The sequence below is a fragment of the Prionailurus bengalensis genome, chromosome C1, assembly GCF_016509475.1.
Source record: "Prionailurus bengalensis isolate Pbe53 chromosome C1, Fcat_Pben_1.1_paternal_pri, whole genome shotgun sequence".
NCBI classification, from domain to species: Eukaryota; Metazoa; Chordata; class Mammalia; order Carnivora; family Felidae; genus Prionailurus; species Prionailurus bengalensis.
The window spans coordinates 52,419,516-52,534,729 of NC_057345.1; the positions used below are offsets into that span (position 1 = coordinate 52,419,516).

Here is a 115,214-nt window from a genome sequence, read left to right on the forward strand (position 1 = left end):
AACACTTTTTTCTGTACCTCCTTTTGGATGCATGACAGAAGCCTCAAACTTTACATGTCGCAAACAACTCAGAATCATATTGTACCACCTCCAACCCCACACTTCTTATAATAGGAGTGGTATCTCCTAGCAATTTGAGACTGGAACTATTCTAAGAAGTGTGGGGTTGGAGGGTGGTACAGTATGATCCCGAGTTTGGGACATGTAAAGTTTGAGCTACAATGCTAAATGAGTTACTTACATCACCTGATTATTATTTAATGTTTGGACTGGAGCCTGGGTACTTTCAAAAGTGTCTCAGGTGATTGTATTGTGTATCCATGATTGAGAACTACAGACATACAAAACACCATTAATTCTTGCAGAAACTCTTTAAGGTAGGTTTTCTGTTCATTTTATAGTAAAGAAATGGATGCTCACAGATACTAATTAACTTTCCCCATGTCACACATCTCATAAGCGGGGGCAGGGAGAAGCTGTGGCTTTTCTACAAATGACACATTTTCTGAGCAGAGAAGACAATCACTCTCACCAAATCAAGGGGAATGCTAAACCAAAAGGAAAGAATCAATATTCCTACTTAACAGTCAAGGGTCTTTTGTTCACTCTGTATCCTCCATGAACTCTTTCTGGCCACCTCAGTTCTTCTTGGTCTCTTCACCCAATTTTTATTACACAAATAACTGACTTATTTTGATGATGAATTATGTTATACTCAGCCTTACCTTATATTTGTACCTATATTAAGGCCTCCCTGTACATTTCCTAGTTATGAAATCTGGTGACTTAGCAGGCGAACCAGGTTAAGAGCCCTGGTTTTGCAGCAACACCCACCTGAGTTGGCCTCCTGCATATAGTTATCTCCATGGCCGTGACAAGCCATTTAATTTTTTAAATCTCGTTTTGTAAGCATAAAATAGGGAAAAATAAAACTTGTACTTTAGCAAGGATTAGAAACATTCTATTCAATAAACTTTAGTTCTTAGTAAAGGCACCCTAACCAATGGGAAGTAAAGGGTTTGGTCCATCAGTAAATACATGGAAAGTAGTAGGTGGAATACGACTTTTGGAACTGACTCCTTTTTCTGACACAAACTAATATTTGGACAGAGAATATAAAAAAATAAGGAGTCATGAAATCTACCTAAGGTTGCCACTTCTATCTCTTAGAACAGGTTTCCAGAAAGCTATTTACATAAGATACTCTGGCCAAACCACAGGAAATTACTATACTCTGCAATTTTCCCACCCTGTCTCCAACACTTGCCCTCTGACCGAGTCCCTACCCCACGTTCTGCCCTTCCCAGTAGGGAAGGAGTTGTGGATTTCATTTTATAGTGGATTGGCTGACGGGGTGGGGTGGGAAGGGGAAATCAGAGAGGCTCCACCCATTTCACTGGAGGCCTGGAGGTGGGCGCTCTCCTTTTCCTCTACCCGCCCCCCTGTACCTGCAAAGTGGGGCTGGCCACGGAGGGAGGGCCCTGTCCCCTGTCCCTTTAAGGAGGAGGGCCGAGCGCAGGCGAGAGAGCTGGCGTTGCCCCTAGCCCGTCCGCGCCCTCACCCCAGAGCAGCTGCAGCCACAGCTCCAGCCTCCCCGCGGTTAGCAGAGTCCGCTCCGGCCCCAAGAAGCGAGTCGCCACCATGGTGAAGATTGTGACGGTGAAGACCCAGGCGTACCCGGACCAGAAGCCGGGCACGAGCGGGCTGCGGAAGCGGGTGAAGGTGTTTCAGAGCAGCGCCAACTACGCGGAGAATTTCATCCAGAGTATCATCTCCACGGTGGAGCCGGCGCAGCGGCAGGAGGCCACCCTCGTGGTGGGCGGGGACGGCAGGTTCTACATGAAGGAGGCCATCCAGCTCATCGTGCGCATCGCCGCCGCCAACGGGGTAAGGGACGCGCCGGCTCCTCCGCGGCGTGCGCCAGGAGCGGGGCCGTGCGCGACGTGCCGCTGGAGTCGCCCGCCCCCAGCCGCGCTCGGGCCCGGCCACTTCCGTGTGCCGCCCTAGTCTCCACCCAACTCCTTTGCTCTGGCTTTTCCTGGCCTGGAGGCCCCGCGGAGGTCGCAGGGTGCTGAAGGGTGTCCTCGGGGCTCCGCGGAGCTGCTTTGTCGACTCTCCGGGGACGGGTGAGCAGGGCTTGACCTTGGGAGGCCCGACCCTCCGCCTCTTGCCCCGCCCTTCTCTCGCCTCCTCCCTTCCCCACCCCTCCGGCTGAGGCCTCTGACATTTACATTAACCTTTCCTGTGGCTAAAGATACAGTTACAACTCTGAGTGCAGTCGCCTTCACCCGGAAAGGTTAGACGGCTTCTGCCTTGCTCAGAACCCCCTCCCATCCCTCCCAGTTGCTTGCTATTCTGGTCTGAGACTGGCGCTTCCCACTGGCTGGGAGCCCGACGCCGTGGGGCATGGTTGGCGGGAGCGCCCGCCCAGCTGGTGCGTGAGACCGGCAGGGCTGAGAAGAGGTTGCCAAGTCTTGCTCTCTCTCCACATCCTAGTTTGCGTTGGGACTGAGCTCCCGCCCTTCCACGGCCTGGTTGCTGGGACGCAGGCTTTTGAAAACGCTAGTCTTTGCCAGATGGTGCTTCTAGATCTGTTCTTCGAGGAGTTGGAGCTGAATTTTCATGAGAACAGAAACTGCATACCCAAGGGTGCTCTTATGCAAGCCTTCGTGGCTGGCCAGGAAATTAATGCAACCCCTTGGCTCGCCCCTCGCCCCCGCACCCTCCCCACCAGCTAAGGAACGTTAACTGACTTCAGGGGCAGGTCCACTTGGATAGGTGAAACTCTGAAAGATTTTTCAGTAAACTTTATGAATGAAAAGGTGGATTTATAAAACAGGCAACTTGGAGCTGATTATTCATTCACTTTTGTAAAACATCTTCTAACGAGTTTCTCTTTCTGTATTTAAAATAAGATTTGACTTATACCTAGCTTTTCTGGAACTCATTTCTTTTAGTGATATTTTTATTCATTTTAGTAATACTTTATCTTTAACATATAAGTGTCATTTTGCCACGCACCACGAAAAGCACTAAATGTGCAGTATCTCATTTATGCTGCAGCCTTATGAGGTCAATGCTATTATGGGCATCTTCACGTTGCCAGTGAGAAAACTGAAGCCTGGGCAGGTTAAAGAGGAACCATAAAAGCAGCACCCAGAATCTAATATAGACCTACCAATTACAACTTCTGGGAAGGAAGGGACCCTTAAATCTATAAGGAACTATTTTTCCCTAGTCTGTAAAATCTACACTGGGCCCCAATCTACATCTCCCTCCCTGAGTCAGGCATTTATAAGCATCAAGGAGAGAAGGTCCTCTGAATAGAATATGCTCTTGAGTTTTCAGACAACCACAAATTCCCTTAAGAGCAAAAACAGATGTTACCCAATAGATCCCTTCATTTCCTTATCACCTGTGTTGAATATGTATTTCATTCATTCATTCATTCAAAAAGACTGAACCTATGCCATATACAGAAAATGTGTGGAATAAAAAGACAATTCAGACACAAGACTCGTACTTAAGGAGCTTATGTCATAGTGGGAATTTTTGAGGAAAGTTGTCCATTTGGGAGTAGTGTAGGATGGGAAAGAAAAATTTAGGCTGAGACCAAAAAAAAAAAAAAAAAAAAAAAAAAAATATATATATATATATATATATATATATATATATATATATATATATGTTTTTAAAACCTCATCCCCTTTTAGCTACTGCTTTCTTGCTTTTCCCCTTTTTGGCCAATTGCCACCACTGATTTTTCACCCATTCACTTACCACCTCCCTGCAGTCTGGCTCCTTCTTCCTTCACCACTTGCCAAGGTTACTAATGACTTTCTGGTTGCTAAATCCATTGAATACTTTTTTTAAGGCCTTATTTGGCCTTCTTATTGCCTTTGGCATTGCTGGTTTTGCACTTTTTTAAAAAAAAATAATTTTTTATTAAGTTTATTTATTTTGAGAGAGAGAGAGAATATGCATGAGTTGGGGAGGTGCAGAGAGAAGGGGGGAGAGAGAGAATCACAAGCAGGCTCCGCACTGTCAGCACAGAGCCTGACGTGGGGCTTGAACTCACAAACCACGAGATCATGACCTGACCCGAAATCAGGAGCCGGATTCTCAACCGACTGCACCACCTAGGCATCCCTGGTTTTGCACTTTTAAAGTCCTCATTCCCTTGCCTTGATCACTCTCCTGATTCAACTCATACTTTTTGAGAGTTCCTTCATGACCTGCTTGTGCTGTGTACACCCTAGCTCTTTCCTAAGTTTTTGTCCTCAGCTGCTGCTCTCTGATTTTATTCTGTCTCTGTCTCTGTCTCTCTCCTCACCAGGGATGTAAATATATTCCTCCTGTCTTCTGGTGTGATTCAATTCAGATAACATCTTCAGAAAACTTTCCCCAACAACCTCTGTCTGCCACTTTCATCCCCCCCCCATTAAGTGCTCCTTTCTTATAGATACTTCTAGAATAGATTAATGAAATCCCAGTGAAATTGTCTTCACATGTGACACTCCCCTCTAGAGAGTAAACTTCTTTAAGATGGAGTCTGCTTTTATCTGTATCTGCAGATAGTGCAGATTTCAGTGAGTCCTGGTTTCAGTTGCCCTGAATTGTGAACAGTATGGAATATACTTCAAGTTAAGTGTATTCCAGCCTTTAAAGCCAGTGTATAGTTGGTGAGCAATAAATTTATTCTCTTCAAACATTTATTATGTGCTTACTTTGTATCAGACATTGTGCTGAGTACTTGGGATAGAAAATATTCCTGTCCTCAGCAAAAACAGCATAAAAGGGGAGGTAGACAAGAATAAACAGAGCACAGTGCATTAGGTGTTACGATGGAGGTGTGTGCCAGGTACTGAAGGGGGAACAGCATGGAGGGCTGTACGGGTGTGCCGTCCTTTCTGAAAGTTCCTGTTAGGCCACTTCACCTGGATGAAAGACCTACCTTAATTACCTGCTTTTGCAAACAGCAAACCCAAAGCAATCTGAAGAGGACTTTTGCTCTTATGAAGAAAGGTGAAAACTGAAAGTAGAGGTCAGCATATGGTGTGCAGGGGGTCATTAGAGAGGTAGCAGGGACCCATCCCCAGCAGCGAGAGTGGCTCCACTAAGCGCTTTCCCCTACATTCAACGTCTGCCGCTATAGCTTTGAACTGTGTGAGCTTCTCTGCTTTATCTTGATTTATTCTGTGTGTCCATTAGCAAGATGTACCCTAAGGTATCAGAAAACACTAAGAGGTTTATTTCTGGAGTCTGAGAACACTGAAAGTGGTAGCTGAATTGAGGCTTAAAGTTGGAATTCCTAAGGTGGGTTTGTCAGGGGAAGAATACTAGACAGAAAAGAATAAAAATATAGGAGTTGGACACTGCTGGGCAAGTTAATTAACTTCTGATCCCCTTCCCCCCACTTTTCTCTAAAGGTTGGAAGCAATGAGACATACCCATAGAGGTTCTTGTGAGGATTAAATGAAATGAGTTTAAAAGTACCTATAGTGTTGGGGCACCTGGGTGGCTCAGTCGGTTGAGCATCTGATTTTTGGTTCAGGTCATGATCTCGTGGTTCGTGAGTTCCAGCCCTGCACCAGCTCACTGCTATCAGCACACAGCCCGCTTCTGATTCCCTGTCCCCCTCTCTCTCTGCCACTCCCCTACTCACATTCGCTCTCTCAAAAATAAATAAAACATTTTTAAAAAATTAAAGAAAAAAAGTACCTGTAATCTCTTGTCACCTGGAAGCTGATTGACACTTTGGGGAAACCTTACAATGGGCCTGGGACAGGACTTTGTGTTATCAGTGTTCTGTTGATCTGGGGACACTAAGCTAATCAGGCCCAACCGGATGCAGATATTAACATCTCTTCCCCACCTTTCATAAATACTATCATTGTCCCCCACCTTCCTCTACCCTCAGTGGCCCCAACCAATATAGAGGGACTCCATGTTAGAAGCCAGTTGCATGCAGGTGGCAAAGACCAAACTCAGATTAGCACGGTGAGAAAGGAATTTACGGGCCTCTGTAACTGAGACGTCTTAAGAGATACCAGAGCAGACAACTCAGTTCAAACCACTCCTGGTCTCTAAAAATTGCTCTTGGGCCCAATGGTCTGCATGTGACCAGTATTAAGAATTGGGGAGAGTTCAAACTCCCAAGTAAATGAATGTTTGGATATTTTGTAAATTTTTTTTAATGTTTTATTTTTGAGAGAGAGAGAGAGACAGAATGCAAGCAGGGAAGGGGCAGAGAAAGAGGGAGACCCAGAATCCAAAGCAGGCTCCAGGCTCTGAGCTGTCAGCACAGAGCCTGACATGGGGCTTGAACTCACCTACCATGAGATCAGGATCTGAGCCAAAGTCAGATGCTTAACCGACTGAGCCACCCAGGCGCCCCAGAACGTTTGGATATTTTGAACGATAGTTCATCATTATCTTCAGCATAAATAAATAAATAAATAAATAAATAAATAAATAAATAAATGCCTGCGTGGGAACTTGTGAGTAAGCTGGTTTTATTTCATCAACCCACAGGGATTCTTGTGTGTTGAATTCCTTTATTTAGTCTCCAGACTCTTTACTAGAATATATCTTTTTAAAAAATAGATAAAACAGGGGCGCCTGGGTGGCTCAGTCGGTTAAGCGGCCGACTTCGGCTCAGGTCATGATCTCACGGTCTGTGAGTTCGAGCCCCGCGTCGGGCTCTCTGCTGACAGCTCAGAGCCTGGAGCCTGTTTCCGATTCTGTGTCTCCCTCTCTCTCTGACCCTCCCCCGTTCATGCTCTGTCTCTCTCTGTCTCAAAAATAAATACACATTTAAAAAAAAAATAGATAAAACAAAACATACAGGATTACAAAGGAATTATTATATTGAAATTCAATTATCAAAATATTAATCAAATTTGTGATGCAGCAAGATCTGTATGCTTCCTGACTGACACATTAAGTAACAATATTTAGTGGGAAGTCTAATACTGTCTTACTTTAGAGTGGTGATAAGTGATATTTTGATACATCTGCAATCTCAGTAATTTTAGATAAGTATAATATGATATGAAAATATCTGTGATTTCTATTGATGATAAAGTCCCTGGTAGTATTTGTAATGGTAATAATAATAATAATTGTTGCCTATATTCATAAGTCAAGGAAATGCTAAATTTCATTTAGAGGTTAATGAAAATAAAGCTTTTGTTTGTTTTGCCATTCAAATTCAAGGACACCATTGAATTCTACCCAGGGATTTCTTCTAAGGATCCTGAGTTAAGAACCCCTGCACTAAATAAATCATCCTTTTTTTTTTTTTAAATGTTTATTTTTGAGAGAGACAGCATGAGAGGGGGAGGGGAAGAGAGAGAGAGGGAGACACAGAATCCAAAGCAGGCTCTAGGTTCTGAGCTGTCAGCACAGAGCCCGATGCGGGGCTCAAACTCACGAACCGTGAGATCATGACCTGAGCCGAAGTCAGATGCTTAACTGACTGAGCCACCCAGGCGCCCCACAAATGATCTCTGTTTAGGGTCAGATACTGCTTGCACCAAAATGGGCATCAAATACATGACACAGAGATTAAGGGTCTCAGGTTCTCAGATCAAACCAGTGGGGCTTTGAGAACTTTGTCTTAACTGGAGGAACTCCACTATCTCCCATTTGGGATGAATCACCCTTTCCCGAACTTTCATGAGGCCAGCTGTAAGCACGGGTAAAGGGACATGTTTCTAGATATAGTTCTGAGAAGGAAATGAAAGAATACTGGGGAGGAAGGGGGATGTTTTGGGACTCTGAGGTAACTGGTGTTAGGTAGAGGCACCTTGCTACCTTTCCTTAAAATCTGATGTCCTAGGGCAAGGAAGACTTGGCAGAGAACCATCTTTGGGTCAATGTTTAATATGCTATGACTCCCATTAAAAAAAAAAAGTCCTTTAATTATGATGGCTTATGAACGATTGTTCTCCCCCTGTTCACACTTTGTTTATTTGAATTGGTATTAAATACCAGGATAAATGAGATACTGTCCTTTTCCATCCAGGAGTGGGGGAAATAAGACAGAAGAAATACATATATGTGCAAAGAACAGAATTAGAAAAAGTGCTGAGTGCAGGTAAGGGAGAGAACATTCTGGACTGGGGAAAGAAATGGTGGAATTTGAATTGTGTCTCGAAGAGTGGATAGTGTGCGAACAGAAGAGGAGGGTGCATAGCCGAAAGAGCTAGCTAAGTAGAGGAATGGACAAGACTGTTTTATAGAGCCAGGCACTTAGCCCTTACACAGCCTTTGTTATGAAAAATATTTTAAGCAATTTGTTCAGGAGCCTCTCTTTCTTGGCTTCACTGATCTAAGTCAGACTCTTTTCCCCTCTCTGTTACACTGCACACTCCCACTGCTACTCAGAGTTGCACATTTGAGAAGGAGAGCCATCATAATTCAGCACACGCACTACACAGCATTGTGCCCTGTGGCTTTCTGCTTGGCTCATATTTGAAGTCTCTGTTAGAGTTCCCTATCAAGGCCTGGTGTCCCATCATCGCTCAGTTTTGGAGGTCCTGGAAGATGACATTTAACGGTGCCTTCCAAAGTGAATTTGATGTACACCAGTGGCCTGTATTTTAACTCAAATAATGTGTACAATTACATAGGTTCAACTTGTAACAGAAACTCAAACAGCAGTGGATGAAACAAAATGGAAGTTTCTCTCTCGTGGAATAGTCTAGGTCTAAGCACACCAGGACTAGTATGGTAGAGCCATGGGACCCAACTTCCTTCAATCATATGGCTCTGCCATCTTGATGGTGTTGCCTTTGCCCACCTGGTTACAGGTCGCCCCCACACCCTTATCCACATTTCAGCCAGTGGGCACAGGAAAAAGGTGGAGCAAAGTGTTTTGTTTTGTTTTTTTCCTTCCCTTTAAACAATCTGGAAATTGCACACCTCACTCTTGCTCACAATCCATTGATTAGATTTTCCAGACAGGCCACACTTACCTGCAAGAAGGGCAAAAAGATGCAGACTTTATACTGGGAGGCATGTGGCCAGCTAAAAAGGGGTGGTTCTGTTATCTTAAGAAAGGAAGTTGCAAGTAGAAATCTCTGCCATGGGCCACTTCTTTGGGCATGCAGACAGCCATGCCCACTGTTCTTCCCGCCCATGAAGCACATCACTCTTCCTTGGGGGTGTCACCTCTAATTCCTTCCAATAAATATATAGAGTGATGTAGTTATAGAAGTAGAGCGATCGCCAGCCATAGTATTCACACTTTGCTGCTGGCTGGGAGTGCAGACTCCTTGGTCTGACAATAGAGTAGGTCCACAGGGAGCCCTGATTCTGCACTCCGGGAGGGATTTTCTTCCTTCCTTCCTTCCTTCCTTCCTTCCTTCCTTCCTTCCGTCCGTTCGTTCTTTCTTTCTTTCTTTCTTTCTTTCTTTCTTTCTTTCTTTCTTTCTTTCTTTCTTTCTTTCTTTCGGTTTATTTATTTATTTTGAGAGAGAGAGAGAATGAACGAGCAGGGAGGGATAGAGAGAGAGAGAGGGAGAATCCCAAGCAGGCTCTGAACTGTCAGCGTGAAGCCCAATGAGGGGCTTGAACTCATGAACTGTGAGATCATGGCCTGAGCCGAAGTCAAGGGTTGGACGCCTAACCACTGAGTCACCCAGGTGCCCACAGGAGGGACTCTCTTATTCTTTGTCTTCCATGCTGATTTAGCCCTAGACACTAGGCTGTAGGTTCTGAGAGTTTGGGATCTGCACAGCTTTTGCATCCTGCTTTCTGCTGATAAAAGTTGGGGGGTGTAGGAAGGCAGGAGTTGCTTTTGCAGACCAAGTTAGTGTGGTTTGTTTCACTATATAATTACTTCAAAAGTTTATTAGGCTTCTTCTGGCCTCTTCTGATCAGTTCCATGTACTGATAACCACAGTGAAAATTCTCACGTAGATAGAGTTTTAAGCCTGAAAACTTTGGCTTTTATTTTCTGGCCTCTGCTCTGTTCCTCCTCTGATGTCTCCATCATGATAGCCGCCTTGAGACAGGAAAAGCTAGGCTAAATAAGAAGGCGGTATCTTTAATTCGATCTTTGCTGGTGGGTCAGTTTTCATTGTCCAGCAGGGAATCCTGGGAAAGAGTTGAGTCCACAGCCCTTTCCTCTACACCTACTGCTTCATGTATAAGCTGCCTTAGCTGGGGAACATAGGTAGTGGTCATTTCAACTCTGTAAGGCTACAAATACTGGACTTGGACAACACAGTTTGCAGACCATAGTTAAAGAAAACATCCTTAGCAGAGCTATAACCTCCATTTTTGCCTGTGGACTAGCTAGTCTTTGCCTGAGCTCCTCTCTGTTGTGGCAAGAAGCAGCCAACAAATGCTTCTGTTCTGAATTCTCTCACCTGTTTGCCTGGGTTTGGTTGACCAGTGGTCTGCCTTCCAAGGTAGCAGTGATAATAGTTTTGCCATGGCATAAAAGGTATGCTGATGCTGCGTATTTTAGATTCTGTTTTGGTACAGAATATCAGATTTTATCACTAGTTAACATATAGATTTGTCTGTGAAAACAAGTTACTTAAACAAAATAAAAGATCATAGTAATAGAATCCTTTCTGTAATAGACTGGGTGTGGACAGTCCTGGGCTGTTGTGGGTGGCTCTGTTTTGTAAAGGGTCGTCTATTTCTTTTCTTTTGTTCCTCAGCCTCCCCTAGTGAATTGCCCTTATCTGCATGATCCAAGATGGCTTCCTACCACCATATGGGCATTCTGGGCAAGAGGAAGGGGAGGAAGTGGGAGGAAGGCACACTTTTTCTTTTTCTTCTTTTTCTTTTTAATTTTTAATGTTTATTTATTTTTGAGAGAGAGACAGAGCATGAGCAGGGGAGGGTCAGAGAGAGAGGAAGACACAGAATCCAAAGCAAGCTCCAGGCTCTGAACTATCAGCACAGAGCCCAGTGCAGGGCTTGAACCCACGAACTGTGAGGTCATGACCTGAGCTGAAGTCAGATGATTAACCGACTGAGCCACCCAGGTGCCCCAGGAAGGCACACTTTTCAAAGAGACTGCATATCTTCAATTTTATTCATGTCTTCTGCACCAAAACTTGGTCTAAGCCCTCTAACAGCAAGGGGGGCTGGGAAATACCCATGTTATTCTGGGTACTGTGTGTGAGGCTAACCATTGGGGGTGTCAAGCAAAATGAAAGGGATAATTGATATTGGGGGACACTCAATAGTCCTCACTGTCCTAAACATGCTTTCCAAATCTGGTGAAAACCATGCAGTCATTTTCAAGTGATAGAGATATAGAAGAAGACAGAAACTTAATTTTATATAGAGAACTAGATTTTTGGAAGAGAAGCTATCATTTATTCCAACCGCCATATTAGAAAGGAATCAAGGCACAAACATTCCTATTGTGAAGGACTTTTTAAATTTTTTTTTTTTTCAACGTTTATTTATTTTTGGGACAGAGAGAGACAGAGCATGAACGGGGGAGGGGCAGAGAGAGAGGGAGACACAGAATCAGAAACAGGCTCCAGGCTCTGAGCCATCAGCCCAGAGCCCGACGCGGGGCTCGAACTCACGGACCGCGAGATCGTGACCTGGCTGAAGTCGGACGCTTAACCGACTGCGCCACCCAGGCGCCCCACGTGAAGGACTTTTTAAATAAACTACCTTATTGAAATATGATTCACATATCACACAATTCACCCATTTAAAGTGTACAATTCAATATCTTTTTTTTTGAGAGAGAGAAAGCATGAGCAAGGGAGGGGCAGAGAGAGAGAGAGAACGTGAGCAAGGAAGGGGCAGAGAGAGAGAGGGAGAGAGAATCCCAAGCACACTGCCAGGGCAGAGCCCAATGCAAGGCTCCATATCACAACCGTGAGATCATGACCTGAGCCGAAATCAAGATTTGGATGCTCAACTGACTGAGCTACCTAGGCACCCAAAGTGTACAATTCAATGTCTTTTTTAAATTCTTATTTATTTATTTATTTTTAGCATTTATTCATTTTTGAGAGACCGAGTGCGAGTGGGGGGGGGGGGGGAAGTAGAGAGAGACGGAGACACAGAATCCGAAGTAGGCTCCAGGCTCTGAACCGTTAGCACAGAGCCCGATGTGGGGCTTGAACTCACTGACTGCCAGATCATGACCTCAGCTGAAGTTGGACGCTTAACTGACTGAGCCACCCAGGTGCCCCAATGTCTTTTAATGTGTTTACAGAGTTATGCAACTATCACCATAATCTAATTTTAGACTATTTCCATGGCCCTAAATGAAGCCCCTTGTGTTAGTAATCAGTCCCTCTTATTTCCCTATGTTTTTGGCCCTGACCAACCACTAGAAGTTTGGGTGGGTGGATTTTACACAGTCTAGTTTGGGTTGCCAGGCAGAAGAAGTTACATTTAGCAAGTGAAGCTCCAGGAACACAAGAAGCAAAGTCAAAGGATTTGTGTCAAGAATGGTGGAATTAGTGTCTCATGCTTCTGTGTGTGCTGTCCTGAGCACTGGAGACACAGAGTTGAAGAAGTCCCCTTTCTCAAAGAGCCTTTGATTGAATGGGGGAGGACTGATACAAAAAAAAAGATAATCCTCCATGGATTTTTCTCAGCAGACTCCCTGTCCAAAGCAGACCAGGCTGTCAGTAAAAAGGAGGAGAAATTTCTCCAGGAGAATAGCTTCTTCATTTTCATGAGTGTAAGCAATCAGATTTCTTTTTTTGCAAACATATTTGAACTTATATATCCAAATTAGTATTGTACCCTGCCAAATCACCACTCTGGGAACCGTACACTTATTCCAGTGATGCGTCTAGTGCTCAAAGCATTTTGAAACTCCTCTATGGGAATTATTTTTCAGCCAGTCGGTTTATGGGTCACCTAGGAAAACCAGTCACATTATTTTATAGTCATGCCTCATTTTTCACCTAAAGCGATGTAACAAGATTTGATCACCCACTTTATTCATTAGACATGGCTCCAACCAATTTTTGTCTCTTTTCAAAGTTCAAATCTACTCTCAGAGGATTAAATTTGTTATGACTGAAGACTTTCAAAGGAAGTGCCACAGACTGTTAAGACAGTTGCTGAGAGAGTTCCAGAAATGTTAGTGCGATGTGAGCACTGTTTGAATAAATATGTTGCTTCCCAAGATGATTGTTTTGAAGGAGATAACATTAATTTAAATGAAAATACTCTGGCATAACTGTTAAAAATGAGTTCCCATATTTTGTGCTGTTCAAGCACGCTGCCCTGTGGAGAGGGTCTTAGAAGCTAGTTCATGCTGAGGAAGATTCTGGCATTCTGCTTTCCTTCGGCAGATGCCTGCGGTGGCCTAGGGATATGGTTCTCTTCCATTCTGGTAGGCATCTAAACATACTTTGGTCAGGCATTTAGAAATTGTGCACAATGAGAAGGTTTGTTAAAACACAAGTAGACCAAATGGCCCTGACTTAGGATGAGAGTCCTGTCAGCTCTAAGCCACAGAAACTAGAGACCTAGATGTTAAGATTGTGCCCGCCTGACTCCAAGAGGTCATCTCATGGTTGCAAAGAGGCCAGAAAATGGAGCTGAGATGGCTTGACTGGGTGGGGATGGGGAAGGATCTTTTGCTTTAGTAATGAAACTATTATGTTACACTGCCTCATGGGGATGTTGAGAAATGCATTCTGTGAGCAGAATGAAATGAAGTATGTTTAAAAATGAAGTAAAAGGGAAATGAGTGTACTCCTACACTCATTTCCCAAATGGAAATGGGAGTGAGGTTGGCACCTGTTACAAAAGCCAAACCTCCTCTCTGAGCTGGGCCACGTGGTTGGCCATAGTCAAATCTGTGAGAAAAACATGGTCACACAGCTCGCCATAGCCAGTTCCCCCATGTGTAGATTTGGTATAAAAAGAGTAATAATAATATCTGCCTGGAAACATTTATGTGAGGATGAAGCATAATTTGTGAAGCGCTTACATAGTGCCTGACATTGTCTTTGCTAAACAGAAGACTTGGGTGATTCTAATGATTGTTATGATTATCCCAAACGCTGAGCCCATTTGGGCGCAGAGGGGAGGTCTTCTGTGTCTGCCACCATACCCACCACATAGATGTCTTATTCGCTCTCTATCCATACACTATCCCTTGAGTTTGATCTGTGAGGCAGAGGTTCACAGTGGCTGTGACTCTCCGTCACAGGCTCCACAGGCTCATTGATTTGGGGCCTTTACCTTTTTGGAGTCCTGAGCCAGCAGTGGGGAGTTGAAGATGGTGATCGTAGGGTGGACCTGTGGAATAGTTATCTGGCCCAGGCTAATGTCATGCTGCTGATGAGATGCTGCAAGAAATGTATGCTGGCATTGCTGTGTGCTGCCTATATATGCCGGACTGTATGGATTTGTTCATTCAACAAACATTGTTGAGCCCTCTCTAGGTGTAGGCACTGTGTGAGATGGGGGTACAAAGGTGAATAAGACAGAATCTTTATTCTCAGGATACTCATGCAAGTAGAGCAACCTCCGTAGGTAGTTAACAAAAATATGGTGCAAATGCTAGTATGTTGGTTTCCTATGGCTGCTGACAGTTGACTATAAACTGGGGGGCTGAAAGCAACAGAAATTTATTTTTTTCCTAATTCTGGAGACCAAAAGTGTGAACTCAAGGTGTTGGCTGGTCTTTGCTTCCTCTGAAGGCCCCAGGGGAGAATCCTTCCTTGCCTCTTGCAGCTCTTGGTGGTTCCACGTGTTCTATGCTCGTGGCTGCATGAGCCTTCATGTGGCCTTCTCTGTGTCTGTCTTCTCTTCTGTCTCTTTTAAGGGTACTTGTTACTGGATTTAGGGCCAACTCAGATGATCTCTGATGATTTCAAATCTTGATGATTTCATATCGAGATCATTAATTAATATGCAAAGACCCTTTTATCAAACAAGTTTGCATTCACAGGTTCTGGGTGGACATATCTTTGCAGGGAGAGGGTGGAAGTAGTTACCATTCAACCTGCGTCAGCTGGAGGAGAGAAGTTCGGGGAATCATGAGAGCACAGAGGAGAGCAACCAGCCCCACCTGGAGGGGGACGGGGAGAACCAGGCTGTCTTCTCCCCAATGAGGTGATTTTTGGGGCAAGTATGGAACCATGAGGGAGGCCTTATCTGAGAGTAAAGTAAGGGCAGAGGCAGAGAGCAGTCACTGGGTTAGTGGATGTGGCTAATTTGTTGTCCTAGTTTAAAAAGTATACTACTGGGGCGCCTGGGTGGCTCAGTCAAGCGTCCGACTTCAGCTCAGGTCACGATCTCGCGGTCCATGAGTTCGAGCCCCACGTCGGGCTCTGGGCTGATGGCTCAGAGCCTGGAGCCTGCTTCCGATTCTGTGTCTCCCTCTCTCTCTGCCCCTCCCCCGTTCATGCTCTGTCTCTCTCTGTCTCAAAAATAAATAAACATTAAAAAAAAAATTAAAAAAATAAAAATAAAATAAAAAGTATACTACTGGTAATAGTTGTTGAGAAGATTCCAGAGCTCCATAATCCAAAGTGCTTTGTAGGCTTCTGACCTAATACCAGATGGGAGACAGGCCATGTGGTGGCTCCCAGAATCTTACCAAACAACTTTAGTGCATAGTAGTGGGTTGGAATTGAAAATTTGGGTTCAGATCTCAGTTATACAACTTACTGTACAATATCATGTAGTCTGCCTAACTACTGTAAAGCTCAGTTTTCTCATTTGTGAAATGGCATTCATTCTAATATCTGTCCTATCGGAGAGTTTTATAAGAATTAAATTAAGTAACAGGCACACAAAGGTTTTGGGAATGGTTAAGATGTGAGCCAAATGTGTGTTATTATGGTTGTTTTGAAATTCCACTGTTATTTCAGGAAAGTCACCCCCCTGGACTAATGTAAGCCTCCTGCCAAAACAAATCTCAACATGCAATGTTATTTAGCATCTCTCAAAGTCCAAAACCTAGATGTGCTAAAGGATAACCAGAGAGTAAAGATCTCATGCCATTCTGAGGATCTTAGTGGGATATCAAAATGACCCCTTGTACATTAGAATTTTGTGGCAGTATGCTTTTCATGTCAGATAGATTGAATTTGATTCTTGGATGTTATTTATTAGCAGTTTAATCTTGGGCAAACTGCTTGAACTTTTTTTTTTTTTTTTTTTGCTCACGCATAAAATTAATGTCATAGAGGTGTGTTTAAGAAATAATAAGATAGGGGCGCCTGGGTGGCGCAGTCGGTTAAGCGTCCGACTTCAGCCAGGTCACGATCTGGCGGTCTGCGAGTTCAAGCCCCGTGTCAGGCTCTGGGCTGATGGCTCAGAGCCTGGAGCCTCTTTCCGATTCTGTGTCTCCCTCTCTCTCTGCCCCTCCCCTGTTCATGCTCTGTCTCTCTCTGTCCCCAAAATAAATAAATGTTGGAAAAAAAAAAAAAAGAAATAATAAGATATACGTAGGAAGTCACGGAGCATAAAGCCTCACACCATACTCATGATAAGCACATTGCTAGTGGGGATTCTGATCAGAAATACAGATACTTTAAACTTTTCTTTGTTAATGGTCCCCAGCCAGCTCCCACATTTCAGTTTTACTTCTTAGCTTTGTCGATGACCTATCAAGATGCTCCACACCTGCTGGCCAATAAATTTCAGAACTGAAATGTCTTTTCTTACAGAGAATGTTTCATGCCCAAGGCATGGGGTGGGGGATCTGTTCTACATAACTTTAGGCTTTTAGAAATATGTTATCAGCTTGATACTTAGTTATCTCATATCAAAAGAACACAGAAGCCAGCCCAAATAACACAAATAGCCCAAATAACCCAAGTAACCCCAAATAAGTAAAACTGTCCCTGAGTAGCTTAAGTGCTAGGCTCAGTGTTCGGTGTTTGCACCAGATCTGCTACCCATGAGGGTTTTAGCGTCGCAGTTCTAGTAAGTAACTGCTTGCTCAAGCAGCCTCTTTTGAATATTTGAGGGGTTGCGTTCTGTCCCTCAGACATTTGCTGAACATTTTGTCGTTGCTCAGTATCCTGCTGTGCATTTGGGACATGCACAGGTGCATTGAGACAGTCTCTGGCATCCCGCAGAGCTCATTGTCCAGTGGGCATTACCATACAGTGTGACAAGTGCCTCCTCAGGGTGTCATTGGGAGCCCTTGGGAGAGGGGCGCGGAGAGGTGGTCAGAGGAAGCCTCCAAGGGGAGATGTATTCGAGCCAAGTCTTGAAGGATGATGAAAAGGAAGCCAGGAAAAAGTGAAGGCATTCTGCATGGAGGGAGTATGGGCAAAACAAGGAGGCCATTGTGAGAAGTAAGCCCACAGGCTTAGACTTTAAAATAGAAGTCTTTGTGACTCCTGTACTGCAGAAAGGGAGGAGGGTGGCAAGGTGGCCAGTGGTGAATTAAGGACCACATGGATCCTTAACCCCTGATGCTTTCTTTTACACACTGGCCAACCTAAGATACAGTCTAAGAATTATCTTGTGAGTCTGGTAGGAAGGGAGAATCATGGAGACTTAGGTTAGCAAACCTAAAAAGCTATTTGTTTATTTATTTATTTTAATTTTTTTAAACGTTTATTCATTTTTAGATAGAGACAGAGTATGAGTGGGGGAGGGGCAGAGAGAGAGGGCGACCCACAATCCGTAGCAGGCTCCAGGCTATGAACTGAGAGCACAGAGCCCACCGTGGGGCTTGAACTCACGGACTGTGAGATCATGACCTGAACTGAAGTTGGACGCTTAACCGACTGAGCCACCCAGGTGCCCCTAAAAAGGTGTTTATGAGGAGGACTGGGCCACAGTATTTGTCCAGTAACACATCAGAGCTCTGTTTGCTGACTGTCTTTAACCACCAGAATATAAGGCATACAGCAGTCTGTATGTGACCCAATGTTTTCATCAGGGCAAGTCTTTTAACTTGGGTTGGTTGATCTAAATCCATATCATAGAATGTATGATGCAGAGTTCACTCAGTTAAATCACACATTTACAGACAACAAAAATTTACCAAAGAAATTAGACCTGCACTGTAGCTACACTGTTTCCTATAGATTTCACCCTGATATTAGTGAAGGGGTGGGGTGGGCCATGACCCTCTTTTTCTCTTGTTAGCTTTAGTCTCTGTCTCTTACCACTTTCCTAGCCTACACTGAAGTTTGCTTCCAGGAATGAGCACCTCTCTGTCTTTCTGCCTGTAATTATACGGGGCTCCTCTTGGAAGAAGCCCAAACATTGGGCCTCAACCACCCAGGCTAACCAGCTCTACTTCCTTCACTATTGCAGTTTCTAGCTCTGTTCCTAATTGTTATTGCACAAGTCTGTGTGCTGTAGAAATGACCTAAGATGCCAGTACGTAGGCAGAGTGTGCTCTGTTGTGGATGCCTTGTGGTTTGGGAAGTTGTCTGATGCTGGGTGTAATTTTATAGTTGAGGTTGGTCTTAGGACAGGAGACCATGTACTGGGTGACTGACTGCCCGGAAAAGCTCACCTCTGTCCTCAGAAACTCTAGTCAGAGAGGTCACAGGATGCTCTTCCTTTGACAGTTCAGCCAGCAAATATTTAAGCTACTGTCTGCTCCACTTTATTCCAGGTACCAAAGTTACAAAATGTGCTGTCCTTTTCCTCATCACTGAGCAGGGGAGCAGGCTTATTTGTATATTCCAAGCCATGGTACATACCGTGTTATTTAGTGGTAAGAACCAAACACTTTGGGGCAGTGTGGGGAGAGGTCTCTCCAAGGGCCTCTGGCTCAGACCAGCCACTCTGATGCAGAGGGATCAGCTGTCCCTGGACCTGGGCTTGCCTTTTTTTGTTTGTTTTTAATTATATTTATTTGTATTTTAAAAAATTTATATTAGTTTCCTTGGGCTGCTGTAACAAAATACCACAAATGGTGTGACTTCAAACAGCAGAAATTTGTTTTCTCACAGTTCTGAAGGCTCACAAGTCCGAAATCAAGGCGTCACAAGGCCATGCTCCTTCCAAGAATCCTCTCCTGCCTCTTCCACCTTCTGGTGGTGGCCGCAGTCATTGGTACAACCCAGCTCGTCTCTGCCTCTGTCTTCACATAGCTTTCTTCCCCCTGTGTCTCTGTCCCCAAATCTCCCTCTTACAGAGATACCAGTCACTGGATTTAGGGCCTACTGTAATCCAGTATGACCTCATTTTAATGTGATCACATCTTCAAAGACCATTTTTTTTTTTTTTCAAATAAGGTCACATTCACAGGCATCTGGGGTTAGGATTTCAACGTAGCTTTTTTTTTTGGTGGAGTTTTCAACCTACAACCTACAACCTGTGCTCTGCCTACCAAGTGCAAGTGGGTTGTGCAGTCCACTAAAGCTCATATACTTTGCAGTTGGGCAGTATCCCTTTGACAGTCACCTGGGATCTATTTCCTTTTCATTTTCTGCAAGTTCAAATGTGTTTGGTTACCCAAAGGAAACGAACAGCTAAAGCATCAGCTTTGGCATTAAAGCTGGCATTGAAATCTGCCTTCCCAATTTATTAGTTGCAAGATGTGGAGTAAGTCATTTCACTTCTCCAAGCCTCAGTTTCCTCATCTGTAAAAGGGAAACAGTGAGATTCCCTGCATCGCAAGGTTGTTATTGAGCCTGCATGAGAACCTACATGTAGTGCTCTGCACTGTGCTATAAGCTCTTTGTACGTTCTCATTTAATCTTTTCAACAATTTTTTTTCTAGTTTATTTATTTTGAGAAAGAGAGAGAGAGAGAGCGCTCACGAGCAGGGGAGGGGCAGAGAGAGAGAGAGAGAGAGAGAGAGAGAGAGAGAGAGAGAGTGTAAAGACAGAGAATTCCAAGCAAGCTCCGCACTGTTAGCACAGAGCCAAACTCGGGACTCGAACTCACAAACAGGGAGATCATGACCTGAGATGAAACCAAGAGTCAGATGCCTAACTGACTAAGCCATCCAGTCACCCCAATCTTTTCAATAACTCTTTAAAATTTTTTTTAATGTTTCATTATTATTTATTTTTGAGAGAGTGGTAGGCAGAGTGTGAGTCAGGGAGGGGCAGAGAAAGAGGGAGACACAAAATCTGAAACAGAGTCCAGGCTCTGAGCTGGCATCACAGAGCCATCACAGGGTTCAAACCCATGAACTGCTAGATCATGACCTGAGCCAAAGTCCTATGCTCAACTGACTGAGCCACCCAGGTGCCCCCTTTTCAACAACTCTTGAGAGCCTGGTTTATATCCCTGTTTCACAGGTGAAGAAATAGAGGATAAGTGATATGCCCAAGATCACTAACATACTAAAAATTATCAAGAGTTGGGATTCAAACCCAGATTTCCACTATGCCATATTCCTCAAGGTAGACATTTAAAAAAAAACTTTTATTTATTTTTGAGAGAGAGAGAGAGAGAGCAGGGGAGGGGCAGAGAGAGCAGGAGACAGAGGATTCAAAGCAGGCTCTGTGCTGACAGCAAAGAGCCCGATGCGGGGCTAGAACCCATGAACGATGAGATCATGATCTGAGCCAAGTTGGACACTTAACTGACTGAGCCACCCAGGCGCCCTGGTAGACATTTTTAATAGAGTTATCTACAGCTGTAGTCTGAGGGTTCCCAAACTTTTTTATGTTGCAGTCCAACTTTTTATTTCTCTGAAGCCTGTTTGCACTTAAGCCATAAGGGTAGGAGAGAGTACCTTGCTGCCCACTTGAGATGCTGTTCATCCCAGGAATTCCTATAAATGTTCAGAGGGGAGAAAATACCCATAGTTCTTTAGATCGCTGTTTACAAAGCTATTATTTATTGAGTACTTACCATTTACATGGCCACATATTACAGTGAGAGGCAGCACAGCATGATGGTTGAGTGTGGGCTCTAGAGCCAGATTGTCTGGGTTTAAGACCCATCTCCACAATTTCCCAGTTGTTTGGCCTTGGGCAGATGATAAATCTGTGTCATCTGTGTCCATGTCCGTAAGATACGGGCTGAGAATGACAGCCTTGATCTTACAGTGTTGTTGTGAACATCTCATGAGTTAATGCTTGTAAAGCACTTGGAACACTGCCCAGCACACCGACCTACTGTGATTGTTTCCTATATACAACAACCTTTAAAGCAGGTGTCATTGTCTCTATTTTACAAATAGGAAAACTGAGCCCAGAAAGACCATACATAGCCAGAATGTGGCAAAGGCAGGATTCACACCCAGGCCTGTCTGACTCCAAAGCCCTAGAGCAGGGGCTATAAATTCCCCTTCCATCACCTTTTCCCTGGCCCCTTATACATATTCACTACCCAGACCCCCCTATAGCATTAATTTTTTCCTGCCTGGTCTCCCTTGCTCTAGAGATCAGAGGCTGTATTAGAAGGATGTGATCAGCCCTTATCAATAGGTCTTTCTATTTTTGGTAGCTTAGATAGCATTTATTGAGTGGCTACTGTATTGCCAGGCAATTGTGGTAAACGCTTTACATGCCTTTTCTCACATACTTTGAGAACCTTTAAAGGAAGTTTTACTATCCCCATTTTACAGAAACTTAGGCTCACAAAGATTCCACAGAAAAATTCATCCACTTTTTGTGGTCATCTCCGTTTACTTCCTTTACAGCTGGACATCCTCGTTTCACCAGGCCATGTAATTGGAAAAAACCTTAATGAGACCGAGAATAACCTCACCATACCCTTCTTAAAAGTCCAGAAATTCCACCACGTTTTAGTTATTTCGTAGAGGGCCAACCACTGTCTGCCACAAAACTCCAGGGCGCATGATTCCCATTATATTTGAGGAGAATGGGGTCCCCTAGACTTGTGCATGCCGCTGGGCCAGCTAGTGCGCCCCCTTGTGAGGTCATGAGAAATCTTGCATGTTTTTCCATTTTCCACCACAAGAGGGAAACACACAACCATGAATGAATTTGAAAATAAAGCAGTTCTTTAGATTGACTTTTTAAATTGATTAATTTTTAATTTTTTTTTAAATCAAGGGGTTTTCATAAATAGTTTCTGGTAATATCCAGAATATGGAAAGATACTCTTTTAGCTCCAAATGAATACTCTTAAGGGAGTTAAATGAAAATTTTCTTGAGGGTGTTCCAAAAAGGAAATAAAAGATACATATAAAAATTTTATATGAGCCATATAAATGGCCTCTTTTATAGGTCAAAATGGTTGAATACTGGTAATTTCTAATAAAACAGGAGCCCTCTTTACAGTGCAGTATATAGTGAGTAATATGTAGGAAGCCCTGTGCAACTTCAAAGGTTGTTTTTAGGTTTAATCATATGAATTAAGGATGGGATTTGTGGAGGTAGGGAATGCCTTTCTTATATTCTCTTTCTCCTTCAGGAGCTCATAAATCCCTCTTGAGCTCCCAGATTAGCACTTATTACTCCATTTTTTAATTTTAATTTTTTAATTTTTAATTTCTAAAAATATTTATTTATTTTGAGAGAAAGAGAGAGAGACAGAGAGAGAGAGGGCATGAGCGGGGGAGGGGCAGAGAGAGAAGGGGACAGAGGATCTGAAATGGCCACACGGATAACAGTGAGGCCAATGTGGGGCTCAAGCTCATGAATGGTGAGATCATGACCTGAGCCGAAGTTGGATGCTCAACCGACCAAGCCACGCAGGTGCCCCATCTTACTCCCTTTTTTTTTTTTTTAATTTTTTTTCTTAATGTTTTATTTATTTTTGAGGCAGAGAGAGACAGAGCATGATCAGGGAAGGGGCAGAGAGAGAGGGAGACACAGAATCGGAAGCAGGCTCCAGGCTCTGAGCCATCAGCACAGAGCTCGATATGGGGCTCGAACTCACAGACTGTGAGATCATGACCTGAGCTGAAGTGGGACGCTCAACTGACTGAGCCACCCAGGTGCCCCTTAGTCCCCTTTTTTAAAAAAACAATCTGTTGATTTATCTATGTCTCTCTTTAGAGCAAAAGTTTCTTAATGACTGGAGTCTGTCCTCCCGTGGTGCACAATGTTTGATAAAATGAATGGAGCAAGTCAGTTTTATAGTAGATATTGGATACGTGGGTGAATAAACAGATGGATGACAGACAGATGCTAAAAGATGTGTACGCTCTGATGCATTGGTTTTGTTTGTTTTTGATGTCAAAATATGCTTCAGGAGTCTTTTTTGAACCTGAGATTCTGTACAGCTTTGAGCCACATGGCCCTTGGAATTCTTCAGACCTTGTACCTTCTTTATAGTTTAATGTGACTTCTCCATTTCTTTAAAGGACATTTCCTAACTCTGTTAAAACACTATACCCATTGATAGGTATGGAACACTGCTACATAGTTTCAGATGGGTTTGGGGCAGTTAAAAAAGCTAACCCTTATGTAGGGCTCACCACAGCCATGCTAAGTTCTTTACATTTATTAAGTCATTGTATCTTTATGCAAAAACCATGCAGTATATACTAGTTTTTCTTTATTTTTTAAACTCTCTTTAAAGGATGAATTGTTTAAATTTTTTTTAATGTTTATTTATTTTTGAGAGAGAAACAGAACATGAGAGAGAGAGGGGCAGAGAGAGTGGGAGACACAGAATCTGAAGCAGGCTTCAAGCTCTGAGCTGTCAGCACAGAGCCCGATGCAGGGCTTGAACTCATAGACTGCAAGATCGTGACCCAAACTGAAGTTGGATGCTTAATTGACTGAGCCACCCAAGTGCCCCAAGGATACATTGTTTAAATTGATGTATAATTCCCAGGTTTTGGCACACACACACACACACACACACACACACATTGATGTATAGTTGACCTGTAATATCATATTGCTTGTAGGTGTACAAGGTAATGATTTGATATTTGTATATATTGCAAAACGATCACAGTAAGTCTAAGTAAGTACTATTTACAGTCGCTATTTTAAATATGAGAAGGTGGGGCACCAAGAACTTAGGTATTTTGCCCAACGTTCACCCTAATAGTAAATGATATTCTGTCTCCTTACTGTTGACTGAGTTTGCTCAAAGGGAGAAAGAGAGGGGGGCACCTGGGTGGCTCAGTCGGTTGAGCGTCCGACTTCGGCTCAGGTCATGATTTCATGGTTTGTGGGTTTGAGCCCCGCCTCGGGCTCTGCGCTAACAGCTCAGAGCCTGGAGCCTGCTTCCGATTCTGTGGCTCCCTCTCTCTCTTCCCCTCCCCTGCTTGCACTGTGTCTCTCTCTTTCAAAAATACACTTGATCTTAGCCAAAAGGCCGAGAAGCGATTCTCTCTTTCAAAAATAAATAAATATGAAAAAAAATTTTTTTAAATGAAAGGGAGAAAGAGAAGGACTTTGCTCTCTTCCTCTTCTTGCCTGGATGGGCCAGCCGGTGGAGCCTGCCTCCGAGCTGCCAGATGGGAGCCAGGCACCACTGAGGCCCACTCAACAGAGTGAAGAGCGGCAAGTAATAGCACGTGTTAGGAAGCGAGGCCGACTGCAGTGAGTTGCCAAGAGGGTGGCTCCATAAGGTTAGAGAGGGGCCTCCTGAAAGCCGGGGGTGGAGTGGACAGTTGGGTCTCACAGGAGCCTGAGGCAGGAGGAAGCCCTGCAGCCACTCTCTGCCTACCCTCTCTGTTTATCTCGGCACATCTGCTTTGTTTCTTTCTCCTCCGCTGACATGGTTGTCAGTGTGAGCTGGTAGGTTTTTGTGTGTGTGTGTGCATGTGATCTTAGTTATAAACTCATTTGCTCAAACTCCTATGAACATTTCAAATTTGTAAATCAAATGCATTTATTTACTTTTAACATTCTTTGTCACGGGGCACCTGGGTGGCTCAGTCGGTTAGGTGCCTGACTCTTGATTTCACCTCAAGTCATGGTCTCGTGAACCGTGAGATTGAGCGCCGTGCCGTGTCTGTCTGACAGCTCAGAACCTGCTTGGGATTCTCTCGCTCCCTCTCTCTCTGCCCGTCCCCCGCCTGTGCTTTCTCTCTCTCAAAATAAATAAACTTTAAAAAATAAAATAAATTAAAATTCCTTATTTAACAGGCAAAGCTTGGAAGTATTCAAGTAGAAGTCTTGTACAGGAAGCCAGCTGAGGAACAGCAGGATCCTCAGAGCCACCACAGCTGAGGAAGGAATCCTTTTTTGTGACCTTGGCTAATCTTCCAGTCTCTCCTCTAAGCTATTTGATGTGCCACTGGCAGCCAGCCAACTTTCCAGAAACATATCAGTTTAGATTCCTTTCGCTTAAAAATTTCCATAGCTTCCGGCAGCTACAAAATAAACTTTAGTGTGGTTCATGAGACTTTGTAATCTTGCCCCAACTATTTCTGCAGTCTCACCCCAGTCCTGCAACCTCTCAAGAGCCATAGGGCTGTGCGTGCACCTCTGGGACAGGGCCATGGCTCCCACACTGTGATGGCTTCTCCCTGACATGAACTTGTTAAGAACAAAGGCCCATGCACTTTTTTTCTCTCCTCCTCCACCTCCCAAATATGAAAAAAAAAGTTCATATCTTTACATCGTTTTCTAGTTCACAAAGACTTTCATAGACATTTGGTGGGGTCGTTATCACAAAAACCTTGCGAGGCAGGTATTATTATCCCATTTTAGAGACGGGGAGGTGGAGGATGGGAAGGAAGGGTTAACAGTCACTGATAATCTACTAGATGCCAGACACAGCACAAAGTGCTTTCACATATGTAACCTGATTCAGTTCTCAGGACAACCTTGAAAGCTGTCCCCATTTTACAGGCTCAGTTCAGTTAAGGAACTTGCTCAAGATTGAATTTCTCATGCAGTTTAAAGTCAAAAATTTGAGCCCTGGTTGTATCTGGCTCCTAAACCTGTGGTCTTTGCATCGTCCTGCACTGCCTTGCCTGGGGCCGGCATTTACTACATGCTTTCTTACTGTTGGTGGGAGAAATGAATGAGTGTTTCCCATCACTTGGGTCACACACCCCAACCACTCAGGCAGGCACCTGCAGCTGTCACAAGTGCAGGGCTTCAGGCTGGGGGTGTGATGATCCCTGCTGCTTTTAGCCCAATTAGTAGCATTCTTTCTCGTGCTTACACCTAGAGACAGCCTCCACCACTGTGGACAGCCCATCCCCCACGTCCACTACTGTGGCATCAGCTAAAGAAGAGCTCTTGGTGTGAAGAGGTGAACCTGTTCAGGGGCTGGGTCCAGCCCTCGCAGGAAGCCTGGGACATAGTAGTTAGCTACCCAATAAGTACTTAACTGATGGAAAGAAAGAGAGAGCGAAGAAAGGATTGGCAAGTCAGTCTACAGTCTCTGTTGTGTTCTGCTAGGAAGGTGCCTGCAGATGAGAATGGGGGCTGGAGTCTTTGTGAGCCTGGGAGCGAAGGGGTTCATAACTCTGCCGTCGTGAAATTGATTGGACCCAAGACCAGTACGAAAGTTCCTTGTCTGAAGGGAGTAATCCTTAAATCCCCCATATGGTTTAAATGTAATTTGTGTCATTGTGAAGGGAGTACTGGCGATGCAGGCGAATTCATTAGGCCAAATTGGGTTCGCTATGCTCGACAGTAACGTTTCCGAAGATGAAGTTCAACCTTTGCTGGAGAGCTAAAACAAATGAGTTTCTTAATAGCTGCCCCACTTAGTCTGAGCGTCGTAGAAGCTTCATGTTCTTAATGCCCCTTCTTTTTTTTACCACACTTCACAGTCCATCTAGCATTGCTGCCTCTGGTAATATTTTTATATGGGGTTGAGTTCTACAGTGTCCATAAAATTACGGCTCCGGCCCATTTTTAGAATAGAAGCTTTTCTAGGGCAAGGGCTATGATGCTTTAGTTTTGCATATTGACAAACACTGTGCCAGGCATATGTAGTTGCTGACAACATTATTCTCTGTTCTGGGATATAGAACTCTTTCCTCTGGGGGCTTAGCTTCAGCGTACACTTAAATTGCTGGGTATTCGTTGACATGTGCAAGAGCCGTGAGAGAGGGAATCTTCCCCGGTCCATGCCTCGCTGGAAGGCTGGCTCATACACAGGAAGGTAAAAAGGTCTATGTGCCCACATAGATATTTCCATGCAAGAGGGATATAGTGGGTTCACCTAGTGACCGGATTCCACAGGTTCAGCATATATGATCCCCTGGTGCTCAGTCACTTCTGTTTCCTCTGGTGTTAAATATATATTTTTTTAATATGAAGATGATCTACAGGGGAGGTAGATTTAAAAATCCCGAAATGACATCAACCCTAAGGTGGCGTATCTAGTATGTGGAAGGTTCAGACTGGAAGAACTCCAGCATTACTGGTTTGCAATATTTCTTTCTAAACTACCTTGTGAAAGTTTTTTACTTTTAAGAATCAGAATAGTTACATTTGGAATACTTTCTGTATCAGTTTTTAGATGGTTAGCAACCGGTGCTAGGTGCAAGAGCGGGTTTGATTCTGGAAAAGTGTGGCTTTTAGGACACTTTACAGTGTAAAAAAACATTTTTAGAAACACGTTGTGGTTCCTATGAGAAAACACCTCACTGGTAAGCTGAGGTGTTCTAGCATGTGACGTGGCCATAGTCTTCAAGAAAAAAAAAAACAAATGATTCCTATCCTTTGAAGCAAGATCTGTTGGATCTCATGCTGTGAACAAACCCACTTTTATGCTTGTAATTTTTGCATTGAACATCTATTTTGAATTTGCATAATTATGCCTTGATTTTTCATAACTTCTCATTTTATGAAATTGATTTGCATTAACGAGAAACTGTAAATAAAATCAATGCATGGGGAAAAAAAACCCCAGAAGAGTGATACTTTCTTGGTTCCAGCTTCAGAAAGAGCTGCACTGAGAGAGTGGCAGACCACCAGCAGAGAACATGCTGGAATATATGGGCAGAGAAGCTTCAGCTGGGGATGTCGGAGCACCCTTGTGACCAAATGCCCCTAAGTCTACCCTGGGATTTCTTGTTAAGAAAACTACCAATTATGTGGTTGGTTGCTCTATTATTCCCAATGAAAAGATTATTGGGTTGCTATTTCATAAATCTTGATTTGTTATTAAATATGTCAAGACACATATGCTGGTATAGTTTGCAAACGAACCTAAAACCAGAAAACTTAGCACCAAACTTTTAAAAAAAAATGAATCAAGCATGCATTTATTTTAAGTTGAAATACAGTAGGTATGTAAACTACTGTTCATACAGCAAGCTCGGCTCATAAATTAATTTCTAGAGAATTTTATTTTTAAAAACTAAGACCCCAAAATAAACTGTAACAAGTGTCTGTTGGCTGACTGGTCTTCAACTAAATAGACATGGTCTTGTGAATTTTTTAATGTTCTGTCTCGAGGTCTTCCCTGCACGTGGGCCAGCCCTATTTGTCACGTGAAGGAGACCAGGCTTCCTTGCCAGTGGGCTCCAGCTCCTGGGCCTGTTCATTCTGCTGGCCCTGCACAGAGCAGCCCCTGAACCACAGGGACGTTCTTGCCTTAGGACAGTCTGCTGCTCCCAGTCTTGTTGGCTTTTGGTCCTGGCTTGACAAATTAGCAGAAAAATACTCAGATTTTTTTTTTAATGTTTATTTTTATTTATTTTTTTTTGAGAGGCAGAGAGACAGAGTGTGAGTGGGGGAGGGACAGAGAGAGAGGGAGACACAGAATCCGAAGCAGGCTCCAGGCTCTGAGCTGTCAGCACAGAGCCCGACGCGGGGCTCGAACTCATGAACTGTGAGATCATGACCTGAGCCGAAGTCAGATGCCCAACTAACTGAGCCACCCAGGCACCCCTCGGATTTTGTTTATCAAGGGGTTATTCATGTTTCACTTGAAAACCTGGACTGTAATGCATGTCAGACTCTCCAAACATGTGGCGTAACTGGTGCTGGTTGACTTTTCAAACATCCTTAGCAAGTTCACCAAAACCTTGACAGCGGAGCTCTGTAATTGTCAGCTTCTGCTGAACCAGGTAAAGAACGTGTATGCATTTAAGTAGATTATTAATAAAATCTTAAGGATCAGATGGGGGTTGGATAATAACTTTATTCAGGTAGAATGTTTTCAGACATCTTAGGTTCTTCAAATGCAAAGAAAGGACTTAACCTGCTTCACTGAAAATGTGTTCTTAAAAGCCACGTCTGTGTAAAACTGAGAAAATGAGGACACAAAATGTAATCTTATGTTCATATTATTTTTCCAGATAATAACCTGATCAAACCTCGTGCACTCAGAAAAGTATACGTTTTTCCCCCTCCCTGTTTTGCCCACATTTTCAAGGATTTGGTGCATTTCCATCCCCACATTTCCATAAGGTCAAGGGAATGACCAAGCTGTTGACCATTCAGGGCATATTTGTAGGTATCTTTTCTTCTTGATAGAAGAGCTGAATACTGTTTTGTTAAATCCTTGGTGGGCAATGAATAAATCTGTTTTTCTTCCAATTGGAATTGCATGCAAGACGTAAAAAATTGCTTGGGTATCAAAATGATGTGATGTAAGGAAACCAGAGGTAACCGAGATCCCTCACTTCCATTTTAAGATTGACCTTTAACTTGCTACATGGCATCGAACAACTGTAGCAGCAGATGGCCTTCTCAGTGGTGAGTGCCCAGAGAGACTCTGCTTCAAGGGCTGTAAGGACCCACACCAGGGTGTCCTGTTCAACAACGAGCCTGCTTCTTGGGACTGGACTTGCTCCATCACTGCCTGGGCTCTGAGAGTGGAGTCTGGCAGCCATCTGGTGTTTGTGACTGACGTCTGCCACAAGCAGTATCCTTTGGAGCTACCTAATGGGGAAATGAAGCAAAAATAATTGAAGGGTATTTGACGTGGTTATGTGGGCAGAAGTGTCCTCACCAAAACAGCTTGGAAGTTGTGCTTTGTGTGTGGGTGTGGGTGGGTGTGTGGCCCTTAACTTTTCTCAAGGGGTGACGACAGCAAGGAATTAACCCAGCTTCCTCATCCAGGCACGACCTCTATTTACTTACTCAGATGACACTGTTGCAGCTTCAGGTTCAGACAGACTATTTTGAGGACCCCTGACTGCTTTCTGGACACCCTCTTTGAGCCAAGTGGTGAAAATGAAAGATGAGTGATTTTGATGAATGGATTTCTGGAAAATACAGAAAAATGGAAGAAGGTCCTCTCCCTCTGTTGACTTTTGCTACTGCTCCCTACTATGACCAGAAACCAGGAACTAGTGGATTACGGAAGAAAACCTATTGTTTTGAGGCGAAGCCATGTTATCTGGAGAATTTCATCCAGAGTCTATTTTTTTCCATAGACCTTAAAGATCGCCAGGGATCCTCACTGGTAGTTGGTGGAGATGGGAGGTATTTTAATAAATCGGCGATAGAAACAATAGTGCAGATGGCGGCCGCTAATGGGGTTGGTATATAAGTATTGTTATGTTTCTGGCTCTCCACATATGTTTCTTTCTTCATTTTGCAGAAATATACAAGAGTACACAGATTTGTATGTTATATACACTTCAGTTCTACTAACATCCAGTTAGTGTTTCATTGTGACTTCAGAGAATGTGTTTCGTAATATTACTCCTGAAATTACATTAGTCACATTGGGATATGGGAATGTAAGTTCGGCTCTTTGTTGTACTCTGTGCCTCTTGCTTGAAAAAATACCTGTTGCCTTTTAGACATTTAAAGCACACCCCCAGCCTTAAGCTCTCTTATCTACATTCTAACTAGTCCCGAGGGGTACCCTATCCTATGTAAGAAAGCTCCAATGAGTAGTAGAGAGAGGAGGATTTTGTTTTCTTTCAATGGCTTCCTTGTTGAAGTTCAGTCACTTGTCAAACAGGAAAACAAAAGCCAGGGCATGCTGTTGTTTGTGGATCCTGGTAGTCATGCAGAAATGCCAGGAGGGGATTGGAAAATGTTAGGTATAAGCCTACCAAGAGGACCTGTTACAGGGGAACCTGCTTATAATGACCTTGGACACAAAGAAGCCCTGTGTGCAGTGAATTTGTGCAGCAGGGTAGAGTTAATAACTCCTGTAAGACTATAATATAAGGAGGCTCTGCTAACAGCTCTGCATTGTGAAAAACTGCCTTGCCTGAATTAACCAAATCAGAAGGAATCTTGTGCCAGAAAGCATTGATCTTGATAATCTAACAATTTGCACAGTCCCACTGATTTGCTGTAAGGTGGGCATCAGGACATTGCTGTTTTTGCTCTGCAGATTCCTCTGTGGGACCAAAAATATATTTTTAGTGTTTTAGGCTATACTTAGCAATAATTTGGAGCACACAGCCCCTCAGAACTCATAAATTTTAAAAATCTGTTGTATTTCCTTTCTGGGAGTGATTCTGGTTCTGAGAACATAAAAATTTAGCATGGCAACCAAATATGTTAGACATTCATCGTCAGTCTATTTCAATAATACGCCGAACAGGTATGATTGCAAAACCCAAATTAAAAACAAAAACACACCACCAAATGAAATTTAAAAATGATTGTAGTTATAATGCAAAGTTTCCTTCATACCCACTTTCAGAATCTGAATGCCTCTCATGTAAAAATTGCTGATAAAGCACTCAAATATGAAGTTATTATGAAGCATACACATTTTTAAGATAAAATGTGACATGCTATAAATTTCACCTTTGAGGAGAGCTGTGGAGGGAACGGTATTAAGATGCTTTTAATCTTTAGAGAAAGAATGAAAGGAACATTATTTCTCCGCATATATCTAGATTGTTGAGTGGATCTGGTACACTGTCCCCTTTGCTGTGATATATTTGGCTTCATTTCATTTTTGTGTGGAGCTGAAGGATGTGGAAGAGGTGGTAGGAATGTGTAATTCAGCAGACCCTATAGACTTGCTCAGATTTACGATCTGAAGGTTTGCTAAATAATGCATTTAAGTGATAATAATTGACTAAATATGGCAACTGCCTATTTGTTAGAGCTGTGGCAGCCCAAGCAATATTTTCAAATCTTCTCAAGGGCATTCTTTATTTAAAATAGTATTGCATTTAAAGCACTCATGCAACTGAACTGGATTACTTAAAACATGAGTGGACCAATAAAGCACTTTGATCTGATAAAACCTATCAAATCCTAGATAGTTCGATTTCTCCTTTCTAACATATCCTCATTTCTGACTATTTTAATGTCCCTTTGATTGTGGACAGAGCGTTAGGGGGGAAATGTAAAGGAAAGATAATGTATTGCCACAGATTTTGATAGGAGTCAGTGTGCCTTCCTCACCTCTGTCGATACCCACTTCCCCCTTGGGCTGATTCTCAGAAGACTTTTCAGCCTTGTGAGCTAAAATGGAAATCATATCATTTTTTTTCTCTTTATTACACTTTCATTTTGTGCATCTATGGATTGTAAAATATAATTTGCCTTTGTTAGAAGTTTCCTTTTGTTTTTATTTACATAGAGCTGTCTGCATTTACAAGAGAGTTTTTTTTTTTTTTTCATGACGCTTCTGGGAGCTAAAAAGTATAGGAAATTTTAATGTATAAAATAAGACATTGGTGGGGCCCCATTTACAATACTGATATCTCATTTGGCTTCCAGAGCTTTAAACTTAGAGATATGTTTAGAAATAAGAATATGTGTATATGACTAGCAGGGCAAAGAAAATGGAACTTGTTTTTCTTTTTGTTTTTGTTTTGTGAAACATAGGAAAACACCAGGCCCTATTTTAATTGCAAGGAAAATTAAGTTTGCTCCTGTTATGTTTGACTATCAAATGCTGGGCAAACAGCGAGGTATCCAGCCTGGCAGTGTGAGTTCTGTTATTCAGGGAGAGAGTAGCAAGAAGGGGAAGGAAGGGCAGGAAGAGCTGTTTGATGGGGGACTTTCAGTACCGGGTAGACAGAGTGATCTCTAAATTGGTAGACACTGGGAGCCAGGGAAGATTTTTTCTGTTTTTAAAATTTTTTATTTTTTGTGGTAAAGTATACATAACACAGAATTTAGTGTATCAACCATTTTTAAGTGCACACTTCAGTGGTATTAATTACACTCACAATATTCTGCAACCGTCACCATTATCCTTTTCCAGAACTTTTTTCTCATCCCATCTGAAACACTATACCCACTAAACAATAACTTCCCATTTCCCCTCCCTCAGCCCCTGGCAACCTCTGTTCTACTTTCTGCCTATGAGTTTGCCTCGTCTAAGTACCTCATGTAAATCGAATCATCCAATACTTGTCTATATGTGTCTGGCCTATTTTACTTAGTATATAGTGTTTTCAAGGTTCATCCATATTGTGGCATGTATCAGAATTTCATTCCTTTTTCAGGCTGAATAATATTCCATAATATGTATATACCATATTTTGTATATGCATATACCATCATTTGTTGATGGGCCTTTGGCTATTGTGATTAATTCTGCAATGAACTTGGGTGTGCAAGTTGTCTGTTTCAGTCCTTGCTTTCTTTCGTGTCAATAGCTAGAATTGGAATTTCTGGATTGTATTCTACAGGGAAGGTTTTTGAGTAGAGGCAGGACATAGTAAGAACTATGGTTTAAAACAGATGAACTAGGTGGTCCTGAGTTGGAAGGATGGATTCAGCCAGAGCAGAGTAAGGGAGGTACAGGTGGGAGAGAGAAAGGGGGGATTGAGTCAGGAGCTGTTGCAATGCTCTAGACATTGTTAAAGGAAGGTGGGTAATATCTCCTCAGTATCAGGTTGAGGATTAATATTCCTGAGGGTGATTCACAGGAGAGGGTCTTCTCTGGAAGGAGAGACTTTGACCAGCCGTACCTCTTCTTGGGCTCAAGAGAAAGAAGGTACTGCAGACCTCCTTTCTGTCTCTTGACTTTCCTACTCTTACCCCTGGTATTATCCCCTCAGTCTTGGACCATTACTGACTGCAGATCTTACCATACAGAATGGTAGAATAAGGGGTGACCTGGGTGGTACAGCTTAAGATTCATTTATCAGTCTCCCTTTCCACGCAAAATACATATAAACCCCTAGTAAAAGTCAGTATGCTTGATGCGCAAGTACAATTTCCAGATAACTCCACCAGCCACTCTGACTGATTAAATTGCCTTTCTTAATTAAGGCCCTCCTGTTAAAATTACACAACTGCTCTACCATAAACTCTCACTTTATCAGAACCACACCTGGAAAGTGCTAGAAGGGTGAGTTGTTACTCTTCTCTCTGTATTGAGGCAGGTTTCAGTGCTTCTCCCAGCTATGGCCACTAATTTGCCATGTGACCGTGTCCTGTCGTCTATCCCAGTGCCTCCCATACCACCTTTCCATAAGCACTTGTTGTGATTGCTTTTGGATGGATGGAAGAATCGACAAATGGGCAGCATCATAACTCTGGACCTCAGCTTCTTCATCTATACAACAGTACTAGGGAACATATATGGGAATTAATTGAAAATGCCATGGGTTTTTAGAAAGCACTCTGTGCCCAGTGATAATCATTAATATTGATTTCACACCATCTGCTGGTCCCTCTAGTCTATGGAGGAGACTAGTTATAGCACCTACCCTGGTCATTACCACTTCCTGAGGGAGGCAGGGCATAACAAATGTATTAGTGTAACAAAAACTGTTCTGAGATGGACAAATGAGAGCCAGGCTACTTCCTGGGAGGTGGTTGACAGTGGAGGGGTTGGTGATAAGGCAGTCAAGTTTTCAGTAACTTATAGTGTGGCAAAGGTAACAGTCCCAGACAAACTTTACCAGGGATTCCAGGTATCATCAGACACATCTTCCACCATAAGTCATTTCTTCAAGCATGTTTATTTAGGTGGGGCCAAAAGAAATAACAAATGGAAAATTCAAAAACATTCCTGTCCCTTCTCTCAGAAGGGAGAATGGAAGGAGGGCACAGACTCCTCATTTTATAAATCTATTTATGTAGTGGCTGCATTTTCTCCAAGTATGTTCAAGGAACTGATAGAACTTCTTCCTTCTTTCCCAACGTGGGTCATGTTGAAACAAATGTAAATTACATTTTAGTGAAGGAAGATTTAGGAGCCATGCTGATAGCATCTGTGAGAGATAAGGGAAGGCAAGTTAAGAATGCAGTGAAGTGCCACCTGTAGCCCTTCCCTGTGGGTGGTTCTGGCTGGTTTACTCAGTAATAACCCCCAGCACCTTCTGCCTTAGGGCCAGCAGGCAATCCACATACACCCTCACATAGGTAGGTGTTTCCTGCTTTGGGGAGACCACCATATCAAAATCAAGTCTTGGCAGGAAAGATAAATTTATGAGACAGATTTTGTAAAACTCTTCAATGTAAAGCTTGCCCTTTTTACTTAAATTTTTTTTTTTTTTTTTAGTTTACAAAAAAGGCTTCTCTTTGGGTAGGATTTCTTTAACTAGCTAAATTTATATCCTCCCCCAGTGTGGTTTGAAAGTGTGATTGAACTGGATAAAAATGTGGGTTTTCTAACAATGTTTCAGGGAAAATTATGAACCTGGTCTGGAAAGACTGTGTTTCAAATGCTCTGTGTTTTCTTGCCAGAGCCTTATAGCTCCCCCAGACCATATACTATTTTAAAACTATAAAGTCCCCAAAAACTATCTGAAAGGATGGCCTTGTTCAGCAATGCTGATTCTACTTCAATAATAATGTTATTCAACACGGTATTCTACTTTGTAATAAAATAATAGTAATCCAAGCTGTGGATGTTCATTAAAGAACATCTTTTCTGGTTCACTTCTTTGTTCCTCTGCCTATTCTGTTGTTTCTGTGCAGTAGTTCTGGGTTTATTGGTGTTAAAGTGTATGTCTGGATTTCTTCTCTTAGATTGGTCGCTTGGTTATTGGGCAGAATGGGATCCTCTCTACCCCTGCTGTATCCTGCATCATTAGAAAGATCAAAGCCATTGGTGGGATCATTCTGACAGCCAGCCACAACCCGGGAGGGCCCAATGGAGATTTTGGAATCAAATTTAATATTTCCAATGGAGGTGAGTTTGCTGTCATTTTGAAGGATAGTCCATTTATGTTCATTAGGATAAACCAATAACCAAGGCCTTGGAAGGCCAGTGTTCTGGTTCTGATCCTTAACAAGGGGGTTCTTTGTTTCGTTTTGGTGAAAGTGGAATGCTTCTCATCCTGTCGTCCCTGAATATGAGAAGCCATGCACAAATCATCATTAACATGGTATTTTTCTTTTAGACAATTTTGATACTTTGCTGTCTAAATGATGAAATGGCAAATGTGTGAGTGAAGAGGAGTTGACGAGCTCCGTGTTCTTTGTATTTTCATGTCAGTCCCACAAAATGACCCCATGGTTCGCTGTTTGATTTCCAGGTCCTGCTCCAGAAGCAATAACTGATAAAATCTTCCAAATCAGCAAGACAATTGAAGAATATGCAATTTGCCCTGACCTGAAAATAGACCTTGGAGTTCTGGGAAAGCAGCAGTTTGACCTGGAAAACAAGTTCAAACCATTCACAGGCATGTTGACTTTCCTCCCCTCTTGCCCCCCTATTTCCACCTTAAGCAGTTGGACTTTCCAAGTTTTAACAAAGTAGATCTTCAGTTTTGGAAAGACTGTGGTCACTAAGCTTTGCATGCATTGTTTAGCAGGTCTGGAATTGGGTCTAGGAGCCTAGAGACCTGGGCTCTCTGGGCCCTGCCAGGAATCAGCCGTGTGACTTTGGGTGCAGCATTTCCAACTTTCTAGGCCTTGCCTTCCATACCTATTAAATGAATAGCCTTGACTAGAAGACCTGTAAGATTACATTCATAGCTAACTTTTATTGAGCTTTTGTTACGTGCCAAACTCTCAACAAGCATTATCCCACTTTATTCTTAGAGAGCCCTGTGAAGGCAGCACTATCTGTATTCACTTTTTCCCTATGAGGAAACAAAAGTTGAGAAGAGCTTACATCTCAGGCTCAAGGTCCTATAGTGAGTGAGTGGCAAACCAGATTCAGACTCAGGTGTGAAGGATTCCAAAGCCTGGGCTTTGATTCTTCATTTTTCCTGCCTTAATATTCAGTGAAATCAAAGTAAGCCATTCAGGGGGCTAAATTGAAACTCCCTGCATAGGCAGCAGGGGTAGAATGCCAAGGTATTAATAATTGTTGGAGTAAAGGTTTATAACATTGTTCATATCAACACAACAAGGGTGAGGTGGTTAGTAATGCAACTTACGTTTTGACTGTTCCAACGTGTACTCTCTCCTCTGGATTGCCATTTTATGGCAAACATTTCTTTGTTTGAACCTACCCATCGAGAGCTGGCAGTCGCGTCCTAACAAAGATAAAGCGGTGCCTTGGAACATCTTGAAGACATTCTTAGGGCTTGGAAAACACCAGTAGGAAATTTCTTAAACTCTTAATGTTTTGAAAATGTTCAGATGTGCCCTGACATCCAACGAGGGCAGCAAGACTAAGTTCTTATATTTGTCTTACTCCTTTAGCAGTGCATGTGAAAAGTGGTTTGTTAAAAAAATTTTTTTCTGCTTTTTACCATTAATAAGTCTTATGGCAGTGGGCCTAGAAAAAGGAAAGAAAAGTGGGCCTTACATTTTCTGTTATTTATGACACCAAAATACACTTCTCATGGTGATGGGCAAAGAGTCAATGTGGCAGCATAGCTGAGCTTCTAGCCAGGCAAACCCCTGTCCGAATCTCTTGTGTGCCCCATCCCAGCTGTGTGGGCAAGTTACTCAGCCTTTCAGAGTTTAAGCTTTCTCATCTTCTTGTCTATAAAATAGAACTAATAACATTTACCTCTCAGCAAAATGGTTGGTACTGAGTAAGAGATCATGTGACAGCCCGGGCACATTGGAACACATTCCTCAATAATTGTCCTTTTAAAATAGCTATTGTGGGTTTACAGCAGTAGAATCATTTCAGAGGATACTATTTCTTCATGTGTTTGGCTCCCCCATCTTTTAATGTTGCTTGTTCTCACAGTGGAAATTGTGGACTCTGTGGAAGCTTATGCTACAATGCTGAGAAACATCTTTGATTTCAACGCACTGAAGGAACTGCTTTCTGGTCCAAACCGACTAAAGATTCGTATAGATGCCATGCATGGTGGTAAGGAGCCAGTTTTCTTCCCTTCCCTTCTCTCAAAGATATGGAGCTGCTTTTTACCTTGCATATCGTGATGCTTTAACAAGCCTTTTCTCAAGACTGTTTCACGGTTTTTATTGATTTTCTTTAATGTTTATTTATTCTTGAGAGAGAGAGAGAGAGAGAGAGAGCAAGGGAGGGGCAGAGAGAGGGAGACACAGAATCCAAAGCAGGCTTCAGGCTGTGAGCTGTCAGCACAGGGCTTGACGCAGGGCTCGAACTCATGAACTGTGAGATCATGACCTGAACTGAAGTTGGACATTTAACCAACTGAGCCGCCCCTGTTTCATGGTTTTTCAACGTTTATTTATTTTTGGGACAGAGAGAGACAGAGCACGAACGGGCGAGGGGCAGAGAGAGAGGGAGACACAGAATCGGAAACAGGCTCCAGGCTCCGAGCCATCAGCCCAGAGCCTGACGCGGGGCTCGAACTCACGGACCGCGAGATCGTGACCTGGCTGAAGTCGGACGCTTAACCGACTGCGCCACCCAGGCGCCCCCCTGTTTCATGGTTTTTAAATAGTGATTTTGCAACCATTTCAGAGCATTATTCACATAGATGAAAATCTAACTGTACACAGCAAAAATAGGAGAGACATTCCTCATGGTAAGGTAGTGCGAAGGTTGGAGTTTCCACATTAAGTATCAGGCCTTGAATAACATGCAACTGTTTTTATGGACTCTTCCTTCCCCTCAGAAGATACCTTACATTCTTCCTGCACACCCCCATCTATTCCGAGGGGGAGGTATCATTTGCTAGATGAAGTAAACATGCTTGTGAGTCCCATACCCCACTCAGCTGCCCCCACATGTACCTTTTCTTAGAAGAGCAGAGCCTACAAGAGCAAGCTGAGGATTAAATTCCAGAACAACAGTTGGGTATCTCTCCCTCTTCTTCCTCTCTGGGTGCATGGCCAGGTCAGCAGAGATAGCAGCCATCATTGTGAATCAGAACCATGAAACTGTCTCACATGTTGGAATATGGGAATTCCAAGCACTTAGGTTGTTTATTTGTTTTGTAATAAATTTAGAATTTTAGAATCTTTGAGTGGGAAGGATTTTCCCTAGTGGGGAAAACTTTCTGTCTGTGATTGAACCCTCTCAATGATGTTGTTCAGGGCCTCCTGTTACCCTGTAAAACCACAGAAAACCTTCTTCTGTGGCAGTCAGTTGAGCATCCAACTCTTGATTCCTGCTCAGATCGCGAGATCAAGCCCAGCATTGGGCTCTGTGCTGGACATGGAGCCTGCCTAAGATTCTCTTTCCCTTTCCCCCCACCCCTCCCCCACTCACTCTCCTTCCCCCTTTCTCTGTAAAACAAAAACAAAAAACCTTTCTGTGGGCTGAAATCTTCTATCCCTGGAACTTTACTGTTGAGTCCTAGCTTGCCTCTGGAGTCTCATAGAATGGGTCTACTTCCTTATTTAGACAAAAGCTATTCTGTCATTTCAAAGTATTCAACAAGTATGTATTGAGTACCTACTACATGTGTGCATAGGGGGGTGGTGGGCTGGGACTCAGCAGAAGACTTCCTTCAAAGAGCTTGCAATGCCTGGGGAGATGGGATGGGTCAAAAACTACCGCCAGGCCAACAAAATGAGGGTTAGATAAAATTTCAAGTATTCTCTTTGGGGTGTGGAAGAAGGCATAACTTGACTAGCCATATCAAGAAAGGTTTCCTGGAAGAAGTTGGCAACCAACTCTTTCATGAAAGAAGGATCTAGGGTAGTCATTTCCAGCTGAGGCAATGGCTGTAGCAAAGACATGAAGGCTTAAAAGATGTTATGTTAGAAAAATGAGGAGAATGGCTTAAGAATAGGCTTTATATGTTCACTAACTGAAGCTTGAATAAAAACTTGAAATAAAAAAATAAATAAATAAAAAGAAAGGGCTTGTGGTGGTAGATGGAGTAGGAAAAGCTGGTCATGAAGTATACTTCATTCTCCTGGCCATTCAGGTATTCCTTTAACGCCTCAGTTTCTATATCCTTCACCTCCCTGGCTGCCTTGACCTTTTTCTGTGGTGTGTCCATAGTATCCTTAACATGTGGCCCCAATCACTGGAGAAGCATATTCTCCACTGTTCTGACCTCTGTGGCTTCTATGGGTGTCAGTACCTTCCTTGATGAAAACACATTCTTAGCATATTAGAGATGAAGGTTCTTGGTAGTTGTATAAAATGTCACCATAAAAGTATGTGACCTTTTTTTTTTCCTGTGGTTGGTAGTTCTGTTTTTCTTTCTTCTTCATTTTTTTTTAATGTTTTATTTATTTTTGAGACAGAGAGAGATACAGCATGAGTGGGGGAGAGGCAGAGAGAGAGAGACACACACACACACACACACACACACACACACACACACAGAATCTGAAACAGGCTCCAGGCTTTGAGGTGTCAGCACAGAGCCCGATGCAGGGCTCGAACTCGGGAACAATGAGATCATGACCTAGGCTGAAATCGGACGCTTAACCAACTGAGCCACCCAGGCACCCCTCTTTTTGTTATTGTTGTTGTTGTTGTTGTTTTGGTTTGTTGTTTGTGTTTTTAACCAGTTTGTCCTATAGCTGGATACAGTTAAGAGATTAGGGCTCTGAATCCCAGCTCCCACTCCTACTAGATATGTAAGTTTGGGCAAATGGCTTCATCTCAGACCAGTTTTCTTATCTATAAAGTAGAGGTGATAATCATAATGCAAACATTTATAACCTACGTGCCAGGTACTGTTCTCAGGGCTTCATATTTATTAACTCATTGAATCCTCACACCAGCCCTGTTAAGTAGCTACTGTTATTATCCTCATTTTGCAGATAGGGTAGATGGAGACACACAGAGATTAAATAACTTTACCAAAGTTGTACAGTCAGTGATTAACTGAGCTGGGAGTTGAATCCACGCATTCTGATTCCAGAGTCCAAGCTCTTAAGCACTAAGCTCTACCACATTGTGAGCTTTTTTTGTTTTTGAAAGAGTGAGAAAATGGTTGCAAAGGGTTATAGTAGGGCCTTCATAGAAGTTAACTCCCCTCCCTTGCCCCATTCTCCTTCATCAACTAGCCCCACCTTTTCCAACCAAATCTCTCATTATTTCTTTTTGCAAAACCTTCTATCCTAGTGAGTCTTACCTTTCCACTGGCCCCTGAATATGGTTTTCATGTTCTCATTGTCCATGCCATTCTCCTTAGAACACCTCCACCTCCTCCCCCAGTCTTCTAATACTTTAATAAGTTCTATTTTCTGATTCTTCATTTCACATTTTACGTAGTCGTGGGACCGTATGTGAAGAAGATCCTCTGCGAAGAACTCGGTGCCCCTGCGAACTCAGCAGTTAACTGTGTTCCTCTGGAAGACTTTGGAGGCCACCACCCTGACCCCAACCTCACTTACGCTGCTGACCTGGTGGAGACCATGAAGACAGGAGAGCACGACTTTGGGGCTGCTTTTGATGGAGATGGGGTGGGTACAAGTGCATTGAAGTGAACTCTGGTATAGGCCAGTACCCTTTGTTCCTACAAAGGAGGAAGAAGCAGGCTGCTTCTGTCAGGTCTTGTGGGCTCGGTGAATGAGTGATAGTCGAGGAGTCCTTATTGCACCATAGGGTCAGGGCTAACTTGTTAGAAGATCCTCTTGAACATAAATGAGTCCTTGAAATGTAACCCATGTGCTTAATTTTAGACATTCAGATTTTCTAAGAGTGGCAGGGTGATCAGGGCTCAGTTACGATGGAATGGTGCTTCATGAGCTGGTCTGGTTCTAGAAACCCATCCTAGGTTTATTCAACCTCTGGAAAGCATTTTGGCCTTATAATATATCCATTTGTTCATTCTCATTGGTTGAATGATAAAATTATAATGAGAGGATAAACCTTTTATTCCTCCTCTACAATTAATACTTTTACTAAGCAGGCTGTTTTATGTACATTGGTGAATACATAGCAGACAAAGGATAGATGTAATTTAAGTGGTTTTGTATTCTTGGTATCTCAGAGAGAGGCACTACATCTATTTCCTTAGCTGAAAAAATATTTTTACTGCTCTTGTCCTTTAAATTCAGCTAGAATCCATTACTTCCTAAAAATCAAATTTCTCCATATCAAAATTTTGAAAAATGAAAAGGATCCCTGGAGAGACTATTTTGCAATGTATCTTTCTGCAGCAGTGTGTGATGAGAGTTTTTCCCTCCATATGCTGAGTTACTTGAGTATTTCCTGCATACCAGGCATCAAGGAAGTAGTGAAGGTGGCAGCATGTTTTGCTGGGTCCTGTATCCAATGGCGGGACCGTGATTTAGGTGCCCTTTCCTGAAGAAGTCTGCTTTGTTCCTCAAAAGATGTCTGGTAGACCCACCAAACTATGTGAATAGCCAACATTTTCTCTCTTGTTTCGATCTCTTCTCTCCTCTGGGAGAGAGGTGATGGATTCCAGAGTTTGGAAGAGGTCTGGGAGGTTAAAGTCAGCTGGCCTCTGGAGGGAGAACAGAGTTTTTGTTCAGAAGGAGTTTGTGCATACACTTAATTGAAAACAGTTTTAGTTTTTTGGCATGGGGATGCCTTTGGTGCAGTGGCACTGTATAGATCCGTTAGAAACAAAGTCCAGTGTTTAGAACCCAGTAGGAATAAAGGTATCAGTTTTAAGTTTTATAAATTAGAGTTTTATTACCCTTTCCCATTCCCTCCCTCCCCATGTAAGATTGTTTTTCCAGCAGTTTGATTAAAAGCTCTTCTTTTGAATCACCCTTCTCTCAAAGGATCGAAACATGATTCTGGGCAAGCACGGGTTCTTTGTCAACCCTTCAGACTCCGTGGCTGTCATTGCTGCCAACATCTTCAGCATTCCGTATTTCCAGCAAACTGGGGTCCGAGGCTTTGCCCGCAGCATGCCCACCAGTGGGGCCCTGGACCGGTAAGTCTCTCCAGTCCCTTGGCCCTCACCAGGCTCTTCTGTGTCTGGAACTGTCTTCCTTCCCTTGCAGCCTGGGCATCTGATGCATAGTATGTGCTAAATGTTTGTTTTATTAAATTGTTTTAAATTGAAGTATAATTAATATGCAATGTTTTGTTAGTTTCAGGTGGGCAACACATTGATAGAACAGTTTTGTATATTACTCAATGCTCACCGCAATAAGTGTCATCCCCATCTGTCACCATGCAGTGTTATTATAGTAGTACTGACTATAGTCCCTATGCTGTACTTTTCATCTCTGTGACTTGTACCTCTTAATCCCCTTTACCTCTTTTACCATTCCCCCCTCCACCCTCCCCTATGGGAACTGCCAATTTGTTCTATTTAAGAGTCTCTTTGTTTTGTTTTTTTTTTGTTTTTTTTTGTTTTTTTTTATTTAAAAAAAAATTTTTTTTTTCAACGTTTATTTTTATTTTTGGGACAGAGAGAGACAGAGCATGAACAGGGGAGGGGCAGAGAGAGAGGAAGACACAGAATCAGAAACAGGCTCCAGGCTCTGAGCCATCAGCCCAGAGCCCGACGCGGGGCTCAAACTCACGGACCGCGAGATCGTGACCTGGCTGAAGTCGGACGCTTAACCGACTGCGCCACCCAGGCGCCCCTGTTTTGTTTTTATATTCCAGATATAAGTGTTTGTTTTATGAAGGAATGGGTGGGCTTTTTCTGGATTAGATATCCCCCTCTCTGTGCTTCCTTACTACACTGCACTTCTTCCATTCCAGCACTTACCACCCTGTTCTGATAGCTTGTTTGCTTGACTGTCTGCCCTGCTAGACTGTAAACTTCTACAGAGAAAAGACTGTCTTATTCTCTGTCCTAAACTTTGCCTGTCCATAGTATGCCTGGCACATAGTAGACCACACACGCCCCCATACAGACACCTTTTTAGGAAATGAACCACTGAATGTTAATGAAGAAATGCACAGATGGCAGCCCTGTTGTACCAAAGACATCGTTCTAGAGAATCATCACTGTCCTTTAGCAGGTGTGCACACAGAGTGAGAGAGCAATCTGAAATAAGATCAGTGTATAAAGAAACATTCCCCATCCATCCCTGGCTGGATACCCATCCATGCACAAACACAACAAATGTTCATTTATCCCAAATCCAAATAGATAGAAAGCTCAAATAGTTAAAGAAAATCAAAGAAAATTCAGTTTTTATGAGAAAGAAAGGACCCAGTGACAATAAACACTTGATATCTCTGATTTGCTTATTTGTTTATTTGTTTATTTATTACATATCCCCTCATTTACAAAGGCTTTGAGGTGGCTTGTGAGATCACATCTAAAACAATTGAAAAATATAAGAAATAATAAATGAGGACTAGGAAGAATGTTAATTAGAACATGTTAGATACCCAGCAAATGTTTGCAGAATGAATGGATAAGGAATGAGTGACTGAATAAAAGGTCAAGGTCAGAGAAGAAAGCAGAATGGATACATGTAGGTTCTTATAGTAATAACTAGTATTTATTGAACATTGCCTTGTGTGAGACACTAAGTATTTTATGTTTGAAGTCATTTAATTCTCAGAACAACCTCACGAGGTCAATTTTATCTATAGCCCTGCTTTACAGGTGGGAAAACAAAAGGACAAAGAAATTAAGTAACTTGCTCGAAGTCACCCAGCTAGTAAATGGCCGAGTGAGGATTTGAACCCAGAACCGTGGCTCCTAATTGGCCCAGCTGGGCCATGTAGTAGTTTCCCACTGTGTGTGTGTGTGTGTGTGTGTGTGTGTGTGTGTGTGCGTGCACGCACGCATATGTGTGTGTTACAGAATTAGTGCTGACTTTCCTTCAGCTAAGAAGAAGGTAATGACTAATATTCACAGAGTGATTTCTAGTCTACACAGAGCCACAGCAATCCTTACCCTAAAGAAGAGGGACCTGAAGGTCAGAGAGGTTAGCTGTCTTGTCGAGGACCCCACAGCTAAATCAGAGCTAGAATTAGAGGCTGGTGCTTCTGCTTCCACATCCTGCATCTGAAGTTGTGAGCTGATCTCGGCCAGGCTGTTGTAATTAGACCTAGCAGATCCTGAAATCACGTCTATGTCATCCAAGAGCAGCTTAATTCTAATTTTTGGAAAAAATCGATAATACACATAGAACCACAATGGAAATATCTCATTACCCAGGTAAAGGTTTATTGTACTTTCACTTTCAAAATTATGGATTTAATTTTCCTCAGATGTTAGAATCTAAACATGACATTACTTTGCTAGTAATAAGGCAAGCATTCTGGAAGGCAGAACTTATTAAAACAGTGAATGAAATGTAGATTAGTCTTACTTTTCAGAGGGAAATGAATCTTTTTTTTTTTTTTTTTTAATTTTTTTTCAACGTTTATTTATTTTTGGGACAGAGAGAGACAGAGCATGAACGGGGGAGGGGCAGAGAGAGAGGGAGACACAGAATTGGAAACAGGCTCCAGGCTCCGAGCCATTAGCCCAGAGCCCGACGCGGGGCTCGAACTCACGGACCGCGAGATCGTGACCTGGCTGAAGTCGGACGCTTAACCGACTGCGCCACCCAGGCGCCCCGGGAAATGAATCTTTTAAAAAGAGATCACTTAAAGGTTTTAAATAGTCTACAGATATATAGGAGTAAAAGATGTGTTAGAGGCGAGAGAGGACCAAGGAACAGTGTGGGGAAGTCACTACAAATGGGAGACCTACTGCACCCTGTCCTTTCTGGGCCTCTGGTGAAATGAAAGGAGCATTGACGGGGCACCTGAATAGCAGGCCATTGGTCATCCTGGCTGTGTGACCTTGGGCTGGTCACATAACATCCTAGACCCTGTTTCCTTTTCTGTAAAATGGTGACCCCCTAAACTCAATATTCTATGATTCTGTGATTATAAGTGCATCAAAACATCATTCTTTTGTTCTTTATGGAATGGGTATAGATGCAGTCTCTAACCAAAACATTAAATAGCCTAAAAAAGTAGCCTTGCACATTTCGCTACTGTTGCTTCTTCTAAAATATTAAACTTAGTGACCTGAATTAATTCTTTCTCCTTCCTCTTTTACTCCCTCCTCTGATTCCACATATAATAGTCCATTGTGCACAAGTTTTCTCCTACGATTTTCCACCAATCTTAGAATTATGTGTACCTCTGAGCAATGCTAAATGGGACCCTTGATTACAATAACGGTTGCTATTTTCCATCCCTCACGTAGCTAAGCTAACAGTCCTGCTGTGATGTAACTTTGATTTCATGCCTTTGAAGGGTGGCTAATGCTACAAAGATCGCTTTGTATGAGACCCCAACTGGCTGGAAGTTTTTTGGGAATTTGATGGATGCGAGCAAACTGTCCCTTTGTGGGGAGGAGAGCTTTGGGACCGGTAAGTGCGTGGCCCTGTGCTACCATTTTCTTTCCTGTAAACATTACTTGCAGGGAAAGCACAGACTTGCTAAGGCAGGACTGAAATAGCAACGGTAGCTGATGTGTCCTAAATCAAGATGCAATTTATTTATAACAACCCTGGTGAAGTGTACACATTGGAAAAGCAGTGAGCATGCTTAGCTGAGGAGGGCTAATTTTACTTTCAGAGGATCACATCCACCGTGACAGGAAGTTTGGGGGCCTCCCCGGCAGCATGGTCACTGAGTCTGTAGAGATTAAACAGAGTGATAAACATGTGTTTCTTCCCTCCGTGGTCAAGGAAACTTTTATAAATGTTTTCATTTCTGGGAAGAAATATGGTGCAGCGAGTCAGTTTTTCGTCTTTCTGTAAGAGGAGGTGTCAGCATGGCATTAAATCTTTCTCTTCAATGGGCCCGAGTTTTCTATAGCAACAAGTTATGATTTATTAAGGTTAAATGAGAGGAGATCATTAGGGTGGAACTAAGTTGCTAGGTGATCAAGAAATTAAAAATATGTCCTTGTCCATGAAGATGTCTGCATAAATTGTAGTATGTTGGAAAAGGGGAGCGTGGTATGCTGGGGGATGTTTCAAGACCCTTAGACCCCACTTTTTGTGCTCTCCCTCCTCCTCTTTGTCTGTCCAAATATTATCCTGAAGTCCCACTTACATGACCTTCTCTACTACCTCATCCAACCTACATCAATTTCTCACCTTTCTAAACACCATTCAGGCCTATGGCCCTTTTCCAAGTGTTGGTCTCCAGTCAGGTTACAAGGTACTTCACTGGCTGCATTTCTTCTCCTCTCCGTCTCTTTAGGCAACATTGTGAAACAAAAGGACTAATCTTCTTGGTCCTTCAGTACCAAAACAAAGCAAAGATCAAAATCTGGCATTCTATAAGCCTTCCAATTGAGTTGCAATTCATACTGGGTTAAAGAGAATAAACTGCTGATTTTATTTCTTTTCCTACAAGTCCTGGGGTAAGTAGATAGAATGAGCTGGTAAATTTGAGACACCTATTTACAAAGATCTAAGAAATTTAATATCCTTGAGGGAGTGGTAATGCTCCTTGGTAATGAATTGACTTGGTAGAATTGGAGGGTATTAAGAAAGATGGATGAGTCTTGGGGTTGAACAGCCGTCCACAGAGAAGACTTGATGGTTTACTATGTTCTACATCTTTGGTCAGAGAAATCAAGGCCACTGGCCTAGTTTTTTCCTACTTCATAAATATGGACGATGCCACATTACTCCATGGGATACCAGATGAATGCCCATGAACCTGTGAGGTGGTCTTATTCTATGAAATTCCCACCCAGTGTTATCAAGTGCAGGCTTGCTTTCAGCCATTCTTCTTTATGGTTAAAGGTGTCTTCGAAAGCAGGGACCACATCTTAGCCTTTGGTTTCCTAACACCCTGTACCTATACCAGTGCTGAGCATTGTGAGAGTGAGAAAAGTTTAGAACAAGGGTTTCCAGGGTGTTGGGCTATGTGGAAGGTTACTGATTTCATGAGAGGGCTCTGAGTTCAACAGAGATTGGAAAACTTGGAATGCAGCTCTGTCTTGGATATTCATAATGATATTAACATTTGAAGATTCCAAAACATTTTACTATAAGGAATCCTGTTTGTACAGTTTTATCTAAACATAGTTAGCTGCATCTCTCTCTCCCTCTCTCTCTCTCTCTCTCTCTCTCTCTGTGTGTGGTATATCCAGTAACATCTTGCCCCACAGACCCATGTGGGAAGCACTGGGCAAGGTAGGTCTGAGCCCTGGACCCACGTAGGAGTCCCTGATATAGAGTGGCTGGGAACAAACCTGGAGACAGCATAGCACAAGTGGCTTTTCTCATGTGACAGGGCTGCACGTACTGGAAGGCAGCTTGCTGGTCCTTTCCTCTCCAAGTCACCCATCCTCAGTTTCCCTGGTCGTTCCTCACTTCACATTGTTTACATACCCAGCACCAGCTTCTAGATGCTTCCAAGTTCACGAGCGCCTCTCTTACATCATGTCCAGAACTGAGCCCAAATCCATGTGTCACCTAACTGACAAATAAAGATTAGAGTAGGATGATTATTTCTAGAGAACTGGGCCCTGGCCTTTTTTTTTGGAAACAACTTTCATTTATATTAGCTTTCAGGTCATTTCATAATACTATTTAGCTCATATAATGTAGATAATTAAACCTCTTTAAGTTTTTACTCAGGAGAATTTGTCAAGAAAATTCGTCTTTCATGTTACCTTTGAGGGATTGATTTCTTTGAACACATTAGACTGTAAATGATTTCTTGCTAAAGCTTATTCATTTATTTATTTATTAACCCATTCAAATGCTAAGGGCCAACTGTGATTTTATCTTCTCTTTGATATCTTTTTTTTGCAAAGAGAGAATGCATCATGAAGATAATCCACAAACTCTCTTTCTCTTTGAAATAAAGAAAATTGTAATGTTTCTGAGATAAACGTTTTAAAAACCAACCTGCATAGCTATGGGTCTCCACTGCTGTGAATGAGTGGCAGCTGAAGTTATTTAACTGAACTTCCGATCTCCTTGTTTATAAAGTAGTTAATTTCCACCTGCTAGTCCCTCTCTGGTGAATGCTTCCAGCAGTTTCTTTACAGAGTTTCTTAGGGCGGACATTAGTGATTATACAAGCTTTGCAGTGTTTAAATTCTGTAGCTTCATTGAGTACAGGGTCATTTATTTTTGTTTTTCCAGGCGAGAGCAGAGGCAATTTCTTAGGAAAGCCTCCCTAACCTTCCATTGTGGGTCACAACCCCTTCTTCTTGGCTCTCATGGCACTACACATTTCTCTCCTTTGTTGCACATATTGCAGCTGTAATCTTTAAAAATATTTACAATTACTTGATTAATATCTAGGCTCCACTAGACTGTAAGTTCCATGAAGACAGGAATTACATGTGTCTTATTGTACATCATATCCCCAGAGCCTCCTATAAAGGCTAGCATGGAATAGGCACTCAGCAAACACTTGGTGAATAAATGAGTGACTGAGCACATAATTCACTTGGCATCCTCCATTTAGACAAACAGAATCCTGGAGGTGGACATGAAAAGACTTCAAAAGCCATCCGATGTGATTTCCTATCTGTTGGAATCATAACTGGCAGTCGGTTCTCTTCTGCTTAAACACCCACCTCAGTGGGGAATCTTCACCTTACCTCTTGAAGCAGTCTGTCACTCTTGTGGGAACTTAACACCATTCCCACTCCATAGTCCAGAGTCAGGGACCCAAGGTCTTTGTGAGAACAGATGAGCTCTTATAAAAGAAAAGAGGTTTGCTTGCAAAGAGGCACGAAGGAGTTCAGAAGAACTGGCTCACCAAATAAAACAAGCCACCAGCATTTCAGAGCACAAGCCATAATATTACTAATGTTACCGAGCATATATTAGCCTGTCCATGGTGGAGAAACAGCAGCTGTCTCACACGATTATCATAGCCACAGAGGCTAGAACACTTCCTCAGTCATCAGCATTACAAATGCCTTGGATAAAGGGACTCAGAAATGGGCACCAGCGGAAGACAGCATCAACCTATTGTTTTTGGTTGATCTCATGATGCAAAGTTGTTTTTCCTCCTAACTGAGGATGATGATATGCACGTTTATACACAATGGCAGAGGGCAGAGTGGTCAGTTCTGTCCCACCTTGAATTTGTTCGGAAACTGGGAAGGAAATAGAAAGTGAAATCACCAAATAGAATAGAATGTCATTGCTTTTGAAACTCTTCTTCAGGAAAATGGGGGGCTTGGGAAACAGGGATAGGAAACCAGCTGAAGATCAACCTGGTATCATAAGGAAATATGCCAGTAAATTATGATCTGGCCAGGTCTAGAGATTAGAAATATTTTTTTCCTCTTTCATCTTTAAAAGGTTCTAGCAATGATGCATCCTATGGGAGTGATAACTAGAAGTACAACATTGTACTTTGCTTTGCAAATTTCTTTTAATTTTAATTTCTTATGAAGAGTTTTTCATGTTTGTGTTTCTTTTCATCAACTCATTCCTCAGATGTTTATTGATCTTTGTGAACCAGGTACTGAGTTAGGCTAAAGGGTCACAATGCCGAGCATGACCTTGTACAGGGCTCTGAAAAGTCTGCATTTGGGGAAGGAAGTCAGACTCTGGCCACGTACTTACAAGTGTGCAGAGTGATCAGAGGTGAAGTACAGGGTGCCCTGGGAGCTTTTAGTCAGGGCACCAACCTGTGGTAAAAGAGATCTGATTTTCTGTCTGGTTCTCAGCATATTCTAATTTGCATAGCTCTGGAGTACATTTTCCTGTAGGTGAAGTCCCCGTGGGAAGGTTAGAACATCCCGTCTCTGGAGATTTGCCAGATCAAGTACCCTACTAAAACTAGGCTGATGCCCTAATTATAAGTAACTCAGTTACACTATTACCTGCATGTCTATTTCCCTCACCTGTATGTCTGTGCTTATTTGTGAGGGCAGGTAACATGTCTTATGCATCTTGGTATTTTCCTTGGACTTGGAACATGATAGGCACTGATTCATATTCGTTGAGCATAAAATGGAGTTTGGGTTAAGACACAGTTCCTGCCTATCAGGCACTTACTATATTCCCCCAAAGGAAATAGTTCCAGGGACAGTCACAAGGCAGAAGAGGGTTACTTGCTAAATGGAAAGTCTGTGGGCTGCTGGAGGAGAGCCCCCACAGGCTCAAGCAATCTGGAAGTGGTTTCCTGAGCAGCTTAGCAGCCCTTTCAGAGTAAATTCATTTGTGCCATAAAAAAGACAAGATGGAGCAGGTCTGCTGAACCTCCCATCCAGTCAACGGGGGTCTGAGCATTCTTTGGGCAAACTCTTACTGGGAACTGGCTATGTACCAGGCACCAGCTAGGGATACAACTCATAGTCCAGGTAGGGTAAGAACAGACAAGGTATGATAGACTAGAGGTGAGCCTGAAGGGCAACAAGAAGGGCATCCTGGTTTTGGGGGAAGTTGAAAGTCATTGCAGGCGATGTTAGCCAAGCTGATAGGTATGTTTGGAGTGGAAATTTTCAGGCAGAGAAAATAGCGTGTTTAGAAGACCAAAGGGGAGATAAAGATGGGCAGAGAGAGATAAAGAGAGACATGAGACCGATGCATGTGTTTTCAGACAACTCCACGTAGCTCTTTTTTATTTGCCACTTCCCCGTCCTCAGACCCGTCACCAGCCAGAAGCAGGAGGAGCCCAGCACTCCTGAGATGCCTATACTGGTAGATGCAACCTAATCCCTAAACTGTTAGCTTTTGGCTCCCTCGGCAAGGGTTGACATTTTTCTTGGCCGAAACCTGGAGACCGCTCTGACTGAGCTGAATTTATACTTATCACAAGGTGCTGATTAGGCCGAAGTTAAGTGACAGGTGTTTGAAGATGCTGAAGGGGCAGAATTCCCATGCACTCAGTTGGTCTCTAAGCTGGACCAAATACAAAGAGACCCACCACTGCTTTTGTGTCAGCGAGGACTAGTGGTGCTTGCCGGTGGTGTTTCCCTTGTCTCACAATTGTGGGAGCTTGGCTTCATTTACTTTTTTAAAAATGAAACAAATGATACCAGTAACTCACATTCATAATCGGAAAATTAGATAAGGAAGAAGAGAAAAACACTGTGATCCCATTGCCCAGAGAAAAAAGCATATTGGGTTCTATTCCATTTTTTTCACCAGTATGTAGTTAAGAGACATTTTTGAAAACTTAATAAGGTAGTGGAAAGCATTCATTTTCCCCAAAAGTTTTTTATTTTTCCCTTATCCATGATGGTATTTTGCATTTATTTATATAGTATTCAACAGTTCATAGACCAGTGCTACTTTCTGTCACACTAAAGTCTTAAAATTGTGTGAGAAAGGTGACATTATCCCCATTGTACAAAGAAACTGAGGCTCAGAAATGTTATGTGACTTGTTCAAATTCAAACAGCTAATAAGTAGCAGTGTTTCAGATTCTGGTTTTGTGACTCTTAAATATAAAGCATTTTCCATTGAAATATAACCTCCATGACTGCAAAAGCAACAGCTTTAGAAACATACACACCTGCATACCCACCCACACATCATTGTCTTTTTTTTTTCACTAGGAGCTTGTCATCATTCATTAGAACCCTAAAGAAAATGAATGTGCCCAGATTTTCTGAGCATTAGAGTTACTTAGAGTTATGTATTTAAAAAAAAATTTTTTTTAACATGTATTTATTTTTGAGAGACAGAGAGACAGATTGCCAGAGGGGGAGGGGCAGAGAGAGAGAGGGAGACATAGAATCTGAATCAGGCTCCAGGCTCTGGGCTGTCAGCACAGAGTTCGATGTGGGGCTCGAATCCATGAACTGTGAGATTATGACCTGAACTGAAGTTGGACACTTAACCGACTGAGCCACCCAGGCACCCCATAGAGTTACCTAGAGTTTTGATTAGATAAATATGATTAATGAGAGTAGTCAGAATTTCCAGAAAGACCAGGGAGCGTGCAAATGGAATACAATAATTGTGTATGTTATCAAAGGCAGATATTTTGTTGAGAATATTAGGTATGTCATTTAGTTATCTCCAAATAACTAAAGAGTTGGGTAAGATTTTTAGATTTTATTTTATTTACTTAGAACAGGAAAAGCACAAAGGAACCCTATGCTTTTAGGCTAGCCTAAATAAATAACTAAATAAGTAAGGAAAAGAAAAGGAAGGAAGAAAAATACCCCCTGGAAGCATAGACAAATAATTGCAAAGCTGTATACTTTTGTCATGAATTCTAAATGTATAGGGGAAGCTGCCAAAATCTTGCTGCTCAGGGTGAGCAATTACCATAACATCATTTGCAAATGCTGTGAGGGCCAGAGAGCTAATTTCTGTTCCTTGAAATAGCAATACAGGCGAATAAAAGTCCATAGATAGTAAAATTAGGTAAACGAAAAATTTGTTACATAAAGTGCTAAAAGTATTGCCTAGTATCTCCGGTTTTGTCAGCATCCAGCTTCTGAGAACTATTGTTTCTAAAAGTGGTTATCTTATTGAAGAGAAGATCTTTTGGGGAAAAAAAAAAAAGTTGTGTGTTTTTATGATCCAAAAGGAGAAAGAGAAAGTATTGGAGTAGATTAATTAATTAACTCATTCATGCACTCCTTCACAGTTATTTACCTATTCCATGTGCTGTGCTAGTCACCAGACTTAGTTTTAAGGATAAATAAGAGATGTCTCTAGGATATACAGGAAAAGTGGGGTGAAAGGCTCATAAATAGATTAGCAAGGAGTATGTCCCACAGCAGAGGTTTTGAGCAGGTCGCTATAGGAGAAGAAAGAGAAAGTAGCTCATAACTGCCTAGGGAAGCTGGGAACTAGTCCCAGAGAGGAGAGGACATTTGAGTTGAGTCTAAAAGGATGAAAAGGGGAAGGATATTCATGCCTACTACATAGTTAGCATTGTGAGATACTCTGACTTTTTAAGAAGAATAAGCCTCAGTGGGAAATCAAGGACAGACAGGCACATAAAGAATTCAAGGCACGATAATATGCAAAGCACCATCAGAGAGGGATTGTATTGAGTCCTATTCAGAAGTCAGAAAGTAGCACTTAATATCTGTGAGTGGTGTTTTGTTTTGTTTTGCTTTGTTTCGTTTTAGAATAAGGAAGTTAAAGGCTAAAAAGGAGACTTGTGTCCCACATCGGGCTCTTGGAAAGGGTCTCCAGAACACATGCAGAGGAAACAACTTGTTGGTTTCAGAAAGATTTTAGCAAGTACCTCAGAAGGGGACAGATGTGCCACAGTTGATTTAACCAAATCTCTGTTGGTTAAAGAAAGATGTCCTAGATTGGAGTTGCTGGATCCACAAGTAGGTCCATTTTTAAGGCTTTGATACTTTTTGCCAAATTGCTCTCCAGAAGATTGTACCTTTCCCTGTAGCAGCATGCTGGAATCCCATTTCCCTTAAACGTCCCCTGATACTAGGTATTCTCATTTTGAAATCTGTGGCATTTGCCAAGCAAGCAGCAGTTTCTCATTGTGGTTTTAACTTTAATTTATTTTTTTAAAAAATTAATGCTGGCTTCTTATGTGATTGGGTACCTGTATTTATTCTTTGGTGAATTGTTTATTTATATCCTTGGTCTGTATTTCTATTGAGGTTTTACTTTTTTCTTGTTGATATATAATTTTTTTCTATATTGAATATATTAAACATCTATTTTATATTGCAAATGTGTTTTTTTTTTAAGTTTGCCAATGGCCTTTTGCTTTTATCTATAGTGATTTTGCTGATAGAAATGGCAACTTTAAAAACTGTATGTATGTATGTATGTATTTTCAGAGAGAGAGAGAGGGAGGGAGCATGCATGCGTGCACACATGAGCTGGGGAGGGGCAGAGAGAGAGGGAGAGAGAGAATCCCAAGGAGGCTCTGGGCTGTCAGTGCAAAACCCTGTGTGAGGCTTGATCTCACAAACTGTGAGATCAAGACCTGAGCCAAAATCAAGAGTCGGACACTTAACTGTCTGAGCCACCCAGGTGCCCCTGAAATGGTAATTTTTTTTAGTAGACACATACGTAGATTTTTTTTCCTTTATGAATTCTGAATTTACCTGTACTTGCTATCCCTAAGACTTTAAAATATATATATTTTATATTATTTACATTATATATTTATATCTCTATGTATCTTTATATATATATATATATATATATATATATATATATATATATGTATCTTCTAGGATTTAAAGGTTTTCAAGTTTTTTTGAGAGAGAGCATGAGTGGGGGAGAGGGGCAGAGGGAGGGAGAGAATCTTAAGCAGGCTCCATGCTTAAGTGTGGAACCTCATGCGGGCTTAATCCCATGACCCTGGGATCATGACCTGAGCTGAAACTAAGAGTTAGACGCTTAATTGACCTAGCCCCCAAGCACCCCTAAAGCTTTTCCAATTGTGTATTTGAATATCTAATCCATTTGGAAATCTTTTTGGTATAGTGTTTTATAGGGAAAAAAAACTGAATTTTTCCCCAACTGTTAGTTACCGAAATATTATTTAAAAAGTAATCCATTCTTTTCCTACAGACTTGAAGTGATACCTTTATCATATATTCAAGTCGCATATGTGTATGGGTCTCTTTCTAAATACTCTCTTTTGTTCCATTAAGCTACCAGACTTTTAATTATTGAATATCTATAATGGCCATGTTCTTCCATTATTTGTTTAAGATTTTTTTTTCTGCTCACATTCATACTTTATAAATGATATATCAAATTCTACCAACTATTCCGCTGACATATTTATTGGCATTTGCTGTAAATATCTAAATTACTTTGGGAAGCATCAACTTCTTTTCAATATTATGTTACTTTGTTCAGTATGTATTCAAGTTCCTCAGTAAAGTTGTGTGACTGTTTTGGTTCGGTCTACATGTTTATTATTGAGTTCGTTCCCAAATGTTTTAGAGAAATCACGTTTCTCACAGATGTTTGCTGTCCTCCCACCAGGTTCTGACCACATCCGTGAGAAAGATGGACTCTGGGCTGTCCTTGCTTGGCTCTCCATTCTAGCCACCCGCAAACAGAGTGTGGAGGACATTCTCAAAGATCACTGGCAAAAGTATGGCCGGAATTTCTTCACCAGGTAAGTCACAGCCTGGCTGGAGTACAGAGGTAGGGTGGGGAAGTGGGTGGAGAGAATTCTCATGTGTATAAATTTTTTCCTGTGTCAAGTGATAATAAAACCCTAGTTCATCCAGCCTCTGCAAATTGAAGGACTTTAAAATAATTCAGTCAGCGTCCAAAGAAATTACATCTTTTATGTTAGCCATAAAGAATGAGACTTAAAAAATTTAATTAACATATTTCAAAAGAATGTTTTCTAAGCCTTTTAAATGTACCTGCAGGTATGGGGTGCCTGGGTGGCTCAGACGGTTGAGCGTCTGACTCTTGATTTTGGCTCAGGTCATGATCCCAGTGTTATAGGATCGAGGCCTGTGTCAGACTGTGTGCTGAGTGTGGAGCCTGCTTAAGTTTCTCTTTCTCCCCCTCTGCCCCTCTCCCCCACTCATGCATGCTCTCTCTCTCTAAAGAGTTTTTAAAAATTTTTAAATGTACCTGCAGGTAGACATGATAATTGCATTGAATTTGAATTCAGAAGAACGGATTAGAATTTTATTTCTGCCCCTTAGTGCACTGCGAAGTCACTTAGCCTCTCTCTAACAGAAAACTGTACTCATTTCTTTCATTTGTAGAAATGGAAATAACAGTCTGCCATTGAGTAGGTTAAATGAAATAGGAGTCAGAAAGTGTTTTATAAACTCTGGGGCACTCAAAGTATGGAAACTTTATTTTTCTGAAATTATGGAAACAATTATGCCTAGTCTAAATCAACTTTTCTGACTCATTAAAATAGGTCCCCAAAGGTTGCATACCTGTCAATACTTCTTTCATTGATTCAATAAATATTGACTGTGTACCTACTTTCCTCCAGGCACTGGGGATTCAGCAGTGAACAAAATACTTTGAATACTTAGTAATTCCTCTTTGCCATGCACACTTCTGTTTTTAAAAAGCATTAATTTTTTTTTTTTTTTGAGTAGTGCTTTTCACTAATTCCAATTTGCCTTCCCCTGGTAAGTGTAAAAATCTAACAAAATTTTTCCTAGAATTTCTCATATTTCCTACATAGGAAATACGAGAAAAAGGAGAGTAGATGAATTGTTTATGTAAGAAATGCAAAGATGTAGTTTCTTTGGACCTCAGTTGCCTTTTCTATAAAATAGGTGAGTTAAATTGGAGAATTTAAAAAATATGTCACGGATTGAATAGTCCACGATCTCTGGATAGTCAGTAAGAATTTAACCTTAAGCAATTCAGCGTCCTTAATCAGAATCCCTTTATCAACCTTGGAGAAGTTCATTGCTGTCTTCCTAAAGTTATTTGTTTGAGGAAGGTATAAGCAATAGCTGTCACGTGGTACTGGAACAGTACCTGGAAACCAAGGCAAGAATCTCTACTTTCTAACAACCAGAAAAACGTGGTAATTCAGAATGGCAGTCATGAACTCTCTAGAGCCTAGAGTGTCATGTAGACAGGACCATTTCTGTTTTTGTTCTTCATGGTATCACCAAACACCTCACTTGTAGTGACACTGTCAATACGCTTTGAGGTTTTTTTTTTTTTTTTTAATGTTTATTTATTTTTGAGACAGAGAGAGACAGAGCATGAACGGGGGAGGGTCAGAGAGAGAGGGAGACACAGAACCTGAAACAGGCTCCAGGCTCTGAGCTGTCAGCACAGAGCCTGACGCGGGGCTCGAACTCACGGACCATGAAATCATGACCTGAGCCGAAGTTGGACGCTTAACCAACTGAGCCACCCAGGCGCCCCTGAGTTTTTTTTGAATGTTTATTTATTTTTGAGAGAGACAGAGTATGAGCAGGGGAAGGGCAGAGAGAAAGGCAGACACAGAATCCAAAGCAGGCTCCAGGCTCTGAGCTGTCAGCACAGAGCCCGATGCAGGGCTCGAACCTATGAACTGCAAGATCATGACCTGAGCCAAAGTTGGACACTTAATGGCCTGAGCCACCCGGGTGCCCCTGTAAATATGCTTTGAATAAATAAATGGATGAGTTAACAAGTGAATAGTAGCCAGAGTGGAATAAGATTAGGAGGGTTTGTTTGGAGAAGGAAGGGGTCACTCTTGAACCAGTTAAAAGTCTCCATCTAAAAACCATTTTAACATATTTTTATCAATGTAAAATAATTGCTATATAAGTATTTCAAATAAAGTCCCTAGAACCTACATTTATGGCTAATTAAGACTCCACTGTACCCTCATTTATTTAACAAAAGTGCCAGGCGCCTCAGCTGCATTGTTTCGTATCAGCCTCAAAGCAGTTCTTGATAAGGCAACTGAGATTCTCAGGGATGAAGCAACTTGCCCATAGCTGTACAGTTAGTAACTGATAGGGGCTAGATTCATCGCATGCTCTATGGCCAAAGCCCAGATTCTTTCCATTATACCCCTCTGTGCCTAGGATTTATAGAACACTTCCCTCAAACGCCCAAAGGTCACAGATGTACAGCACAAACACCTGGCTGTAATTTCTTGCTGTTTATCATTTTAACTAGGGGAAAGAGCTGACTTCAAGATTAAGGAGACTCTTGTCCTTGATTCATAGAATCTGGAGCCAGAACAGGTTGGCCTTAATTCCCCAGTATTTCTTATGTCTCAGAGGTGTCATCTTACACATATCATATTTGTTTCACTATCACAAATAAATATAGACTCTGCTGTCTTGAGCCTCTAAAAAATAACTCTCTCAAGAGGGTGTGTGCTACTAGGTCAAGAAAATCCACCTGTAAGAGTCTTTAACCTCATAAGAAAGAAGTCCAGAACAATTCTTGGAGTAATAATAACAGTTATAGAATTTCTTTTGTGATTTTTTTTTTTTTTGCTTTGACCCTTTTGTGTCCACACCAGGCCTCCTCTGTGGGGATGAAGCCAAAGCACTTTGGACCAGAATCCACCTTCACTGAAAGGACAGAGGTGTTTCAGATGTAAAGAGTTAGGGTTTGACTCCTTCCATCTGGTCAGTGAAAACTTGGCCTTACTTTAGGAAGCTCCTGTGGAGACTGGAACTCTCCTTGGCCAAAATCTCAGCAGCCTCAGGCAGGTCCCAGACTGGGAGCTGGCCCAGCATTTATCCCAAAGAAGCTCTAGGAGTTTGGAAGGGAAGTGCCTGAGTCATATGCTCCTTGATGCAGAGTTCTCTAGAGATAACATTGCATTTAATTCTACCTCCTCAGGATGTGGTGATTAAATGTTAGATAGAATCTCTCAAAAGCCTTTCTTTGAAGCTTCTGAGAGCTTATTCTGTACAAAAGCCAAGATGGGAGTCTTCTGCTTATTCAGAAGCTCCTAACCCTTTCCTGAAATCCTGCAAAGCCTTCCTTTCATCCCCGACCTGCTCCCTCCCCAGAGACGAACAAGGTCAGCCTTTTGCCAGCTTCTTCTGAAGTTAGGTGGTTTTGGGGGGACAGCCAAACAAATGATGAAGAAAGTGGTAATCTACTTAGTGTGATCTGAAGTCAGCTTGGGGCCCCGCCTTTGTGACTTCTTGCAGGTATGACTATGAGGAGGTAGAAGCTGAGGGTGCCAACAAAATGATGAAGGACTTGGAGGCCCTGATATCCGATCGCTCCTTCGTGGGGAAACAGTTCCCAGTGGGTGATAAAGTTTACACTGTGGAGAAAATTGACAACTTTGAATACAGTGATCCAGTGGATGGAAGCATTTCAAGGAATCAGGTAGGAGCAGATTTATGTGAATTGGGAGAGAGGCCTCAGAGCCTCATCTATGAAATCTCACGAGAAAAAGGAAAAAAGCCCCTCGATCATTTCTCCTTTGCTGCCTTGTTTTCCTGGGGTTGACAGTTCTCTGCTGGGTCACACACAACATGCAAACATACTCGTAGGGAAATGGGTTTTGCCCTGGTTCTATGCACTTCCCTATGCCCTCCTCCTGGGATTCTTAGCCTCAGCTCCAGAGGGATTTTTACAGCCTCCAGAATCCCACGTAAGGCATTGTGTTGAAGGCGTGTGCAGAAAGAAGCTCTAGAATCTAAAGGTGAAAAGGTGAACAACTGCCTTAGGTATCAATCCCTTTTTCTCTCAAGAGATGATAGCACAATGCCAGCCGCAAGAGTGTCGTTATCATAGACGTTCTTATGGTATGTTCTAGTTTCTAAAAAAAGAAGAAAAAAAAATGACGAGGCATTCCAGACTTAGAAATGTTAACTATTACTACCCATAGCATGTGACATGCAGCCAATCCTAACACAGCAGCGCTCATCTAGATAATCACAGTTGCGAGCCTGGGCTGTGTCTGGATGGAGACAGAGCTGTTAGGGTTTCCCTCAGTGGGTGCCAGGGACCCAAGGCTGCAGGCTAGGTCAGCCCTTCTCAAGGCTTCTCACAAACACTTAGGGCCTGGCGTCCTGTTTCCTCTGGTTCTATTGTCACAGGATGGACTTCCCACTAATAATTGAGAAGCAGAGATAATAAAGGAGGTGAACATTCTGTTACAGCTCCCCAGTTTGCTTTTTCCTGACAGACCCAGATTTTTGGCCTGGTCCTTGTCAAGGCATCTGACAGCTTTGAAGGAGATGTACTGCAGGATTGATTTAGTGCCTTTCTGGAGAGCAGATAGTGGATGGGTGGATGGAGCATGGTCACAGTGGCCCTCAGTGCCAGGAGTCTCCCATCCTCAAAATAGGAGCACAGTGGGCTTTCTTCCCTATGCCTTTTCAGCCCCTGTGAGAACTCTGGGTCCAGTGTGGATGGTTGTAAGTGATGTCTGGGATAATTAGAAAGAGAGGCCCAGGGTGGAGTAGAGGGTGGCTGTGGAAAGGGAGAGGGTGGGGTCCAGGGGATGGCCGAGCAGAGTAGAAGATTTTATAGAGAAGCCTTCAGAGAGAAAGTGGGCATTTAGAGAAAGTAAACCCCAACTCTGCCATGTACCCAGCACCTGCGAGGAGGGAGGAGGGGAACTGAAGGATGTCAGCATGAGTGCGTGTGCTGCTCTCTGCACTCTGTGAGGAGGAACTCAGCAGCTTTGCATTCTATAATCAGAAAGTCTGGGCATTTAGATCAAAGACCAGGTAGGAGGGAGAATCTTGTGGAGTAGATATAGCATCTGCCATCAAGTGAAAAGAATTTAGAAGCTTCACGTTGAAGGTCTGGATGGGGTAGACCAACCCGATATGTTTCTAGAAAGCAAGATATGGTAAACGGGAGTTAGCTGTATCCCCCCTGTGACGACAGAGTCAGGAATGTACTGTGTGCATTTCATCTACTGTCTTCACTGCTAAATGGCACATTTAAGCCCTCGATGGGGTTGGGTGACCAGTAGCAGGTGAGGAGCGGTGTCTTTCCCTCTGGCTGGTCTTTGGCTTTATGCAAAGTTCTTCTTTGTATGGGAGAATGACAGGCTCACAAAGACTAGAGAGTTCTCAGATAACTGTCTTGCCAAACCTTCCTACCTGTCGCCACAGAGTATCTACCCTAGTCTTCAACCACAGGTCCCCTGAAGCAAGATTGTTGAGGACGAGAGACGCTGCCAGGGTGGGGAAAGAGGGCAGCAGGGGGTCAGGGACATGGCTCTGGCATGGCGCCAACATGGACCGGGCTTTGAGTCCTCAGTCATGGGTGGGGAGATTGATCACAGGATCCTGCTTGATAGGTTGGGAAGAGCTGGCTTCTGCCATCTGGGCCTCCTGTTCTCTCTTTGAGATTCTCCATCAGTATTTTGCAAAGAGTTCTTCCTCTCATCTGTCTGGAATCTCATCTGCTCTGGTTTCAGCCCATTCTGTCCATGTTTTCCTCCTGATCTGGGGATCAGATTTCTGCATCTAGTGGCTTATTTGTTTACTTATTTATCAGGCTTCAAACTGGAATGGTTAGTCCATAAATTAAGGGAAGTGGGGAGAGGTGGGGAGGGCAGGCCTGTGTCATCCAGCATCCCTGCGCCCCAGGTCAGATCTCCCACTGACCCTGGGAATGCTTCTACCCCCCCACCCCTGATGAGCTCAGCCCCCTTTGGCTGGATGCAGTGACAGGCTGACCAAGGCAGACTCATGGGGCTTAACTGCTGCCATTTATCAAGAATCTAATCCTCCAATTGATCACGTATGGGTGAAATTAGATCTCCAAAATGAACCCCTTGTAATTTTCCAGCCTTCAGTTTCCCTTCCAGCATGTGGGGAAGACATCTCTGCTTTTCTTCTCCAGGGCTTGCGGCTCATTTTCGCAGATGGTTCTCGCATCATCTTTCGACTGAGCGGCACTGGGAGTGCAGGGGCCACCGTTCGACTATATATCGACAGCTATGAGAAGGACATTGCCAAGATCTACCAGGACCCCCAGGTAATGCCCAAGCCTTGTGCCCAGGCTACTTCTTTCTGTTGGAGGGAATGATAGAGGTTGCACTGAGTCTGTGTCATCACAAGCCCTTTCTCAAATGGCCAAACACGTGTGCTCACTTTTCTCCATGTCTCCTTCAGTACATCCTAACAGCAGTCCTAGCTAACAATTACGTCAGTACTTTCTATTTGCCATGCTCTGTTCTAAACCCATTACCCAACTGGATTGATTCATTTAAGTCTCAAATGAGGTAGACGCTATTATTACCCCTACTACAGATAAAGAAACAGGCAGAGAAAGGTTAAGTGGCAGTTAATAGGGTTACGTGCCCAGTAAGCAGCAGATTCAGGACAACTAATCTTCAAATCAGCCCCTCCTCCAATGTTCTGATCTGTCACTGGTCATTTGCCACTTTGCTTGGTCTCATTGCCTGTTCTGGCAGAGCACACGCTAGGTGGTGGGGCAGACAGTTTCATGACCCAGAAATAAAGGTCTTTATGAAGAACCTGCAGACTTGCAGCCTGGTGGTTTGGGCTCCCAGCCCTACCTGAAGAGTCTCCAGAAGTATGTCAGAGTGAGGAGGGACTCTGGGGCCAGGGGTGGGGCAGAGAACTTGGAGGACAGCCACCCAAGGGGAGGAGCCGGGGGGGGGGGGGGGACACTGGCACACAGGGGACTTTCACCTCATTTGTTCCTCATGCACTGGTCTTGACAAATGCTCCCCCAACCAGAGTTCCATAGCCAAAATTTTTAGGAAGTGCTGTGGTACATTAAGCCCTTCCTCACATAATACGCAGTGTGCCTTAAGGGCTCTGAGAAAGCTTATGGTGAAGACACCTATTTAAGTGGCATCTCACCATGCTTATTTTTCCACAAAGCCTTTTTTCCTCTGACACCTAATTAAAATCCTAGGAAGCTCATTTGGAAAACCTTGGCATAGCGGTTTTGAGCATAAGTTTTGGAGTTAGAAAGATCTTGTTTTAAATTCAGTTCCTGCCGCCTGAGTAGCTGTGTGTCTGTGGGCAAGTCATTTCAGTGCTCTGAGCTTTGGTTTCCTGGTAGAATCCTACCTGCCTCATAGGGTCATTATAGTGATTTGAGGAGGTGAGGGATGCAAAATTATAAATACTGTGCCTGGCACATAGGATGAGCTTTTGAGAAACCATGGCTCTGATAGTTGTTGTTATTACAAAAGGAGGGAGGTGAGAGGATGCTTCACTTTTATATTTTTTACAGTGGCCAGACTCCAGTTTCAATCACTGCCAGATCTCTGTTGTGCTATAGGTATCCCTAAAACTTAACAGAGGCAATGGTGTCTGTATTGTAGACCCACAGAATGACAGAGCAAAAGGAAAGGAAGAAGGGAATTGTTTTCTTTGTCTTAATACCTGGCACATGGTCGATACAAAGAATGAGTGAAAGATCAGTTTCTTTGAACCATAGTCTTCAGGGGGTAGGAGGGAAGTGGGAGGAGGTGGGAGGCTCTGAAGGGTATAAGGTGCTCACAATACCTAGGTGTACCACTGTTCCAGCCAGGAGATGCCTTCCTTAATCTGGAGCTGCTGGGCATCAGCCTCAACACTTTCTGGGACTGTGGGAGCCCCAGGGGGAATGGCAAGCAGTGTGGTCAGCAGGTGAAGTTGCTTCTGTTGCCTTCACCCAGGAATAATGAGTTGGTGGAAATTAAGATTAGGGAAAGCAACAGTAGGCAGTAGGAAATGAACTACTGTGGGCTCTGCCGTTGAGACATTTGATGAAATCGCTTCATCTTTTTGGATATCAGTTTCCTCATCTGTAAAATGGGAAGTTTTGCTAGATAAATATATTTTTTAATTTAAAAAATATTGAATAATATTTATATTTATAAATAATATTTATAACATATTTATATTATTCTGTAACAGTAAAATTCTCTTCTCCCTCTGCCCCCCCCCCCCCCCACAAGTGAGAGGTAGATGGGAGGGTAGTGTTGTTGCATTTTGAAAAGATCTCTTTGGGTACAGTGTAGGAAACAAATTAGAGGATGCAGAAATGGAAGCAGAAGCACCATTGTTCCAGGTAAGAAAGAGAACATTGATTTAGAAAGATCTGTGGCCCTGGGAGAGGTGGAGAGAAATGGCGGCCATTGAAAGATACTTAGAAGGTAAAAGTCACATAGGCTTCCTGATAGATTGGAGAAGGGGAATGTGGGAGAAGAAGGGGTCAAGAGTAACTCTTAGCTGTTCATTGGCTTTATTTGATGGACTGTGGTGTTAAGTCATTGAGATAGGGATGCTGGAAGCAGGTTTTAGGGGAAAGACACATCTTTGTGCTTAGACTTGCAGAGTCTTTGGGATGTGGGAGTAGGGAGTAGGCCATCAGACTTGTGGGTCTTGGAGGTAATCCGAGGGCTGGAGCTATGGATCTGTGTCTAGAGAAAGTAATGGAAAAGGTTCTCCTTGTGTCTCCCTCAGGTCATGTTGGCTCCCCTTATTTCCATTGCTCTGAAGGTGTCCCAGCTCCAAGAAAGGACGGGACGCACTGCACCCACTGTTATCACCTAAGAAGACAGGCCAGATGCGGTACGTCCCTCCACCCCGGACCCTCCAAGTCATCTGATTGAAGAGCATGGACAGAAGCAAAGCGTATTCACCCAGGCTTTTTAGGATTCGTTTTTTCCACTAACCAGTTGTTGATGAATGGCAGGCACATTAGTGCGACACTGCCATTTGTGGGAAAGAGGAAAAGAGGACCCAAGGGCTTATGCTAATGCCACCTCCTTTTTGTGCCCTTAGGCCCTGCTGCTGTGTGGGTATTTGTCTCCCTAGCACCAGCTTCTGTTGACTACAATGTGAGATGGAGGTTGAGCATCAGCTAGTGAGGCCATTTCTCATCCTTAGGATGTACCAACGACAGGACACTGCAGCTTTTGTTCTCTTCCGTGAATTCTTTCCCCATTAACTGTTTACATGTGATCCAGCAAAATGCAATTTCTGGTGCCTTCTCTCCAGTCAGTTCTTTCCTCAGAGTGAGACGTACTTGTCTACAGATTTCTGCCGTGGTTTGCAACATAGTCCCAGTCACACAAATATTTTGGGATATTAAAGCAAAATAAGCTACTCTTTCTTGATGTCTTTTTTTTTCTTAACAGCAAAATGCTCTTTCAATTTCAGAAAGAAAATAGATTTCTTTTTAAAAATTTTTTTAAAGATTTTTTTTTTAATGTTTGTTTATTTTTGAGAGAGAGACAGAATGCCAACGAGGGAGGGGCAGAGACAGAGGGAGACACAGAATCCGAAGCAGGCTCCAGGCTCTGAGCTGTCAGCACAGAGCCCGAGGCAGGGGTCGAACTCACAAGCTGCGAAATCATGACCTGAGCCAAAGTCGGACGCTCAACTGACTGAGCCACCCAGGTGCCCCAATAGATTTCTTTTTTAAAGGAAGGTGTTGTATTTTGTTTTGATGTCCTAGCTAGAAAACAAAATATTCTGTGTGCTAAGTTTGAAATCCTTGAAATGCTCGAAAACTGGAATTTCAGATCTTAGCAGGGTCAACTGAGCCCTGGATCCATTGGAAGTGGGTAAAATAAACTTGACATGGTTAATTTGGATGAAGGAAAGTAAGATTTTCAGGAGATCTTAATTTTTTTTTTTAACGTTTTATTTATTTTTGAGACAGAGACAGAGCATGAAGAGGGGAGCGTCAGAGAGAGGGAGACACAAAATCTGAAACAGGCTCCAGGCTCTGAGCTGTCAGCACAGAGCCTGACGCGAGGCTTGAACTCACGGACCGAGAGATCCGACCTGAGGTGAAGTTGGCCCCTCAACCGACTGAGCCACCCAGCCTCCCCTTCAGGAGATCTTAAATAGCAAAGCACTGCCGTGTGCTTTATGGTGTTGAGATGCCGTAATGCCTATTGAGGGGCTAGAAGTAGAGCTCTCAGAATACGTCAGTAGGATTACTGGCATTTGGCTGGATATTTTAAGCCCACTGGCATCCTCCTCATCTTAAAACACATATATTTAATCCATAAGTAAAATGTGATAGTTAAAGCATAGGCTTGGGAGCCAGCAGACCTGAGTTTGAATCCCACTGGAGACTTTGAGTCACTTTTGAATATCATTCTCCATATCTTTAAATTTTTTTTTTCAACGTTTATTTATTTTTTGGGACAGAGAGAGACAGAGCATGAATGGGGGAGGGTCAGAGAGAGAGGGAGACACAGAATCGGAAACAGGCTCCAGGCTCTGAGCCGTCAGCCCAGAGCCTGACGCGGGGCTCGAACTCACGGAACGCGAGATCGTGACCTGGCTGAAGTCGGACGCTTAACCGACTGCGCCACCCAGGCGCCCCTCCATATCTTTAAAATTAGGATGAAGGGGCGCCTGGCTGGCTTAGTTGGTAGAGTTGCCACTCTTGATCTCTTGATCTCAGTGTGGTGAGTTCAAGCTGCACATTGGGCGTCGAACCTACTTAAAAAAATTATTTAAAAAAAATTGTTGAGATGAAAGTAGTCCCAACTTTATAGGGTCATTGAGAACATTCAGTGAGTGGACCTGGGAAAAGCAGTGGGCAGTTTATCTAGTTCATGGTAAGTTGTCCAGCAAGTGGGAACTGGGATTATGCTTATACTATTTTTTCTAGATTATTAAGTATCAGAAAAACAAAAGTTGTAACACTAATACTTGTGATGCATTTATGCTTTGCAGGGCATTTCCACAAAGTCACCTTACCATACAGACTATTCCAGAGAGGCAGCCCAGCTCTGCACCCCTCCCCGACCCAGAGTGGACTCCCCCCGTTCCAGGTGACAGGGTCTCCATCTGGGGTGAGATTTCCAGTGTTGCCATTTAGCAACAGGGTCTAGTCCAGCAGATGGAACTGAGCTTTCACCCAGATGTGAGGAAGAGGAGTATTTGTCGAACAAATGCCAGCCATTATTCTGAGTATTTTGTGTATATTTTTTTACATGCTCCCAATCACTCTATGAGGTAGATGCTCTGGATATCCGCATTTTACAGATGAAGTCTAGTTACTTGCCCACTGTCTCACTGCTGGATGGCAGTGACATGCCCCCAGTCTGTGAAGCTCAGCCCTGCCTGGTTTGCCAGTGTTTTGTATTGCCCCTTCTATTGACTCACTGCTTCTAACAGGTGAAAGAAAGGTTTTTTGCACTTGCACAAATGCCCCTGTATTTTATTTATTAAAGGGTCATACCGTGAGCGTTCAGTGCCAGAAAGTTCGTTTTGCCATTGTTGTCTTCGCCCTCCCTTTGGCCCTGGGATCTTGATACTTGGGTATATTAGTCAGCCAGGAGATATGTATTGACCCACATTGAGTGTGAGATGCCATGGGAAGGGAGGAATGTGTGACACACAGTTGCTACGCTCCAGCTGCCTGTGACACTAGCAAAGGGAATGAAGTCAGCACAAATAGAAGACTGAACAGGATAAATGCCTTATGAGTTGTGTAGGCAATACCTGATGTTAGACTCCAGATTTTCTGAGCACCTGTTCAGTTTCAGATGCTGGGCTACAAGCTTTCCAGTAACCCTGCAAGCAAGATGTTATTATTCCGGTTCTAGAATTCAGATAACTGAAGCAGAACAGAAGCTCAAGTCATTTGCCCCTGGTTTCCAGCTACATGTGATGGAAGTGGAATTTTGACCGAGAATCTCATTTACTTTCCATGACCTTTTTTCTGCCTCTCCATCTGTTGAATCAGCTGCAGACACTCCCAGGTCTGTGGCCCCTAGAATGGCTTTATAAATTTCTTCCTCATCCCTGATCATAATTCAGCTGTTTTCCCTGACCCCACGTGGCTACGGGTTTGGGAGTTAAAAGCTCAGGGGAGGAAGAAGGAGGTGACTGGAGCCATGGAGCAGTGGGGGTGAGCATGGGTGAGGGCCACCTTTCCTCCCTCTGGCTTCCAGAGAGACACCCCAACACATGTGCCCACCAGGAATGCTGGGGGATGGGACCCTGAGAGGCTGGCCAGCGGCCTGCTGCCAAGCTTCCCCGCCTGCCAGGATTGATGTGGTCTGTGAGTCAGACCTGTTTTCTCTGGGGTGTGGTGAGGATTACAGTGAGAAAATTGGGTTGGAACTGTTTGGGGCTGAACTCTGAAATTTCACTTTCCCCCTCCCTCTTGACATTTCTGCTTTCACTTTGGAGAAGCAGATTCCATGTCAGGGATGTTCCCCAGGTCCAGAAAATGGCCAGGCATACAGGGGTTGGGCCTTGCCCCAGAGAATGAAAACAAAGGCTAAGCTCACTGTGTTTCGGGGGAGGCCAGGCCTTGGGGCCTTGGTCCTTCTGCTTCCTCTGCCTCGGAGTTCATCCATGCTGCATTCTTCTGCGTTTCTTTTTCATCTACTAGACAAATATTGGCCTTACTGTGTAAGAATCCTTCAGAAAACATATTACAAAGTGTAGGAGACATACCCCTCATGTTTTCATGTTCTGAACTCCCAGCAAGAGTAATGATGTGAGTAATGTCAACCGTTATGCTTGGAGTCACTGCATCTTGCCTGAATTACAGCAGAGATTCCCTCATGGCCTCTGGCCTTCATTCTTGCCCCTTCTGATCCATTCCCCTCGTCATCAGCTAAGTGCTCTCTCAAATGTAAAGTCCAAGTGCCTGTGTGTGTCACCAATAAGGCCAGACGTCCTGCCTGTGGCCTACCCCACCAACTCCTTGTCCTCTGCCCTTGGCCTTATGGCTGGTACTTCAGCCGTATAGAACCACCCATGGTTCTCTGGAAGTCCTGTGCTCTGATGGCTCCATGTCTCTGTAGCTGCTCTTCAGTCTGCCTGCATCCCTTTTCCCCTCCATCCCACCCTCCACGATATCCCCCCAATTCCTGCTTGTTCCTTAGATACTGTCTTCTCCAAGAACCTTTCCCTGAGCCTCCAAAGTCTGGTTTGAGCACTTTTTCAGGTATTCCTATAGAACCCTCCTCACAGCACTTACCATGCCCTATATTAATAGCCTGTTTACTTTCCATTTCTCCCACTGTCCTGCGAGCTCCTGGGGACTGGCTTTTCGTCAGTATTAACCCAGGATCTTGCCCTATGCCCACCACATAGTAAAAGTCCAGTGAACAGTTTCTGGAAAGAGTGAATGGAATCTAGTCGCGTGGCAGAATGCGATTTTTGCTGTGACCCCCCTGTGTCCACCCAGCCCATGGAGTACGAGTAGCTTCATTTTGCAGGTGACAAGTTAGTTGACCAACTTTCCCAGCTTGTGAATGTTCTTCTAACCAAGAAATCTTTCATAATAAAGCATTAGAGGTTGAAAGGGAGACAGCACCCAGGACAGAGGGTCAGGATGGCTACTGGCAGCAGATGGGAGATACACGTGTCATGGTCACTTTGAGTAAAACTTAATTTGAATGTTAAAAAGTATTTTATCTCTCCTTGCTACAAACGTTAGTTGGGGGTATAGTTGGGGAAGAGTTCTACCAAATTAGCCTGAATATAGAAAGGAGTTATTTTTCTTCAAGGAGTAGAGTCAACAAAGGCAGCCCCAGGCCCTGAAGACTGCCTCTGAGCAGATTCACGGAAAGAAAGCCATGACAGGCAAGGTGGGTACACCAGCCCCGGGCCTCACACCATTGGCACACACAGCATGTACTTGGGGAAGAGTGAGAGGCTCTTCTATTCCTATTATGAGAGCAAGACCCATTCTTACAGTTTGGCATGTCATTACACAAAAGGAGTGAGGTCACTGCCAGCAAGACTGTGTCTCATGTCTGTCTGCTTGTCCTGGGGACCTTTTGAGGGCTTTGGTTTGGTTTTTCACCACATGTAGACTCTACCTAGATCTATTAAGCTGGATTTGTGGGTGTGGGCTAATAACTATTTTCCAAAAAGTATGTCTTCTGTGATTCAGAGGGCTGCTGTCCAGCCGACAGAAAAGCCAGTTAAGAGTAGCGATCTGTTTGCTTTTCACGACAGTGTTATTTTGTAAAAGTTCTGTCTCCGTTCCTTTCTGATTTCATTTTTCGTACTGTGATTAAAAGGGCTATTATTATCCCAGATAAAGAGATGGAAACTCTGGGAGCTTACAGGGCCTTACAGAGTCTCACAAACACGACGAGGGAGAAGGCAGACCTGCCATGTCCATCCTTTGGGTGTTTGGGATTCTTTTTCCAATTTACCATTGTTGTATAACAAAGCACCCCAAAATCTAGTGGCGGTAAACTTTTGCACGATCTTACTATGCTCATGGATTCTGTGGGTCAGGAAATCAGAGCACTGTGGAAAAAGCTTGTCTGATCTGCAGTGTCTGGACCCTCACTGAGAAGACTGGAACAGCTGGGGAATAACTCACATGCCCAGGGGATGGCATCATCTGGAGGCTCCCAGACACTGGGAACTATTGACTGCTTCTCTGGCTCATGACTTCTTTAACCGTGAGTTTCTCACAGCACAGCGCTAGCTTCTAAAAGGGAGCTTCCCAAGAGCAAGTGTACTGAGAAAGTCAGGCAGAAGCTATATTTTCCTTTCCCACCTGGCTGTGGAAGACATGTAGCATCACTTCTGCTATATCCTACTGGTTGTGACCAACTCGGGCCAGCCCAGATTCAAGGGTAGGTGAGTTACATCCTACCTATTCTTGCAGGGGGTGGGGGTGGCAAGGTCATTTACAGCAGAACATGTGCAACAGGAGCTCTTGTAGGCATCTTTGGAAAATACAATCTGTCACAATTTTCAGATTTTCTTCCAGTGAATATACCATTCTGAGTCATGTGAGTATGAAAATGAATTTAATTTAGAAATTATTATCACCAGGGGCATCCATCACTTACCTGAGTATAGACACGTGTTACCATCTCACATTCTGATACCCATGGAAGACATGACAAATTGATTGCAGCACCGTTCCTACTAAACTCAGGGCTCCAGATACCATCTCACGTTCCCATACCCATGACAGACATGACAAATTGATTGCAGCACTGATTCTACTAAGCTCAGGGATCCAGAAAACTCAACACAATACACTAGACAAGAAATAGTAGTCAGAAACCACAATTGCACTGTGTGTTAACTAAAATTTAAATTTAAAGGGGGAAAATTACCGAAAAATATTAATCACTGCAGTGGGGGTATGAATAAAAACTTATTTGCTACTTGGGAATCTTCTTACTTTCTTACCTTTACAATGTTTAACAAACACTTCACCTAGGGTGTGGAAGCCTACAGAACAGCCGGTCTGTAAATTGATGAAAAATATGTTCACAATATGGAGAAAATTAGTGATTACTGTTAAATGAGATGAATCACAATTGATTTCAGAAACAGCCTAAACCATACTAATAAAATAATTTTAGTGGTATTTTTAAACTAAGAAGTGGACTAGAGGTTGATTTCACTATCTTAAGGTCATGGTCCCAGCTTTTTTCTACATTTTAACTCTTCCCATCTGCCACTTTGCTGCCTTGGCTGTAACAGTCCTCCATATGTGACTTCATGAATTCTAAAGTTTGTATAGCACTTTTCCAAGCACTTCAACTCACTGTCTCATTTAATCTTCACAGCTGTGCTGTGTAACAGATTTGATGTGAACACGACATTTAGCAATCAGATTCTTTGTCCCAAATCATACAGATTACTACTACAAATAACGTATATTGATCACCTCTTAGGTACCAGATACCTTTAATCACTTTATATACACCTTGTCATTTAATCCTTATCCCAACCTGAAAGATGGGAATTATTAGCTCCGTCTTACAAATGAGCAAATGGAGACTGTATGAGATTAAGTAATTTGCCTGAGTTTGAAATTAGCAAGTGGTAGAACTGAGATTTGAACCTGAGTTGATCAGACTATAAAGTCCAGGTAAAACCTAGAGCTAGAACCAAGGCCTTGGTTATTTCCATTGAAAAATAAATTTATTTTTTCAGATTATTATTATTTTTTTTAGTGATGGTTTGGGCAAGATAAACTGATAATAAAATTTTATTACACTTTGATAATAATGTTTTCTTCTGATGGATGGTAGTGATAGAGACACATATATGCACAACTTATAGTTGGGAAGAGGTCAATGCCCAAGTTCAGGGGTCCTAAGTGTCCTCAGTAGATCACCCCTTGCAATGTGGTTGATTTATGGAAGAAAGACTCGGGAGCTTGCCACATCTCCGCATCTCCCTGAATCAGTCTGGTACTGGTTATTCTGTGGGGAAAGTGCTTGGCATCCTAAGAACAGCTCCTCTCAGAACCCCTGAATTCAGGTTTATGTTCCTGTCTGTATGCTCAAGGCAGATTTTCTTTTCTATCGTTTAGCAATTTCCAGAGAAAAAAGGATTACCTTCAAAATGACTCTTTGGTGGGGGGAGGGGGGGGATAGGTGGGAAGAGGACCTCTGACAACAGTGACCAGGGATTCCCGTTCCTGGGTCCAGTATGACTCTGAACCAGAGTGGCCCATGGTGAGCATTTGTGGGATAATGATTCTCACCACCCTCACTCCTGTCCTGCAGTGAAAGAATGTCCTGACTTCCATAGCAAGGGGACAATGTTCAGCCCAGTTAGCTCCTCCCCAACCTCCCTTTCCAGGTTTATCTCCAATTACAATCCACTTCTTCATCCTCCCATCTTCATAGTTTCCCAAATATCTCATATTTTTCCACATTGGCCCGACTTTGCACACACTGTTAGATCTGTTGGAAAATTTTTCCTTATTGTGCCCCAGTGTGGTCTGCTGTGCCCCATTCCTCTTCTAAGAGAAACCAGCTTCTGATGGGGGAGAGGGTATGACCACACTTTGTACCATGAGCCACCATCACATTTCCTGGCCACAGCTGATTAGACCAGGGGTGAGCACCTGACTCAAGGGCAGCCAATCCTCGAGTCAGCAACCTATCACATGACCTGTGGCTTGGTTCAAAAGGATGAGCTAGAGTAATCAGGATTTCTGTTGAGAATTTGAGGTAAGACAAGAACAAATTTGCTTGATCTGCCTAGCCAGGAGTAAGTCTCTTCTGGGTGACCACAATACTTCGTACCTCCTTACAGTAATGTCTCAGGGAGAAAAATGGTGTCTTGCATTGTATTCCCAAAGTCTGGTTCAATGCCTGGTGCATGGAAGAGACTCGGTAAATATGTAGTGAGTCCATAAACTCAAGCAAGAAAAATTCACATTTCTTTATTACCTCAGTGCAATTTAAATTTGGCTCTGACCCTTATTTCAGTAGGCTGCCAGGATTTTTTTTTTCAATTGCACACTTTTCATGTAATTTTTATTCCCTATTTCTACATGAAAAAGCAGAGGTGCAGAGAGTTTAGGTAATTTGCTTGAGGTCACAGTTGTAATAAGTGACAGATCTCAGCTAAAACATAGTAAGTCAAGTCCTTGCTTTTCATCACTACCTCTCAGATTTCATCTCCATCATTGTGATGCACCGATGAATGAATAAAATGCTCTGTGGACCTAAGACTCCTTGCCACCATCAGTTGGTCCCTCTCTTTCTCATGTTTCTTCAGCACTTATTTCATTCATATTTAATCTATCCACACCTTTTGCAGAGAACTTCCTGCAGTGTAATAATTAGAGCTAACAATGGGTACTTGCCTTATGCTACCTTCTGTCCCAGGGAATATAAGAGAAAAATTGACTAAATATGGTTGAAAATTTCATATTTTGAAATACTAATTCAAGGTGCTGTTACTTCAAGAAGGCATTATTTTTTAAAGCCCAGATGCTTTCCTCCTTTTGAAAAATTTAACTTCAGAGTAAAATTTTCCAGATCATCAGGTCAAGCCTTTGCTTGCTTTTCTTTGGAAGTTAGAGCTTAAGTTATGGAGTGGTATAGGTTTCAAAGCTCTGGATATTTCCCATTAGATCACGTTAAGTGCGATGTGACATACCTAGGCAATATGTTTATAAAAGTTTTTTTTTTCTTTAAATGGATCTTACTCTTGTCATTCTCTGCTTGGCAATTTGGAAGTTTTTTGTAATACATCACATTAAAATCACACTGGTAAAGAGTCTTCTGGTCCCAAATGGTGGTGTAAGAAGACCCTGGGGGGGACAGGAAAAAAAACATGGTTTAAAATGGCAACTAGAATATAAAGGTACCATCCTTAGAACCCAAAAGCCAAGGAGCTGTTAGAACTCTCTCTTGGTCAGAGGGGCTAGCAAGTGCCATGGTTTACATTCCCTTTGACCTTGATAGATGGGAGTAGGGACTGGGCACCATTGCCAGTCTGCTTCCTCAGGATACCTCTTTAGTGTATAGCTCTAGCCATCTTGCCAAAGTGACACAGGTGCAAAGAACCCTGAACATTCCAGACCAACACCATTTCAGCTCCAGACAGCTTTCTAGGGCGTCCCTGGAGTGGAGTGCTCCAGGTTCATGCTTGTTTCAACTCCAGCTGCCTCACCAGGGCACCCCCTGTGTAGAGTACCCTGGGAACCCCCAGCCATTCCTGGCTCGGTTCCAGTGGTCCTGTTAGGTGCCCCCTGCATAGAACCCCCTGGGGTATCTCACTGCACTTACTTAAGCTTCAGCTCTCCTGCCAAGACACTCTTTCTACTGAAAGCCTTGAGACCACTTCACGCCCACCCCCACTAAAGCCCCAGCTGTCCCACCAGGGCAGCCCCACATGGAGTGTCCTAGAACTCCCAGCCCACTCCAGCCACAGCTCCAGCCACCAGGCTTACACAGTCTAGACTGGGGATGACCATATACAAGACCATTCATTCAAGGTTATGAGAAGTAGCAGTTCTGCCTAATTCATAGAAACAAACACAGAAAGTCAAGCAAAATGAGGAGACAGAAGAATATATTCCAAAGAACAAGACAAAACCTCAGAAAAGAAAAAGAACTAGATGAAACTGAGATAAGCAATATACCTGATGAAGAGTTTAAAGTAATGATCATAAAGATACTCATTGGGCTGGAGAGAGGAGTGGAAGAACCCAATGAGAACTTCAACAAAGAGAAAATATAAAAAAACATCAGAGTTAAAGAATACAATAACTGAAATGAGAAGTGCACTAGAGGGAATCAGTAGTAGATATGGATACAGAAGCATGGATCAGTGATGTGGAAGACAGGGTCGGTGGAAAGTACACAAGCTGAGCAGCAAATGAATAAAGGAATTTTTAAAAATGAGGATGGGTCAGGGATCTCTTGGACAATGTTGAGTAAACAGACATTCATATTATAGGGGTCCCAGAAGGAGAAGAGAAAGAGAAAGGGGCAGAAAACATATTTGAAGACATAATAGCTGAAAACTTCCCTAAGCTGGGGAAGGAAACAGACATCCAGATGAACCTATGGAGGCTCACACCATGACACCCAATAATTAAAGTGTCAAAGGTTAAAGATAAAGAGAATTTTAAAAGCAGAATGAGAGAAGTGAACAATTATGTACAAGGGAACCCCCATGAGATTATCAGTTGATGTCTCAGCAGAAATTTTGCAGGCCAGAAGGGAGTAGCATGATATATTCAACCAAGAATACTCCACCTGGCCAGGCTATCTTTCAGATTTGAAGGAGAGCAAAAGTTTCCAGACAAAAGTTAAAGGAGTTCATCATCACTAACCTGACCTTACATGAAATGTAAAGGGACTTCTTTAAGTGGGAAATGAAAGGCCATAATTAGAAGTAAGAAAGTTATCAATTAAAAGATATAAAATATGACAATATATACATAAAATGTGGAGGAGGGTAATAAAAAAAGTTCTTTTAGAATGTGTTCACACTTAAGTGGCCATCAGCTTAATATAGATGTAAGCTGTATGCTTAGGATGTTATATAAACCTCATGGTCACTATTAGCCCCAAGCTTATAACAGATACACAGTAAGTAAAGAGAATGAAAGCCAAACATAACACTAGAAAGTCATCAGTCATAAGGAAGAGAGCAAGAGAAGAAAGGAACAGAGAAGAACTACAAAAACAACCAGAAAACAATGAACACAATGGCAATAAGTACATACCTGTTAATAATTGCTTTAAATGTAAATGGTCTAAATGCTCCTAAGAGACACAGGGTGGCAGAATGGATAAAAACCCAAGATCCATTTACACGCTGCCTGTAGGAGACTCACTTCAGATGTAAAGAAACATACAGACTAGAAGAGAAAGGATGGGGAGAGATCTCCCATTCCAGGGGAAGTAATAAAATTGCACCGATAAAGTCAGCATGGTGAGTGAGTTATTTTCCTCAGTGTTCCATTAGATGATTATTATTATCCCCTTTTTACTGATGAGGAAACCGAGGCCCAGAGAGGTTGTATAACTTGTCCAAGGTCCAGTAGCTTTAAGCGGCAGGCAGTCAGACTCTAGAGTGTTGTTTTTAAAAATTGAGTTATAACTCACATTCCATGAAATTCACTCTTTCAGAGTGTATAATTCATTGGTTTCCAGTGTGTTCATAAGGTTGTGCAGAGGGTGAACTGTTACCATTGTCCAATTGTCGAACACCTTCTTTCCCTCTAAAACAACCTGGTAACTACTAGCAGTCTCACTCCATTCCCTCCAGCCCCTAGCAACCACAAATCTATTTTCTGTTTCAATGGATTTGCCTGATCTAAGAATTTCATATAAATAGAATTGTATGATATGTGGCCTTTTGTGTTCTTAGAGCTCTTAACACAAAGTAAATGCCCCTAGACCACAAGATCCTCCAGTATGAAGGCTATTTTGTTCATTTATGTCGCTATGGTGCTCTGAATCCACTTTGCTTTTAAATGAATGATTGAATGCACAAATGAATTATGAAATAAATATATGTAAATGCTAAAAAAAACTCAGAGTCTGATGTTTGCCAAGTTCCCACTATGGGCCTGGCACAATGCTAAGTGCTTTGCAAAGATGACCTCACTTCACTCTTACAAACATCCTCATGAGGTAAGTACTGTAATATGCCCATTTTACATATGGGAAACATAAGGAGGTTAAATAACTTGCTTCAAGTCCTAGATACTGGATGGTGGAGCCAGACTTTGAACTCTCGTTGCTGGTATTTGAGTCTGCATTCCTAAATTGTATGCAAAAGAATATCCTTTAGAGAGAGGGTCTAACCTCCTCTGTCTGCAGCAAGAAAATGAAGGTCTCGAATGCATTTGTGGCTACTTATGGAGCCTATGCTATGTGCCCAGTCACTGCACTACATTGGAAGCCATATACTACTCAAGAACAAAGGTAAAACAAACAATGGCAATTCCCTGCAACAGGCAGGGGGTCAGATGTATGTGTGCAGTGAGGGCTGAAGGAATGGAGTGCCCAAGGCATCTATATAAGGTGCATAGCCCAGGGCCTGAACCAACCTTTCTGCCCTCTGCTGTTATCAAAGCACATCTCCATGTGTGAGCTCATGGAGCTTATTGTCACCACCCTCAACACTCTCAACATGCCTGGGATGGGTGCCTCGACATGGTTATTTTCCTGGCCTTTTGGAGCCCAGGTAGAGAATCCTGACCTGGCAATGGCTGTGAAGGCTTGGCCTTTGTCTCTCAGGAAAACAGGCAGGCAGCCCTTTGTTCCCCACTGCAGGGCAGGGTGGAGCCGCCAACCAACTCCCTTAGTGTTTCTGGCCTGCTCTGTGGCTTTTCTCTTCTCACAAAGACTGGTGTGTTGGACCTGTTTTTCTAAGTCAGGTAGTTATTTGGTTTCCACCTCAGAAGTCAGTGCCAGCATTCCGTATAGCAGGCCTCACCGCCACAGGCTGTGGTGTAAGAAGAAAGTGGGTTCCCAGAGCACGGTCAGAGATTACACTCCTCAATTCAGGTGGGTAGAGTCAGGAGTGGCTTCTCACACCCACTGTCTAACATTTGCCAGACTCAGGCTTGGCCAGGAATAGGGCTCTGGTGCCAGGAGAAGCCCAGGCTCCACCAGGCCACACCACCTCCATGAGATGTCACAAACTGGGATGAAGACCAGCCTAGAGCATGCCCCTGATTGTCATGTCTTTCTCCCTTGTTCCCTCTGTAATGGTCCAGTGTGTAGGGCAGGGCAAAATGACTGGGGCATCACGCATGCGGGGTCACACCAGGATGTAGCATCCTAATGCCAGGCTAGGTCTAAGAGGCAGAGAAAAATTGCCCCCTGGGGACAGCCGTAGGCTTCCTAACTAATAGAACTATGTTCCATAGCTATGTTGAGAGGGAGGTAGCTGTTCCCAGCTCAAGAACTGATGTAAATATCAGGGCTATAGCTGGCTCCGTTCAGGCCATGGTAGGAAGAGGAATCTTGAGGTTAGAAACTAGGAAGGTCAGAAACAGGTTGGGAAGGGGTCAGGAATGCCCTAGTGGCCTGCAGCCGGTTGAAGATCATGGGGGAAAGGGACAGCTAAAAACCTCAGCATGGGATTGTGAGCATATGCTCAGTGGGATTTCCCTCTGGGTGCATCCTGGATTGAGGGTCCCCAGAGAAGCTCTGTGTTTGTTTCTCCCAGGTACCACAAGGGTGTGACAAGTCTGGAGCCTTTTCTAAAGTTGAAGACTCTAGGACCATGCAAATGGAATGAATTTCAACCCCAAACCCATGAGAAAACTCATATTTATAAAGTCTCAAAGGGGATGGCTTTTTCCATCCACAGACCAGGCCAAGACACACATGCTACTATCTCTCTGTGGCAATGGGTGCATTTTTTATCCTGGTCCATTATTTTATCATGTCCAGCTTTATGTGTGGTATGGGTATAGGGGGAAGAAGGTTCTCAGTTCTAATACCCATCCATGCAGGCCCAAGACTTTCTCCTTTCACCACATGACTGTTAAAATATAAGTCTCTTGGTTACCTAAGATTGGAAGAACTTTCCTGGGGAGCTGTTGCTTCAGCTACTCACTTAACCCTGTTTTTCAGCTTCCTCTTTGTCTTTGCCCCATGAGGATTCTCATACTTTCTGGCAAGTTCTGTTGTGCATTTAAAATGATCTCTGCTATTGTTTGTTGAGCTTTTCTAGATAACTTCTAGGTAGTGGGGAAGTGTTTCAGTTTGCCTAGAATCTGAAGTCCTTTCTGCTTCCACTCTTGTCCCTTCCATTTTAACCTTACAATAGCCAGTGTGGTCTTTCAAACAAACAAACAAACAAACAAACACAACGTTACCTTGTTTTTCACTTGTATACAGCCCTTCAGTGGTTTCTCATAGTTTTCTGCCAATTATGATATTGTTTTGTCAGTGTTTTGATATATCCCGCCATTTTTCCCATTTCTCTTCTGCAATCAAGCACCACTTTCCCATGGGAGAAACTCCTCCTATATTCCATATGGCCCTGGGGAGGTCAGGCATGGTGGCCTCCCTTTTCCTTTCTTCACCTCCCACCCCCATTCTAGCTACAGTGGAAGGAATACAGCCCATGTTAAGCCAATCATTGTGACACATCCCCATGAACATAGTGATTGGTCTAATAGGTAGCCATGTGACCTAAGCTGGGTGAATCAGAGTCTTGCCCTGATTTTATTTTCCGAATGGAGATAGAGGAGTAACTTTCATTTTCTTTTGGACCATTGGGTTGTGAAGATGTAGGCCTGGTGAATATCAGTTACTATTTTCCTACAGGATTGACAGAATTTGTCAGTGCAGAAGAAAATTAGGCCTACTTAAGAAATGCAGAAACAAACAGAGACAATTAGTTGAAAAGAAAGTCTTTTTTTTTAAATTTATTTATTTTTTGAGAGAGAGAGAGACAGAGTGCAAATAGGGAAGGGGCAGAGAGAAAGGGAGACACAGAATCCGAAGCAGGCTCCAGGCTCTGGGCTGTCAGCATACAGCCCAACGCAGGGCTCCAACTCATGGTCTACGAGATCATGACCTGACTTGAAGTTAAATGCTTAACTGACTGAGCCCCCCTGGTTCCCCGAAAAGAAAGTCTTAATGATACTATTTGAGCTCCTGGATTCAGTCCTACCTGATGCTTTAACTCCAGACTTCCCAACTTAACGAACCAATAAATTGCCTTTTCACTTAAATTAGTTTGCATTGGGTCTTTGTCATATGTTAGCAAAGAGACTTGACCAACATGGGGCCAAACCTTTTACAAGGCATTCTAAGACCCTGTGTGATCTGGTCACTGCCTATTTCTCCTCACATACACTTTTTCTCTATCTTGATGGCCCATCAATATAGAACTCTCAGTTTTTCTTTCTTTTTTAAAAAAAAAAAAAAAATTTTTTTAACGTTTATTTTTGAGACAGAGAGAGACAGAACATGAATGGGGGAGGGTCAGAGAGAGAGGGATACACAGAATCTGAAACAGGCTCCAGGCTCTGAGCTGTCAGCACAGAGCCCGACGCGGGGCTCGAACTCACGGACCGCGAGATCATGACCTGAGCCAAAGTCGGCTGCTTAACCGACTGAGCCACCCAGGCGCCCCACTCTCAGTTTTTCAAATGTTCCAGACTCCTTCCTGTCTGAGGGCCTTCACACATGTTGTTTTCCTAGATCATTTTGCTTCTCATATTTCTATACATCCTTCAGGTGTCTGCATATAGATCATGTCCTTAGGGAAGGATTTCCTGACTGATTGACTAGACCAGAGTCCTTGTCTCCCCTTCAGCATTAAGTACTCCTGCTCACCCTGTGCTCTTCCTTCTAAACTCATCACAGTAATAATGAACACATTCCTTGTTTACAACAAGATTGTTTCTTATTTACAGTTCATCTTCTTTGTTGGAATATAAGCTTCACGAAGTTATGGACCATTTGTCTTGATCATTTTTGTGTATTCAGTGCCTAGCACAGTGTTTGGCATAAAATAGGTGCTCAGTAAATATTTGCCAAGTGAGAGGAACCTGGGTGGTTCAGTAGGTTAAAGGTCCGACTCTTGATTTCAGCTCAGGTCAAGATCTCATGGTTCGTGAGATCGAGCCCCATGTCGGGCCCTGTGCTGATTGATGGCACAGAGCCTGCTTGGGATTCTCTTTTGCTCTCTCTGCCCCTCCCCCACTCCTGCTCCATCTCTCTCTCAAAATAAAAAACATTAAAAAATATATTTGCCAAAGGAAAAAAATGAACAGTTCATTGTTTGACTTGAAAGCCTATGCTTTCAGTCTCTGTGGGCTTTGGTAACTAACGAAAAAAGGGGGGTCCTGATTCATAATGGGACTATAAAAGGCTCCTTGGGGGAAGATTGATTTAATCAGGTATTTTGAGCCAGATTTCTACCTGGCCAGGCCAGAGTGGGCCTTGCTCCCAGGAGATGGCAGTGTTGTACAGTCTGTGGCTCATCAAGCCTCTAAAGTCGCTTCTCCGAGGCATGGGAGCTACCTTGCTGGACATTGACCCTCCTGTCCTGGAAGCCAAAGTCCATGGCCCTTTGAAAGGGCTGTTGTTGACAGCAGCTCTGCAGCACAGCTTTGTTTCAGAGACTGGCAGTGCCCGGTCCGAGATAAACAAGCTCCTGATGCACCGATGGATCGATCTGGGATGCTGCTCTGTTCAGGAGCTCCACCTTCCCCAGGGTGTCAGCCTTTGTGCCCTACAACCTCCTCGGAGAGAAGGCTCAGGACACTGCGTCTGTGCCTCCTGAGGCTGTGGGACAGTGACCTTACAGTTTCTCTCAAATCCAAAGGCTGCTACTGAGGGTGCAAAATAGCCCAGCGACCAGCATGGACCCACAGGTGGACAGTCCTCAGTTCAAATTCATATCGCTTACTGGGTAGCCCAGAATAAACACCTCAGCTTCTCTCAATAGAGGGTAGTGATGTCTACTTCTCAGGCTTGTGCAGAGTGGTGGAGCCAGCAGAATCCAGACCACCTGGCACCCTGCCTGGAGCATGGTAGGTGCTTAGGAAACATCAGTTTCCTTCCCCCTTCCACTCCTCACCCACTGCCATCATTGTGGGACCACATGCACCGGGGGGAAATGCGAGAACACCTCAACAGTTTTTCACTGGCAGATGTCTAAAAACAACAACCTTCTTCACTTCCCCCAAGCACTTTCCTATCCCCAGTGTGACTGTAAAGTCAGATTAAAAAGTGCCCATAGTCATTGGAACACACCCCAGTCAGATAATCCACATCACCAGTCCCGTCCACGTGAGCCTTGCTGCTGCTGCTCCCGCTGTGGGGAACCAGGTCTCCCAGGAATCCTGAGATCTCCCCGGGCCCAGAGGCCTTGGCTCCTTTTCAGTTCATTTCTTTCTTTTGTGGTGGAGCATCTGGGCCGTAGTGCTGGAAGTGTTTGGCCCTGGTGCTGGGGCCCTTATCTCTGTGCTGCGTGAGCCCCATTCCTGCCGTGTCAGAACCCATTAGAGGCCACTCTGCTGAGGCTTTTGAAGGAGTAATCGGTTTGTAGAGGGAAGGGGCTGTGCCAAGCCAGGCCAGATGGAGTAAGTAATGAAGGCCCCAGATTAATCTCACTTGTCTCTTTTTTCCAATATGAAGGCTCAACCCAAGAGCTTGGCAGTCTCAAGACAAATTATACTTGTCAGCTTCAAAGCACAAGTTCCCTTCCAAGTCAGAATGTTTGTGCTTTCTCTTTCCCTCTCGCCGTCTCCTTCCCCCTCTCTCTTGAAAAAAAAAAACTGGAGTAAAAAAATGGGGTGCATGTGAAATGTGGTGACATTTTTGCATCATTCTAATACTAAGAGCTTCCACTGGGCATTTGCTATGTACTAGGCAACATATGGAGTCCTCAACATGCATTTATTTCTCACCCTAACCTCACAAAACAGGAATATGCCAGAACTCCCATTTTACAGATTGGGAAACCAAGGTTCAGAGAGGATGACTGGCTCAAAGTCGTACTGTTAGTAAATGTGGAGCAAGGATTAAAATGCAGGTCTGTATCACTCCAGCCACCGCACTGTACACATTCTCCAATCTTCAGAGCGTTAACCTCTCTGACTTAAGTCTCTGCCTGAAGGAAGAGTCTGGCTCTGAAGCCACGAACACAGTCTCCTGTTCATTCCTGTTGTTAAAGATTCCCCCCTGGTGTCTTGAGCCAAAAGCAAGGGGTAAGGAATGTGTTCCCAGAAAAGCATTTCCAGGGGTATACTTTATAACATCCTAGTCTTTGAGATATATGGGAATGAAGATGCTGTGGTTAAATAAATTTGGGAACCACTGCATATAATTGATCCCCACTGGCAGCACCAGGCATGTAGGCAGGCAAGAAGTCCTGAAAATGGGGACCTTGATGAACTTTTCTTTACCCACTGTTTCCCCAAATTATTGGATCTAGTTATGTTTTTCAAGGCACACCTACAAACATCCGTGGAACTGAGTCCTCAGAAACCAATCTGCCCCAGAGCCCTGCTACTTAAGTGCTTAGACCAGCACAGCAGCATCAGGTGGGAGCTCATTAGAAACACAGACTCTTTGCCCCAGTCCCACTGGATCCCCAGGTGATCTTGGAAGCTCTGTGTTGGAGTATAGCCAAGCTGAGGTCAGTAGACCAGGAAGCTCACTAAGTAGACTGGCCTCATTCAGCCACCCAATTTTTTAGTGATGTCAACACAAGTGTTGTTCATTTGGAAAGCTGAACCAAAAAGATCAGTTTCTCCCTTGTCCAAATAGCTGTAGCCCCACAACTGAACATAAACATGACATGGAGGAAGAATCCCATATTTAATGAGGACTCTGGCCCACCTCTAAGTTTCTGGTAATTCCTCATTAGGAAGAGTTAGTTCTTTGAGGATCATTTTCTCCTTCGGTATACACGTGCTGCCTCAGAACCAAGTTCCTATTGTTTTGGTTAAAAATTTCCAGACGTTTGAGCTGAGCCAGATCTGGCAACCCCATCCTCTGCCACACGCACAGTCCATAGCCCCTGAGGGAGAGATATGTGCTCCAGTGACCCACCATCCGTTCATCTTCCATCTCTGTCAGGCCAGGGACACTCGCCACAGAGGGGCACTTGACTTAAGGGCACAGCCAACCTCTCCACTGTCCAGCAAACTGATGTGCCCTGGGGCAAAATGTGAACCACAAAGAGCAGTGAAAAAAGCCATGGCTGTCTAAGCTAGAAGATTCTAATACAGACAGGAATGGGAGAGACATGGATGGGCTAAGTGTAAGCCTGTGCCGTGAGGGAGCAGGAATTGTGAGCAGACAGGGATGATGGAGACAAGACACAGCAGAAGACCACAATGACAGTGAGCCATCAGAGCAACTGTGCAGAGCTGCGGTATGCTTTGGGCCGAGCACTGGGCAATGAGTCATACCGTGTATTATTTCCTGGAGCTGCTGTAACAAATCACCATGAACCTGTGGTTTAAAACCACGGAAATGTATTCTCTCAATAGTCGGGGAGGGCAGAAATCTGAAATCAAGGTGTCTGTGGGGCCGCACTCCCTCTAGAGGCTCCAGGGAAGAAACCTTCCTCGCCTTGCCAGTTTCTGAGGCCTGCCATCTCTCCTTGGCTTGTGGCCACATCACTCCAGTCTCTGTGGTCACAATGCCTTCTCCTCTGTGTCAAATACCCTTCTTGTGATTGCATTTAGGGCTCACTTGTATAATCCAGAATAATCTCTCCATCTCAAGATCTTTAATCTAGTTATATCTGCATAGCTGAGGCAGCCATTGCTGTTTCCATGCTTTGTTACAGCAACCCCACAAAACTAATGTATATAGAGTATGGGGGAGTGCCCAGGGCTCTCTGTCTTACACTCTCTCTTTTTTTAAAGTGTATTCATTTTTGAAAGACAGAGAGAAACAGAGCACGAGCAGGGGATGGGCGGAGAGAGAGGCAGACACAGAATCTGAAGCAGGCTCCAGGCTCTGAGCTTTTAGCACAGAGCCCGAAGTGGGGTTCGAAATCACACACTGGGAGACTATGACCTGAGCCTAAGTTGGACACTTAACAGACTGAGTCTGTCTTAGACTCTTCCTCTTCTCTAAGTGGTATTGTCTACTTCCTTGACTTCAAACTGTCTGTAAACCAGTGAATTCCAAATTCACATCTCCTGCCCAAGCCTCTACCCGGAACTATAAGCTTCTGTATCCCACTGTCCATTTGTCATTTACTTGAGTGTTTCTTAGGCATTTCATATTATGTGGTACAGACTGAAATCTTGATCCTTTATACTATGGTGACCCGATTATTTCTTCCCTGGTATGATGGTTAATTTTATGTGTCAACTTGACTAGGCCACTGGGTGCCCAGATATTTGGTCCTGACATTACGTCTGGGTGTGTCTATAAGGGTGTTTCTGGAGGAGACAAACATTTTAATCAGTCAACTGAATAAAGCAGATTGCCCTCTCCATTGTGGGTGGGCCTCATTCAGTCTGGAGTCTGGGTAAGGCACCTGGGTGGCTCAGTCAGTTGAGCATCTGATTTTGGCTTAGGTTGTGATCTCATGGTTTGTGGGTTCGAGCCTCACATCAGGCTTGCTGCTGTCAATGCAGAGCCCTCTTCACACCCTCTGTCCCCCTCTCTCTCTGCCCATCCCCTGCTGACTCTGTTTCTCTCTCTCTCTAAGCAAAAATAAATAAAACATTTAAAAATGTCTGGGTAAGAAAGAATTCCTTCTATTTTGACTTGTTGCAACGCTGAAAGCAAGATGCTATCACCCACAGCTGTACTGGACTCATCTGTGAGAATGTGGCTAGAATTCTTATTCTTGCTGCTCCTGCCCAAACTGGCATGGTCAGATCCAGAAATATGGTTTCAGTGTGTGCCACTGGTGTTTCCATTAGGACGAGAGAGATACCATTTTTTTTAATGTTTATTTATTTTTGAGAGAGAGAGAGAGAGAGAGAACATGAACGGAGGAGGGGCAGAGAGAGAGGGAGACACAGAATCTGAGGCAGGCTCCAGGCTCTGAGCTGTCAGCACAGAGCCTGACACGGGGTTCGAACTCACAAGCTGTGAGATCGTGACCTGAGCCGAAGTTGGACGCTCAACCGACTGAGCCACCCAGGTACCCCATATTTTTTTTTTTTAATGTTTTTAATGTTTATTTATTTTTGAAGGAGATAGTGTGTGTGAGCAGGAGAGGGGCAGAGAGAGAGGGAGACACAGAATCTGAGGCAGGCTCCAGGCTCTGAGCTGTCAGCACAGAGCCTGATACACGGCTTGAACCTGAGATCATGACCTGAGCTGAAGTCTGATGCTAAACCAACTGAGCCACCCAGGTGCCCCAAGAAAGATACCAATTTTATCAGGTTAGACTAAGTGATTTTCTTTGAATGGATCATCTAAGACATTGACCTGATACAAGAAACAATGTTAGCTCCCCATACACTAAGCAACAAAAAACAAAACAAAAAAAATAGAAATAGTTTGTTATAGATATATCCTTTGTAAAGTTTAGTGATATTTTCTTCAAAATATGTGGCTTATTTTCCCTCATTTATAGAAAAGTATTCATCCTGGAAAAAAAGAGAGAATTCTTTCTTTCTGTTTGACTATCTTCCAAAAGAGACATCAGTCTTCTCTTGCCTTTGGATTTGGACTCAGACTGGAACCACACCATCAGCTCTCTGGGGTCTCCAGCTTGCCAGCTGCAGATATTGGACTTCTCAGTCTCCATAATCGTGTGAGCCAATTCCTTATAGTAATTTGTGCTCTCTCTCTCTCTCTCTCTCTCTCTCTGGTTATTTCAGTCTATCTATCATCTCATCTCTGTCTGTGTCTATCTATATAGACACGTATCTATATCTTCTCTGGAGAACCCAAACTAGTACACTTGGTTTTTCCCATCTCACTAAATAATCCCCAGGCCTCCATATGCCCAGGCCAAAAATCTAGGCATTATCCTTCAGTTTTTCCTATCTGATGGATCTAAGAGTGCTATCACCTTGGCCTCAGAAACATATCCTAAACTCTCCACTTTTCTCTTCTCTATGAGCACCTCCACAACCCAAGGCCCCATCCCCCATCCAGATTACAACAATGGCTTCCATATAATGGTGCTGCTGCTTCTGCCTCAGCTCACTTCTTCACAAGGCAGCCAAAGTGAACTCTTAAAGACAAAGTCACCACACGTTACTCCCCTGTTTAAACCCTCCAAAGGCTTCACAACATATTGAGAATAAACTCCAAACATCTAGCCCTACCCACTAAACCTCACATGGTCTCTTCCTGACTGCCCCTTCAACTTCCCACCCTGACCTCTCTTTTTTTTTTCCTGATAAGATTTTATTTTTAAACTAATTTTTTAATTTATTTTTAATTTATTTATTATTATTTTTTTCAATATATGAAATTTATTGTCAAATTGGTTTCCATACAACAGCCAGTGCTCATCCCAAAAGGTGCCCTCCTCAATACCCATCATCCACCCTCGCCTCCCTCCCACCCCCCATCAACTCTCAGTTTGTTCTCAGTTTTTAACAGTCTCTTATGCTTTGGCTCTCTCCCATTCTAACCTCTTTTTTTCCCCCCTTCCCCTCCCCCATGGGTTTCTGTTAAGTTTCTCAGGATCCACATAAGAGTGAAAACATATGGTATCTGTCTTTCTCTGTATGGCTTATTTCACTTAGCCTAACACTCTCCAGTTCCATCCACGTTGCTACAAAAGGCCACATTTCATTCTTTCTCATTGCCACGTAGTACTCCATTGTGTATATAAACCACAATTTCTTTATCCATTGATCAGTTGATGGACAGTTAGGCTCTTTCCATAATTTGGCTATTGTTGAGAGTGCTGCTATAAACATTGGGGTACAAGTGCCCCTATGCATCAGTACTCCTGTATCCCTTGCCACGCTGACCTCTCTTGATTCCTCACACATCTAACTTCCTTTTGAACTAAGTCTTTGCACTAGCTGTTTCTTCTTTCCAGAATCCCCTCCCTCCCTGGCCCCCTTGCCAATATTCTCTTGAGACAAATGTTGCCTCCTCAGAGAAGCTTTCCCTGACCAATCATTCTGAAGTAGCTAGTCATATCCCATTACCATCTTGCAATTGTCAGCATGAAGAGTACTTGTTACTAGCAAATAATTTTACTGTGTTTTTGTTTATTCATTTCTTTCTTTATCCCCTTCCCTTCACCAGAGTATAAACTTCATGAAGAAGAGACAAATCTGTCTTGTTCACCACTCTATATCCTTTCCTAAAACAATACTGGGACCATGGTGGGCATGGGACAAACATTTATTAAATGACTGATTCATGGCTTTGAGATGTATGTTCGTGCCTCTTTGGAACATGTGGATAGGTCAGCCTGGTTAAAACAAATATTCGGTTAGACAAACAATGGCTGCTGGAAATAGTTGCTATGTGTAGAAACACTTCCAGTGCCCCATGCCACATCTCCTTAGTTTGCTTCTGATTCAGCTGCTGCTATGGTGGGCAGTTCTGTGGTGGGCAAAGCTGAGTTTTTCTTAGGGCTTTTGTGAAGAACAGGAAGGGAAAGGGAAAGGAAGCAAAGGAAAGAAAAGGAAGGGAAAAGAAAGGGGAGAAGAGAGGAAAAAGAAAAAGGTACAGGCAGAACCCAAAAGAGCTAGGAAGGTCATGCTTCTGGGGCAAACTTCAACAGAGGGAGTGGGAATTGATGGATAAGAGGCCTTTGATCTTCTGGGGGCGCCTGGCTGGCTCAGTGGGTAGAGCATGTGATTCTCAATCTCAGGGTTGTAAATTCAAGCCCCATGTTGGGTGTAGGATATTAGTTAAAAATTTGAAAAATATATAAAATAAAATTAAAGGGGCGCCTGGGTGGCTCAGTTGGTTGAGCGTCCGACTTCAGCTCAGGTCATGATCTCACACTCCATGAGTTCGAGCCCTGCGTCGGGCTCTGTGCTGACAGCTCAGAGCCTGGAGCCCGCTTCAGATTCTGTGTCTCCCCCTCTCTCTGCCCCTCCCCTGCTCATGCTCTGTCTCTCTCTCTATCTCAAAAAATAAATAAAAACATTAAAATAAAATTTAAAAAAGTCCTTCAATCTTCTAGTGGGACTATCCTGAGGTGTATTCTCTAAACTTCCTCAGGGAGTCCCCAGCAGAAGTTTCTGCCCATAGCAGAAAGTAGCTCACACCCTCCATTAGCGTTACCTCCTCCTCTGTCTTCCTCCCCACTTCTCTCAGTGCCTCCTGCTCTCTTTCTCACCTCCCAAATAAACTTCCTGCATCAAACTCCTTGCCCTGGGCTCTCTTTCAGGGGTTCCCAAATTAAGTTAGTGCTTCACAGTTCTTGTGTGCATGAATGGTTCCATGCAACAAAGAAGGGTTCCCCATCACAGTCTTGAAAAATATTATTAAAAGGTATTCTCAATTGCCTGCATAGCCTATAGGTTTATATATTTTTGCTATGCTTCTCCCTTTTGTGAAAAAAAATAGGTACTGATTTGTATGGAAAATATCCATTTATAAAAGGTTAACAGATTGGCATACTTAATTTTCCAAGGTGCAGTCTCTCTCATGGAACTCATTTGATTGTTAGACTCTAATTATTCCAGTCTGTGTGACCTTGACCAAAACACTTTACTTTTGTCTCCCCATATGTAAAATGAATGGGCTAGATAGCTACTTTCTGAGGTAATATTTCAGTTCTAAGGCTCTGTAGGTCTATATCCAAACTAGATAATATTTGCTGAGGGCAAACACAGTCCCACTTAGAGGCAGGTCACACCTCCTACAGCCAGAGGCAGAGGCGCCACAAGGCTAATGGAGCTTAAACTTCAGACTCCCTCACTTGCACTGGCTCCCCCCACCCCCCGCCCCAGGCCCTGGAAAGAACCCTTACCATGTGTTGATGGGATCATGTGCTTTTTTAAAATGTGTAATAGTTATATAGTTTCTTCTTGTTTTTCTTGAAGAAGATCTCCCCGATTTATAAGCTTCAAGCTGTACAACCCTAAATCTGTCCATGGCCACGTCCTGTACTTTGGGTAATTCTATTGTGGCTCCACACTGGGACCACCCTCTGGCTACCATGGCCTGTTGGGCTGTGTAGAGTGATATGATTCTTTCCCACTCATAAGCCATGGATTTGTCATGAAAGTAAATAATGGGTGACTTCCCATTTCAAAATGGCTGTACCTTAGAAGTCTCTGAATGTGAAGTCCCTGCTCTGCTGAACTGTCTTTTGGATTTTAGAAGCTGAATGGCCTGCAGTTTTGTTTTCTGGCCTGTCGTGTGTTTGTTTAGAAGCCTTAATTAGCATACTGTAAACTACTTCTGCCTCCCTGAAAATGGTTTCAACAAATGATAGGCTTTGCTTATTAGGTAGGCCTCTGGCCACAAAAAGTTCCCAGGTTAATCAGATTCACAGTATGTATTTATTTTTAAAATTTATTTATCATTTATTAAATGCCAGGTGCTATGTTAAGAGCCTTATATGCATTGGTTCATTTATCCCTCAAAGAATGCTATAAGGTATCTTCCTCATTAAATAGAGGAAGAAACAAGGGCCAGAGAGATTAAGAAAATTTCTCAAAGTCATAAAGCTAGGAAATAGTGAAATATAAATTCAAATCAAAGTCTTTAATCTTAACTACTGCACCATCTTAACTCTAAAGGCAGTCGGAACCCTCCGAGGAATATGTCCACAGACTCTTTGAGGTGACACATTTGAGGGACGACATTGGTTTTCAAGTTGAGATATTGATAATGCCCACCCACCTACTCATCCACTCACCCCTCCATCTACCCATCCACTACTCACCCATCTGTCTGTCCATCTATCTAGCCATTCATCTGTCCAGCCAGCCAGCTAGCCATCTATCCATCCATCTTACAGTCCTCCATGTACCAGGCCCTCTTCTAGGTGCTAATGTCTCATGACACATTGCCTCTCTTATTGTTTCTCACTCGGAACGACTTCCCCTTCCTCTCTGCCCATCCAAATCCTACCCAGCTCTCACATTCAGTTCAAGTCCCTCATCTTCCTTGAAGTCTTCTCTCACTACAAATCCAAATGAGCTCAGTGCAACTCTGGATTGGATGTAACATTAAAGAACACAAGACTTGGGATTCAACAGACATGGGCTTAAATCCCAGATCTGCTGCCTCCATAACTATGTGAAAAAATTGTTCCCTCTGAGTCTCTGGCTCCCTCATTTGTAAATTGGAAATAATAACAATAATGAGAATAGTGATAATGATAATATCTACCTCATAAGGTGGTTGGAAGATTAAATGAGAAACTGAATGTAAGTTACATAGCAGGTGGTACATGCTTAATACAAGTGATTTCTTCTCCTCTCCCATTGCCCCTTCCTCTCTAAAAAATTGGACAAAAAGTCTGTACTACACCTGACTCAGATTCAGGCTGTTAACGAATAGTTTAATGTGTATAAATCAATCATTTCCCTGGTAAGAAGCCTATTAATTCCTCAAATATATAGAGCACACCTTACACTCGTCCCCCCTGCATGGGGTTTCAATACAGTGCTAAGGGCGTAGTGAACACTCCATAGTTGTCAGATCTAATTCAAGTCAATCTTTCTCCCACTTCTCTCAGTTGTCAAGAAGAAAGAAGCCAGAAATCTGCTCAGAAGTTTCTTGAGACCCCTGCCTCAGGCCAGAGCTCCCACATGCATGCTTGTTTTGAATCCCCGTGTTCATGTCCTGGGGTTCTTGCCGTCATTGTGGCCCTTGCCAGATTGTTTTGACAGCGGTAAAGCTCCCACCCAGCATCTAAGGAAGAGATAGGGGTGGGGTGGAGAGAAAGGCAGATGCTGAAGCCATGTCCTACGTCTGATTGATGTGCAGGACTTACCTTGACCTTTGGCCCAGGAGATCCAGAGCTCCTGCTGATCAGACTCTCTTAATGCCAGAGCTAAGGACACCAAAAGGAAGGCAGAGAACCACGAGGGCAGATGGAGTTGAATCAAGGAGTAGGACAGGCAGTGGCCAGTCAGGATGCTGATCTTCACAAGGGACTAAATTAGCAAAATGTAAGTTGCTTCTGCTTCTACTAAGAGAGATGACATCACCAGGAATGAAAAATGCTCCTTGCTCTCCCCTGCCAATTACTGTTGAGTTTTTGTGAAACTCATAATCTAATGAGGTTCTGAAAACCATAGAATTGTTAGTGCTGTTTATTGAGAACTTATGACTTATTTTTTTATCTAAATTTAAAAATCCTTTATGGGGCACCTTGGTGGTTCATTCTGTTACGCATCTGACTTCAGCTCAGGTCATGATCTCCCAGCTTGTGGGTTCAAGCCCCATGTCGGGGTCTGTGCTGACAGCTCAGAGCTTGGGGCCTTCTTCGGATTCTGTGTCTCCCTCTCTCTCTCTACCCCTTCCCCACTCACTCTCTGTCTCTCTCTCTCTCTCTCTCAAAAATAAACATTAAAACATTTTTTAAAAAATCCTTTAAAGTCCCTCTTTAAGAAGTCCACTTCAGGAAGTCAGCAAAGAAAACTGAAGAGAGGATCACAAATTCTGAAAGGGGGGACAGAATTTTGTCAAATTTCCCTGAACATGGATTCTGCTTCAGTCCTAGTAATTGAGTTATTTCTGTAAATAGTATTTATTCATAGGAAATCCATAATTTTTCATAATATTTATCCATAGGAAATTGCAACCCCCATTTAATAACTTGGAATAAAACCAAAGAATAATAATCTGAAAGGCATAACAAGGGTTTGCTGCCTGAGCGGGCAAGGGTGTGAGTTTCGTGCAGTTTGTCTTGATTGGCTTTTTCCCAGAGGCCATCTTCAACACCAGGAAAATGTAGACAGTTTACTGAGGAGGTGATCCCAGCACCAGTAGGGGAGTGGGGAGGCTGGACAGGAAAAGGAAGGAAGCAAATGAAGAATGCATTTTCAATCACCTCACCATTGTGGGAAGCTAGAGCCTGACTCCAATGAGGAACACTGGGAGCTAATGTAGAATACCTGGCTTAGATTCATCCTGCTCTAGGAGCCTAGTAGCTGAGTATTTATATGCCATCTACCACAAATCATTGGTACAGGGCTTCTCCAGGAGGTGTTGATTCCGGGACGTGTCTGTCCTGCCTTGAATATAGGCAGAGCAAATTCCCTTTGTTAAAAAAAAAAAATTAAAAAACCCTAAAGCATGGGTGTCTGTTGGATCAGCTCACTCTGAAATGGGAAGGCCTGAGGGAATAAAAGCAGGTACCAACAGCATCTGCTACCTTGCAGTATTGTCAGCCCCAGCACAGTGACCGGCCACAGCTGGCACTCAGTATTTTTCCACCAGCTGAATGAATCCACACTGCATCTGTTTTGGAAAGGCCACAGTGAAGGCTGACGATGTAACCCATGGGTGCAACTTGAAATGGCAGGGTACCCGGGTGTGGTAACTCTTCATGCTCCAGGCTTTTGGATACAACTTTGCTTGGGGGTCTTGGGACTCCAATGTATTGGAAATAAAGAAAAGACTTGAAAATTCTAAAACATCTGAAGCTGGAGAGGCAAAAAGATACTCAGGGAGGTCTACAACACCTTGCACAGATCTCCAGGAAATCCCGCCAGACTGATGTTGTGTTTGCATCCTTGTCTCAGAATTACAAGTTGTCCCTGTCCAGTCCCCAAGCCATTTGATGTGGGAGGCAATGTTTTATCAAATTGGAATTGGATGTCAGGAGAGGCAAGGGGATTGAGAGAGAAGATGTCAAAGCTCTCAAGAAAGCTTCCAATCCACCATGGTGACGTACTGTGGCAGTTGAGCTCAATGGTTAGCTAACCGTGTCTGGATTCTAAATGTAGTTTTATCACCTCCTGGCTGTTGGCCTTGGACATTTGTTAAACTCTCAGCCTTAGTTCTCATGCACACACGGAGCTAATTCCCACCTCGTGGTTATGTGAGAACGAAATGAGAGAATGTATGTAAGTGACTTTCCACTGTTGCATGAATATATGGCTGAATATATGTCTGGTGTCTTTCTCTCCTAGGGACCCTGGCTGTTGGGGTGTCCTCAGTATCCTGAGCAACTGGCAGAATGACTGGCACAGAGCAGGTGCATGAGAAATAATGTTGAATTAAAATAATCATTTGCTTTCACCCTATGTCGATTAACTCATCACCTTATCCCTTTCTATCCAAGAATTATTGGAGTTTACTTCCAATGTACTGAGTGTGTGAAACATGAATTGAAAAAATTCTGCCAGAACTCAGGCTGGGGACATATTTCCTGGTCTTACCAGCACTGTGGTAAGCACTTTCTATGGATAATTTTATTTAATCCTAAGAGCAGGGTATTAGATTGAACCATGTAGAACTGTCATTTCTTTAGGTCAAAATGGTTAAATACCAAAATTTCATATGTTTCTACTTTATACATGGGTTAGGTCTTATTGATTGTTATTCTCATTATATAGATGAGAAATCTGAGGCTTGAGAGGGCAAGTCACTTAATCATGATCTCAGATCGGTGTTTCTCAAGTTGTATTGTGTGTATGAATCACTGGGGGCCTGGTTACAGGCAGCTTCTGATTCAGTAGGTTTGGAAGGGGGTGGATTCCACATTTCTACAAGTTTCCATGTGGCTCCTGTTGGTCTGTGGACCACACAATTTTGAGTAGCAAGGGCTAGTTAATAGTTGACTTGAGTTTCCTTGCCCCTAAAAGACCCCTAGAACTGAGATGGGGACCGAGTTAGGAGACTACCAAACAAACATCTTCTACTACATTAATTTTTTATAAAGGGACTTTCCTTGCATCCAACTTTATTGAATACTTACTATGCCTTGAGCATGTGCTACACACCCATTTGCTGCTCAGAGGACTTCCCTCCTTCCTTCCTTCCTTCCTTCCTTTTTCTCTCTTTTTCTATTTCTTTCTCCCTTTTGATTTCTCTTTTCCCTTTGATTACTATTGTATTAGTTAAAATTTTTTTCAGACGCTAGTAACAGAAACTGACTCTTGTTTAACTGAGTCAAAAGAGAAATTGATTGGAAGACTATATGGGCTCACAGATTTCTCAGAAAGTCTGGAGGACCATGCTTGGAAGAGAGGCTAGAAGTCAGACAGCTCCAGAGGGCCAAGAAGCCAGAACCCTAACCCCCGCTGTTTATCAAGAGCTGGGACTCTTTCACTGCCTCCTGATGCAGACATGGCCACGGTGGCCAAAGATACCCCTCTGCTCCCCACAAGAGCTGCTACTACAAAAGGATTTTAATGACCATTCCTTTTGCACCATCCCTTCAGGAGTCCAAATCAAGGGCAAGAATGATAAATTGGCTGATATCGGGCTATATACTAGGACCATGGCTGCCAGGGGACTGGGGGAAGGCAGGGCACTGCCCCTCACAGGCTACTCCAGCAGGCAGTCCCCTAATAGACAGGGGGCTGATGCTGGACATCAGACCTGCAAATGTCCACCACAGCTATGCAGGGCTAGTGTCCTCTTCCTTCTGGAAAAGAGAAAATGCCTCGGCTGCCGTGCAATTACTGAAAGCCTCAAGGAAAAAAGTGAAAAGTACAGCCTGTGACCCTGAGAGTCTAATGACCACAATTTGAGTAACACCAAGCTTTTAATTCTGCTCAACTACAGGAGAAAGGGAAACAGGAAAAACACAGTTTTACCCTAATTTTAGAACCTGCTGATGAAAATTCTGAAGCACTTGTTGATAACTAAATGATTCTGTAAACCAAATGTGGCTCTCTGTAGTTCACACAGAACTGAGAGGCTTAGAAAATGCTCAGGGCGCCTGGGAGGCTCAGTTGGTTAAGTGTCAGACTCTTGATTTTAGCTCAGGTCATGATCTCATGGTTTGTGAGATAGAGTCCCAGGTCTGGCTCTGCACTGGCAGTGTGGAGCCTGCTTGGGATTCTCATTCCCGCCCCCCCTCCCTGCCCCTCTCCTGCTCTCTCTCTCTCAAAAATAAATAAACTTAAAAAAATATTTTTAAAAATGCCCTTCCTTCTTCCCCTCTCTCCCTGCCAACTTCCCTCCCTTCTTTTCTGCACTGCCAGTGAGGAGCCTGCTGGGGATTCTCTCCCTTGCTCTCTCTGTCCCTCCCCTGGACTCTCTCTCTCAAAAATAAATACACTTAAACAAAGTCTTTAAAAAATGCCCTTCCTTTTTCCCTCTCTCCCACCTTCTTCCCTCCCTCATCCTTCCCTCCCTTCTTTTCGTGCTTTCATTTGGTTATGCATACACGTGTGTAACAAACTTTTATTGAATACTTTCTATGGCTCAGGTCCTGTGCTAGGTGCAGAGAAACAAAGATGAACAAAATGGAATTCTTCAGAAGGAGCTCTGAGCAATGAGAATATAGGATATGATCACAATAAACTGAAAGTAGGAGTTATTGTACAGTTAGTGCTGGAGGGCTCTGAGAATGGGGGAAAACTTTAGGTGAAGCACGTTTGCCTCTGATTGGCAGATTTACTATCGAAAACAAAATGTTCTTAGCTGCAAAGGCATCCGGACTCCAGGCAAGAAGCTCCAAGCCCTAACCTTACAGAGCAAGTCATCCTCCATTTGTCACCAGTAGGGGGCGACAACACGATGGATTAAGGCTTGTCCTGGAGAAGGAACCCTACAGGAAACATCTAACCTCATGGAGAAGCTGGAAAAACAAAGTCTGGCAATAAAATATATATACATTTTTTTTTCTCATAGAAAGCTGTTTCAAAACTTTACAGTCTGTTCTCAGGGAGTAGGTCTTTATGTTAGTGAGGAAGGAAATTCACATAAAGAAATCAGGTCCAGTGTGAAAGCAGTGGGATTTAGGCTATAATAACGAGTCCAGGGGACCAAAAACCTAATAAAAACCTGATATATTCCTCAGTGTTAAGATATAATCTGTCCTTATGTACCAATTGATCAACGATATTTATTTTTTAAAAAACGTTTTTAAAGTTTATTTGTTTTTTGAGAGAGAGAGAGAGTGACAGAGCATGAGTGGGGGAGGGGCAGAGAAGGGGGAGACACATAATCTGAAGCAGGCTCTAGGCTCTAAGCTGTCAGCACAGAGCCCGATGTGGGGCTTGAACTCTTGAACTATGAGATCATGACACTAAGTCAGACGCTTAACCGAGGGAGCCACCCAGGGGCCCCTGATCAGCAATATTTAGAGAGCAACTACTTGGTGGTGTTCTAGCAACTATGGTGTGGCATTCAAAGAAGGCAATCCACCTTCAAAGGAAATAGAAATTTTAAGATTTTTACAAACTGAGCACATCACAATAAGCTGAACGTTTTTGTTCTGGGATCTACTTTACAGGGTATGGAAAGTAAATGGGATATGCAACCACTGTTTCTGCAGTATAGCTTTGGGGTGCTGCCTTCCACAAACCTCTCCATACTCAAGAAGGTGCAAGATTTATTTCCATCGCTGAGTTGTCTCATTAGTCGATCAATTGACCAATAGGGCATAAGCTCCCATGTGTTGGTGACAATTTGTTGGGGGTCCTGAGGGATAATCAGATCTCCAAGGCATATATTCTCTATCCAGAAGTCACTTGCAATCCAGCTAGAGTAAAACACGGGAGCAGACATGCTATTTAATAACAATGGAAAGAGCCACATGGGTGCTTCGGGTGGATAGTTGGGACACGGAAGACTGGCTAGCACAGGGGATGCAGTGTGAGCTTTCAGGTCAGTGGGCACCTTGGCTCTGCTGAATTGGGGGCTGGCCCTGCATAAGTCCTAACCTCACTGGGAAGCCAACAGGGCTATAGAGACAGAATACGGGGTTTGATCCTGGAACCAGCTCCTTATCTCTGGCAACTTGGACAAGGTCACCTCTCTGAGCCTCAGTTTTCTAATCAGTTAAGTGGAAATTATAATAACAGTGCTGTTATCCATATAACAACGCAGGCAATCCATGAAAGGTATTTAGTCCAGCTTCTGGTACATAATTAGCTTTTATTATCTTGATTGTGCCTCAGTTTCCTTTTCTGTAAACTGCAGATAACAATAATCCATATTTCATAGGGTTCTTGTAAGGATAAAGTGTAATAAAGGGTATAAATTGCCGAGCATGATTCTTGGCACATAATAAATATTCAAGAACTACTGCTAGTGGAAGAGAAGATTACTTCATGCCAAGGTAGTCAGGGAAGTCTTCCTGGAGGAAAAGAGCCTTGAAGGATAGTCTTTGGAAAGAATAGAAAAGGAGGCATTCTAGGCAGGGCACAGACATCTAAGCAAGGCATGGAGTAGAAATATAAAAGGTATGCTTAACAGAGGGTAAGGTCCCCGAATGGAGAACCTCTCAAGTCAGAAACTTACAGGGGTGCCTGGGTGGCTCAGTCGGTTGAGCATCTGACTCTTGGTTTTGGCTCAGGTTATGATCTCATGGTTTGTGAGTTTGAGCCCGACATTGGGCTCTGTGATGACAGCATGAGATCTGCTTGGGATTCTCTCTCTCTCTCTCTCTCTCTCTCTGAGAATAAATAAATAAACTTTAAAAAAAAAGAAAGAAACTCAGAAAAATCATTAGACTGAGGGACAGCCAACCAAAACTGTGACTGGCTCATGAGACAAATAACTTCAATAAACCACTTCCCTCTCTGGGCCTCAGCTTCTGGGCTGGAAGGGTTGGACAGGAACAATTCTTCATTAGGGACTCTTCTAGTGCTAACATTCTCCATCTGAGTCCAAGTTTGTTCCACAGTGGATTAAAATAAATACATGAGCATACATGTTTACACAACCCCAGAGGACTTTGAAATTCACATGGAATGTCAGTGCTTACACCAGGAGGCAAAGTTGGGTTTCCTTAGAGTTGCTCATTCATTCTTTCATTCCTCCATCCATCTATTCATCCATCAAATGTTTATTGAGCACCACTATGTGCAAAACATAGTTTTAGGTGCTAGGCTTTCTTTCTAAAACCAGGATCTGATTATGTCACAGCCCTGCTTAGATACTTTCAATGACTTCCCGTTGCCAAGTACAAACTCCAACTCACACATACCAAGTAACTGCCCACCTGCATGCTTTTGTTTATGCAGTTTCCCCTCTCTGGATTGCCCCTCCTAGTGATCCAAATGCTTGTGAAATGTCCCCTGATCTTCAAAGGTGCCAGCAAAGCTGCCTCGGTGCGGATCCTTTCCCCAGGCTGGCATCATGCTCTCTCCTCTTTGCTCACACAACACTTTGTACCACCTCTGTTATAGCACTTGTTACTTTTTACTTTAATTCATTGTGTGCCTTTCTCTTCTGCTGGATTTTTAATTCCAGGAGGCAGGAACAGTGTTTTGCTCCTTTGTAACTTGAGCACCTAGCATACTGTTTGGCACAGTGGATGTAATTAAGTCTTTGATGAGTTTGCTTATTGAGACTTTGGAGGTGGTTGAGAATGGTGATAGGAATACTAATGACAATGATAGTAACTCTCTTATATAATGTATTCCTCACATGCCAACTCCGAGCCAAGAGCTTTAGATCTGTGACCAATTTAGTTTTCATCTCTGCAATGCCCTGTGAGGTCAATGACAGAGGACGCTGTTAGGGGCACTGCATCTCTGGAGTCAGAGAAGCCAAGGGTATGAGGGTCACCTCCATGAGTGCCTGGCACAGTCCTGCACTTTGGGCCCTGGGTGTGGGGGCTTCGCTAAGGAGGCAACTGGGGCTAAATGCCCTCTGTGTTTGCCAAACTAAGCTCTCTGGATCGGGGTTGCATCTGCCCAGAGGAAGGGGGGCTCCTTTTTCAAATGTGGAGAAAAGACACCTATGGGCAGGAACTGACCTCGTCTGGTTCCATCTCCAGTGGCCTTGCACAAGTTCCTTAATTCAGCTTTTTGCCTTGATTCCTCATTTGTAGAATGGGGTTACAGCACCCCAACCTCAGAGGGTGCTTGCTAGGATGAGGTAGGATAACACATGTGATATGCTGGCACCTGTCTGACATTTGTATTCAATAAATGCTAGTTATTATCACTATTATTAGTGGTAATAGCCCTATTTTCCAACCAAGAGGATCTCGAGAGAAAATAGTTGGCAGAGGGAAGAACATAAGGGCATTCCTCCATTTAGGGGCATCAGAAGGAACCAGGAGAGAGAAGAGTTGAAAATGTTGGACAAGAGTGAGTTAGAAGAGAGGCTGGTCAGGTGTCAAGTGCTTTCGAGAGATTAAGCGGGAAGAGGCAGAGAAAAATTCCCCGGAGTTGACAGTTAGAGGTCATTAGTGACCTTTGCATGAAAGTATCAGGATAACAGCAAGAGAGGAAGCCAGATTGCTGCAGGTTAAGGCATCAATGACCGATAAGGTAGAAATAGTAACTCTGGCCTATTCACCAGAAATCAGGTCGTGAAGGGTTGGAGACATAGGTCAGTTGTCTTAGTGAGATACAGGATGGATAAACAGCCCTCTCTTACAAACATTATCTAGGGAAAGAACCATCCCCTTCAAAGGGCCAGATGAATGGGGCTTTCAAAGAACATTGGCCCTAAGTCTATTTGGAGAATTTGGTAATCTGTCCAGACTTCTGGGATGACAAGGAGGATGACTTGCTTCAACTACCCAGCTTCTAGGTGGGACTCTCTTTTTTTTAAGGAGAGAGGAGGGTTCAATGCATTGGGGGGGGGGCAGAGGACAGTCAACAAGATGTAGGTGCAAAGCAGATGAGGGAATGGAATCAAGCCCCTGGGTTGATGGATCCATCCTCTAGGGTCGTGCAGATGGGGAAAGCAAGGGTAAAGACACAGACAAGTCAAGGATGTAGCAGAAGGAAGTTAAGGAACTCTCTGGATGGCCTGTCTTTCTTGGAACAAAAAGAGGCCAAGTCGTCTGAGAAAGTGATGAGTATAATGTGAAAGGCAGTGCATCAGTCAGGATAGATTAAAACTGTAACAAACCATCCCTCAGTTTTAGTGGCTTAGGAGAGGCCTCTGTTTTGTGCAGTGATCAGGAAATTAGTCTCCATACATTTTTTGGCTTTCCTCATTTTATGGCTCTGCAGGATCTCTGAGTCCCGTTCTGGACCTTCTGCATCTGCTGGCAAACACAAGACAAAAGACAGTGGAGGATTGTGGAGAAGCCTTCATAGGCCATTCTTGGAAGTGTTGCACATCACTTTTGCCCACATTCCATTGACTTAACCTCAATCATATGGCCACTCTTAACTGCAAGGGAGGCTGGGAAATATCAAATGGTGTGCACAATACTGTATTGTCTGTATTCTCAGTGCCTAGCACACTTTCTAGAATAGGCTGGATGCTCAGTAAGCACCACTGAATAAATGCGGAGATGAACTTTATCTCATTTGCTTGCCATCACTTTTCTACCTGTGCCTTGCTTGAGGTTCAAAGATAATAGAGACCCAATTTCCTAAATATGAGCTAAAGGTTGGGCTTGTACTTGGAGTGGCTCCTCCTGTCATGCTGATGTGTTTCAGGGATCCATTCATACTCAGCCCCAGGATGTTTGCTACTGGGGGTTAGTCCTGAGGTATGTGGTTAATGAACCTAGTGGAGTGGTGCTGACTTATTCTCAGAGAGATAAAGATCAGACTCTTTCTTCCAAAGCCCAGTGTTATTGAAACTTGAGTTAATCAGCTAGAAAAATACATTAACTAACCCCTGAGCTGTAATTTCCAATCCAAATATGAGCTAACCAGTCCAAGATTTTGCTAACCAGATTTCAGCTGAGCAATCTAGCGCCTTGCTAAACTAGCCAGTCCCAAGATGTGTAGACAGGTCACTAAGATAACCCATCTCCAGTTAAGCTAACTGATTCCAAATCAAAGTAGTTGTCCTGAAGTTACTATTGTCCTGAAGAGAATATTTAAAAGCCAGGACTGGGATTAATCTTCTCCATGACCTTTATAATGGCCCCTTTTATGGATAACATGAGCTCTAGAAAGGGAAGGAAAGCTGGTGATCTGAGTCATAACTTCCCTAAAGGGCAAATAAAGGGCTCCTTATCAAGCTGGCAAAGCTGCCTGCAAGTAGAGCATGACATGGAACCATGTCGGGCAGGGAATGCCAGGGATATTTTTATAAACGACTCCAGAGATATCAACAATGTGGGGCTGGCGCAGAGATTCCCATATTTGCAGATGATATTCCATTAACAAGGGTGCCCGCAAATGGGAGTGAGTGCCAACAAGCCCAAGAAGGAAGAAGGAAGCAGAGGCAGATGGTTATAAAACAAGTCAGTGTTTCAGACAGGGGGAAACACAAAAGTTAGGCCAACATCTCTGAGTCAGCCAGCTGGGCTGGCTGGGTAGCTGGGTGCTGGGTCGATGTGAAGGGGAATAGGTGCCCAGTGCCAGAAGCCCTGCCCAGACTAAAGGGACACCAAGGATGAGGGCTCTGATGGTAAAGAGATGGACATCCCCTTTAAAGGGCCAGATTAACAGAGCCCTTAGGGAACATGGACCCTTCTCCTCTATTGAACCCTAAATCTGTCCAGAGAATATGGCCATCTCTCCAGACCACTGGGATGGCAAAGAGGAGGATTTGCCTCAACTATCCATCTCCAGACAGGTCTTTGCTGAACTGGTCATGATAAAGTCATTCATTTCAAAGCAATTTTGTGGTGTCCTGCCTAGAAAGAAGCCAATCTTTGGAGTCAGTGAATTCTAATCCCCCCAATTCTAATCCCCCCAATTCTAATCCCCCCAATTACCTTCTGATAACTATGTGGCCTTGGGCAACTCATCCAGCCTGTCTGGACCTCACTTTTCTCTTCCATAAACTACTAATGTAATTCTATTTTGCAGGTTAGTGAGGATTTAATGAGATTGTGCATGAAAACAGCCTAACCCACTGCCTAGAAGCAGTAGGTACTTAGTACAAATATTCCTTTCCCTTCCCTCCAAGCCCTACTCAGTGATCCTTGGACCAGGTCTAATCCTTCCCTCATCACAGTGGAGCCCTGGGCTGGCCTATTGCATCACTCCTACGGGGCCCACCCTGGCCAGCCCACCCCGGCCCATGCATGCCTGCTGATGACTCCCCTCTACCTGCTAGGGATTCCAACTGCTCCCAGGCTATGATCAAGACTCAGGCCCAATATACTTCTCTGATTCTTGGGAAGTACAGACAGGCAAGATACTGGCAGGCAAGGGATCAAAACTGGGAACCTCTGCCAGATTTCACACAAAGAACCAGAGCCTGCCTCATGAAAAAAGGCAGAAGTGGCTCAGTCCCTCGTGCCTATATCTAACAATGTCCAAATTAATGTCAAGTTCTGCAGATGAACTGCAGATTCTAAGACACAGCGTCCATATCTAAAGAAGGGCTAAAATTTATACCATGTAATTTACATGAGCTGAGGTAGTGTGACTAGGAACATGTTCATTAGTGACTAGGAAGTGCTTTACTTTCTGAGTCAGGCTGGGATGGTGTTGATTGTGGTCTAGGGAATCCGTTGCACATGCAAGATTCTGGGCTACTGTTTATTACAAAGGCGGTGGGGGGGGATCTCAGACAACCTTTCCCAGTGCCCCCAGGGATGCTTATATATATTAAATTTGGGGAGCCCCAACCTTTCCCCTTGACCCCATCTGCTATCCCTCTCCACTCTCTCACTCTGCTCTAGCAACCTTTGTCTTCCTACTTGAACACTCCAAGCATTGCCACTGGATCCTTGTTCTCACTCTTCCTCCTGCCTGAGATTCTCTTCCCTCACTTCCTTCAGGACTTGCCTTATCAGAGAGCCTCTTACTGACCACCCTTTATAAAATGGCACCCCACCCCATCATCCTCTGTTTCCTTATCATGATGATTTTTCCTCTTAGAGCTTAGCATCAGACCTATTCCTTAGGTTATGTTTATCATCTGTCTGCCCCACACTGAGTGAAAGCTCCTTGAAGACAGAATTTCATTTTGTTTGCTGTTGTCTTCTCAGTTCCTAGAACTGCCAAGCTCCTCGTAGGCCATTGATAAATACTTGGTGGATACATATTAAACTTCACCTTCAATTCAGTCTTTTGAGAAAACAGTCAATTAGGTAGAACATCGTTAGTCACATTATACAGTTGAAGAAACTGAAGTTCAGAGAGGTTAAGTGACATGCTCTGTGTCACCAAGTAGTTAGAGACAGAGCAGGACCAGAACCCAGATATCCCGAGTCTCAATCTGATGCATGTGCTGAGCTACTCGTGTCTCCTTAATTCTTCGGCATGTCGCATTGCCTTCAAGACCACCCTTACATGGAGCACTGACTCCACTTAAACTTGATTAATTTCACTCATGGACTTGTCAGAAACTGGAATTTAGAGGTAATAGGCACGGACTAGGGTTTTTTAGTAAAAACCACTTTTCAGTTCCCCTAGCCTTCTGCTCTGAACTCTTGTTTATTCCAGGTCTAATGCAGAAAATATACACACTAAAAAACAAATTAAAAATAAACGATAAGTGAGTTAGAAACTGCCCAGGGCTGTCAGGAATTTATGCTCCACGCTATGTGGGTTTTGGGTAAATATTTGCTTTGCAAGTCAAGGAGCAATACGTATTTACCAAGGCAGTCTCTGGCTGAAGGGCACATATGCTACTTCTGGGAGCTGGTACAATTTCTCCAGGGAAGTGTGCACACAGGCTCAAGCACCGTGGCATTCTGCAAAAAGGAAGCAACTTGGCGTTGGGAGACCTGGGTTCTTATTTGAGCTCTGCCCCTCTCTTGTTGGGTAAACTGGAAACTTTCATTTTTAGTAGCATCTTAGGACTTCAAGAGAGAATATCAGTAGTTTTTCAATCAGTGAGTGACTCAGGAGAAAGAGAGAGAGAGAGCGAGAGAGAGCTGTAGTGGTCTCTTTTTCAGTCTTTTCCACTAAGTCAACTTTTCCCCCCAACTAGAGCATCTCTTTTTCAAAGAGCTTGTAACCAATGTCAAAACCTTCTGAGAGCCTTTACTCTGTTCTTCAACAAGAGCTAGTACCTGTGCCCAGGACCTCTGGGCTTGTGGAGTAGGTGGTTGACTATGTGGGGTGATGTGATGGGGCTAAGTGCTGAAACACATTTATTCAGTAACTATTTATTGACCTTCTGCTACACTAGGGAACAAAGCTCAGACCCCAACCTCATGAAGTTTAAGGTCTGGTAATGGAGAAATGGTTAAGGAATCAGGTTCATTTCATGCTCCCAGGACACAGGTACAGGAAGCTATATCTATAGGAGAGCTAACTAACACAGACCTGTTAACCTTAAAAAAATAAAATTGCCCGTTATTTATCAGCAAAAAAGCGTTTATTTGGGAATAACTGAGAATTACAATATAATGTACAATACACAATGCAAGCTATGACACAACCATAGGCAAATCCACAGAACAAAGGAGAGGATGGCTCTTTTATAGAGGAAGAGGGGAAGGTTGGTTGTTATAAACAAAAAGTCCATTGGAGTAAACTGGGAGTTTGAAGCACAGTGGTTTTTCATTGGCTGAGCTGTGACAGGCTCTTATTGGCTGGGCTGTTGAAGGGGGGAGGAGGAAAAATTTTCTTCCTCCTACTGGGATACTAATGTGGTAACCTCACCCAGATGGTTTCTTCCTATTGGGTCTGCAAATGACAAGGAATGGGAGGCTGTGAGTGCTTTCTCCTGCTGGCCTCCTGACTCCTTTCTAAATGAAGTTTCCTTTTTGCACACCTGCTTTGAGGCGGAAGCTTCTGGCAAACCTTCCAAACTGAGATGTGAAATTGGGAGAGTAGAAGTTATTCAGGCAAAGGTGAGGAGGGGGGCTGAGGGTATAAATGCATATAAATGAAGAAGGTGAGGTGGGGGTATATCAATAGGGGGGCTGAGTGGCTAAGTGGAGAGTGTGAAGGGACAATGAGGTCTGAGAGGCAGGGCAGTGGGGCAGGTCTTGGCCAGAGCCTTGTGAGCCATCTGTGCCCAGGGCAGTAAGGAGTTTCTGGAGCTGGGGAGTGTCACATTCAGATATGCATTTTAGGGAGACCACTCTCACTGCAGTTGGGAACTCCCTCTGGAGGAAGGCAAGGCTCGAGGACCAGATATGGCCTAAAAGGAATAATAGTGCAGAAGAATCTTGACTCCAAGAGCAGGTCCAGGCTTTGGAACTTCCAGAACAAATTTTGGTACCTGTTCTTTCTCTGACCCCTGTTGTTCCTTGTTTCCATGTACCACAGCATTCTCAAATTTGATTTTAATAAATTCTGGGGCTTTTGTCACATTAAAGCAATGGGATCCAACCTTTTTGAGCATGACAACCCTTTGTTAACATAAGACTTCATCCCCATGTCACAGTCTTGTGATTTTAGTATAAGTTAATTGAGAAAATACCTGAAGAACAAAGCCTATAGTAGATGCATGCACGCTTGAAAATTTTGCCCACGTATATGTGGGAGCCAATATTTAGCTAGTCTATTGACGTGACTGTTGCAACATATGGATCCCCAGAGCCATTTGAAAGAAGTCTGCATCCCCCCGAGGGATTGGGAACCACTGCTCTGGAACATGTGTGTTAAGAAGCCACATAGACATCTGTCCCCAGAGCGCAGTGCATGGCTGCCTTCTCTGTAAACCATGGGGTGCATAAACTCAGCTGGTTCTAATTGCACAGGGCATGCCATATTGTTGCCCGATGTAATGTCAATTTTTATTTATTTGTGTTTGTGAAAAGCAGGGCTGATTAGACCACTTAAAACTACACAGGCTGGTTAGAGCGGGGCTGGCGTTAGTGATTTCAGCTGCCCTCTCTAAAGTCATCAGCGCTCCCAGCCCTCGGCCTCCCTCTGAGAATGTAAACTTGGGGCCTTGTGCTATCATGATTTCTATTTCATCCTGACTCTTATAAACTACCATATAAAAAGCAGCCGCGGAAGGTTTTGGGTTTTTTTTTTTTTTCAATTTCATTTTGAGGCTTGGAAAATCACAAAATAAAAATAGCCCTGAGAGTGGAAAGTTTGGGGGAGTTGTTTAGCTTTCTTTGAAATGCACTTTGTGAAGGAATAAGTAAGTCATAAGATCCCTCTTTGTGGAGTGCTTTACCGTTTATGTAATTTTTTCACATCCCTTTTCTCCTGTTTGATCCTCATGGAGACCTTGTGAGGATGAATTATTACTATCGTCATTTTGCAAATGAGACAGAAGCTCCAGGAGATTAAGAAACCCGGCCTGGGCTGGGATTATGTGAGCAGATAATGACAGTATCAGTCTGGGTGGACCCTTGCCCCAACTCCTGGCTTCCCCCTGCACTCTGCAGACTCTCCAGAACTCACCTCACCAAGGCCTGGTTTGTGCCTTTCTCCTTCCTCAGAGCCATCGTCACAAAGGGGAGGTGTCCAGGCGATGTCTGAACACGCAAGGTCACTCTATGCTGGTCACCCAGGGTCTGTCTTCCTATCAAGGGGTCTGCTGCTCAGTGTAACATTTATTTAGAGACCACCTGAGACCCCCTACAGGCTGCCAGCTCGTGGAAGGAAGGCCCTTCTTGCCTTTGTCATCTCCATGTCCTTAGGGCGCAGAGCAGTTTCTAGTACATAATAGACACTCTGTAAATGTTTTCCAAATTGAAACACCGTTAATAAAAAAGTTGTGTTTTTTTTAAATCAGCCTTCTATTTCATTCAATTTATGTCCTGGTTTATGAATTGGTCATTGGAAGACTGAGTAAGGTCTTGAGGTTGTTACTTGGCCCATTATTTCCCAAACTATGTTTTGAGGAATGCTATGAGACACATCAACAGATATTCCAGAAAAATGAAAAGTTCTGTGGTCATAGAAGTTTGGGAAATAGTGATTCAGTAAGTTCAACAGGTTTTTTAAATTGTATATTTCCTGAAAGCATAGATTCTTTTCTAGGTCTGGTTCCCTTCAAGATCTCCCCATCTGTGTGAGGTTCAGGCATACCTCTCCATTCTCACGATTGTTTAATGAGTAACTCTCAAACATGCACATCTGCACTCATACACAGAGTTATTTTCCCTAGTGGTCCAGAGTTTTCAAGGCTGCTTCTCTCACGGTGCCATAGTGTCTCAGCAAAGGGCCTCCCTCCCACTGCCAGGCTTCCTGATGGTTGGAAAACCCCATTTCCTCTAGTTCCTTACTTTTAACCTAAAAAGTGCTAACATTTCTTTCATTTAAAGAAATCTTTCCCTGGAGTGCCTAGGCGGCTCAGTCGGTTAAGCATCTGACCTTGGCTCAGGTCATGATCTCATGGTTTGTGAGTGCAAGCCCCACATCAGGCTCTCTGCTGTCAGCACAGAGCCCACTTCAGGTCTTCTGTTCCCCTTTCTCTCTGCCCCTGCCCTGCTCGCACTCTCTCTCTTTCAGAAGTAAATAAATAAACTTAAAAAAAAATAAAGAAATCTCTTCCTGACCATACCACATCCTCAAGCTGTCGCTTCATTGCTCTCCTTCTCTTTGACTTGAAACTTATGTGAACATTGCTCTCGTCCAAGGTCACACCCCCTTTCTGAGGGGTCCTGAGAGACTGAAGATCCATCCAAGCTCCAGAGCTCCATCCAGGATTAGGTGAGAACTTTGCTGTGAGTGTTTCAATACCCTAACTTCTCCCTCAGTTTAATTCTGCTTTTTCATGCCCTTCATTGTGTTTATTCTGAGATTATTCCCCCAGTGAGTTTATTATATGTTAATATCCATATCAGAGTCTGCTTTCCAGGAAATCTGACCCACAGCAGACAGTTCCTGGAATGTCCAAGAATGCAAATGTTAACATGAAACTTTTGAGCTGATTGCTGGCAATAAGAATGCCATCACTCATGGTAGATAAAGCGCATATGTTTTCCTGGCAAAAGGAGGCAGTGTGATCGTTAAAATTTTCCCCATGGTAAACTGAGAAGGTATACAAGTGTACTTCCATACAGTGATGGGTCAGGTGTTTGGGTAATAAGGAGAAAACATCCATGAAGAGAATGGAATTGGATGGGTGTGGTTGGAAGCAATTGATGTTTTTGAAGAAAGATAAGGGTGAGTAAAGATTTTGGTAGATTTGTAGACAAAACCAAGAAAACATTTAATTTCCAAAATAATGATAATGTCTAATGTCTGTTTGGGGCAAAGAGAATAGAACTATAATATGGACAAAAATAGTGTGTAAGTGTGGAGAAGTGGGTGATCAGATTTAAGGCATTCTAAGCACATGGTATTTTTTGAGAAAAAGGTAATGGAACTATTTAACTTTGGTGAAAAGAATAGGAATGGATAAAAGAAAAAAATGCAATTAATCCAAAGAAGGTAAGAAGAGTGGGCATAAGACAGTAAAAGTGGTATGAATAGAAAAGACAAATAGAAAAAAATAGACAAATAGAAATAAGAGAGTAGAAATAAATGCAAATCAATCAGTAATCCAAATAAATGTAAATGGATTAAACTCTCTTGTTAAAACACAAAGACTCTCAGGCTATATAAAACCAAAATTTAGCACATGCTTTCCATAAAAGACTCAATTATAATGTATGAACACAGACAAGTTTTAAAGTCAGAGGCTAGAAAAAAATATAACAGGAAAAATATTAACCAAGGGAAAGCAGGGTTAGTGATATTGATGCAAATTAAAATAGACTTTGAGGGGAAAACTTTAAAAAGATAATCATTTAGCATGATACTATGAAGTTCAATTTATCAGGAAGATAGTTGAAAACCCATTTATCTAAGAGCATAGCTTCAAAATATGTAAAGTCTTTGTTAGATCTACAAAGAGTTATTAACAAATCCTTCACTATTTTAATACAGCTTTCTTGGTTATAGATAGATCAAGCAGGAAACAACATTGGCAAAGATATTTGAGATTTGAATAGCACTATTAAAAAGCTTTAAGAAATTGCCTTGGTTTACTATTGTCTTACCCCCGTCTCCACCCCTACTCCTGTCCAGTTTCCTCCTTTATTCCAAATATGTCCCCGTCACTCTTGCTTCTCTTTTATTTGCTTATCCCAGGGAAGCTCTTGTTTGTGTTCTGTACCTCAGTTTTATTCTTTGCCTCTGATTTTAGGCTCTACTCATACCCTTACTGTGGCTTCCTTAGCTTCTTAAGCAAGTCTCTTCTCTTCCAGTATCTTAGTAGAAAGAAGCCCTTGGTAAGCAGGGCCAGACTTTCACCTCTCACCTTTCTCAAACTTTAAAGTGAGTGGGGGCGGCGGGGGTGGGGGTGGGGTGGGCAGGTTCTGACACCACATAAATGCCGGTGGTGAGTTAAGTTAGGTAAGTACTCATAAATGTATATAGAATAAAAAGAGTAAACATGAACTTATTTGAAGAATTGTCCCCCAGCACCCTTTATGTCCAGACAAAAGTACTTGGTCTTGTCATATCCTAATCCCTAAATGCAGAGAACTTGATCAACCTTCACTCTCCCAGCCCTGCATCTGTACACATTCCAGGTCTTTATATTTCTTCTCTATTTACTCCACATTTCCTACCACTTAGTGCCCTTCATGGGATTTGAGAGTCTGGGAATGGTTTCTCCAGTACGTCTTGTGACAGGAACAGCAGTGACAGATGGAAACCGTTCGTAATATCTACCACATATGCTGGGCTCTCTCAGATGACAGTTTCTTAGAAGATGAAAATTCATCTGGCAATAAATAACAAGGGCTACAAAGCTGTTCCTACTCTTCGATCCAGTAATTCTACTGCTGGGAATTTATTTCACGGAAATAAGGAGAAAAAAGTAATCTGTCTAAAGATGTTCATAGCAGTACAATTCATAAGAAAGGAAAATAGAAACAATCCAAATGCCACTGGAGAAATGGCAGGGCAAATTTTGACATTATCACAATGGAATACTCTAGAGCTATTAAAAATGACAAATATATACAACAGGCCAATTCTTAGAAATGTACTTGGGAGGTAACCTACAGTGAGAAGCAGCGGACCAGAAAAAATTTAGGGAGTGTCTGTTGCATAAAAGACACTTCAAATGCTAAAAGGTGATAGGATTATCTGGGTCCAAGGATGAGGAAACTGAGGTTCAAGGGATTTAGTGCCCTGCCTCGAGAGGAACTAGAATTCAAGCTTGGATCTCTCTGATTCCAAAGTCCATGTCCTCCTGCAAATGCAGTTCCTGGCTGGTTTCATTTTCTAGAAAAGATAAAAAGAAAACAGAGAGTGATCCAAAGAGATTCAAGTTTATTTTTAATTGTCTTATTAATAAATATTTGTTTAAATTTAAATTAGACAAAGAAGAAATAAAGTGAGATCTGTCTGGTCTACGAAGCTGGACTAGGCAGTCCCCTATTAGGATCTGTGTCATGTAGAAGTCCACGCTAATTATCTCTCCATTGTGCATCCAAATCATTTGAGGGGCTCGTTTAGTTCACACATGCCCTCTCTTCACCCCACCCTCCCATCCTGCAGTAAAACCCTATGTCTACGCCATAATGAGTTATTGTTGCTGGTAGAAACACCAATATTTATTTTTTTTATTTGTTTGGAGTCCAAAACAAAGACTGAAAAATCACTGGTTATAGATTTTCCTCAAAAGGTCCCTGTGAAATCCCAAGATCTTGTGTTTCAGATGGGAAGAATAAGTGTTTTCTTATACTAAACGTGCCTCTTGTACAGGTGACGTTGGATGAAATGGAGGATGCATGGTGTTTGTGTGGATTTTAGAGTAAGCGTTCTGGTCTTGGCCCAACTGCAATTGTAGGTAAGAACTATTTTAAAGACACACACACACACACACACACACACACACACACAGTCGCTGGGTTTGTCCTCAGAAACTCTTAGAATGGCATGTTTATCTTGCCCTTTACCCTCACAGAGTTTAATTTTGTAACCAAGGAAATGTCCTGGTTCTTGGGCTAACAGTTTCTCAGCAGAAGATGAACACTAAAAATGTTTTGTTCCTAAAGATCTTGTGCTCCTTGCCTGCTATTGACTGAATATTTGTGCCCCCTAAAACTATATGTTAAAACCTAATTCCCAATGTGGTGATATTTGGAAGTTGGGCCTTTGGCAGAGCCCTCATGAACTGGGAATAGTATCCTTAAAAGAGAGGTCCCAGAGAGCCCTCTCTTCCCCTCTAGCCATGTCAGGTTATAGCAAGAAGACAGCTGTTTGTGAACCAGGAAATGGGCCCAACAGACACCGAATCCACCAGAACCTCGATCTTGGACTTTCCAGTTTCCAGAACTCTGAGAAATAAGCTTTTGTTGTTATAAACCATCCACTATGCAGTTTTCTGTTACAGCAGCCAGAACGGGTGAAGACATTGGCTTATGCTTATGTTTTGACTCATTGTCCTCTCGTTGTGCACCCAAAGGTACAGTGACAACAGTCCTTCTGACTTTTCCTGAGGCCACCTGCACCTGCACTCCAGCTGGCTGACTTCACTACCTCCTCCTTAATTGTTTCCAATTGGAGAAGCAATTGGATCACATACTTGAAGTGACCAGTGAATAAAGGGTAAGGAGCTGTTTTAAAGTGGCAGCCTCATGGTTCCTCAAGAGTCTATAAAACTAACCTAGGCAGAAATGATAGAGGTCTCCAGGCTCAAGGGCAACAGATACAGAAGACCCTTGTCATCAGAGAACCAGCTTCTGAATTGTCTTCCCATGGGTGCCCTTGGAAGGCACCTTCCGGGCCAGAAGCTGTTCCATTAATGACTTTGCAGAAGTAGCAAGGTGAGTTTGCTGGGAGAAGTCAGGGAATATGAGTTCCTGAAACTCTTGCAATCAGCTGATCTACTGCCCTTCTGTCTTCATGCTGACATGACCACATCCTTTTATTAAGTGGCAGGTAGCTGGGATTTTTTACTTCACTATTGCACATACATAGGAAGGAAACTATAACCATAGGGCTCCAGAGCAGGCAGAACATATGTGAAAGTCAGGATCTTGGGCAGGGATCACAGGGCAGGAGATAGAAGCCTGTGCTGTACAGACTTCTAAGAGCCACTAGCAGATACAATGACTTATTGGTAGTGTGACTTTGGGCCAGGTACTCAACCTCTCTGACCTTGAAGTTCCTTCTAGAGAATAAGGCTCATTCTTCCCATGTTGCAGAGTTGTTACAAAGATTAGAGAGCATGTGTCTAACATGCCTGGCTATCCATAGCCACTAAATGAATGAGATTTATTTTCATTGTCATTGTGCAATGTTTTATTGGATTCTCTTCCTCTCCTTTTTGCTTCCTAAGGTGAACTGACCGTAAATCAATGGGAAAGCAGGCAGGACAAGTGTCACCAGCTGCGATGGCTAATTTTATGTGTCAGCTTGACTGGCTATGGGGTGCCCAGACATTTGGTCAAATATTTTTTGGATTTGCCCGTGAGGCTCTTTTTGAATAAGATTAACATTTGAATCAATAGACTGAGTAAAGCAGATTGCACTCTCTTATGTGGGTGGGCCTCATGCAATCGATTGAAGGTCTGAATAGAACAAAAAAAGCTGAGTGAGAGGGAACTCCTGCTTGACTGCTGCCCTGGGACTTGAACTGAAACATTGGCTCTTCTTGGGTCTTGAGACTGCAGGTTTTCAGGCCAGAAGTTACACTGTTGCCTGTCTTGATTCTCAAGCCTGTGAACTTGGACTAGAACTACAACAGTGGTTCTCCTGGGTTTCCAACAATGTGATTATAGATTTTGGGACTTCTCAGCCTCCATAACTACGTGAGCCAATTCCTTACAATCAATCAATCAATCACCCTGTTTCTCTGGAGAATCCTCACTAGTACAGCAGCTTAGAGCTTTGATTTTAGGGGACAGGCCTCAGGGAAGACATGCAGAGCCAGGGGAGGCCTTCCACATTGGGAAAGGAGAGCCAGAATGCAGGAGACAACATCAGGGATGATAAGGAAGGAAGGAAAACTTTGCCCCCTTTTCTTGTTTGCCCACTTTAACTGCCAGACATAGTCTGACCTGTTCTGGCTCCTGTGAGTATTCTAGGAACAGTGCCTGTTCAGCTGAGCCCAGAGTGACCTCAATACGGAAACAGGCAGAAAGAATTGTCCCACCCTCTGTGTGCTCTGAGCATTTTGTACATAGTAGAACTATACCCATGCAATATTCCATCATATTTTAGTAGCATGCCTGTCTCTCTTACTGGTCTGTGAGCTCTGTGAAGAGAAGGATAGGGTCAGATCGGTCCCTGTTTCCTCAGTGCCTCGCTTAGGATCTGGCATCGTGCCTGGCTCAGAGCAGACACTTCTCTGAGTGTCTGCACTTCTGTGCTTTGAAATTGTAGATTAGTAGTTGGGTGATGGAAACACCTCATTCTTTCCCTCCTTCCCACACATGTGCCTCATCTATTTCTCAGATTTAAAGGAATTTGAACCAAATAGGCTCTTTTGGATCAGGTTGGGCTAGGCTGTTGTACTAACAGCCCACTCTAAAATCTCAGTGACTTAACACAAGTTTATTTCTGACTCATGAAAAGTCCCCTGTGGTTATGGGCGACTCTCCAGGGCAGCTGTTCTCCATACAGTGTCTCCACAGTCCCACACTCCTTTGATTTGGTGTCCCCATCATCTCAACATAAGGCAGGGTGAGAGCTTGTGGAGAAAACACATTCTCTCAGCTGTGCTTCAGCCTGGAAGTGCTAGCTGTCACTTCCCCTCACTTCCTGTGGCTAGATCTACTCACATGGCCACACCTAACTGCAAAATTGTTGGGATGACTAGTCTTCTATAGGCCCAGGCAGGAAGAGAGAACTGGATATTGGTGTGTGCTAACCATGCCTACCACAAAGGCTCAAAGCTGAAATACAGGACAGCCCAAATTCAAAGTGAGAAAACTACCAAAATTTGTAGTTCTTGTTATGATACATATATTAAGTTATTTATTCGTCCAACGATATTTATTGAACACCTACTAGATGTCAAGTGTTGTTCTTGGTACTGGGGCATGGCAGTGAATAAAACAAGTCTCTGACATCATGAGCTTACGGTCTAATGGGGAGAGACATGCCGGAAATAGGTATATAAGCTCTCAGAGAGTTATACAGGTTATCAAGGAAAATAAAAGTGATAAAAGGCTATAGAGGGATAGAGGAAGTTGCTATTTTGAATATGGTGGTAGAGGAAGTCCTTGCTGATAAGAGATTTGGTGAAGTGAGGGAGACTTGCCAGTGCATGGGGGAGGGGAGGCAGTAGTGCAAGCAGAGGGAAGACACAGTGCAATGGTAAACTTATTAATTGGGTTCATTCATCAAACACTTATTGAGCTCTTACCACTCACTATGCCAGCTGGTGGTACACATATGAATGAAATCCAGACAGTGGCCTCCAGCAATCCACAGTCTAGGAGAGGAGACAGCTGAAGAGTCAGAAGGGACACAAAATAGAGAATTGCAATTTACATCTGGGTGGAGAAGGGTCAGGGAATATGTTATGCAAGAGGTGACTTGATGGTCTAAAGTGGCAATTAGGAAAATCAGCCAGTAAAATAATTGTGTCATATGTGTTATCTACTGCTATGTAACAGAATACCCCAAATTGTGGTCAAACCCACAACA

General features: G+C 43.2%; 1 protein-coding gene across 3 annotated transcripts; it reads left to right on the forward strand.

Moving 5' to 3' along the window:
* Positions 1–1,393: 1,393 nt before the first annotated feature.
* PGM1 (phosphoglucomutase 1) lies at positions 1,394–67,333 on the forward strand. 3 transcript variants are annotated; one of them, XM_043575172.1, is made up of 12 exons: positions 1,394–1,887; positions 35,610–35,772; positions 36,119–36,265; positions 37,735–37,860; positions 41,158–41,348; positions 42,639–42,793; positions 46,087–46,202; positions 55,713–55,848; positions 59,336–59,519; positions 62,001–62,135; positions 64,586–64,693; positions 66,821–67,333. In XM_043575172.1, exons 1-11 carry the CDS (start codon positions 1,642–1,644, stop codon positions 64,673–64,675), a joined length of 1,689 nt encoding a protein of 562 aa, XP_043431107.1. In that variant the 5' UTR covers positions 1,394–1,641; the 3' UTR covers positions 64,676–64,693; positions 66,821–67,333. The 3 variants fall into 3 exon arrangements, with proteins under 3 accessions (XP_043431107.1, XP_043431105.1, XP_043431106.1); XM_043575171.1 differs by lacking the exon at positions 1,394–1,887 and adding an exon at positions 29,859–30,234; XM_043575170.1 differs by lacking the exons at positions 1,394–1,887; positions 66,821–67,333 and adding an exon at positions 29,840–30,234 and having other exon boundaries at positions 64,586–65,230.
* The last annotated feature ends 47,881 nt before the right edge of the window (positions 67,334–115,214 follow it).

Coding starts and splice junctions, on each gene's coding strand:
- PGM1 (XM_043575170.1), top strand. CDS start 29,935: ATGAGTGATTTTGATGAATGGATTTCTGGAAAATACAGAAAAATGGAA. Junction 46,203..55,712: donor GGAGGAGAGCTTTGGGACCG/GTAAGTGCGTGG, acceptor TCCTCCCACCAG/GTTCTGACCACATCCGTGAG. Junction 55,849..59,335: donor GGCCGGAATTTCTTCACCAG/GTAAGTCACAGC, acceptor GACTTCTTGCAG/GTATGACTATGAGGAGGTAG.